The sequence below is a fragment of the Phacochoerus africanus genome, chromosome 2 (assembly GCF_016906955.1).
Source record: "Phacochoerus africanus isolate WHEZ1 chromosome 2, ROS_Pafr_v1, whole genome shotgun sequence".
Lineage (NCBI taxonomy): Eukaryota > Metazoa > Chordata > Mammalia > Artiodactyla > Suidae > Phacochoerus > Phacochoerus africanus.
Window position 1 is genome coordinate 192,897,439 of NC_062545.1, and position 144,179 is coordinate 193,041,617.

The 144,179-nt window shown below is 38.8% G+C and overlaps 2 protein-coding genes and 1 pseudogene across 3 annotated transcripts; 2 read left to right on the forward strand and 1 right to left on the reverse strand.

The window, feature by feature from the left end:
* The first annotated feature begins 30,657 nt into the window (after positions 1-30,657).
* Positions 30,658-80,864, forward strand: HIF1A (hypoxia inducible factor 1 subunit alpha). The gene is made up of 15 exons (XM_047767489.1): positions 30,658-31,030; positions 54,030-54,220; positions 54,722-54,867; positions 54,952-55,036; positions 59,615-59,727; positions 60,294-60,496; positions 67,930-68,036; positions 69,345-69,492; positions 71,221-71,441; positions 72,271-72,560; positions 74,426-74,548; positions 74,683-75,107; positions 78,028-78,136; positions 78,678-78,804; positions 79,552-80,864. Exons 1-15 carry the CDS (start codon positions 30,996-30,998, stop codon positions 79,701-79,703), a joined length of 2,475 nt encoding a protein of 824 aa, XP_047623445.1. The 5' UTR covers positions 30,658-30,995; the 3' UTR covers positions 79,704-80,864.
* LOC125119911 (homeobox protein NANOG-like) lies at positions 62,004-63,504 on the reverse strand (annotated as a pseudogene).
* A 2,799-nt stretch (positions 80,865-83,663) lies between the features above and the next one.
* Positions 83,664-119,331, forward strand: SNAPC1 (small nuclear RNA activating complex polypeptide 1). 2 transcript variants are annotated; one of them, XM_047767490.1, is made up of 12 exons: positions 83,664-84,530; positions 85,516-85,658; positions 92,688-93,026; positions 96,410-96,569; positions 96,730-96,870; positions 97,535-97,639; positions 103,609-103,767; positions 105,766-105,834; positions 106,573-106,635; positions 109,757-109,907; positions 115,546-115,647; positions 118,894-119,331. In XM_047767490.1, the coding sequence occupies exons 3-12, from the start codon at positions 92,719-92,721 to the stop codon at positions 118,944-118,946; spliced, it is 1,311 nt and encodes a 436-aa protein (XP_047623446.1). In that variant the 5' UTR covers positions 83,664-84,530; positions 85,516-85,658; positions 92,688-92,718; the 3' UTR covers positions 118,947-119,331. The 2 variants fall into 2 exon arrangements, with proteins under 2 accessions (XP_047623446.1, XP_047623447.1); XM_047767491.1 differs by lacking the exon at positions 105,766-105,834.
* The last annotated feature ends 24,848 nt before the right edge of the window (positions 119,332-144,179 follow it).

The window sequence follows — 144,179 nt, forward strand, 5'->3', positions numbered from 1 at the left end:
AAAACCGTCTAGCACTGGAAAGCCTTATGTGGGTTTCAACTCTGCCTCAAGGACCACATTTTCCAAGGGGTCAGAAAACAAGGTATATATAGAATTTCAAATATCATCTACCATAGTGTCTATACTCTGAGGCCTAAACATGTCACAAGAGGCTGCTAGTAGAAAGAAGCAAATCCTTGCTGCATGGTAGAGTAAATTTTTGTAGAGAACATTCCAAAACACCCTTCAAGATTACCAAGGGGAAAAAAAAGGACAGAAATATAAATGTAGAGTCTGATGGAAACCTAAAGCACAAGGGAGCATATAGTTGTCATTTTGGGCTGAATACAAAAATTCCAAGAAGCAGAAGAAAAACAAATTTTAACTAAGTGTCATCTTTCCCATTCAAAATGAAACTCTGCATAAGTAGTCTCATGCAGGTTGTGAAGCTCTTACATGAAACTAACAAAAAAAAATGTATATATATATATACACACACACACATACACCAGAATTGCAGGAGCAGTTGCAGGTATGTTTGTTTTTAACCTGAAACACAAAACTGAGCCTTAAAAAGTACAGTTGACCACATATGTTAGTTTTCTTCACTTTTAGAACTGGCCAATGTTAAAACTCCAGAATGAAGAAACTGCATCATTCAGACATTAAAAATGCCTTTCTAGGAGTTCCCATTGTGGTTCAGTGGGCTAAGAACCTGACATAGTCTCTTTGAGGATGTGGGTTCATTTCCTGGCATTGCTCAGTGGATTAAGGATATGGTGTTGCCACAGGCTGCAGCATAGGTCACAGGTGCAGCTCAGAGCTGGTGTTGCTATGGCTGTGGCATAGGCCAGCAGCTGCAGCTCTGATTAGACCACTAGCCTGGGAATTTCCATATGCTGCAAGTACAGCCTTAAAAAAAAAAAAAAGAAAGAAAGAAAATGTCTTTCTAAACTTTACTGTAGTAATTAAACACCACAACCATATTTTTCAAAAATATATCAAAATAAAACCAACAAGGAAACAGAATTGTGGAATTCCCTGATTTTGTGTTGAAAGTATTTCAGAGTTCCTATCGTGGCTCAGTGGTTAACAAACCCGACTAGCATCCATGAGGACACGGGTTCAATTCCTGGCCTCACTCAGTGGGTTAAGGATCTGGTGTTGCTGTGGCTGTGGTGTAGGCCAGCAGCTATAGCTCCAATTAGACCCCAGCATGGGAACCTCCATATGCTGTGGGTGCAGCCCTAAAATAGCAAAAAAGGGGAGGAGGCATTTCAATATCAGCCTCTGTATGACACCAGAACACCTTAAGTGTGTGTTGTATTTAACTTTTTTTTTCCAGAGGAATAAAGAAGTAAACTTTTTTACAGTAAGTAAGTTGGCATTTCATTAAACAGAAAAGCAAACCGGATGTCTGAACCACATGCACTAAAGATTTCAGAATGACACTGCAAGCAAATTATATATGCAGTGTTTGTTTTCAGAAAAAAAGCAATGCTCGGAAAGAACTGAATTATGTGTGGATTCTATGAAAACAATGATGAGGTAGGGTGTAGTTGGTGAAGGTAAGATTTGGAGGGGTTTTTTGTTTTTTTGTTTTTTCACTTAAAATACTCTGGACTCACTTGTGTGTGCTATGCCTCAGTCCTTAATGGGACAAAGAAAAGCCACAAATCTGGAGAGAGTAAAGCTTCTCTCCAAATGGAAGATACAAATCAGAATCTTTGAGAGTTGCTTCCACTCCCTCTGTCGGGATGGTTGGCAACACTCTTAGCTAGACACAAGGTTACATGAGAGAAAATGTTGTGATGAGGATTCACAGTGGTCTGTGTTGTCCTCATTCTGTCCCACTCCTCGGCTGTTCAGGAATAGGACTGACTTGAGTGAATAGTTCTGCTAATTCAGTCTGGTTTGGTACCACCTGTGCTCCAAGGTCATGTGACTGCACATGCTCAGATGCTCCAGAGGTGGTATGGCCTATGTGATTAACCTTGCAGAGTCACACTCAACCTGTGGGCCATGTAGCATCAGTGTTTTCATGAAAGTGCCCTTAGGAGCATTGGGAAGCATGACCATCTTTTCCTTTTGCTTTAGGCGTGGCTGTGACACAGGACAGAGTGCCACACAGGATGTAATTACTATGAGCCAATCTTTAGTAGATTTTTTTTCAGACTTTTGAATTTGCCAAACACTTTCACATAAATAATTTCATTATGTCTCATGGCTTCCCATGAGATGTCAGGATTGTTCTCTTTATGTAAGTTGATTGTTAAAAACTGAATCCACCATAATATGTGTACAAGTGATGTTCATTACACAAGTGATTTTTCACAATTCCTTATAAGTGTATGTAGAAAGTTTCATAGTAGAGGCCATCCTCCAACACCCATCAATACACACCCCACCCTAGCCTAAATTATACGCAAGGATGATTTTCAAGAGAAAGTGGCTGTTTACGCCTTATTTTAATTTTTCTGAAACAGGAAGCAGTCACCACAGTGGGAGAAAAGGGAAGCTAATCTTCCTCTTTCATTCTCTCTGGGGGTGATGCAAGGCAATGGTGCAAAATATTTAAGCCCAGTTAATCACCATAAGAAAAAACATAATTAAAAGTATGCAAGTTAAAAGAGACAAGATTCGGAGTTCCCGTCGTGCCTCAGCGGTTAATGAACCCGACAAGTACCAATGAGGATGTGGGTTCGACCCCAAGCCTCACTAAGTGGGTTGAGGATCTGGCGTTGCCATGAGCTATGGTGTAGGTTGCAGATGTGGCTTGGATCCTGCATTGCTATGGCTGTGGTGTAGGCCAGCAGCTGCATCTCCCATTCGACCCCTAGCCTGGGAAACTCCATGTGCCCTGGGTGTGCCCTGAAAATACTAAATAAATAAATAAATAAAATAAAAGAGAAAAGAGTCAAAGAAAACTATTTTTAATATATACACACTGCTATATATAAAATAGATATCAACAAGAATCTACTGTATAGCACAGAGAACTCTACTCAGTATTCTATGATAACCTAGATGGGAAAAGAATCTGAAAAAGAGTGGCTATATGTATATGTATAATTGAATCACTTTGCTGTGCACCTGAAACTAACCCAACATTGTAAATCAATTATATTCCAATATAAAATGAAAACTAAATTAAATTGAAAAAATAAAAATAATAGTCCTTAACATGTTATGTGCATATCTATGTGGATTAGTGGATTAACTGAAGTAGAATGAGAATTCTTTTTTTTTAAGGCTGCACCTGCAGCATATGGAAATTCTGGAGCTAGAGGTTGAATCAGAGCTGCAGCTGTCAGCCTGCACCACAGCCACAGCAGCGCCAGAACCTAGCCTCATCTGCAAGCTGCACCGCAGCTTGTTACAACACCGGATCCTTAACCTACTGAGCAAGGCCAGGGATCAAACCAGCATCCTCATGGAGATTATGTCAGGTACTTAACCCACTGAGCTACAATGAGATTTCTTATTTTTCCTTGTTTCAGAGTTTTAAATAGCTTACTCCATATCTATGCTGATAACCAATTAAAGTTTCCCTCAAATTTTGGCAATTTGTCCCCCTTTTCATTTATTCCATAGTATAGGATTACTTGAATGGTGTAAATGCCACTGTCCTTTCTGCAATCTCACCAAAAAATTTTTTAGAAGGCTTGATAATTATTTGACTCCTCCTATTTGTTCTTTCTTTCCCTTTGTCCATGTCTGTCTCTCAATCTGTTGTCTGACTGTGTTTCTCTCTCTCCACACCTGTCAGGATGCTCTCTGTTACTTTCTTCTTCCTCACACTCTCCTCCTCCACCCTACTCCTATTAACTGATGTTTGTTAACATATCAAGAATATCAATTTATAAACGCTTCCCTCCTACGGATCCCCTTTTATTCCTGTTCCATCTTTCTTGCACCTTCCCCCAAAATATCTTATTACAAATGCTTAAAAATTCACCTTAAAATCAGTGGCTGATGGCTCATCCTATGTATGCGATCATGAAAAACTGGAGGTTAGCCAAATGTCTCTCAGGAGGCTATTGGCTAAGTAAATTACAGTGCATTTATGAAATGAAGTACCACACAGCCATCAAAAGGGCAACCAGATACTGACATGCAAGATTGTTCATGACATATTTTACATGGAAAAAGTGGGTTACAGAGCAGTATCTGTAATTTAAAGACACTTTTAAGTATACATATTCGTGTCTTCATCTGTCCAGGCTTCTATAACAAAACATCAGACTGGTGGCTTATAAACATTTGTTTCCCACAATTCTGAAGGCTGAGAAGTCTAAGATCAAGGTGCATGCAGATTGGGTGTCTGGTGAAAAGCTTCCTCCTGATTCATAGAGAGTTGTCTTCCTGCTGTGTCCTCACAGGGAAGAAGGGGCAAGAGTGCAATCTGGGGGTCTCTTTTATAATAGCACAGATCTCATCCATTAGGGCTCCACCTTCAGGGACCAAAGGCCCCAACACACACTGGGGACTAAGTTTCAACATGTTAATTTTGGAGGACACATATATTTATTCTATAGCAATTCACGTGGCAATGGTTTTAGAAGAATGCATTTCAAATTTTCAGAGGTTGCCCCAGAGTTCCCATAGTAGCTTAGTGGTAATGAACCCAACTAGTATCCATGAGGACGAAGGTTCAATCCCTGGCTCTGCTTAGTGGGTTAAGGATCCAGGGTTGCTGTGAGGTATGGTGTAGGTGGACAACTGTAGTCCTATTTGACCCCTAGCCTGGGAACTTCCATATGCCACAGGTGTGGCCCTAAAAAGACAAAAGTTGAAAAAAAAAACAGTAAAGAAAGAAGAGGTTGCACTTATATAGTGAAATCAGGTATGATTGGTTTTTTCCCCTTATTTTTAGTTTCTATTTTCATGATAAATCCAAGCTATCGTATTTTTTACAAAATTAAAATGATTCTAAAACACGAGGTTCATCACTGCTACTCAAAGTAAGATAGCAAAGACTCACTTTCCCTAGCTTCTCACTGCTGCTTCCATTCTTGATATGAGAAGCAGGAGGAAATATTTCTAAATATTTCAACCACTGGAAGACAGGACAAACTGAAGCTGTCACTAGCCTCTTTCCTTCCCTCCTAACCATAGACCCTGCAGCATGCAAAGAACATGGTACCTGGAGCCCAGCGTGGCCCCGCCCACTGGTGACAGAAGCAAAGCCCAGGAACCATCGCTCTCAAGAACAGAATTGACTCTCCTCTGAATAAGACAGCCCTTGCTCTTAAAAGAAATGATCATAAACGGTTATAATATCTTTAAATGGGAACCTTCCTACTATGAAAACAATCTGTCTTTCTGGATTATGTACTGTTGCCAAAATTTCCTTTCTTTGTTTGAGGATTTTTACCAAACTCTGAGCGTTAGTGTTCCTTGATTGGACTAGTTTTATGCCATTCGAGTTACTGCTCTGATACCTTCATTTGCATGTTCTAAAATAATGAAAGAAAAACTGTTGAAAGCCTCAAACAACTAATTTCCCTTTGTGTCTGTTAGAAGATAGAGTCATAGAATTGGTAAATCAAACAATATGTAATTTAAATCAATATAATTGGCTCTTATTGTACTGAATTATGAAATGTCCTGTCTTAATAGTATTTCTTTGCTCTGACTGTCAAAATCATTAATACTGCATCAACATTTACACTCTGTAATTCCCTGTTTGTAACTTCTGATTTATTGAGCCGTGGCTCAGAGTTGGTAATATCATTTCCTGGGAAATCAAATGTGTATCCAAGATTAGAGGATTCAGTGAAGTGTTTACACATTTAAGCAAATCTGCTATCTTCACTTTATTTAGCAATACACTTTATGCACCTAGTTTTATGCATAACTGCAATGATATCTAATTATTCTTCTCTAGCCAATAAATGACCTAACTGCTGGGATAACTTATTGCTGTCCACTCATTCATATCCTAGAAATCCTGAGGGTAATAAAAAAAACTGCATATGCTAACAAATATTAGTGATTTAGTTTTCTTATTAATTCAGATTGGGAACTCCTCAGATTGATTCAGTTTTATTGTAAAAATGGACCCACCAATTAAATCACTTGAAAATAATGTATAGAGGTTATGCATTCATTTCTTTATTGACTAAATCTACATTACTGAGTGCCTATTCTTTTTTTTTTTTTTTTTTTGGCCACATGCACAGCATATGGAAGTTCCCAGGCCAGGGACAGAATCTGAGCCATAGCTGTGACCTTGCACCACAGCCATGGCAACACTGGATCCTTAACCTGCTGTGCCACAGTAAGAACTCCTGAGTGCCTATTCTTTACCTGGTGTTAAAGTGGCCCTAGGAATGTGGACAGAGATAAGCTAGTCTTTCTACACTTAAGGATTTCTCAGGCTGATGAAGAACACAGACAGGTAAGGAGACAATTGCCCTCTAGGAAAGTAAGTGCCATGATAGAAACACTGGTTTTTTTGAGTACTGATGACTCTGGGCTTCTATCTCTCTTCCACATACACAGCTGGGGTTGTGCATTTCTCCACCTGGATGTTCCTCAGAAATATCAAACCTACTCTGAGTATTTCAGAGTTTAATGCTACATAACAATGAAGAGACATAGAGACTCTGAGAGAATCCTGAGTCTGGCAATAGCAGGAAGCCACTGCCACCCCTCCACTGGAGGGACAAAGGAGGTGATGTGTCACTAGAATGCACGCAAGGTGTGGTGCTCTTGGAGGAAACCAGAACAAGCCTATCAGGAGGGAGCTATGGCCACAGAGCAGACACAGCTTCTGCTGGAGACACGCCGGACATTGGAAGGGAAGAGGAAAAATCTCCTGGCTTTCCCTTTTCTCTTGTTCTCTAATCCTTTGCCAGAGCCTCCCATGCCCAAACCAAGCCAGAAGCCAGTTAACCTGAGAGCCTGGGAATCATCACCAGTGAGGCAGCTCCTGGTGATACACCACAGAGCAGGGAAAGAGCAAGGAAAATGATCTGTAGGCAAATAATACTCTGGTTGCTATAAGGGGAAGTGAACTGGAGACAGCAAGGTTAACTGCAGGAAGCTCAGGCAAGACAAATGGTTAGAGCTTGAACTTGGACAGAGTAAAGAGATATTAAAGAAATAGAATTAACAGGCCCAGGACCAATGCATGTCTCCAACTCACTCAATATGTTCAAAACGGAAATTTTCATTCTCCTCAGAGCCCAGCACTCCCCCCAGAAACCTCCTCTGCCTCCTCTGTTTTCCTGCCTTCATTGCAGCCATTGGTGGCCCAAGCCCATGACTTGGATGTCTTCCTTGATTGCTTTCTCATCCTCATTCTGACAATTGATTGCCAAGTCTGTTGACCTCTGTCCCCTTAATCGCTCAAAACCATCATCCTTCTCCATCCCATTGCACATCCTTCTTTCAGGTCTAACATCTCTGACCTCAGTGATCACACTAGCCTCCTAACTTATCACGTGCTCCTAGACTTGCCTCTGGCTCTCCTATCAATTCACTTCCCCCAGACTAATCTTTACAGTACTGATCTGATGATGTCAACCTCTTGCTTAATGCCTTTCTTCTGTGGAATGCCAACAGGGTATCCTTGGGATAAAAATCCAAATTCCTTTTCACATGAGGTCCTTCTCATCTGGCTCCTTCTGTTTTCAGCCCCATGAGTTCCTTCATGCAACCAGGCATTCCCTCAAGCAATCGCATTCATCGAGTGTCTATTCAGTCAATGGATCAAGCACTGGGGCTGCTTCCTACCCTGAAAGATCTCACTAATCAGAACCCTGGACACAACATTCCCTCTCTACTTCCTCTTCCCCTAGCACTCCCTCCTTCATGCATTCCTTTCCCTATTCCTGTTCTTCCTTCATATCTTAGATGAATCTTGCTCCAAGCAGCCACCCCGTGTTCTCCAAGTCCAGACATGTGTACCTTCTAAGTACCCCCAGAATGCCTGTATTAGCTAACCACACTTTATCATGATTGTCCCAGATGGATCTAAATCCTCAAATTATGGTTAAACTCTTTGAGAGCATGAGCTCTATTTAATTCACTGTTTTATTCCTACCACTGAACACAGGGCACAATACATCATAGGCCTTCAGATCTTTATTCAAAGAGTCAACAAATTAACTAATAAGCACAGGTGCTCTGGTGCCCTGTAAGGGAGCTATAGCCTGGGAGGAGGGGAAGGAATGAAGTCCTTTCAGAGAAGGTAGTATCTAAACTGAATATTAAAGGAGAGCTTGGAAAAGATGTTGGAAGTTGGAAGGAAAACAAGAAGGTGAAAAATAAGGGAAAACATGAGAAAAGTTAACATGGCATAAACACAGAGGAGTACCTCAGAACTTTAGGTGGCTTTAATCAGCCCAGTTCTTAAAGTTTAAGAGGAAAGATTAGGCTAAACAAAGAAAATGAAGGGGCCTTACTAAAGCATTAAGAGCTCAAATTGAAATTCCTGAAAGATGTTAAAGGAGAAATTGAGATGCTAACACTTGCATTTACAAATAATACTCTGGCTGCTATAAGGGGAGTGAACTGGAGACAGCAAGGTTAACTGCAGGAAGCTCAGGCAAGACAAATGGTTAGAGCTTGAACTTGGACAGAGTAAAGAGATATTAAAGAAATAGAATTAACAGGATTCAATGGCTTGATTGATAAGGAAAAAGGGAAAACAAAGTGTGAATCTAGAATGACGAGCTGAATTCCACAATGTTGAGTTTGAGATGCCTCTGGGCCATCAAGGTAGAAATGTCCATTTGGACCAGATAGGTCTGAACTCGAAAGTGGTCTGAAGTAGACATATGGGCTAGGAATGGCTGTATGAGAAGGTGAGAAAGGGGTGGGTATATGGGTGTTCACTCATAATTCTTTTAACTTTTCTCCAATTTGAAATTTTTCCTTAAAAGAATTGGGAGAAGTTCCCATTGCGCCTCAGTGGGTTAAGAACCCAACCAGTATTCATGAGGATGTGGATTGATCCCTGGCTTCATTCAGTGGGTTAAGGATCTGGCATTGTTGCAAGCTGCAGTGTAGGTCACCAACGTGGCTTGGATCCAGTGTTGCTGTGGCTGTGGTGTAGGCTGGCGGCTGCAATTCCGATTCAACCCGTATCCTGGGAACTTCCATATGCCACAGGTGCAGCTGTAAAAAGAAAAAAAAATAATGGCCATTGGGGGAAAATGAGAAGAGGCTGAAGAAAATAAAGACAGAATAGAATAGCATAAAATAAAAGAAATAAATAAACAACTTGCAACTCAAGAGGCCCGGTGGAAAATCAGCAGAGGGTTGCAGTCTAGAAATCAAGGGAAATATTTCAAGGAGGAAGTAATTAACAGTATCAAATTCTGCAAATCAATAAAGTGAGATAAGAATTCTAAATCATTTCTTGAAATACGCAATTTGAAACAGAGTTAAAGGCAGTTTCCTAGAGGGACTGAAGCAGCAGACAGTGAAAGGGTGGTACTGTGCTCACTTACATGCTATGTATGTTTACTAGCTTTTGTGGAATTAGGGAGCTCTAGGGTAAAATGTAATCAATGCTATTCTAAACTATCCATAACTTCCTATTTCTTTTTTTCTTTTTCTTTTTTGTCTCTTTAGGGCTGCACCGACAGCATATGGAAGTTCCCAGGCTAGGGGTCCAATCGGAGCTGTGGCTGCTGGCCCACGCCACAGTCACAGCAACTGGGGGTCCGAGCCACATCTGTGAAGTATACCACAGCTTAAGGCAACGCCAGATCCTTAACCCACTGAGTGAGACCAGGGATTGAACCCGTGTCCTCATGGATGCTAGTTGGGTTTGTCAACTGCTGAGCCACAATGGGAATTCCTAATTTCCTATTTCCTTATGGTCTTTATTGCTGAGAATTATTTTTACAAATATCAACCGTAATGACAGTATAATTTGCTTGAAGAAGTGCCGGTTGATAGAAATAATCTCTCTATGCTTCACAGTGCTCATCTGTAAATCAAAGCATTTGGACTGCAATCAGATGGGTCTCAATCCTGATGGTTAATGTATGCGAAGTGAAGGGCTTTCGGTGCACCTATGCAATGTGCTGGGTACTTTGATCCCAGAACAATGTCTTTCACAATGTTCTCTTAAGAGGTATTCAAAGAATGCCTTGAATTAACACAGCTTCTATCTAACAGGCCATAAAATTCCCCTGGGCTAAGAATCCACTGTGCTGCATGTGACCTTCTATAATTTCCCTCCTAACCAGCATAGAATATAGTTGAAGTCAGACTGGGTTCAAGTCAATTCTTCCATAAATTCATTTTTCAATTATAGATAATTATGAGGTAGAAGGTTATAATAAACCTATAATCCTTAAATTTTAAAATTAGTGGAAGTGTTTAATGGTAAGACACTGTCTTAAGACTACTAAGTCTAAGGGAATCTCATTGTTTTATGTGACTTAAGCAAGGAACACTTTTCTCTCAGGTGTCAGCAACCAAAGCCTTCATCTGGAAAACAATATATATGAAATAAATAACTGAAAATAGGTCAGATCCTTTTTGCCCTTTTACCTCCATCAGGTTACCATATTTCCCTCTAAAAATCAACCACCTCCCTACCTAGCAATAAACACATGTACTTTTCTACAAAACTCTGCCAGTGTTCTACAAATATTTGCTGTGCTTTTTCCAGTAAACTCCATTTTTAAAAAAAGATTTCTTAAAACATGAATGAACCAATAGACATGAATGATTTAATCTGAGCTCAACAATAATCACATCACAAGCCAAGTCTGCAATTTTGACCACTAGGTTGCAACCAGTAGTAAATGCTAGAGGTAAGCTGTCAAGAAATTTGGGGTTGCATACTCAGATAGTTGTACGAGATTGGGTTTCCTGGAGACATACTTTCAAACCAAAAGTTGCATGCAGAAGATTTGCTGGGGAGACCTCTTAACGAAATACACCTACAAAGAAGATAGGAAAAAAGAATTGGGCAGAAAGAAAAGCCAGTACACAATGCATTTCCCACTGAGCCCTGGAGCTGGGATGGCCTTTCAGCATTGTTGCAAACTAAGGCAATTGGAATTACCTTTCTACCCCTACATCAACTGGGCTTTGGCTACAGGCCATGCCACAGGAGAGGATACAGCATGTGGCAAGGCTGTTATCCATGACTGAGGGCAGTGAGCGGTGAGACACACATCTGAAAGCTCTTAGTTGATAGTCCCAGCTGTGTGGGTTGGGGGAGCCAGTCCTGAAGAGGGGGATCTGGGTGGAGCCCACGGAATCCACTAAAGCCCACTGTCACACAGAGCAGTCCACCTGTTTCTTTCAAGTTTGCTTCATCTAGCAGTAGCTCCTCCAGGAGTTTCGTTGGGAAACCTCATGTTTTCTGGGCAACTTAGGTTAGTGGGCTAAAGTACAGTTCTTGATGCTGCATTTAATCTTACTGATACTCATTATCCTCCTCTGCTATCCACCCTCATTTAGCACCTCTTTGATCTAGTCAGCCTAAGCAATCTGAGCCTCTAGTTATCATTGCTCTCCTCAGGTGGTGGCTACTGATCGTATCCATTTACTCTTAACAAGAGGGCATGAGAAAGCCAAGAAAGATGCCAGTGGATCTCTTTTGTGCCAAACATATTCTTTTCTGACCCTACTATGGAGCAGTAGTTCTACCTCCTCCTGATGATTAGGGGCAATTACGCTTGCCAGGATAGTAATTCCTTTTCTTGCCTACTAGTCTTGCAGCACATGGAATCCAAAGTGACCAAGTGAATGCTGAAGCTTAAAAATCAATAGGATTCTTATTATGTCCTCTAATAATAGGGGCCGAATCCATGCTTACAGTACCCAAAGCAGGGCTAAGACGTACAGATTTCTCAAATGGATCTCTGGGATGATGATTGAAAGGGACAGTCCCAGTCTATTTTACCTATTGGAGATACAGGGGCACCATAAAATATTTGTTATTTAGGATGTAAATAGCATCCTAGGAGATGGTGCCAAGCTTATAGCATATTATCTCCAAAATGGAGACTCAGATGCATCTTTAAGAGGCTGTTTCACCACTCTTCCAGACTGATGGCCTCTGAGGCACACAGTGTGTTCGGACCGATGAACCCCATGGCCACATTCCACTCCTGCACTCCTTTGCTGTAAAGAGGTCCCCAGGTGACTCATGATGGGCAGCACTAGCTGAATGGCTACTAGATGTCTCATGGTCATATACTCTGTCTCTACCATGGCCCAATAGCCTGCGGAGTGGTTTTTGTGTATAAAATTAGTGTATAAAATTCAGGTGTGCAACAGTGTGATGCAACATCTGTGCTTATTACAAAATGATCATCATCAAATGTATTTCTTTTTAGCTAAGAAAGTATCAGTGTTACATAATTCAAAATTATGTTTTAAAATTTTTAAATGTTCTATGCATTGACCTATTGGGGATACAGGGGCACCATAAAATATTTGTTATTTAGGATGTAAACAGCATCCTCCAATTTTTAAATGTTCTATGCATTGACCTATTGGAGATACAGGGGCACCATAAAATATTTGTTATTTAGGATGTAAACAGTATCCTCCAATTTTATGTTTTAAAAATTTTAAATGTTCTATACATTGACCTGCTTTATCAAGATGTTGTCGTTCCTAGCAGCAGAAGGCATGCCCTTTGTGCCATAACACCAGAGATATACATTCTGATTTTTTGAGACTTCCCATGAACTACTAATGATGTCATTTCCCACCACAAATAGCCCTAGTACATGCATTTTGAACAGGGGCAAAAATTGATTATTGGATGGGGAAAAAAACTTAGATATTACGATGGTTTGTGGTTCTCCAAGTCTCAGCTCTACCTGACCAAAATCATTATTCCTTAATATTTCATTTCTCTTATTGAATTTTCATGGGTATTACTTGAGCAGTGCTGACAGTGATTTTGGGGAAAATACACAAAAGTTATATAAGATGAGTGCTACAAAATTATGGTGAACAATGGCTGTGATTGGCAGGATTTCTCTGGATGGATTGCTCTGTCTTAAAGCCGTATAATGAGAGTGGACTCTGTGTGCCTATACGCACAGCCATTGATTATCTTGAGGACGTTGTCTCTGCTTGATCCTCAGTCTTGATGTGTGTGACTTGGACTTTGAGAATTAAGTGAAAATAGTTTACGTTTTATTATTTAATTCTACAAAAGTCCTTCAATACAGCATTAATTATGTCAAGTGCTAAAAAGAAAAGATGGTTCGCAATGACTTACTGAATAACAGCCTATAGTTTTATCGAACAAGACAGTCTATATGTCATATATTGTGATTGTTCATTTGTAACTGGGGCTACGAAACCATTAAGACTTTTGGATCACTTGAAAAGAAAACATCTTGATAAAGCAGGTCAATGTATAGAACATTTAAAAATTTTAAAACATAATTTTGAATTATGTAACACTGATACTTTCTTAGCTAAAAAGAAATACATTTGATGATGATCATTTTGTAATAAGCACAGATGTTGCATCACACTGTTGCACACCTGAATTTTATACACTAATCCTACCTCAATAAAAAATTAATGTGTGAACTTCTGGTTGAACATAATACATCGAAAATATAAGTTTTCCTGGGCTATCTCTCAAAACTCGATCTAAAAATGTAAAGAGAAAAAAAAGAACACACACACAAATAACAATGGAATGATGGGTCTTTTTTAAAATTGAAGTATCATTGATTTACAATGTTATCCTAATTTCTGCTATAGAGCAAAGTAATTCAGCTACATATATATATACATATATATATTATTTTAAAAAATATTCTTTTCCATTATGCTTTATCATAAGGTATTGAATATAGTCCCCTGTGCTATACAGTAGGAGCTTGTTTATCCATTCTATACATAATAACTTGTATCTGCTAACCCCAGCCTCCCTCTCATTCCCTCCCCCAACCTCCTCCCCCTTGGCAACCACAAATCTGTTCTCTACGTCTGTGAGTCTATTTCTGTTCTGTAGACAGGTTTATTGTGTCACATTTTAGATTCCACTTATAAGCTATATAATTTGATGGTATTTGTCTTTCTCCTGACATATTTCAGTTAGTACAGTAATCTCTAGTTGCACCCATGTTGCTGTGAATGCCATTATTTTTTATGGCTGAGTTCCATTGTATATATTTACCACATCTTTATCCATTCGTCTGTCAATGGACATTTAGGTTGTTTCTGTGTCTTGGCTATTGTAAATAGTCCTTCAATGAACATAGAGGTGCATGTATCTATTTGAAATAGGATTTTGTCTGGATATATGCTCAGGAGTGGGATTGCTGGATCATATGGTAGTTCTATATTTAGTTTTCTGGGGAACATCCATACTGTCTTCCATAGTGGCTGCACCAAGTTACATTCTTACCAACAGTGTAGGAGGGGTCATAAAATTATAGAAATCATTGCAAAATCTGTTAGTTCTCCTACACGTCTGAGACTATAGTGTGAAGGTAAAGTCTGCAATTTCAAGTGATATAGCAAAATGCAGGATTTTAAAAGAACTGCCATTGAGCCATGATTCAATTCAAAGTTATATCTATAAGTTGTCATTGAAAAGTAATTAAGTGCTACATTACAAACAATGAAATCTCTGTTTATGTCAATGAAACACAGTTAATGACAATAAGGCCCTTCTAATGGCAACGATTTGTTATCTTTATGATATCTTTATGATAACCTGAAGGTGGGCGGACTCAGGGTCATGTGCAGAAATGTCTCCAGAGCCAGGAACTGGGCGGAGGATGCCTAGAAAAGACTCACTTCCTTGGTACCAAAACAGACATACAAACCAATGGAACAGAATAGAAACCCAGAAATAAACCCAGGCACCTATGGTCAATTAATCTTTGACAAGTGAGACAAGAACATCAAATGGGAAAAAGACAGTCTTTTCAGCAAGAATTGCTGCGAAACCTGGACAGCTGCATGCAAATCAATGAAACTAGAACACACCCTCACACCATGCACAAAAACAAACTCAAAATGGCTGAAAGACTTAAATATAAGACGCCATCAAACTCCTGGAAGAGAACATAGGCAAAACATTCTCTGACATCAACCTTACAAATGTTTTCTCAGGTCCGTCTCCCAAAGCAAAAAAAAAATAAAAGCAAAATAAACCAATGGGACCTAATCAAACTGACAAGCTTTTGCACAGCAAAGGAAACCAAAAAGAAAACAAAAAGACAACTTCCAGAATGGGAGAAAATAGTTTCAAATGATGCAACAGACAGGGGCTTAATCTCTAAAATATACAAACAACTTACACAACTCAATAGCAAAAAAGCCAACAACCCAATGGAAAAATGGGCAAAAGACCTGAATAGGCATTTCTCCAAGAAAGATATACAGATGGCCAACAAGCACATAAAAAAATGTTCAACATCCCTGATTATTAGAGAAATGCAAATCAAAACTACCATGAGATACCACCTCACACCAGTCAGAATGGTCATGATTAATAAGTCCACAAATAACAAATGCTAGAGGGAGTGTGGAGAAAAGAGAACCCTCTTGCACTGTTGGTGGGAATGTAAGCTGGTACAACCACTATGGAAAACAGTATGGAGGTACCTTAGAAATCTATAATACAACTACCATATGACCCAGCAATCCCACTCTTGGGCATCTATCTGAACAAACTTTCCTTGAAAAAGACGCTTGCACCCACAATTTCATTGCAGCGCTATTCACAATAGCCAAGACATGGAAACAACCCAAATGTCCATCGACAGATGATTGGATTAGGAAGATGTGGTATATATACACAATGGCATACTACTCAGCCATAAAAAAGAACGATATAATGCCATTTGCAATAACATGGATGGAACTAGAGACTCTCATACTGAGTGAAGTTATGTCAGAAAGAGAAAGACAAATACCATATGATATCACATATCTGGAATCTAATGTACAGCACAAATGAAACTTTCTACAGAAAAGGAAATCATAGACTTGGAGAACAGACTTGTGGTTGCCAAGGGGGAGGTGGAGGGAGTGGGATGGATGGGGTGCTTGGGGTTAATAGATGCAGAATATTACCTTAGGAATGGATTAGCAATGAGATCCTGCTGTGTAGCACTGGGAACTATGTCTGGTCACTTATCATGGAGCATAATAATGTGAGAAAAAAGAATGTATACATGTATGTGTAACTGGGTCACCATGCTGTACAGCAGAAAATTGACAGAACACTGTAAACCAGCTATAGCGGGAAAAAAAATCATTTTATATATATATATATAAAGAAAGGACTCAGTTCCTGAATGGCCTGGGGCACCTCTCTTAGTCTCTCCTTCCCTGTGCTTGGTGGGATTCCTGGGGTCTCTGCCAGCTCTTCTACCCTCAGCACAAGACCCTGAGATGCTGTGTCCCTGGGGTTGGAGGATCCTTAGATTAAGCTCACCTTCAGAGCCCAGGGACCCTCTGTGCTGAAGCTCAGCTAATCGATGCTTCCATTTCCTCTTAGAGCTTAGAGTGGGGGTCCTGAGCCCCCTTGACAGGGTCCCCACCTTCTTGTTAGGCTATTCACTTAACAAGATAATTATACTATTGATACAAAATACAGTATATACAAACTTAACTGTACAAAATAGTTTAATGTTTACAAAATATTAAAATGTTTAGGGTTGACTAACACAATCTTAAGTAATCTTTTCTAGAGAAGTATGGTAAGATTATTTTTAGAAACTGACTACACTAGGGATCTATTCTTGCTGCTGTAAAATTTTGATTTGATGGAACACAAGTACCATAGGAGAATTAGGTGTCTTGTGCTTATGATGGAGAAAACTGCATGGTTGGAAGACAAAAAGATTTAGAGCCCACCTAAAGGAAGTATGTCCTGAAATTCTTGCAATAAACTGCATTGTGCATTGACATCAACTGGTTGCAACAAATGTTAGTACAGTTCTTTATCTCGCTATTATAATTAGAACCATCACTAAAATAAATTCACATAGCAAATATGATTACCTTTTTAAAAAATTTAATATTGATAAGGAACAGTGTGGTGTTTCTGCAGACAGGAGTCAGATGGCTTTCTAAAGTAAACTGCCTAGGAGTTCCCATCTTGGTGCAGCGGAAACGAATCCAACTAGGAACCATAAGGTTGAGGGTTCGATCCCTGGCCTCGCTCAGTAGGTTAAGGATCCAGCGTTGCCACGAGCTGTGGTGGAGATTGCAGGTGTGGCTCGGATCTGGCATTGCTGTGGCTGTGGTGTCAGCTGGAAGGTGTAGCTCCGATTAGACCCCTAGCCTGGGAACTTCCATATGCTGTGGGTGCGGCCCTAAAAAAATAAAAATAAACTGTCTAACAAGATTTGATAGACATAAAAAATAACCTTTTGATATAATTCATTTTTTGGAAAGCAAAGGAGACAAACTTAGCAAAGGAGATCGGCAAGTACAAAACACAGCTTATGTACTATGATTTGAATTTTTCAGAAACTTAATGAAGTCTCATTTCAACTTCAAGTGAAACTGTGATATATATGAAAATTTAGCAACCTTTACTGAAAAACTGAAAAGTTTTTTTCTTTTATTTGCTTAAATTTAATTTTATCATAGTATAGTTGACTTACAATGTTGTATTGAAATACTTTTAATTAATTGAATGAGAGAATGATTTCAAGATATGCAGGAGTTAATGAAAATCAATGGCTTACTCACTGAGAATAAGCTAAAGAATATTTTGGATAATTTAAGAAGTCAAATATCTAACCAGAAAAAAAGCTGGAGCAGCATGGCTTAAGAGCCAAAATCCAGAAAGAAAAAGTCCATGGTTTGTAATCCCACATGACATTTTGCTAGTAGTAGTCCCCACCTGTTTAGGTAGAAACTCCAATTCTCCAAAGTATTTCTGAGACTCCCAGAGGAACATCTCACACGTATTAACTAATTAGTCCCTGTCATTCACTTTCCTTACTATGGCTGGCCTCTGCCATGCTGAAGCTCTGCTGTGGTTAAATGCCAGCTGGAGCTCTGCTTCAATGCTGTTGCTTAAATCTGCCATGTTGATGTTCTGCACTAGATCCCTGCCAACACTCCAGCTACTAGTGTTTTCAATCCTTGCTGCGTGCAATTGTACAGCCCCAGTGATCTGCAAAGGGAGAAGGGAAACAATTATATCTCCTCTGTATGATGCTGTTTGTGGGTCTCATAGCAACATTCTTAAACTCGAGTATGTTTAAAAAAACTAGAACATTGCCCTCCAATTCCTTAGCCTATGTTTGCTAAATCCAGTCCACACAAGACCTTTATCCCTCTCAGAAAAATTGTATTTGAGATTCAGCTGTCCTTTTATTGTAATTTTCTCCCTTTGCTTCATAGTCTATAGGTGCTTATGTATGCCTGAAATCCATGTCCATGCAGCACGAATCACAGATGTTCTGCTGCCTGGTCACAAGAGGAGTGTGGAAGGAACAGTAAGGTCATGGATCCAAATGCTTTTCTGTCCAAATACAAAGGCTTTTAATGACGTACTGGATTGTCTCCTGTTTGCCCCTCACAATCACAGAAAATTGGACAGGAAGAGGGAATGGAGGTGAGGGTCAGGACTAGAAGATGTTAACTGAAGCAATGGGAGACAGTGTCTGTGATTCTCAAGGTCCACTGCAAACCTTGGCACATAGTGTGTGTTCAGTATCATGAGCCCTGATAATAAGATAATGCTGGAAGCTTTGGCTGCCTTGGTAGTGCCTTGTAATTCACACTCACACAGGAGAGTAGCTAACCTGTCTTTGCAAGTCCATGTATAAAATTAATCAACTTCTTGCGACTGCCTCTGGTTCTTTATAGGCAAGTTCTGACACACTTAACCAAAGAACCTTTATGAGTTTTCCAATATAAGAGCCAAACAGTTAAGTTTCTGCATTACCCACAAAAAAATCAAAGGGAAAACATTATCCACCCCAAATTTGGAAAATATGAGTTGCTAGTGGCTTAGTGTACATGGAAAGGAAACCAAGCTAGAATAAATATTAAGCAATGTAAGATCCTTTCTTTCTGCTTTAATTTTTCTATCATAATTTTTCATTTTAAAGCACTTATTCTGAAATCCTTCCACAATCCGTCGTGGAAACTAACATCTAAAAGAAAAATATCTTTTAAACGGTGTGTTCACTGACATCTTTCATGTTCCGCTAGTGTTTTCTTCCTGATAGAAACCACAGTTGTTTTGAAGAGGATGATGGTATTACACAGTTTATAAAAGTAAGCACTCTGTCTTACGACTTATTTTTGAGATTTTCTCACCTACTTTCAATCATCTGACTGCCTGAATACTATATGAAAAAGTTTTCCTCATAGCTTTGAATCAAAGTTTAATGGAAATATATAGGAATTCTGGAAAGTTACAGTCTAGCAAGAGCTATCATTTAGCAGGATTTTGGAAGAACTTCAGAGGAATATATATAGAATTTAAGATTTTTCTCACAAATGTGAATTTTGGCCCCAAATAAGGAATAATTATATAATATCAATTCATTTAACAATTATAAATTCTCAAAATATAACAAGCGAATTCTTAAAACTCCAGCTGTAGAATTCTCAGATTCAGAGTGTACTTTTCACCCTTCATTTTCATAAAAAATCAGATGGAGCTAAACTAGTCTGAACCAGATTTGGAAATTGTTAGTTATATACAACAAAGAGGTTTCATGTTCTTGCAGCTGAAAAATATGATGTGTGGAGTTCCCGTCGTGGCGCAGTGGTTAACGAATCCGACTAGGAACCATGAGGTTGCGGGTTCGGTCCCTGCCCTTGCTCAGTGGGTTAACCATCCAGCGTTGCCGTGAGCTGTGGTGTAGGTCGCAGATGCGGCTCGGATCCTGCATTGCTGTGGCTCTGGCGTGGGCTGGTGGCTGCAGCTCCGATTCAACCCCTAGCATGGGAATCTCCATATGCCGCGGGAGCGGCCCAAGAAATAGCAACAACAACAACAACAACAGGCAAAAAAGACAAAAGACAAAAAAAAATGATGTGTGATATGCAAAATCAGAGTAGTCACTGTAGAGGTGGTAAAGACAAAGGAAAGAAAAAGTAATTTTTTAACCGGTTAGAATAGTGAGTATAGATAGAAAGCAATTTTCTCTACTTGTAATTCATTTAAGGTTGATAGCTTTCACAAACAAATAAGGAAATTGACATGGTAGGGTTTTCCCAAGGAAAATTATATATAAAAGTTAATCTTTCTAGCTGTTGAATATCTCTCCTAACTTGCCTAGAGAAACCCAATTTTATTTGTAATCAAATTTAAAAGATCTTTTTCATAGACATAATGTTACATTAATTTTATTTTAAAATTCTTGTGATTTTGCATCCTACTTCATTATACATCAGTTTATTATAAATACTGAAACTGTTAGATATATTTAAACTGATAAGAAATAATCTACAAACAATATTGTCACATGCAATAAATTCAACAGATAGACAAAGTATATGCTAGTCTTATCATTTGTACAGAAAGGAAAGGTCACAAGACAGACCTTTTCATATATTAATTGACTATCTCTGTGTAGCCACAAATAATTAGTAACAGCAGGTCCTTCTTTAGAGAAAGAAGAGGTGAGAGGAGGTCCCGTCATGGCTTAGTGGTTAACGAACCTGACCAGCAACCATGAGGATGTGGGTTTGATCCCTGGCCTTGCTGAGTGGGTTAAAGATCCAGTGTTGCTGTGGCTGTGGCATAAGGCTGACGGCTCCGAATTGACTCCTAGCTTGGGTACCTCCATATGCCACAGGTGCAGCCCTAAAAAGACAAAAAAAGAGAGAAAGAAGAGGCAAGAGAAGTCAAGAGAACTTTTTCATATGTCCTCATGTGCTGTATATGATTTTTTTTACCCTAGGCAATTACATAACACATCAGCAAATACACAGGTAGTTATATTGCTCAGCCTTTCCTCATTCTAAAACTAACACTATGTTTTTGTCCTCCCCACCTCCACTTTCCATACCTTTGAGCATTTTTTTGACACACAGGTATCACAGTTTGATACCTATGTGAATAGCATAAAGGAGTGTTATGGTTCCATTGATTCCTAGCTTTGTCACTTTGTATTTTTACCTCTTGGACCAGAAACTTGCTTATCCATAATAGGATCACCACAATTTCTATCTCACAGAGCCATCCTAATGACTAAATGAAAAAGCACATCTGAAAATCTTTAGCACAGTGCTTAGAATATGGTCGGTGTTCAAGAGATGATGGTTCTTGTGTGCTGGTTTCCGTCCTAGATGTGGGGCTGCCAAGATAAAATTTTCTGTCCATAAGGAACTCTCTACTCTCTAGAATGGCACACAAACTTTAAGATTAAACAAAAAAGTACATGTCTGGCCCATAGAGAATGGATACAATATCTACCGAATCGATGAATGAAACAATGACATACTCTAAGTATGCTAACATTTTGGTGTGGTCTGGGATGGGGGCTAGGAAGTGGCCAAGGCAGATTCTTAATAAATGTCTTTTTCTGTTTTATTAATGTACCAACTTATATTCAGATGACAAAAAGTTGAAATCCTGTAAGTGTTTGGATCAGGAGGTAGTAGTACCATTGTTTTTCAAGATGAGATTGTTCTCTTTTCTCGTATGTCTTTCCTTTCTAGAAATGGAAAACCTTTTGAAGCTGTGGCTTTTCAGAATCTTTCGACTGACTTCGATATTGGGAAAATATCCAAATATCCAAATAACACTGCCTTTTTTATTCAAAGGGATGTTTCATCAAGTTTCACTCCTACAAAATTTAAGCTTTTTGCTCTATTTGGGAGAATATGAAAACTTGACTTTGGAAAAATACTCCCTCTTTGTCTTGTAATGAGTAGACTATTTCTTATAGTAGTTCTAGGTTTACAGAAAAATTAAACAGAAAATACAGGGAGTTCCCATACACTCTTTGTTCCACTTTCAAACCCACAGTTTCCTCTACTATTGACATCTTGTATTGGCACCGTACATTTATTATAATTGAACAAATATTGATACATTATTATTAACTAAAGTCTATAATTTACATTGGAGTTCACACTTTGTGTTGTAGATTTCTATGGGTTTTGCCTAATGCAAAATGTCATGTATTCACCACTAGAGTAGCTCATAAAATAATTTCACTGCCCTAAAAAGCCCCTGTGGTACACTTATGCCTACTTCCCCTCTTCCCTCCTAGCCCCTAGAAGCCACTGATCTTTTTTTGTCTCCATAGATTTTCCTTTTCCAGAGTGTCGCATAGTTTGAAGCCTACAATATGATGCTATTCCAGATTGGCTTCTCTCACTTAGCAATATGCAGGTCTTCCTTAAACATGTGTTAACGTCTTTTGGTAACTTGATAGATGTCTCATTTCATTTCAGCACTGAATAACGTCCCATTGTCTGGATGTGCCATAGTTTGTTTATTTATTTACCTATTAATGAGTGTTAGTTGCTTCCAATTCTTAGCAATTATGAATAAAGTTGCCGTAAGCATTCATGTGCAGACCTTAGCATGAACATAAATTTTTACCTGATTTGGGCAAATATCTAGGAGCATGATTGCTATACTATATGGTAAGACTATGTTTGCTTTTCAATAAATGGACAAACTATTCTAAAGTGGCTGTACCATTGTGCATTCCTACCAGCAATGAATGAGAGTTCCTAGTGCTCTACATGCTTTACAGCATTTGATGTTGTCAGTGTCCTAGATTTCAGCCATTTTAAGTGCACAGTGGTATACCATTGTTATTTAATTTGCAATTCCTTAATAATACATGACGTTGAACATCTTTTTATAGGCGTGTTTGTCATTTGTATATATTCTTTGGTGAGGTGTCTATTCAGAACTTTTACCTACTTTTTAATTGGGTTATTTATTTTCTTATTGTCGAGTTTTAAGAATTCTTTGTATATTTTGGATTCAAGTCCTCTATGAGATACATGTTTTGCAAATATTTTCTCCCAGTACGTGGCTTGACTTTTCATTCTCAGAGCAGTGTCTTTCACAGAGGAGAAGTTTTTAACTTATTGGAGTCTAATTTATCTACTTTTTTTTTTCATGGATTGTGCTTTTGGTATGGAAGCAAAGTCACCTAGATTTTCTCCTATGTTGTCAAGAAATTTTACAGGTTTTTTTTTTTTTAACTTAGGTTTAGGATCCATTTTGAGTTAATTTTTGTGGAAGTTATAATAAGGTCAGAGTCTAGATTCATTTTTTGAATGTGAATGTCCCCAGCTTTTTCCACGCCATTTGTTAAAATGGCTATTCTTTCTCTATTGGATTGCCTTTGCTCCTTTGACAGAGATCATTAGACGATTTTTGCTTGGGTTTAATTTCTGAGCTCTCTATTATATTCTATTGTTCTATTTGACAGTACCACTCTGTCTTAATTGACGTAGCTCTATAGTAAATCTTAAATTTTGACAGTGTCAGCCTTCCTACTTTGTTCTTCTTCATTACTGTGTTTGCTGTTCTGACCTTTTGGCTTCCACACTTTAGAAGCAGGGTGTTGATATTGCCAAGTAACTTGCTGGGGATTTGAATTGCATTGGGTCTACAGATCAGTTGGGGGAAGAACTGACATCTTAACCATATTGAATCTTCCTATCCGTGAACATGAAATCTCTATTTATTTAGACCTTCTTTGATTTCTTTCATTAGAGTTTTGTAGTTTTCCTCACGTAGATCTTATAGGTCTTGGACATATTAAGTTAGATTTATACCTGGGTATTATTTGAGCCAACTTGTGTTATATTTCTCCCTCAGCTTTATTGAGATATAATTGACTTATAGTGTAAGTTTAAGGTGTACAATGTGATGATTTGATACATGTATGTATTGCAAAATGATTGCAACAATAATGTTGGTTGATTCATCTTTACTTCATATAATTACCATTTTGTTGTTGTTTTTGTAATGTTGAGAACATTAAAGTTCTACAGTCATAACAACTGTCAAGTATTTAATACAATATCATTAACTACAGTTCATAGTATTGTGTGTTTTTAATTCAAATTCCAATCACTCATTTCTTTATTTAGGAAAGCAATTGACTTTTGTATATCAATCTTATATTCCACAATCTTGCTATCATTGTTTATTCATTCATTCTGTTTGTATTGTTTTTGTTTTATTAATTCTTGGAATTCTATTTATTGCTCTTGTCCTTTGTTTCTTTTTTGTCTTCCACTCTTTTTTTTTTCTTCTTTTAAAAAAGTTTTCCATATGATTCATTCTCAACAATTACATTTTCTCTCCCCTCTAAAAAAAATTTTAGTGGTTGCCCTAGAATTTACAATATACTTCTATGACTAATCCAAGTCCATTTTCAAAAAACATTATACTCCTTCACCAGTAGTGCATATAACTTACAATAAGGTTTCCCCAATTCCTCCTTCCTTTTCCTTTTAACATTGCTATCATTCATTTCACTTATCCATAAGTTATAATTGTCAAGTGTACTTTTATTTTCCATTATTTTTTTGGAACAAACTTATTTGCTACATCAACTAAGACTAAGAAGAAATTTAAAGTTCATTCAATCTTCATTTATTTGTTCTATAACACTCTTCTGGTTTTTATGTAGATTTGAGTTTCTAACCTATATTATTTTCCTTGTCTCTGAAAATCTTCTTTTAGTATTTCTCACAAGGCATATCTACCGGCAACAAATTTCCTCAATTTTATTTCTTCACTTTTTAAAGATAATTTTACTTTGTACAGAATTCTATGTTGGTATATGTTTTTTTCTTCCAGTAGTTTAAATATTTCACTGCACTCTCTTCTTTCTTGCATGTCCTCTGAAGAGAAATCCAATGTAATTTGTATCCTTCCTCCTCTATAGGGAAGATATTTTCACCACCATCCTCTGAGCATGACTTCTTTCAAGATTTTCTCTTTGTCTTTGATTTTCTGTAGCTTGAACAGACTTTTTGACATTTTTCCTACTGGTATTCCCTAAGCTTTCTAGATCTGTGGTTTAGTGTCTGTCATTAATTTTGGAAAACTTTTAGCCATTATTTTTTCAAATATTTCTTTTTCTCTCTGTCTTCCCCCTCTCTCTGGTATTCCCTTTTCAGTTAGGTTATACCTTTTGTAATTGCCCCACAGTTCTTAGATATACTGTTCCATATTTTTCATTAATTTTTTCCTTGCATTTCAGTTTTAGAAGATCTCATTGATGTATCTTCAAGCCCATTCATTCTTTCCTCAGCTATGTCAAGTCTAATCATGAGCCCATCAAAAGCATTCTTTAGGGAGCTCCCATGGTTCAGCAGTAACAAACCTGACTAGTATCCATAAGATGCAAGTTCTATCCCTGGCCTCACTCAGTGGGTTAAGGATCCAGCATTGCCATGAGCTATGATGTAGGTCACAGACACAGCTCAGGTCTGGGCATTGCTGTGACTGTGGAATAGCACAAATTTTTGATCGTTCCTTAGAGTTTCCATAATTCTGCTTACTTTACTCATCTGTTCTTTCATATTATTCTTTTTCCATTAGAGCCCTTATCACATTAATAGCAATTATTTTAAATTCCTGGTATGATAGTTGCAAAATCTCTGCCATATCTGAGTCTGGTTCTAATGTTTGATTTATCTCTTCAAACTCTGTCTTTTGCCTGTTAGCATGTTTTATATTTTTGTGGTTGTTGTTATTGAAAATCAAGTATGGTATGTCAGGTAAAAGGAACTTAGGTATATAGGCCTTTACTATGAAGTTTTATGTTTGTCTTCTAGGAGATAGGCTGTGCTATTATTTGCTTGTAGCTGTGGTATCTGATGCTAAAATTTCCTCTAGTGTCCTTGGTTTTGTTTTCCTTGTTGTCTTTGGCTATTCCTAGTGACTCTTTAAATAGGGTCTGAGGCTTGTGGTTTCTTTTAGCTGTATTCCCCTATTATTACCTATTGCCCTACTGATGTGATGGAATGGCAAGGTGTGGGAGGAGAGAAAGTGGTCTATAGTCCTGTGATTAGGTCTCAGCTTTTTTTTGTGAGCCTGAGTTGAGTATTTCCCTTCCCTTATGGTGAAGGCTAGACGGGGCTAGCACTGATTCCCTAAGGTTGGTTAGGCTCTGGTAAAATAGTTTCCCTTGAAGACAAATCTTAAGAACAGTGTGCTCTGAAAGTATTTCAAAAGGGCTATTTTTCTTCTACCCCTGCAAAAAGCAAGAGACTTCCCTCAGATCTTCACAGTAATAAGCTGTTAAGGCTCCTGGAAGTGAAACTCAAGAAAGTTGTGGGACCTCTCTAAGTCTTAGTCCCCTTTATAGTTTTAAACTCTCAAACTGGACTACACAGGACCTCCAACAGTTGCTCACTTGCAGTTGAAAGTGTTCTTACTGATGTTTGTTCCAACTGCGATATTGGCCTCAGCTTCTGGCTTCTGCTCCTAGTGAACCGCAATCCTCCGGTAAGTTGTGATTCTCTATACCCATCTATCTGTCTCTCCAAGTTTCAGAGCAACAGTTTGACCTGTGACCTCACGTCCCTGGTGGATCTAAGAAGAGATGTTGGTTTCAGCTTATCAAGCTGTTTTTTTCTTATTGTGAGGATGGATACTTACAAGCTCTTTTCATGTTGGACCAGAAAGTGAAAATCCTTTGGTATTCCTTTGTAAATGTATGCTTTAAATGTCTGTCATAATTGAAAAGTGCTAGTGTCTATTCTTATTCTCCAAAAATTCAGACAAATACACATATTTATTTTATGTTTTGGTCCTTGTAAGAAAAAAAAAAGATTTTTAGTGTCTATTATCTGCTAAGCATTTCCTTCCAAATGATATGCTTTTCTGTTGTTCTTTGACTAAAAGAAGGGAAGGAGAAGAGGGGGAGATCTAAGGATAATAAATAAGCTGAGAATCACTTATTGACCACTAGGTTTTCTTATATAGTTTGATACATTCTAAATTATCTGAATCTGATTATTTCACACTTTAAAAGGCTCAATGCTCTGCATCATTTAGTAGTAATCTAGATTTCAAGTTTTACCTTGTCTTCTTCTGAGTCACTGCCTAATTTCCTACTATAAATATGGGTTAAGGGTCAACTGAGTCATTTGCAAGTAATCTTTCAGTCTAGTTAGAAAGTTGTGCAAAGTGATTTGGAATGAAATTTGGACACAACAAAGATCAGAAAGTAATTAAATAAGATTGTTTGTTAAGATTTATTCACATTACAATAAGCTAAATGCATTTATTAAAGGCATTTGTAAAGAGGATAATTTAAAATTTTGGAGTTCCCATCATGGCTCAGCAGTAATGAACCCAACTGGTATCCATAAGGAAGCGGGTTTGATCCCCGGCTTTGCTCAGTGGGTTAAAGACCTGGCATTATCGTGAGCTGTGGTGTCAGTCTTAGTCACGGCTCGGATCTGGCATTGCTGTGGCTATGGTATAGGCCAGCAGCTATAGCGCCAATCCGACTTCTAGCCTGGGAACTTCCAAATGCTGTGGGTACAGCCTTAAAGAGACAAAAAATTAAAAATAAAATAAATAAAATTTCATCCCATAGAAAATTTTGCTTTTTAGAATTCTGTTATTTAATAGGACTGATTGAATTAGGGACTACTATTTAGCTTCTTTTTAATTATATTAAAACCAGTTGGTTGAATCACTGCTTTCCATGTTCATATGTTTTTATATACATACATACACATAAAATACCATACATACACATAAAATACCATATTTTATACATTTTTGGAAAGGAAAATTGAACTTTGAGGCAAATGCAATGTCTATTCAACAATACCTTTTATTGATTGAATTACCATTCTGCTTTAAAATTTTTAAATGCTCAAAAACTTCTAAAAATGGCTTATATTTGGTATTACAAAAGGCTCCTTTTTGTTGTTGTCATTATAAACTCTATACACTTTAGTCATAACCACTGACCAGAGAGAATTTCTTCCAAGTATAAGAGAAAGGAAATGATTGAGGATCTCTGCAATCATGCTCTTATGGAAGGGTGGGAACACTGTGGGCAGTTCCACAGTTGAAAACAGAAAATTTATGTGGATTTATACTAACGTAATTGGCATCCTTGAATATGTACACCTGGCTGAACGGTGGCAGAAGCCACGCTTAGCACTTTGTCCTAAGTGCTTTGCATGTATTATCTCATTTAATCATGCCTTGATTCTGTGGCATAGACATAAATGAATAAACTGAGGTGCAGACATGTTAACTGACTTGTTAGTAAGTGTCAGAGCCTGTACTCAAGCTCATTCTTGACTCTGGCACCAGTGTTCTTAATTCTGAGTTTTCAGCATGTTAAATTAAAAGGTCTTTAATTTAGAGAGTTATACTTTCCACAATTAAAAAAGAAAACATGAATAATTATTTTTCATCCTTTTGTCTCTTCAGGCATTTCCCATGTTCCTTTTCAAGAAGATATGTCATTTAGTGTTGCAGATCTTAAAGAAAAAACTGCATTTTAAGATCAGTCTTTAACCATATATTTATGGATCTGTTGACCAGTTAAAAAGAGGTGCTATATAAATTGATTTTTTTCTTTTTCTTTTCTTTTTCAGGGCTGCACCCATGCCATATGGAAGTTCCCAGGCTAGGGGTCAAATCAGAGCTGCAGCTGCCAGCCTATGCCACAGCCACAGCAAAACAGGATCCAAGCTGTATCTCAGACCTATGCTGCAGCTTGAGGCAATGCTGGATTCTTGGCCCACTGAGTGAGGCCAGGATCAAACCGGCGTCCTTATGGATACTAGTCGGTTCTTCATGTAACGTGCTGAACTATATCAGGAATTCCAATTTTTTTCTCATCAAGAGTTTAATGCTATGTTATGTAGACCATTGTTTTTACATGCCAATATAATTAAAATCTAGATATTCACATTAACATATAACCCAAAGCTATACTGTTAACAATATAAGTCATAAGACAAAGGTGAGAAAATAATCCAGTGCCAAGTGGAGATATGTGTGCAGTGCTCTTTGCATAGCTCAAAATATATCTTTTTCATTTAGAAGACTGACAGGCTTGAAATGCATGCTTTCAAAGCCAAAAAGTGATGAAGTCTTATCCAAGAGCTTGCAAAGCCAGGTTAGCAAACAGGAAATACTGGCTGCCACATTATCAGTTTAATTCCTGTGCAGGTCCCCTGCCCAGGTCTCAGTGCGAGTTTTGGAAAAATCTCATTCCTCTTTCCTGTCTACACAGTGATCTCAATTCAAGGTGGTAAGTCACAAACTAAGAGTTGTCTTCCCTTTTCTGAATCCATCTAAGATTATCTTCCACTCTTTTATTTATTTATTTATTTATTTTTTGTCTTTTTGCTATTTCTTGGGCCGCTCCCACGGCATATGGAGGTTCCCAGGCTAGGGGTTGAATCGGAGCCGTAGCCACTGGCCTACGCCAGAGCCACAGCAACGCGGGATCCGAGCCGCGTCTGCGACCTACACCACAGCTCACGGCAACGCGGGATCGTTAACCCACTGAGCAAGGGCAGGGACCGAACCTGCAACCTAATGGTTCCTAGTCGGATTCGTTAACCACTGCGCCACGACGGGAACTCCTCTTCCACTCTTTTAAAAGCAACAATAAGATAAAATAAAAGTAAACCTAAAGCCATTTCCTGTTCTTTTTGAAATTCAGGTTTATGCTCTTTTTATAAAAATCGCTTATACCTATTCTTTTTTTTTTTTTTTTTAATCTTTTTGCCATATCTTGGGCCGCTCCCGCGGCATATGGAGGTTCCCAGGCTAGGGGTCTAATCGGAGCTGTAGCTGCCAGCCTAGGCCAGAGCCACAGCAACGCGGGATTCGAGGCGCATCTGCGACCTACACCACAGCTCAAGGCAACGCCTGATCGTTAACCCACTGAGCAAGGGCAGGGATCGAACCTGCAACCTCATGGTTCCTAGTCAGATTCGTTTACCACTGAGCCACAACGGGAACTCCTATACCCATTGTTATACCTATTTGTAATGCTTAAGATATTTCAGATTTTAACATTTCCTGCTACCTTAACTACTTCGAGAGATATACAAGAGAAGGAGTTTTGTCTTTTATTGTTATTCGTATTTACTTAGAAACGAACTTCACAGAAAAACTTAGGGAACAATGCGAGTACCCTCGTGTTCTATAGCAAAGGGTGTGGTCGGTGACTTGGCCCGCGGTTGGGTAACGTGGCAAGAAAGACCCTACTGTAATACTTCTGAGCAAAGGCACGGAGGGTTTGCCGCCAAGACGCGAAAGGTCTGCCTTTTTAAAACGTTTTGGGACTGGGCAGAGCTGGCGGCTACCTTGCACAGCACAGCTGCTGAGGGAAAGGAGAGCGGGAGACTTGCACCGAAAGCAGGAAGTGTGATGCAAGCTTGGGACCCAAAACCCGAAATCCTTTCTCAGCAGCGCCTCCCAAAGCCAGCCACAGCTTTCCCTAGGAGAAGGCGCAGAATTCCCAGACCCAGGCTAGCCGCACCCCATCTCCTTTCTCTTTCCTCTACTACGGCACACAGACGAGCACGTGAGCAGGGCAGCGCTTCCCAGCTGTGCCTCAGCTGACCGCCTCCTGATTGGCTGAGACAGACGTGGGCTGGGGTGGGGACTGGCCGCCTGCGTCGCTCGCCATTGGCTCTCAAGGAACCCGCCTCCCCCTCAGGTGAGGCGGGCTTGCGTGAGCGCGCTCCGGGTTTCCGCGGGCGAGCGCGCCCCGACACTCCCCCGCGCCCGCGCGCTCGCGCGCGCCTCCGCCCTTGCCCGCCCCCTGCCGCTGCCTCAGCTCCTCAGTGCACAGAACCGCCTCGTCTGAGGGGACGGGAGGATCGCCTCCGTCGCCGCTTTGGCCAGTGCGCGGGGCCGTGCCCTGACAAGCTGCCTCGGGGGAGGCTCTTCGGAGCCGGACCTGGACCCTCGTGATTGCCGCCTGCCCTCCCGCCTCTGGTCTCACGAAGGGTTTCCCGCCTCGCACCCCCACCTCTGGACGTGCTTTTCCCTCCTCCCCGCGTGCGGAGGGAGCCAGCGCTTAGGCCGGAGCGAGCCTGGGGGCCGCCGGCCGCGAAGGCATCTCGGGCACAGATTCGCCATGGAAGGCGCCGGCGGCGCGAACGACAAGAAAAAGTAAGCCCACTCCCCCGCCGGTCAGTCCTCCGCCCGCACCCCGCCCAGGCTCGCCGGCTGGCTCCGCGTTCCGGGGGGCCGCCTTTTTGTTTCTGCCTCCTGTCCCCTCCCCTCTCCCCCAGCCTCGCCGGCCGGGCTCCCCCACTGTCCACGTCGCCATCTTGTCGTGGGGGGTGGGAGACGCGTCCAAAGTGCTTGTGGGGGCCCGGCCCTGGGCCCTGCTGGCTTCTGCTCCCAGCCGCCCGGGCCTCACACGGCCCTCCCCTGCTCCCCAAAACCTCCAGCCTGGCCGGTGCCCGCTCCGAGTGGACTTCTCCGCGCCCGAAAACCCCGGGAAGAGAAATGAGACGCGGCTCGGTCGCCGCCGCTTGCACTCGAGCTTCCGCCCCTTCCCGCCCCCATCCTCTCGGGTTCCATTGAAAACTCTGCTCCGCGTCTGCCCCTGCGCGCAGGTCCTCGCTTCCTTGTGGGCGCGGGGCTCTGGATTTCCGACCCAGGGGCTCGCGTGGTCGGATGCGATCGTGCCCAGCGGTTGTCCGGCCTCGGCGGGTGCCTTTGCCTTTGTGCTTTAGGGACTTGCTGCGAGGGCCTGAGATGCTAACTTTTAGTTTACACGTGCAGGTTTGGTTTGATTTAGTTTGGTTTTAATCGCCTTGGAAAACTTGCCTAGAGTGAGAGTCGGAGTAACGGGAATTTAGAGAAATAGCAACATTTAAATGAGAACATCATAATTGGATTCTGGGGTTTCTATCACCTGTCAAGAGAGCCCAGACGTTGTAAGTGAAGTATATCTACTTCATTCATTCTGGAAGATATCTTAGTGAAAACGTAGCGTCTGGCTAAATTCAGGCAAACACTTATAATGAGATTGGAAAGAAAGTGTGATGAGAGCAAATGAAATGCAACACTAAAATGTTGCAAAATTTTTAGACCTGTCTCATTTTCCTGAAGTTGAAGTGTTCTAAAATATATTCGAAGTAAATTATCATCCTGTTAGAACTTAATGCAAGTATTTAAAACACCTTGAAGTTTGAGTCTTAAGTGGTACCTTGTAGGATTAAGAATTGTGAGTCCAACCAGTGGAATTAAGTGATTCTCTATCCACCCACCCCCAACGCTCACAGTGTTTGGTCCACTCTGGTATTTTAACCTTTGAGGAAATTATTTTAAGAAATTGAAGATTTCTGGTAAGAGTTCTGGTTTGTAGACTAGCTTTACTGTTAAGTGCCTCCACTCTTCTGGGAGGGATTAACTGCTGTAATCTGTATCAGCAGAAGATAAACTTGTTTATGTTCTTGCTATTTTGTGGATTCTTTTTTGGTCTTTATCTAATAGAATGACAAATTCTCAGTTTCTGTATATATATTTATATATATTTATACCAGAGAAAGCACGTATAAATTTCAAAAAGTGAGAAAACAGGCCCAGACTTAATTCCAAAAGTTGCAATAGAAATTAATTGCAATTAATTTTGCAGAAGTGTTTGCAAGGCTTTTGATGAAATGATGAGGCTGCTATTTTATATAAATCTAAGGCACCTCACCTCTGTGTATTGCCACTTCTCTGTCCTCATACGCTGGATCATACTTAATACTGGGCATGAAGTTATGCACCACTCTCTTTTTATATGCAATAATGTAGTCATTTCTCCTTTGCAATCCATTAGTTGAGAATAGCATAAACAGCTTTAATATTAATAAATTAGTTAGCTACTGTGCTTCATCCTCAAGTCTAAACTAGTTTTTAGATTCTCCTCAGTTCCATTTGCTGTTTTCTCCCAATTTTCTCTCTTGAAAATTTAGCAAATTTGGATCAGATTTAATGTTATTTCTTAATACAGAGGTTCTTATAACTGAAAAATTAAGTTAATAAATGGTAGGTAGCTACTGAACAACTTTTAGATGCTGTTTGTTAAAGATGCCTGTTTTTTATCCTTTTCTAACTATTTTTGAACATTTGAAAAACTGAGATTGAGGGGCAGAGGTTTTTTTTCCTTACAATTTTTCCATTTTAAATGAGCCTGTAGCATGCAGGTGGGGGAGACAAATTTATCTCTTAAAGGAGGGCTAGGAAACTCAAGCTGAAGGATTGGAAGAAGTCAGAATAGAGCTTGGGTAAGGTTGTAATAGATTTAATATAGGGAATTTCATGTTGATTCCATAATAGCAGGGATTGGACTTAATAATACCACATTAATATTGACTTTCAGATTTTCAAAGGAATGTCAAAAGGTTCATTGTTCCCTTTCAGGTTTCAGGCCAGAATCCTTAAGAGTTTTACAAAACAAATAGTTATTGGATCATTAAGTAATATCTCTGAGAATGGACCTTCCTTAACTTCCTTCTTTAACTTTGGTCATAAAAATCAAGAAGCTGTCATTTACTAGTAAACATTTTTAGTTGTTGAAGTTTTACTTTAATTTCCTTTTTGAAGAGGTTGCCTGTTAAGAGCATAGACTTTGGGCCTGACACCACTGAGTCCAGCCTTTTCATTTGTTAGCTTTGTGAGCTTGGGCAAGTTACTGAATTCTTCTGAGCCTATTTCCTCCTCTTGAAATGATTGCAATAATAGCAACCATTTTAGTGGTTACTGTGAAGATTAAATGAGATTATGCCAAGTGTTTGATTAAGGAGTCTTAGTAACAGTGTATACTTGAAAATAGGCATTACCTGTAAAGTTTTAAACTTCCACAGCACTTAAAAATGAAAACTCCCTTTTACAAGTCCTTCCAAATATTTCTTTGTGCTAATTCCTCTTCTCTCCACTTTCTTTTCTATATCTCCTAAAAAATGAAAAGACTATCATTGAATCCAGAACTTTAAAGGGGATTCTTTCCAGTTAAAACAGTACAACTCTGGATCATGTTGGCATCTAGCATCAGTTATTCTTTCTTTTCTTTTTTTTTTTTTGTCTTTTTAGGGCTGCACCCACGGCAGGTTCCCAGGCTAGGGGTCAAATTGGAGCTGAAGCCACCTGCCCACACCACAGCTCATGGGAATACCAGGTCCTTAACCCACTGAGTGAGACCAGGGATTGAACCTATGTCCTCATAGATGCTAGTCAGATTCGTTTCTGCTGAGCCACTATGGGAACTCCACATCAGTTATTCTTGAGCGTCTGATCTACTATCTACCCTATGCCCCCCTTTTCACATTCCCTTACCCCTTTGTTTTTTTCCTAAAATAGACTATTAAAAATTTACCCTGGACTTGAGAAACTAGAATCATAAACACATACACTATTCAGATGGTTCATTTTAGCAAGGTATGGACAAGACACTGCAGTCTTAGAAATGGCAGTAACTTAAAACTTTTTTCTGTCTAGATGCCACAGTTTAGAGTAGGCAATTTTTTAAACATTAATCTTTGCTAAATATGATAAGTTGATAAAATACTTCCGGTAAAGCATATAAAACCTAATGGCAGAAAAACTGTCCATATTAATTTCTCCAGAGGTAAGGTCATTGGTTTTTATCTCAAGGCAAGGCTTCAAGCCTGTATTGTTAGTCTGATTTTTGTAGCTTGATTTGTATAAAATTTATATTAGTGTACTCTTGCACATGTATGTGTTTACTGAACTATCATGTTGTTTTAGATTAAGTGTGGTAGTTCATTCCTGTGGTCCACTGCAGAGCATTTTGTGCAGTTAAGATAACATCCAATCTTCCTACCTGTTGACTTCCATTGTCTTTGCAACTCTCTTGGTGTTTGGGCTCAAGGTAAAGATTTTGTGGTCACATTCTATTGTTGTATGTTAGAATGGTGTGTAGGAGGCTGAGGGAGATTAGTTTCTTGACTGATTTTTTTGGAAGAACTTGTGGTTTATTATGTTTGATGGTGAAATTAAAAACGAATGCATGGATATTAAAATTTGGGTTAGATTACTTGTTTATGGACATATCCTCTTAAAATACAATTTTTTTAAAATACTGTCTAATATTTCTAAGAATATTAACATAGTTCTGTTTCTCAAGTGAGAGAAAGTAATCTGACTGTGTGTTGTTGGATTAGTTTTCTATTAAGAAATTGATTTTAATTCATGAGAAGAATGCTCTCCTTCCCCCCCTTCCCACTCTCTCTTTTTATTTAAATTGGGACTAATTATCTAATGGTGGATTTTACCCAGCCTTCTATTACTTGTGGTGTATGTGTTGTGTATGTTTTCTGCCTAACTAGAGGCTCAGAAAAAAAATTTAATCTAAGATAAGCCAACATTCTTGTTGCTCACCATTTTTAGTGAAAGTATTGCTATAGGCCTTGGGATTTTAAAAATAATTATATCCCTGTCGGTTGGAGCATCAAGAATTAACTATTTTGAACGTGTATTGAGCTTTATATTAAAACTCGTATTTTCTGCAATAAAAGTAATAAACCCATATCTGTTTGCCAGACATGACCCTTTTAGAAAATATAATCTAAATCTGTAAAAATAAACATTAAGTGATTACTTCTTAACTTTTTTTCCCTATAGCTTTTTGAAGTGATTGTGGGGTTTTATTAGCTGTGGATTTAAAAAATGCTTAACATGAAGGTTCCCGTATTAACCATTTCTAAGTGTACAGTTCAGTAGTGTTAATCATATTCACATTGTTGTGTAACCAGTCTACAGAACTTTTTCATCTTGTAAAACTGAATCTCTGTAACTATTAAACAACTACTCCCAATTTTCCCTTCTTCCTACCTTCTGGCAACCATCACACTACTGTTTGTTTGAATCTGACTACTAAATACCTCATAAATAGAAACACTGTTTTGTCTTTTTGTGACCAGTTTGTTTCACTTAATATAATGTCCTCTGGATTCATCCGTGTTGTAGTTTGTGTGAAAATATCCTTTTTTAAGTCTGAATAGTATATACAACATTTTATTTATCCATCCATGTTTTGATAGGTGGATAGGTTGTGTTGACAAAATAATCAATGTGTTCTATTAGAGAAATAGAAAAGAGTTTTATTTGAGCCAAACTGAGGACTGTGGCCCAGAAGCCCAGATTTCTCTGAGGAACTGTTCAGTTTTATGTCTTGTCAGAACAAAGAACATCAAACAAGTCACGGATTCATCCCTTCAAGGTTTAAACAAAAACGAAAACAAAACAGATCAGCATGTGCACAGCAAGTCAGTTTGGGCTTGGCACCTGGGAAGGCAGTCTTATCATTGAAGGAGTACCAGTGTTGGTGTTCCAAAAGGGAGGCATTTAATCTTTATTTTTAACATGGACATTCTTTACTTCTGGTCAGTGTACCCTTTTATTTAATAATTAAAGCAGATGTACAATGTATATTTGGTAGGCCACAAACAGGCTGTTTTAGTTAGCATAAAATTCAAGTTAACTCATGTATAAGCCATCCATACCTTAGTATGTGAAAATTTCTCTAATCAGTTGCTTCCATTTGTTGACTGTGTGAAAAGTGATGCTCTGAACATGAGTGTGTAAATATCTCTTTGAGATCTTCCTTTCAGTTATTTTGGATAGATCCCCAGATGGATTGCTAGATCATATGGTAACAGTTACTTTAAATTTTTTAAAGGAACAACCCACACTATCTTCCATAGTGGCTGTACTATTTTACGTTTCCACCAATAATGCACAGGGATTCCTATTTCTCCACCTCCTTGCCAACACTGGTTATTTTCTGTTTTTATCATAGTAGCCATCATAATGGATATATTGAAGTGGTTGTATTTTTAAGGATTTGTTTGTGGATAATTAACTAACGTAAAGCTGACAGCAGAGAATAGTTGCCATTGGAAGCTTTATCAGAAGTGGGGTTAAGTAACTCTAAAATGAGAATTAAGTTTTTCTAGTGACTTAGAAAGAATTGGGGTACTGTAAAGTGCCAGTACTTTTTCAGGAAATGCTTAGAGTTTAAAATGGTTTCTACCTGTTCGGTTGTTGATAAAGTCCCACTTCATTAGTAATTTTGTTTTAAAGGATTGAAAATAATAATTGTAAGAGAACTGTCCTCATGATGTGCAGTTGTTCTGGTGATCTCAGCTGTTATTTATGAGTACTTTTAGAATTTTCATTTGCCTTATAATATTAAAGATTATTTCAAAGTATGATTTTTCAAAATTTATTGTTTTGTAAATGAGATGAAAATCTAGTGACAGGTACATAATTTACTGTAGTTTTTTACCCAGTTTTGAATGTCACAGTGTACTTATCTACTAGTTAATATTGCAGTTTTCACTCATTAGTGACAGTTCCCTCTGCTTCTCTGATTTTCCTAATAGTTTCCGAGAATTTGTTTTTCCAACTGAATAATACTGTGGTAAAAATAAACATAAGGTTTAAAAGCAGAACATTTAAGTCTTTGAGTTGAAGTATGTTTTTGTTCTTATAGATCTTTTCTTGTGAATTCAAAAAGCTAAGCAAATTTCTTTAAAGTGACCCTCTCTTTTTTTCAGTTAAAATTGAAATGTTTCAATGAGTAAGATCACAAATAGACTGAATTTGAAGCTTGTGATGTAAAAGAGAATACTGGTACACAGTGACCTCTTAAATGCTTGATGAATAAATGAAACAGTGAAAGAATAACTAAATGAACAAAGAAAGCAGAGAAAGACTAAGATTTTTCAAAAGTGTTTTTTTGGAAGTCATTGCTCTTCTCTGTCCCACTTTTCTTAGGAATTTTTCTTGTTTGGGAATTTCTTGCGCTACTTTAGAACTTTCTAGAATCTTGAATTTTAATTTTTTTGTCATTTAAAAATATTTAGATTATCTATTAAAACCCAGTTAGAAAACACATTTTGTTAATAAATATAGCCATTGCAACATGTACTGCCTTGAAAGTAACTCAGGACCCTATTCTTAAAATTAGTGCCTGCCAATTCTATATATTCAGAAAACTGATTAAAAGGTTTACTTAAAGAGGCATATGTGTATGGCTGCAGAAAATCAGCTAGGTAAATGTGGAAAGTATCTTTACCCTTGTTTCATCTTTAGCAAACATCTCTGAAGTATACTCTCAATTTCTAGAAAGTTTAGGCCATTTTATACACTAGCAGTATTTGAGAGTGCCCTTTTCTTGTATTTATCATCGTTAAAGTTTGTTTTTAATGAAACACTGGCAGTTTTAAGTGTATTCGGATTCTTTTTATTGCAAGTGATGAAACACAATTCAAACGAATCTGGGGAGTGGGCAGGGAGGCTGTTACTGGCTCACACAATCTAGCTTTGGTTTAAGGAACAATTAGACCCAGAGTCCTAAGTGATGTCCTTAAAGTATAATCCCAGGCTTTCTCTTGAGTATTACTTGGCTTACATTTTGCTCAGTTTGCATGTTGGCCTCATTCTGCCACTGTTAGGTTATATGGTATGATATATGGCCACTAAGCATTCCCATGCCTGCATCCATACAGTTTGTGATGATTTTAAAAAAAGAAAAGAAACTCCCTCTGTGTAATAGTATCCACATATCAGTTTCCTGGATGAATGAGTTTTTCCTGCTTGGACTGTTCTTTTTTAACTATGTCAGTGGGGTTTCCTGATTATATGAGTCAGATGCCTTTTTGCAGATTCTTCGATTGTCTTGATGTATACTATTATCTCCTTATATAGGACTCTTTATCGGTGCTGCTATCCTAATGAAAGGGCTGTAGGTTTTTGTTGCAAATCACCTGAATTCATATTCTTTAGTTTTCCATCAAGCATAGTCATTCAACAACTGTTCTTGTTGTGCCTTTGGGAAAGCTTAAAATCTCTTCTATGGACTAGGGCTTTCATTTCATTTCCTTAAGAAAGATGTAGTAATGACTCATGGCTAAGAGCGTTAAAAATGAGGATAAAAATGAGGATAAAAATGATATTAACCCATGTGGAACAGTCGTAACAATTCTTGGCATGAGGTAAGGACTTAATAAACTAGAAACCATAATTATGTTCATATTATTATTATATTTATTAAATTGTTTACAAAAGAGTTTCACTCCCTTAAAGTCTGACAATGTTACTTAGAATCCTTCAAGTCTTCTTTAGTACAGTCTGACAAATGCTGATGTCCTTTTAAGCCAAACCACCAGTGAACATATAATAGTGGTAGAATAGTTAGTGTAGCTTTTCCTTTGTATTGATTTTTTTCCCCCCAATGGATATTTGGCCTTTGAAAGTTAAATGAATATACTTGTTTTGTGTGTGTATACTTTTTAGTCTAAAATAATAATTTTCTACATTGTTAATAGTAAAGGAAGAAAAATATTCTCAAGGATATTTATTTGGCTGTTAGAGGATGGGAAATTAAGAACCCCTACTTTTCTGTGCTCTCTGGGTATCAGAAATTCATTAAATGTCTTTTAGTCTGTTTCCAGAGGAGAGTTGGAAATTGCCTGCCTTTGCAGGTAATACCATAGCTAAAATATTTAAATGGGTTATATGTCAAACTAAAAGGGCCTTTGTTGTGAGTGGAGGAAGAGATATTTTCTTGGCAAATATGAAGAGGTTGATTTATTTCAATCATTCAAAATTTTTTTCACCCCTAGACCACTACTCTATCACCTAACCACCATGGCCTATAACACATTATTGCACATTCATTTATTCAGCGGGTATTTGTGTATCTAATTTGTCAAGCAGAGCATTGAATTGTCGATGGCTTGGGCCATGTTTGAATATTAAGTTTTTGGTGTTAATTGATTAATCCATTACAAAAGGCTTGTTCCATCTTTCATTTTTTTTAGCACAGTGTGATCTTAAGTTTTAAGGTTCTTGCAAAATAATTGACTTTGGGATTTAAGTTTTATTATTTTAATATTAACCATCACAGGAACATCTTCTATAATTTTGTTTACTAATTTGCTAGTGTGCTGTGAGAATTTTCTTAGACACACCAAAAACACTCTTGCAATACAGTGTGTTCATTTTTGGCAGCTTTAAATGTTAGAAAGTTCTTTATTCCAGTATTTCTCAATCTTGACTAATGTTTGGGTCTCTTTTGGAGCACAGTAACACTTGTGAATCTCTGAGATGTGCCCAGTGACCTCAGTCTGAGTATACCACGTTTAAAAATGTAGCCCTATTCCTCTTATTGATCATTTGGTACCAGTTTGATCATAAACAAGTGCACCCTCAAACACAAAATGCTTGTAGCAAAAGTAGAGTCCTGTATAGAGATCATTGGGTGATCCAGAACATGCTTTTTCTTTTCTTTTTCTTACATTGCCACCAAAATGAGAATAGAGCTTTTAAATTCTCATAGTTTACCTTCAGCATTACTTTAACTCTGTTGAGCAAAATCCTGCCATGTTGTAACTCCCAGTAGGTACTCTCTGGAGTTGCATAAATTACCATATCTGCCTTCTCTGTGAGATCTTTTTCAAATATCTGAAGGGAATTATTCCTATTCCTAAGTAAAAAAATCCTTATATTTCTTTAATTTTTAAAAATACAGGAGTTCCTGTCGTGGCGCAGTGGTTAACGAATCCGACTAGGAACCATGAGGTTGCAGGTTCGATCCCTGCCCTTGCTCAGTGGGTTAAGGATCCGGCATTGCCGTGAGCTGTGGTGTAGGTCGCAGACGCGGCTGGGATCCTGCGTTGCTGTGGCTCTGGCCTAGGCTGGCAGCTACAGCTCCGATTCGACCCCTAGCCCGGGAACTTCCATATGCCGTGGGAGCGGCCCAAGAAATAGCAAAAAGACAAAAAAAAAAAGTTAAGCATCTGATCTGTGGAAAGGCATAGGCCATGTTAAATACAGAGACATCAGTCTAGGTGGAATCTGAGAGCCGCCACTTACTAATAGTGTTACTTATCCCCATTTTATTGACAAAGAAACAGGGTCAGAGGGTTGGTTGAAAATTTATTTGATAACATTGGGTAGGATAGATTCATGTAGGTGGAGAGCCAAGACATTTGCTTCAGGAGAGCTCTTTTGTCATCATTTCCAGAATATCATGGTCAGGCTTTAGAACTAAATAGGAAAAATCCTCAGGGTATGATTTCTGTGTGTATGCTTTCATTCTGATACATGCTTTTCCCTATTATCTAAGAACTTGATTATTATAACTTATATATCTTGTTATATTTAAGGAAATAATTAAAGGCACATTTTTCTGAATATACACATAGTTTAATGTCACTGACCTTTATTTCCAGTCTAATTCTGTTACTATCAGAAAGCCTATAACAAGAGAAAACACAAAGGCATTTACAAGCTGAGAGGAAGGTAATGCAAAGGGAGAAGAGTGGTAAGAGTAGGTGAGGTGTCCAGCTGTTACTCGTGGACATTGGACAGTGAGTCTCAATCTTTTGATGCTTGGGGTATTCATAAAAAGATTAAAAGGTGATTTTTAAAAAATTATCTTGGAGAATTGAAAAATATTCCACTGTTATCACATTTTTCATTTGGTCATCTTTAAAGCCTAATCATGCTCTGATCTTTTTGAGAAAAAGTTACTGGTTTTTATTAAGTACACACTTTGTTACTGGCTTGTCATTGAATTGTACCTCTAGCTACATATATTGCCCAACCCACTCAGTTCAGTGTTCTGCCAGACAAACATAGTTGTCATGGTATGTGTATTTAAGTTGCAGCTACAAATAAATTTTTCTCATTTTTCAAATTTTCTGGCTAACCCGCTAAACCCCTACTATAAGACCTGCTGATTGTTCTCAAACTTCTGTGGCTTAAGAATCACCTAAGTGTTTAGTTAATATAAGAATCTCCAGATACTCATTCCCAGAGATTCTGATTTGGTAAACTTAGAATGGGACTCACAAACTGTAAACTGTACAGGCACTCATGGATAAAAACACAAACCTTGGAACAGCTAAGAGTACTCATTAGAATCATCTGAAAGTTATTTTTTATTTTTTTATTGTTTTAATTGGATTTCATCAATTCTTTCTTCCAGCTTTATTGAGATGTAGTTGACATATAGCACTGTATAAGTTTAAAGTGGATAGCATGATGATTCAACTTATAGGCATCATGTGGTGATTACCACAGTAAGTTTAATGAACATGGATCATCTCATATACATATAAAATAAAAGAAAAAGAAAAAATGTTTTTTTTCTTGTGATGAGAACTCAGGATCAATCTCTTAAACTTTCATATGTAGTGTACAGAAGTGCTCTTTTTTTTGCTTTTTAGTGTCACACTCATGGCATATGGAGGTTCCCAGGCTAGGGGTCCAATCAGAGCCACAGCTGCTGTCCTACACCACAGCTCATGGCAACACCAGATCTTTAAACCACTGAGTGAAGCCAGGAAATGAACCCTCAATCTCATGGTTCCTAATCAGATTCATTTCCACTGCTCCATGATGGGAGTTCCACAGCAGTGCTAATTTATTAACCGTGATGCACATGGAAGATTGTATTTTATTTTATTTTATTTTTTTGTCTTTTTTGTCTTTTTGTCTGTTGTTGTTGTTGTTGTTGTTGTTGCTATTTCTTGGGCCGCTCCCGCGGCATATGGAGGTTCCCAGGCTAGGGGTTGAATCGGAGCTGTAGCCACCGGCCTACGCCAGAGCCACAGCAACACGGGATCCGAGCCACGTCTGCAACCTACACCACAGCTCACGGCAACGCGGGATCGTTAACCCACTGAGCAAGGGCAGGGACCGAACCCGCAACCTCATGGTTCCTAGTCAGATTCGTTAACCACTGCGCCACGACAGGAACTCCTTTTTTTTTTTGTCTTTTTTGTCTTTTTGTCTGTTGTTGTTGTTGTTGTAGTTGTTGCTATTTCTGGAAGATTGTATTTTAAACAAACATGCCAGGCTAACAATTTGAATTTCCAAGGTTGGGATCTAGGCACAGATACCTGGGTAAAAGGGTCCGTTGGTGACTGTGATGCATACCATAGGTCAACCATTGATTAGACTAAGTCCTTATTGTATTTTATAATTACTGAGTTCTAAGCATGTGGCAGTGTTAATGTCTTAAAGGTTGGATGTGTTTCCTGTGTTTCGTAAAACACTTGGGCAGATTTTTAAAGAGAAAGTAATAAACAATTTTTGAGTGTTGATGTACAGTTTTTTACTTCTCTGGGCATTTTTTAAACGACACATAGAAATATTTTCTTAGAGCAGAGGGACTTGAAGTATTCTCCAGATCAGCATCTTTGGTATTACCTGCTAACTTATTAGCATTGGAGATTTTCAGGCCCCATCTTGCCTTTCAGATTGTAAACTCTGTGATGCAAGCTAAAATTTGAGAACCTCCATCTTAGAGTAATAGCTGCTCATTTTTTGTTTTATTTATCTAGTACTTTATATATTAGGAGATCAGAGGGGGGGTTTTTGGTTTTGTTTTGTTTTTGACAGGCTCAATGTCAGTTCTGAACTGAGAGAGTTAATTTAAACCACTAGTTAATAATAATCTAAAAACAAAAGCAGGAATTCTGGTGCAGCAGTCCAGGGATCTGGGATTGTCACTGCAGTAGCTTGGGTTGCTGATGTGGTGCAGGTTCAATCCCTGGCCAGGGATCTTCCACTAGCTGCAGGGTCAGCCAAAAACAAAGCAAAACAAAAGCATATTCTTTTAAAAACAGAATTTCAGAGTTCCCGTTTTGGCTCAGTGGTTAATGAACCCAACTAGTATCCATGAGGACTCAGATTCAATCCCTGGCCTTGCTCAGTGGGTTAAGGATCTGGCATTGCCCTGAGCTGTGGTGTAGGCCTGCAGCTATAGCTCCAATTCAACCCCTAGCCTGGGAACTTCCATATGCCCCAAGTGCGGCCCTGAAAAGACAAAAGGACAAAAAAAAAAAACCCCAGAACTTCAATACCCCAAAATGTAAACAGATGTAAGTCTGTTGGCTAATTCATACATTTAATTAATGCATAAATAGAACGTTTATTATCTTAGATGTGATATTGATTTCATTTTCAGAATGTACCCTCTAATTTAAAACAGTGATTCTTTTTTCCTCTCTTTCTTTCTTTTTTTTTTTTTTTTTTTTGTCTTTTGCCATTTCTTGGGCATATAGAGGTTCCCAGACTAGGGGTCTAATCGGAGCTGTAGCTGCCAGCCTACGCCAGAGCCACAGCAACTCGGGATCCGAGCCGCGTCTGCGACCTACACCACAGCTCACGGCAACGCCAGATCCTTAACCCACTGAGTAAGGCCAGGGATCGAACCCACAACCTCATGGTTCCTAGTCAGATTCGTTAACCACTGAGCCACGATGGGAACTTCTCCTCTCTTTCTTTACTGCAGCATTAGGAAGTCGAATATTAAAACCAAGCATTTTTGTGAGGTTATTGAAAAGTGAATAATCCATCTTTTCTCTAACCATGGGTATTTAAGAGATATTGCCAAGTTAGTAAGATAATGATTATCTAAACCAAGGAATTTTTAAGTTGCTTTCAAAAATAATACAAATACATGTATCCTTATTATTTTTTTTTTAGAAACAAACCATTTCACCTTTTTTTTTTAATTTCAGATTAATTACTAAATGGTGAATGTCAAAATCTGAAAATCAGATTAGAATGAAAAATTGAAGATACCAAATTATATTGCTTACTCAGTTTTTACTTTCCATTTCCTAAAAAGAAATATGATTGTTCTTGCTTTATTCCAAAATGAAGAAAAATTTTAACTTGCTTTCAGTTAGTCTTTTTGGGAAAAAGTTTAAAAGTTAGATGACCACTTTTAGATTTTTCTGACAAGTTAAGGTGCATTGATAGTGTTAGTTCAATGGTGAATTTTTCTTAAAGTACAAAGTAATCTGCGATTTGGCCATCTTGAAACTGCTATTGTTAAGGTTTGTAAACTTTGCTAACACTTTGTATCATTGTATGTGTCTGGATTTATCTGTGCACTTATAGTTTATACATTTATTTGTATACATATACATGCATTACATACCCACAGAAAATGGATTCATATTTAAATTTTGTTGTAGAGCCTGCTGTTTTTGCATATTAATGTATTGTAATATCTTCTATAAGCAGAGATAAATTTTTGTAGACTTTGCTGTGTCTCCTAAAATTTTGTTGCTTGGTTTTGTGGGAAGATTATTTCTATGACTAATGTTTTGTCAGAGATTGTTTCAGGTAACTGCTATTGAATAAAGACAAGAAATATAAAGATACATTTGTTCTAGAATGTAAGCTCCATGGGGGTAAGAACTTGATTCACACTGAGAACAGTGTCTGGCTCATAGAAGATGACCAAGAAATATTTGTGGAGTAAATGATTGGTGTTCTCTAACATGAGCATCCTAAAAGTTCATTGATTGGAACTCAGAAGACATTTTTCTGGAGAAATTAATTATAAATAAAAGCTAACTAGCTCTCTTGAAAATGTAATTTATATTTAATTTGAAATGTTTAATTTTTGCTGTTTTATCCATTGAGGGATTTTTTTTTTAATTAAACATTATCTATTTGAGGTATTCTGCTTTTGCAACAATTACCAGGTGAAAATTATAACAACAAATCCTATTTATGATGAGAATACTCCTTATAATAAATACAAAATACTTGTCTAAAGGTAACCCTCTTGGAAAAAAAAGCCAATCAGATTAGAAATCAACTTAATGAAAACTTTAATGTCTTTATGATAATTACAACACTTTCTTGGAAAAGATTGTAGAAAAGAAAATGAATCAATTCTCCTGTTTCCAGCTGGGCTAGGAAGACAGAATTATAAAGGTAGTAAAGGTGTTGATTTAATTAGTTAACAACATTAACTGTAACTCCGGCATTTTCTGACATACAGATTGCAGTGATAAGGAAAATAATCTTAAACTTTAAGCCTCTTTTGAGGAAATTGGTATTCTGGTTTCTCAACTCTCTCCTTATGCCTCCAAATCTCTATTCTGGCAAAATCATTTACTCTCCTTGGTGATAATATTGGTGCTATTCACTGTTGTACAGCTTGGTGGATTTTTTTTTTTTTAGCTTTTTCTTTTCAGCCTAACTTATATCTACTATGCTGAGTTATATTTGAAAGTTCATATCCAGATAATCACAATAAATCCAAATAGTATGCTTTGTTCATAATACTGACATTGTTATGCTATTTAATTATGATTGTAATCTATATAATCACAGGCGTGCTGATGAAGCACAAATTCCGTGATCCCAAAAAAGAATGTTGAAGGGGCAGTTAGTTTTCCATGGACTGAAATCAAAGTCAAATAGCAGATTTGTGCCAAATACTAAAGCCACTTGTGCACATGCCTACTAAGAACACAAAAATGAATGAGGCAATTTCCTGCCTCCAAGAAGCTTTGAGGGCTGTAGAGGAAGTTAAATATAGCAAAATAACCAGAGTGGTCAAATCTAGGGGAGAGGAGCAGTTTTGGAAGCTAGAATAGAGACAAAGTGATGACAAAATTGAATCTTAAAAGTTTCTCCCCTAAATTTACCAAGTCACATACTGAAAAGGATTCCCCAGCAATGTGAGTGGGTCAAATGAGCCAAAAAGGAATAAAATACTATGCTTTTGAGCCAGAGAAATGTGGAATGAAGAGATGGGCAGGAAACTAAGTAAAGGAAGGTTTCATCTGAAAATAATTAGACTTTTATCCTGTGTGCATTTGATGAGTTTTTAAGCAGGACATAATATCATTGATTTCTTATTTTGGAAGGATCATTGTGGTAGTAATTTGAGAGTGAAACTAAATGAACATGACAGTTAAGATCTCACTGTGTATCAAATTCATTTTGGAAGTTTTAAAAAACCAGATCTGATCTACTTCAGATCTACTAATCAGATTTACAAAGGTAGAGCCCAGACGTTTGAAATGTTGACTGTCCCCAAATAATTATGATGAAGCTAGACCAGCATTTGGGAATATAGCAATTAGGTAACTATTTCAATAGATGAAATGTGAGGCTGGCTAAGCTCCATGAGGGCTGTTCTGCTTATCACTATATTTCTAGTGCTATACTATGCATGATACTTGATAAATGCTCAATAAATACTTATTGAATAAGTCTTGAATGAAGTTATTCTGAGGTTCAGGAAGGTCACACCCTATTTAGTGTTTTGGTTCTCTATAGAGTTGTTACACTAATTAAATGAAAGTGCTAATAAATGAAAGCATTATATGTATGTAAAAGCAATACACAATGCCTAACACATAGTAAGGGCTCAATAAATATTAGAAGGGGGAGTTTTTCTTCATCTTTTCTCTCAAGGTACTTCGTACAATTAGGTGTCTTGGCAGTTGGCGTGTACCTGGCCAGATCTCCTCAAGTGAGTACGCAGATTGGTTTTACCTCGGGGATCTGGATTTAAGCCAATAAGGCACCAACAGTGGTGAGCTAAGATGTTCAAATTGCTCCTTTCTACAAATTAAAAGTAAAGTTTAGGAATTCTTTTTGTGGCTTAGCGGATTGAGAACCCACTAATGTCTGTGAGGTTTCGAGTTAGATCCCTGGCCTCACTCAGTACGTTAAGAATCCGGCATTGCCGATATCTGCAGCCTAGATCGCAGATGCAGCTCAGAACTGGTTACTGTGGTGTAGGCTGGCAGCTGCAGCTCCCATTTGACCCTAGCCTGGGAACTTACATATGCCACAGGTGCGACCCCCCTAAAAATAATAATAAAGTCTAGTGGAAATATATGAGGTAGGTTGGATTACTGGTTTTCTCCCCTCTGTGGCTGGCAGTACCCATTAAAGGTTGCTTTGCTTTGAAAAGGTATTAAGTGTGTCAGAAAGCATCATCACTGTAGATGCCTTTTGATTAGAATTTTAGATTTACAAGCAGACTCCAAGAAGGAACCTGGCTGAGTTCCTCTGAATAGCCTAGGGTCAAGCCCTAAATTCCAAAGCCAACCCCTATACTTCTCCTTTATGTCTTTGGAGATGTGAAGTAGAACAATTTTGGACTTTATCATAATGGTGTAGACATAAATACTTATCTCAGTAATTAAAATGAGTTTCTATGAGGCAGCATAGTCTACACTTAATAGCGTGGTTTCTAGAGCCAGGCCACTTGAATTTGAATATAGGCCTACTACTATTTATTAACTGGGTAAACTTGGATAAACTATTTAGCCAGTTTCCGTTATCTGTAACACGGTGATGATATAATAATTTAAGTTTATAGTTGAAAAATGTTCAGAATACCACTGTGTACATAGTAAGCACCATGTGTAGATGTTTAGACTTAAAGCTATGGGCCAAAATGCTAAATAAAGAATGAAAATTTCCTTGGCCTTTCCTCTGACCTGAGATCCTAGGAAATACAGGGCAGTTAAAATAATGAGATATACAAATTTCACCTATCAGCTTGGCAAAAATTAAAAAGATATAAAAGATCATGGAGTTCCCCTGTGGTGCAGTGGAATTGGTGGTCTGGGCCACAGGTTTGATTCCTGGCCTGGGAATTCCATATGCCATGGGGCAGCCAAAAAAAGAAAAGATGCATAATATATATTACAACAGAATACAAGAGCAAATAAATGCACATTCATAGACTGGCAGAGACAAAAATGTATACAGACCTTTCTAGAAAGGATAATTTAAATGCCACCTCCTATAGATCATCGAATTTCAGTTCAAAATGTCTGTCTTGTAGAAATACTGACACAAGAAGTACAAAACAGCAACTTATGCTTTCAAGGCCAGAAAGAGTTTTTAAAGCAGCAAATAATAGAGCTGAGAGATTTTCTTTTTTTGTGTTCTTGCTATTTCTTGGGTCGCTCCCACGGCATATGGAGGTTCCCAGGCTAGGGGTCTAATCAGAGCTGTAGCCACCGGCCTACACCAGGGCCACAGCAACGCGGGATCGGAGCCACGTCTGCAAACTACACCACAGCTCACGGCAACACGGGATCGTTAGCCCACTGAGCAAGGGCAGGGATTGAACTCGCGACCTCATGGTTCCTAGTCGGATTCGTTAACCACTGCGCCATGATGGGAATTCCCAGATTTTCTTTTTTGATTTATACATTAACTTTATAGAAAAAAGTCTGAACATCTGTTAATATTTCAAATGGTTATGATCTAATTTCAGTTCTTAAATTTGTATATTTATAATTAGGAATGCTAACAGGCTTTTCTTGTGCAGTTAGTAGACAACACAGATGAATTAACATATCTGCAATTTTTACTAAATAATACTAAATAATAGGTATTTTACTAAATAATAGGTATTTTCTATAAAATGGCTATTGCTTGTTCATGAACTTCATACACAGGAAGCTTAGTAAGACAACAGTTTTTTTGTTTTTTTGTTTTTTTTGCTTTTTTGCTTTTTAGGGCTGCACCTGCAGCATATGAAGTTCCCAGGCTAGGGGTTGAATTGGAGCTACGGCTGCTGGCCATAGCCACAGCAGTGTGGGATCCAAGCCACATCTGTGACCTGCACCATTCATTGCTCACAGCAATGCAGGATCTCCGACCCACTTAGCGAGGCCAGGGATTGAACCTGCATCTTCACTGATACTAGTCGGATACATTTCCACTGCACCACAATGGGAACTCCCAAGACAGCAGTTCTAAATGTATTTCCTATACAAAATCATATGAAGATGTAATTGTTAACTTTTTGACTGGTATTGTGTGTTAAATAATAAAATAAAAACTGTGTGAAAACTATGGTACTACAAAGATTGAGCTATTGGTAGTTTACTCAAATACTGGTTCTAAAAGAGTCAATGAAATGGGTAAGCAAGTGATTCAAAAGACAGAATTTTTACTGTATGCTTAACTGATTTCTAGTGGGACTAGCAGACTATGAAATAGCACCTTATACAGACATATCAGAAGCAGACCTTTACTTGATCTTTACTTAATAAAAAGCAACATAGATGGAATTGATGATTTAGAGAAAAATAGCACCCTTATTTGCATGCTAAAAAATCTGTTTTGGTCTATAAGACTTTACTGTGCCATCTAAGTAGTAAGTAAATAAGTACCAAATTTATCTCTGTGGGACCTAAATCTCATGATCTATGAGAAATAATCGTGGTCAATAATGCTGTAATTCTCTGGGGTATGACCTGATAAAAAGAGCCTTCCTGTGAGTAGACAAGAAGCTGGGCAGTCAAGTGCTGAAATTATTAAGAATTTCAGGAGTTCCCATCGTGGCTCAGTGGTTAACGAATCCGACTACGAACCATGAGGTTGTGGGTTCGATCCCTGGCCTTGCTCAATGGGTTAAGGATCCAGTGTTGCCGTGAACTGTGGTGTAGGTCGCAGACGCAGCTCGGATCCCGTGTTGCTGTGGCCCTGGCATATGCCGGCAGCTAGAGCTCCGATTAGACCCCTAGCCTGGGAACCTCCATATGCCGCAGGAGCAGGCCCCAGAAAAAAAAAAAAAAAAAGAATTTTGAAAGGTTGTAGCTTTAAGCTGAGAAATGTTTTAAGAGCTCCATGTGAAGAGCACCAGATAAATTTTCTTCATTACATCTTTATTACAGTTGTCCTGATTGCTTTATGTCTAGGCTGATAATGAGTAGAAAACATATTGATTTTTACCACCTTCTTCATCTAATTTAGATTTGTCAACTCTTGAGATATCATTTTGTTTTATGAGGCTTACTTTTTTCAAAATTTTGACTCATGTCGTGCTCACATTCTCACAGTCTATATTGTCCTTTAAGTGTTTTACACAAACTCATATTTCTGATGGATTTGTCTTATGAATTTAGTTGCCACATCTTGGACAGTCATTATCTTCAAAGTTCTGTGAAAGTATTTCTAAAGATACAGAGGTAATCCATCACCATGGTTAGTTTGATCAAATACCCTTTAAAAGTATATAGCAGGTAATATAAAGATTTAAACTTCACCAAGTGTTTCAGTTGGGTGATCATTTGTTGGTAGCTTAAATTTGGTTGTGTATAAAAGAAAGAGGGCTTAGCAAATCTGACAAAAGTTGCTGATAAAATTATGATTACCTGAGTTCCCTCTGTGACTCAGCTGGTTATGAACCCAACTAGTATCCATGAGGACCCTGGTTCAGTCGCTGGCCCTGTTCATTAGCTTAATGATCTGGCATTGCTGTGATATGCTGTATAGGTTTTAGACACAGCTCAGATCTGGCGTGGCTGTGGCTGTGATGTGGGCTAGCAGCTGCAGCTCCAATTCCACCCCTAGCCTGGGAACTTCTGTATGCCTCGAGTGCAGTCCTAAAAAGAAAAAAAAATTATGATTACCTGGACTAATTGTGGCATTTGAACCAACAGTCAGACTTATCATGAGATCATTGATCATTACTCTTTTCTGGTTATTTTACTTAGCCAGATAGGAAAGTGTTTCCGACTGCCATCACTGCCTCTTACCTGCCAATTCAAGAGAAAAAAGAATTGAGAGAAGCAGTGTCTGGGGACACACTAGATCTCTCCCCCAACCACTGTGAACTCTAGTGAATGTATGAAATAGATTTTTTTTAAACTTTTATTATTGTACATTCTAAAGTTCATATTTAAAACATTTACTTAAAGTCAGTAGGAGCAATGAGGCAGGTTTTTGTTTGTTTGTATGTTTTGCTTTTTAGGTCCACACCTGTGACATACAGAAGTTCCCAGGCTAGGGATCAAATCAGAGCTGTAGCTGCCAGCCTATACCACAGCCACAGCAATACCAGATCCTACCTGTATCTATGACACACTAGAGCTCAAAGCAGTGCGGGATCCTTAACCTACTGATTGAGGCCAGGGATCAAATCTGAATCCTTATGGATACTAGTCAGGTTCATAAGCAGCTGAGCCACAACAAGGACTCCCTGAGGCAGTTCTAATGCACATAAAAAAATGAAGTTGCAGACTGTGGACATTGCTGAATTTTCATGATATCTCCTCAGTATCTAATTTATTTTCATTTGTTTTTTAATTCTGCAACACAGAGAAAATCCCAGTTCACATAGATCAGTAGTTATAAGTAGAAATACTTTTTAATAGCTCATCTTAAATCTCAAAATACTCAAGTTAAATTGGCCTAGATGCTTGAATTCAAAATTTTCTATCAAAGTTCACTTATTAACAATAGCACGGAATTCCTGTCGTGGCACAGTGGTTAACGAATCCGACTACGAACCATGAGGTTGCAGGTTCGGTCCCTGCCCTTGCTCAGTGGGTTAATGATCCGGCATTGCTGTGAGCTGTGGTGTAGGTCGCAGACGCGGCTCGGATCCCACGTTGCTGTGGCTCTGGCGTAGGCCGGTGGCTGCAGCTCCGATTCGACCCCTTGCCTGGGAACCTCCATATGCTGCGGGAGCGGCCCAATAAATAGCTAAAAAGACAAAAAAAAAAAAAAAGCAATAGCACATGTTCACATTCCTTATTAAAGTGTAAGTCAGATGAGCACACAAACTTGAGCAAGTGCTAAAACTATATCATCACTATTGTAACACAACTGTTAGATGTTCACTTTTTCTTATGCTCTAATAGGATTATACTCTAAGAATGAAGAACCCTGCTTTTTTTTTTTTTGTCTTTTTGCTATTTCTTGGGCCGCTCCGTGGCATATGGAGGTTCCCAGGCTAGGGGTCCAATCGGAGCTGTAGCCACCGTCCTACGCCAGAGCCACAGCAATGCAGGATCCGAGCCGCGTCTGCAACCCACACCACAGCTCACGGCAATGCCGGATTGTTAACCCACTGAGCAAGGGCAGGGATCGAACCCGCAACCTCATGGTTCCTAGTCGGATTCGTTAACCACTGCGCCACGACAGGAACTCTTTTCTTTTTTTTTTTTTTTTCTTTTTTTTTTGAGATTGTTACCTTGCAGCTTTGCAGATCACTGAGGGAAGAGAGATATAAGTGGAGACAATTACATACTTAATTCATAGAATATAAGGAGGATTAAGTGAGATAATGGTGGCAGGGTCCTTAGCACACTGCTCAGTAAATGGTAATGGCTATTTTCAACATTTAGTAAATAAGTGACTTAATAGGATTAGGTTGAGGGTCACAGGAGAGCAGCTGAGTATTTGAGGCAGAAGCAGCATTCTCCATTAAGAAGATAAAACCTTGTGTAAGAGCAGAGACTTAAATACCTGGGTTCAAATCTTGTCTGCTATAGCATGGCTATTTTTAACCTACTGAATCCCAGTTTCCTCGTCTGTAAAATAGGGATAATATTTAACCTATTCACAGATTGTAGTGAGAGAACTAGTACAGGGTAGTATTTGACATGTAGGGGGGGTGTGTGTGTGTGTGTGTGTGTGTGTGTGTGTGTGTGTGTGTGTGTGTGTTTGGCTGTGCCCGAGGCATACAAAAATTCCCAGGGCAGGGATTGAACCCAAGCCACAGTAGTGACAACACTGAGTCCTTAACCGCTAGGCCACCAGGGACCTCCCGTAGTAGGTTTTAATTAACTATAGCTGCTAAAGAAGCAGCTAAGGACAGAGCCACCTTAGCCTTGTTTACCTTCAGCTGGGTCAGGAGGTATAGATATTGCTGCATATTGAAGCAAAGAAAGATGGTTCTGCGTGGACGACTTATGAAAATCTAATTTTATTTTTGGAGGAGTTCCCTAAAGATATATCATTGTAGTAATACCTTTATTGATTTTTCTTATCCTGTTCTCTTAAATTCTTAGTATTATGCTACATCTTTTTTTTTCTTCCTTACACCCCTGCATTTATTTCGTACCCTTAGTGCAGTAACAAGGGGCTGCTAAGGGAATAAATAAGCAAGCTGAAAACAGTAGCTGATTCTAACTGCTAATATAAATTCCTGTAGCTTATAGTCATTGTTGCTTATGTGGTAGGGTAGAGGGTGAGAAAGCTCTAAGTTGAGACTACTTTTGAATGGCTATGATAGTGCACCCTTAGGTATATAGGCTACTTTTGGGATTTTGGCCAAAGCAAAAACATTATCTCCAATTTGAAAGGCCAGGGAAGAAATACTTGCTTTGGATAGGTGTAGAGCTTCATCCTAAACTTGTTGTGAGAGTTCCTTATGTCTACAGTTCAAAATTTGTATAGCTGTCTTTTACACTTATGTACTAAACAAATCTCTAAATAATTTTTTTTACATGGTATCTTCTAATCCCATGGTAAGCAGAAAAATATAAATGAGTTTTATTTAAGCAAAGGCAAACTAACCTATACATTTTCTTTTTTTCTCTCCTCTTTTTTTAAATAGAATAAGTTCTGAACGTCGAAAAGAGAAGTCTAGAGATGCAGCCAGATCTCGACGAAGTAAAGAGTCTGAAGTTTTTTATGAGCTTGCTCATCAGTTGCCACTTCCCCATAATGTGAGCTCACATCTTGATAAGGCTTCTGTTATGAGGCTTACCATCAGCTATTTGCGTGTGAGGAAACTTCTAGATGCTGGTGAGTTGTTTGACCAAGGTTGTGACAAGTATAAAAATTAGAAATCAGAAATAACTGGAAATTATTTTCAGAAGGTAGTCATACTCTCACTTTTTAAACATGATATGCTTTTTATTACCTGCTTTTATAGCTTCAGTTCAGAAATTTTAAGATACTGGCCTTCCCCCCCGCCACCCTTTTTTCTCTTGTTTCATTTACCTACCTACCTTCCTACCCATATCTATCTTTTAATGACATGACCTTTCCCTTTTCAATAGTTTGCCTGGCTTCATTGCTCTAAATAATCATTAAAAGCAGCTGGCAGATCTAATTTTACTTTTCCTGTCCTCTAGCCCTGATGTTCTGTGTTAAAAGGAGACTGACAGAAGAATAAATTTAAATATACAGAAAAAATATATTTTGCATGTATCAAAGTTTCTGGGGAAAACTTCATAAAAACATCTGAATATTACTGTCATTCAAGTATAACTTTTTGGTTTTTTCTCCTTGTGCCCTTTTTAGGTGATTTGGATATTGAAGATGAAATGAAGGCACAGATGAATTGCTTTTATTTGAAAGCCTTGGATGGTTTTGTTATGGTACTCACAGATGATGGTGACATGATTTATATTTCTGATAATGTGAACAAATACATGGGATTAACTCAGGTAAAATGCCTACATATTAAGAGCCCTTTTGTATGTTTTTGTGATTTTATGTTATAGATCTAATTTTAAAAATTTTCTTTATAGTTTGAACTAACTGGACACAGTGTGTTTGATTTTACTCATCCGTGCGACCATGAGGAAATGAGAGAAATGCTTACACACAGAAATGGTGAGAAGAAAAGTTTATTGTTTGATTTATTATGACAAGTGATTTTGCCTAATCAGATACTATTGCTAATTTTTAAATTTTGCTGTTGTATTAACCTAAGGTAAAACTTCATTTCATGCTTAATAAAATGTTACTGTATTCTTTGTTAAATACATTTTATTCTGTTTTTTAGGAATTTCATAAAAACACCTACATTTTTTTTAAAACCTGCCTAATTCAGTAATTATACAGATAAAAGAATTGATAAAATAAAATAGAAAATTAAATAAAAATCAGGACCAAGGAAGTTAATTTGTAACATAACTTTAAGGCATAGGAAGTCATAACACAAATTATAGATAGATAGTTATAAAAGTTGAGGTGCCAGTTTGGGTTCAAGCTCCCGAATGCCCAAGGAAAAAAAGAGAAAGTTCACTAGATTTTAAAGAGTGTAACTATTTTATATGACCCCTTATATATTGTTCACAATAATTTGAGACTATGTAGTTAGATTACGAGTATTATGTTTTGGATGCCTATGCATTAGCAACAACAGAAAAGACCTGCTAGTACCTTTAACTCTTCGGAATGAATTGTTAAAAATAATCAAATGTTCTAAGATTTGGGATAAAAGTACCTTGTAAATTACAAAAACGTCAGTTAAGGAAAGTCTTTTCACACCTGTGCCTTCTTGTTAAACAGAATATATTGATCATAATTTGATCTTTTTCTGTGACTCAAAGTTACCACACTGAAGATTTGTCCTTGTGCTCTGCAGTTGTTCTTTGCAGCTCTCCCTTTTAAGTGTATGTTTATTTGCTTCTACATTAAATAATCTCATTTATAGTTCTTTTTAAATCACTTTTTATGATACTCTTTTTATCTCATCTCATTTATACTAATAGTTAACTTTTACTGAGATTACTCTGTGCCAGGACACTGTTCTCTGCATTTTATGTGCTTTTAAAGCTCCTTTAACAACCCTGTGAAGTTACTGTTTCTATTTTACTGAGGAAACTGAGTTACAGAGTTATTAAGTAACTTGCTGAAGATTACTTGGTTAGTAAATGGCAGAGTGTGTGGGTATACTCAGGTAGACTGGCTCCATGCTTACTTTAGTTACTGCTTTAGAGCTCTTCATATTCACCAACTCACTGCATTCTGCTGCCATTTCTCACCTTGTCAGTAGGATCCCTCTCTTGCTTTTTAATTTCATGCTGTGTGTACATTGTGAACTTGGAAAGTAAAGCATACTTTTTTAGAGTTCTGATAAAGGAGGAGTAAATATACTCTGAGCAAGAACCTAAGTGAGGAGTAAATATACTCTGAGCAGGAACCTAAGTGAGGAGTAAATATACTCTGAGCAAAAATCTAATGAGTTTCATATATAACTTCTAGTGTTTACACTTTAAGGTTTGTATTAGTGGCTCAGTGCTGTCCTTGGATTAGACTGTATGTATGGATATATGAAAGTCTTGTTTTGACTTGGTAATAATAATGCTAATGCATTATTGTAAATCAGATATAGTCTACTTATTATAGCTTAAATGTATGTTTTTAACTAAATGATTTTTTAAAAGCACGAACATTTAAAAAAAATCATTCCTAGTGTAGTTAGTGAATTTTTGATATTTTGTTAGGAAGCAAAACGCAGGTTTTCACTTAGCAAATTGGGCCTGCTGCAATGCATAACATTTTTTTTTTTTTTTTGTCTTTTTGCTATTTCTTGGGCCGCCCCTGCGGCATATGGAGGTTCCCAGGCTAGGGGTTGAATCGGAGCCATAGCCACCGGCCTACGTCAGAGCCACAGCAACACGGGATCCGAGCCGCGTCTGCAACCTACACCACAGCTCACGGCAACACGGCATCGTTAACCCACTGAGCAAGGGCAGGGATTGAACTCACAACCTCATGGTTCCTAGTCGGATTCGTTAACCACTGTGCCACAACGGGAACTCCGTGCAATGCATAACATTTTAATGCATGCCACATCATTAACAGCCTGTGGTATGTTTATATAACACAGTCTTATTTCATTTAAATTCCAAAAATAGGATTTAGAGTTCATTAAATTATTATAAAATATTTTATAGGGATGAAAATTTAGTTGTTTTAAAATTTTTTTCATTAGGAAAATGCTGGTACTTTTCAATTACCTTAGTTTTTAAATATATCTTCATGTTGCAGTTCAAATGCTTTGAGTTTTCAAAGGTCAGTCCAATTCAAGTGTTGGTTGTGAGGACTGAAAATACCTCAAGGAATTTACATGTGGATCTCTGTTGCTACCACAACCAATACCCTGCCCCTGGCCCCCTGCCATGTATCTAAATCATCACCAAGACCATTATGGTTCTTGTGGTACCTTTTAAAAATATACTTTAAGGAGTTCCCATTGTGGTACAGCAGAAACAAATACGACTAGTATCCGTGAGGATACAGGTTCGATCCCAGGCCTCACTTAGTGGGTTAAGGATCTGGCATTGCCACGAGCTGTGGCATAGGTTGCACATGTAGCTCTCTGTAGGCCTACAGCTGTAGCTCTAGTTCAACCCCTCGTCTGGGAACTTCCTTGTGCTGTGGGTGTGACCCTAAACAAAACAAAAACTACTTTCAAATGCTTCAAGGGAGGGCACATTTTTAAGTCAGCCCAAATAACCTGTATTAGCACCAAGATTGCCCCAACTTGCTTATGTCCCATTATTATCAGTATGAACTGGAACTCTTCTTTTTCAAGAGTAGCAATTCTACCTAAGCAAGCCTAAATTGAACTGTTATCTTATTTCTTTTCCACTTGACACTTTTCTTTCAATATATAAGCCTTAAACTCTCCTGATCTTTTTAAAAATTTTTTTCTCTTATTTCCATTAATCTTTGAGTTTTTATAGATTCTACCTCTTCATTTGTCTTCTGTCACCTCTTTTCACTTTTGCTGAGCCTCTCACTACCATCATTGTATTCTAACACATCATATATATTGCTGCCAGAATAATGTTTTTTAAGTTCCTATTGTGCGTCTCAGCTCAAATTTTTTAGAAGCCATAATTTGTATATTTAAGGCTGAACCCCGCATTGTGGCATCTGTGGCTCTCTATAGTTAAGGCCCTAACTATCTCTTCTGTCTCATTACTCTCCTGCATGTACTTTATTTATTTATTTTGCTTTTTCTTAGGGTTGCACCCGCAGCATATGGAAGTTCCCAGGCTAGACGTCAAATCAGAGCTATAGCCGCCGGCCTCCCCCACAGCCACAGCAATGCGGGATCCTAGCTGGGTCTGCAATCTAAATACCATGGCTTATGGCAACATCAGATCCCCAAGCCACTGAGTGAGGCCAGGGATCCAACCCACATCCTCATAGATAGTAGTTGGGTTCTTTTCCACTGCACCACAACAGGAACTCCTGCTACCTTATATTCTAGACAAACTGATCTATGTACTGCTCCCCAAATATGAGCTATTTTTTCTCACCTCTGTGTTTTTCACTTTCTTCCTTCTGTTCAGAATACTCTTCTTACTCATCTATATTCACTGAAATTCTAATGTCTCTTTTTCTAAGAGTTTTTTTTATTTTCCCTTGACTAGAAGTTACCTTCTAATCTCTTTGTACTTCTTTAAAGTGTTCTTGTAAGTCTCGGGCGCTTACTGTACGTCATGTTGTTGCCATTGGCCTCACTACATCTACTATATTTTTAATTTTCTTCAGGACAGGCACTGTGTCTTACTCATCTTTGTATTGCCTAAAGTATCTAGTCCAAGTCTTGAATAATGAATATTTTTGTATTTGTTTTGAATCAGACTGATCAGTGAAAAAAAATCAAGTTGCTGTTTGCTTAGTTACCTGTGTCTAATTTCATTTTTAAAAATTATCTGACTTTTGGAAAGGGAGTAAATAAACTTTATTTAATTCTAACTTTGCCTTGAAAAGTCATTCAATTTACCTGTGGCTTTGGTGTAGGCCAGCAGCTACAGCTCTGATTGGACCCCTCGCCTGGGAACGTCCATATGTGGCGGGTGTGGCCCTAAAAAGACCAAAAAAAAAAAAGTCATTCAATTTTTTTTTTCCCATAGTAACAAAGTAGAGATAATTTCCCACTTGCTTTACAGGAGGATTTAAGGAAAAATCAGATCTATAAAAATGTTATTTGCTATTGAAAGGAAGTCTTTCATTTCAGAAGTTCTATAAATACATGGAATATTCATTATAAATTGAGCTATCATATTTGGTAAAGGTTTGGAGGAGTTTACTGAAGTTCTTTTCTTGGTTATGCTTTGTACACTGATAGATAGCACAGATAATTGGGCAAATTCATACCATGTTTATATTTCTTGGTAATTTGACCAGATTTACTGGGTTGAATATGAAATGGTGGTTTTTCCCAAATTTGGACTCTCATCCCACTAACTCAGAGAATCATGCTTTTGTGAACCTGTTGCTGACTAGAGTGTATTAAATTCCTTTGATGTGTTGAAATGAGCAGAGAGGTGTTTATGTTGAGACTTTTCATTGAACAGCACCTCGGTGCTAGGTTCTTTGCTACTCTTATTATAATAAATTTGTGTATATAGTTACATTTTTAACTTTATTTCATGCTTTCATTAGGCCTTGTGAAAAAGGGTAAAGAGCAAAATACACAGCGGAGCTTTTTTCTCAGAATGAAGTGTACCTTAACTAGCCGGGGGAGAACTATGAACATAAAGTCTGCAACATGGAAAGTAAGTAAAAATGATTTGTGAATGCACTTGATTTATAGATAAATTAATACATCTTGACATTGCTAGTATTAAGACAGCATTAGAACTGTGAAGGAAGACTTACTGTTCCTTGGCATTTGCAGATTTAAGTCCAAAGCAGAGTAGTAATTCACCAGTTTGAGGCATAATCTTAAATTAGTCCATTGTGATGTTATTGGCTTTGCCAATCACTCAGTGTTTAAATCTTCATAGAGATTAACTTTCTATTCATTGTTGTATCATTTCTCTGCTCAGTGTTGAAACACAGTCATCAGAGCAAGAAAGAACTATCAAACAGCTGCAGTGACCAAATGAAAGAAAAATCAGCTCAGATTTGTATGAAGGAAATTTTTTTAAAGAGTAATCTATGGTGCCTGAGGCAGTGTTATAGGGAAAACATTTATTGATTTTCAAGATTTTAGTTGATCTACTAAAGACAGTAAATTTTATCATAGCTTACTAGCCATGTCAGACTCAGCTACCTCTGCATTTTATTTTAATAAAATTTAAAAATTTTTAAAAACTTCTTTGTTTTTCTTCATACACAGGTACTTCACTGCACGGGTCATATTCATGTATATGATACCAACAATAACCAGTCTCAGTGTGGGTATAAGAAACCACCTATGACGTGCTTGGTGCTGATTTGTGAACCCATTCCTCATCCATCAAATATTGAAATTCCTTTAGATAGCAAGACATTTCTCAGTCGTCACAGTCTGGATATGAAATTTTCTTATTGTGATGAAAGGTAAATGAAACAGAAAATATAACTTTAGGAGTTCTCACTGTGGCATAGCAGGTTAAGGATCTGGCATTGTCTCTGTGGTGGCATGGGTTCGATCTCTGTGGCACAGTGGGTTAAGGTCACAGCAGCAGCAGATTTGATCCCTGGCCCGGGAATTCCCAAATGCCATAGGTGCGGCCGTAAATTGTGTGTGTGTAAAACTTGAAATTTTTAATTGGTCCACATTTTTTAGCATTTTTTTATACTATTGACTGTAGTAGAGACTGTGCATGCTTCCATCCACTTAAGTTGAATATAATAATATATATATAATAATATATCCTAGAATTTTGTAAGATTAATTGATGGAATTATTCATCCACATTTATTGAACATTTATTATGTACTATGTATACTTATTCTACCAGGTGCTATCCAGAGATTATTAAGACGAGGTCTTTTTTCTTTAGGGGCTCTAATTTATTTAAAGAAAAAATAAATATATTTCAGAGACATACAATGCATAATTTGAGGAAAGATAGATTTGGAAAGAAATTTTTAATTTATTTTTAAATTTTATTGGAGTATAGTTGACTTAAAATGATGTGTTAGTTCCAGATGTACAGCAAAGAGAATCAGTTATACATATTCAGATATCTATTCCTTTATAGATTCTTTTCCCATATAGGTATTATAGAGTATTAAGTAGATTTCCCCGTGCTATACAGTAGGTCCTTGCTACCTATCTATTTTATATATAGTAGTGTGTATATATTAATCCAAACCTTCTAATTGATCTCTTTCTCCAGTGTTTCCCCTTTGGTAACCATAAATTTGGTTTCAAAATCTTTGAGTCTGTTTCTGTTTTGTGAATAAGTTCTTTTGTATCATTTTTATTAGATTCCACATATTAGTGATCTTATGTGCTATTTATCTTTCCTAATCTGACTTCACTTAGTATGATGATCTCTAGGTCCATTCATGTTGCTGTAGATGGCATTATTTCATTCTTTTTGTGGCTGAGGAATATTTCATTGTAATATGTACTACATCTTCTTCTGTTGATGGACATTTAGGTTGCTTCCATGTTTTGACTTGTAAATAGAAGGCATAAGGAAGAGCAGGTTATCAAGGCAGAAAAACATATCCCTAAAAGAAGAAAAATCCTAGAAAATATAGTCGCTGTCCAGGTTGAGTCAATACACAATGAAATACTCCTCAGCCATAAAGAAAAAAATAATGCCGTTGGCAGCAGCATGGATGCAGCTAGAGACTCTCATACCAAGTGAACTCAGAAAGAGAAAGACAAATACCATATGACATTACCTATATGTGGAATTCAAAATATGACAAAAATAAACCTATCTACAAAACAGAAACAAATGCTCAGATGTAGAGAACAGACCTGTTGGTTGCCAAGGGGGAAGGGAGAAGGAGTGGGATGAATGGGGAGTTTGGGGCCAGTAGGTGCAAACCACTACATTTAGAATGGATAAGCAACAAGGTCCCACTCTACAGCACAGGGAACTATATTCAGTCTCCTGGGATATACCATGATGGAGTATGAGAAAAAGAATGTACGTATGCATGACTGGTCACTTTCCTGCACAACAGAAGCTGACACAACATTGCAAATCCAATAAATATTAAAAAAAAAAATGGTCATCACATATCTTCAGACTCTATGTTCATGGAGTAATTTGGGAATAAATCCATAATTTGCTGCTGGGTACTGTAGTACTTCGCGGTCTGCTGTATTACATTATGATTTTCCCTGGCAGTTTTCGGGTGGCTTCCAAATCACTGACAGGAGAATTTTGCTCCAGGCACTGGAGCTGGAGCTTCAGGAATTCCTTGACACAGTTTTGAACTGGTTGTTCCAAGTTTGGTTATTCCAGGCTTGGGGGCACCAGGTCTGGCTCTTGCAGGTTTGGTTGCTCTAAGACTGGCTGTTCCAGGTCTGTTTGCTCCATGATGGGTTATTCCAGCTCTGGTTACCCTTCATGGGCAGGTTTCCAGAAGTGTTCACCAGGCATATTTGGTGGTAGGAATAGAAGCCTGGGAATTCTGTACTGGCTAAGCCCTAAATCACACTGTTGCTATTCCTTGGACAGTTGTTTTTCTGCCACCTCTTAAATTTCATTAGCTCGTTCTGGAACCAGGTCTTAACCTATTTGTAGCTAAGGTTCAGGATATTGGAAAGTCCTTGCGAATGCTGGAGGCTGAGGTATTTCTGCTTCTGAAAACTCATTGATGACACAGAGCTGGGTCTGTGAGAACACAGTTCTTATCTTCTACTTCTTGACTGGGACCTTTACTTCTTTCTTTTCTGTGCTCTTCTCTTCAGACATGGGCAGTGGTTTTATTCTGGGGCATGTGGTAGAATCAGGGCTGTTCAGTTTCGGTGTTGAGGGTTTAAGCAGATGACATCTGCAAGGAGACATAATTTTCTACAGACCTGTAAACGTCAGGCATTGGTGAAGATTCCCTAGAATTGGATGCTTTGGGGACAAGCTGGATTCACACTCATGCTGAGTTGAAGAGGGAAAAGAAAAAAAGAAAAAAAACAAAAACAAAGAGCTAAATTGTAGGAAAAGTCCAGGCTTTAAGTTTTTAGGTAAAAGAGCTTAGAAGAATATGAAGATCTCCTCCCAGTGTAAAAGTATCAAAAAAAATGGGATGAAGTGAGTCACCTTTGCAGTAACAGGCGCTAAACAGCCCAATCTAGCAAAATGAGCCTATTTTTAAAAATTTTTTAATGTAAAGCTATATGAGATATTGGTATATTTTGGAGATTAATCCCTTGTTGATTGCTTCATTTGCAAAGGGGATAGATTACTTTTGATTGTGGACTAGAAAGGAAAGTTTTTGGTCGTCTCCTCATCCTACATAGTTTCCTGAGCAGCTTCATTTTTGCCCAAGGTTTCTGTTGCTACTTCCCATATTTCTATTTATAACTTTCCATTTCATTGCCAATTTGATATTTTTATCTGGAGGTATGTTCTTCTATATTATAAACTAAAAATTTCTGAAACTAAACCGAACCACTCCTACCCCAAAACAATTTCAAAAACTGCTTTTCCTCTTATAATGAATATCATGATTGATATACCACAGTATACACTTGACTCCAGCAAAAATTAAGTCATTCTTAACTTTTCTTTTGCTTTCATTATCTACACTCAGTTGGTCTCTAAATTTTAATAGATTACCATTTGCATATATCTCTTAATCCATTTCCTCCTTCCACTCTTGTCTGCCTGCCTTTGAGTTCTTCAGCTTATTATTACATTTGGCATGAACTGCATCTCTGCCAGCAGATTTGTGCCCTTTTAATCTCATCCAGGTTTCCAAGAAGTGGACTTCCTAATGTGAAAATTAGATCATGTCATACTCCTGTTGAAAATGCCTCAGCTGCTTCCCTCCTTCATCTTCACATACCAAAAAAAAAAAAAAAACCTTTTTTGTTTATAAATATATTAGAAGGATAGCACATTTTTATTTATCAAAATAAGACAGGCATTTTGAAAAGCTGGGGGAAAAAAACAGGCCCAGGCAATAAAATCTAAACTTCTTAGCATAGCAAGCAAAGATACTTATGATCTGGCCTCTTCTGACTTCTCCAAATTAATTGGGACGAGGAAAAGACCCCCTTCTGCTGTGGTTGCCTATAGCCCGAGAGCTCCATATGCTGTTCTGCTGTCTTAGTGCAATGATGCTATCCTCAATTCCAAACACATACTTAGCTTCCAAGAGCTACCTACTGCATCTATTTGTAGAGCTTTCCTTGTTTCTTTAAGAAATTACTGTTTCATGTATGTAAGTCTGTCATGGCCTTTTTTCTGCTTTTGCAATTATTTGCTTGCTTGTACCATTTTTTGCTTTAAGGCTGTATGACCATGGCTGAAAGCATATGTTCTGTAGCTAGACTGCTAAATCCTGACTGCTGCCTATATCCAGGTGACCTTAGACACATTACTTCTTTTCTTTGTGCATCAGTTTCTTCATCTTTAATAATCTCTACTTTAGATAAAGTATAATGCATGTATTAGTATCATCTTCAACTTGAAGATTATATGAGGAAAACAACTTTAAGTCCTTAGTGCTAACTATAAAGTAGATAAGAAGCCTCTGCCCCACTGTACAAGGAATGTGAGAGGGCACTGGCTTTGTATCACATAATCCTTGATTCTATGCTGGCTTGCAGTCCTGGTAACAGTGTGACCTGGATCTTAGGCACTGTTGTAAATCTCATGGTCCTTATCTGTTAAAAAAGGGTCATGCTTGTAAGGATTAAAAGTGTTGAGCACCTATTACACACAGTGACTGTTTGACCGCTGGGGTTAGAGTTAAGAAAAATGAAGATAGAAGAGCCAAGAAGTATTTTATGGCATTTACTGCCAGTGTTTATGTCAGTGTATGATAGAAGAGAGATGCCCTTCCTTTTTTGAGGAATTAGTTTTTATTTTTTTTTATTTTTTTTGTCTTTTTAGGGTGGCACCCATGACATATGGAAGTTGCCGGGCTAGGGGTCTAATCGGAGCTATAGCTGCCAGCCTACACCAGCCATAGCAACACAGGATCTGAGCCACATCTGCAACCTACACCACAGCTCACAGCACTGCCGGATCCTTAACCCACTGAGTAAGGCCAGGAATTGAATCTGCATCCTCATGGATACTAGTTGGGTTTTACAGCTGAGCCATGATGGGAACTCTGAGTAATTAGTTTTTATTTTATTTATTTATTTTTTAATGGTTATACCTGCAGCATATGGAAGTTCCTGGGCTAGGGATCAAATCAGAGCTATAACTGCAGGCCTACACCACATCATACCTGATATGATCCATCTCTGCAGCCTTTGCTGCAGCTCGTGGCAAAGCCAGATCCTTAACCCACTGAGCGAGGCCAGGGATCAAACCTTTATCCTCAAGGAGACTGTTTTTTAACCCACTGAGCCACAACGGGAACTCCTAGTTTTTATTTTTTGAATTCATTAGTAAAGTATAGGGATGGGCTGGGGAGAAAGGAAAGTGATAGAGCTAGGATGAGAAAACAAGAAAGGGAGTGACGTGACCCTTCTGTTTGTATCAGAAAATTAACAGAATGGGAGTTACCATCATGGCTCAGTGGAAATGAATCTGATTGGCATCCATATGGACGCAGGTTCGATCCCTAGCCTTGCTTGGTGGGTTAAGGATCCGGCATTGCTGTGAGCTGCGGTGTAGGTCGAAGAAATGGCTCAGATCTGGCGTTGCTGTGGTTGTGGTGTAGGCCAGTGGCTACAGCTCTGATTCCACCCCTAGCCTAGGAACCTCCATACACCATGCGTGCGGCCCTAAAAAAAAGAAAAAATTAGCAGAATGGTTGTGACAGAGAAGTAAAGGCAGCCTGTTGAGAGATTAACCAAATGAGGTTTTGATTCTAACCAGGAGATTGTTGTTTTCTGGTTAGAGCTTTTTCTAGGAACTTCTCATAGCTATAACCCCTTAGAACCAAGATATAGAAAAAAATTTGCCCAATTTTGAGAAAATCTAATGTATCAAATTTCTTACATCCAAAATATCCCATAAATGGCTATTAATCATTGTACTAATTTCCACTTACAATCACTGAAATATTTATGTGAGCATCTGCTATGTTCATGTCATGATAATTGGCATTAAAGTAGAAATAAGGTTAATAGTTCTGCCCCATAATACTTGGAACAAATGAACCATATACCGCATAGTTGCTTTAGGTTATAGGTTTACTAGTCCAAATTTTGGTCAAATTTTCTGGATCCTCTCTTTTTTGGTACAAAAAACTATGTGATTCTCTAAAGTTAAATTAACTTTACTTCTCCTTCAAATATGAGTAAAATTGACCATCTAGGAAAATATGCAGTTTATATTTTGGCATCTTTTATCCTTTAGTGATAGATGTACCTCAACTCATATTGAGAAGCACTGAGTAAATTAGAGCTTCTTAGCACCATGTACAAAGCCCTCATTAATCTGATCCTCCTGCCTACTTCTCCAACCTCATTTCTCCGTACTTGCTCCCAATAACCACATCAGAATCTTTGTTACATGCACAGTGTCAGGCATTTTCTCACCTCCATCTTTTCTTGTAGTGTACCTTCTTCCCAAAATGGTTTTTGTTCTTTGAGCCTCTTCTGTACTCAACTCATAAGTCTCCTAGAAGAAGATGTCCTTCACCCCACCATTCCTTATCATGGATAGAGGTGGTTCCTCTGATTCCTAAAAGATTCCCATCACTATAGTTGAGACATAATTTCATAAGTAGTGTAGTAAACACACCAGAAAATTCATCATACATTGAGTTTTGCCTTTGCATTTTCACACCTAGAACAAATGCCAGGCACATGATGGAATATAAAAGTTTAATGAAAAAAATTATAGCTCCATAGAATTTGATTTAAACGTATAACCTATATAAAACCAATTAAAATTATCTTTAAAGCATAATTAAATCAGATTATTTATAAAAACAATTGTTCCCTTTGTAATACTGCCACCTAGTGTAGATGTGCTTGTAAAGAATTCTGGATTTTGGCTTAGTTTAGTTTTGATTTTTTTTTTCCTCAAATCAGCTATTTACCTATTTATTTATTTATTTATTTTGGAATAAACTCTGGCATATAAGTTGTGACAACACAAACAGTATTACTATACGTATCTTCCCTGTATGTTTTCTGGAATTGTTTGGCTTCTTGGATACAGTACATTATATAGCTTTTGCTTGTATCTCAGAAGGTCCTTTGAATTCTAAAGGCTGAGAAATCAAAGCACTTAACTCATGTTTTATTCCCAGAAAAGAAGAGAATATTGCTGTCATGCTGCTAAGAAGGCAGCTTTCTCTTTCTCATGAAATGAGCTCCATTTCAGACAGTGATTCCAGACAGTAGTAAGATCTAGTCTCTGTCCTAAAGGAACTACCAGGGAACCACAAGGGGTAACTGCATTACTTTCTTGTTATTTTCAGTTTGATACCATTATCTCATCTGAAATGAATTCCTATAATTTTGGTAATTTCAAAATCTGAGTAGAAGAGCACCTTCCAAAACAAACATAAGTACTTATTTGGTTACCATATTAAAATTCTATAGTAGATACTGGTCCCCCAAAGTGAAGCCCTTCCTAGGAAAACTGTTATATAAAGAATCAGTTTTTGTATACATACACACAGAAAGAATGTGGTTTATGGTAAAATAATTTTATGGGCTTAATCTATATTTTAAATTTAATCTATACTTAATTTATAAATTAAATTTAGTAACTATGGTGTTACTAAAGGTGAGATATAAGTTTAACTAAACACAGAAGGATGTTCTTTACTTTTGAAAATTCACTCATCCATAAGATTAAAGCATGTCACTTACTCCAGAGAAGGAAATTTTTTCTTCACTAACCAGTTTCTGTCATTTTTTTCTTTATACATTTTTTACCTAACAGAATTACCGAATTAATGGGATATGAGCCAGAAGAACTTCTGGGCCGCTCAATTTATGAATATTATCATGCTTTGGACTCTGATCATCTGACCAAAACTCATCATGATAGTAAGTGTAGATCTAAATATTCAACTCTTGCAGTCTTAACTAGTCTTCCTAGACTAAATATTTTAATAGATCTCTTTATAAGTAGCCTGGGTGATTAAATCTATGTTTTATATTTGTTATAACTAATATCAATTAAAGCAGAATCATGTAACAATATATAAAACTTCCCTGGCATTTTAAATACAAAGACTGAAAAAAATATAGAATATTGTAGCATCATTTTCAGAATTCATTCCTAAGTATTCAGAACAGTTAGCACATAGAAGGCATTCAGAAAATAATTGTTCATAGTCTCTAGTTAGTGGAATAATAAAGTGTTTATGAAAATAAAGCACATATTTATAAATCACAAAAATAAATAAATAAATAAAATGTTCAGTGATTCAGTTAATGTACATGTGATCAACAAGATGCACTAGTGGAAGCAAGTACCCTTGACATAAGATCTAATTCTCAGTTTTACTCATACATTATTTGAGGATCCCATGGTAAGTAAAACTTTGGAATTTCCCACTTGCCTCTTTAATCTGTACCTAAACATGGCTTCTTGGTGTAACTGGGAATTCACGAATGTCACTGAATCAGTATAATTAGCCTTAAACTGTTGAATGGGCCCAAGTCTGCAGTCAGGGCCCCAATACTCATGGTAATATCATCATTACTATTTATCTAGTACTTTCTCCCAAATAAGTAATGAAGACTGCCTAGGAGTTCCCTGGTGCCTTGGCAGGTTGAGGATCCAGCTTTGTCACTGCTGTGGCTCTGGTCACTGCTGTGGTGTGGGTTTGATCCCTGGTTGGGCGCGGCAAAAAAAAAAAAAAAAAAAGACTGCCTAAATTTCCAAAAGACTTCAGCATGATATCAATTATGATTCAAATATGCTAGCCCAGCTATTTTAAGAATCTTTGGTTCTCTGGGAAGTGTAGCAGGATTTAAAAAACAATAGCAATGCCACTTTCTTGAATGTTCTCTGTGGAATCAGGGTTATTCATTCTCAAATCTTTTTGATACTTTCAACGTATAAGTCATTAAAGGAATTTTAGTCACTGCTGTCCTTTTTCCTGGCTTTCGTCTTACTAAAAGTAAAAATTGGCAGATAAGTTTATTTTGGGGATTAGAAGAATGAAATGGGTACATTTTCAGCTATCCTGGGGTATTTGTGCTGTCTTTCATTTTAAACAGTTACAACTGATTCTGTTAAACATTTCTCCTTTTTTCTAAAAGTGATCAACATTCAGTATCCATTCATTGGACTGAAAATCCAAACTTATTTTCTCTAAATGATTCTTTTTTCCTTTTCACTCCTAGTGTTTACTAAAGGACAAGTCACCACAGGACAGTACAGGATGCTTGCCAAAAGAGGTGGATATGTCTGGGTTGAAACTCAAGCAACTGTCATATATAACACTAAGAACTCTCAACCACAGTGCATTGTATGTGTAAATTATGTTGTGAGGTAAGCTTGAAAAATAAATATTGGGGGGGAACAAGTGGTCATTCTTTGAATACTCTTTTTTTTTTTTTTTTTTAATTAGAGTTGTAAAGTTTATTTCAGGTTCTCTCTTGGGTTTTTTTTTTTATATATTTTTTTTCTTTTTTGCCACACAGGCAGTATGTGGGAATTCCTGGGCCAGGGATTAAATAGCAACACTGGATCCAAGCCGTGTCTGTGACCTATACCACAGCTCACGGCAATGCCGGATCCTTAACCCATTGAGCAAGGCCAGGGATCAAACCTGAATCTTCATGGATACTAATTGGATTCCCTTCTGCTGAGCCACAATGGGAACTCCCAGCTGTGTTTTTTGTTTGTTTGTTTTTTAATAAAAAGAATACTGGCCTTGGTATAGTTAGGTTTGTGTCTTGGCTCTGTCCCTCATTAGCTCCATGACTTGAGAAGTCTCCCCATTTTTCTGAATTTCATCCATATAGGAGAGATGATAATACCTCAAAAGGTTAAAATGAGGATTAAGTGAAATTCTATGTGAGATTCCTATAAAAGGCTGTATGATGTGACACATGGTTCTTGTATATTCACAAACTCTTCTCTTAGTTGATTGGCTTGTGAATATTATGGATATCATAAACTACTCTTTCATTCGCTCTATTTCAGTAAGCACCACTCCCCTTCTAGTCATAGTCAGTCCACCTTCTACATCACTACCAGGCTGAATTTTCTTGCATGGATATTTCATCATCTCATTTTCCTTAGAATTGTTTTAAAAGATCCCTTTATCATCCCCAAGATAAACTCTTGCCTACTTGCATAGCATCATTTCTTGTCATTTTCTGTATTCCCATGATTTCATAGATTTATCCCTCTTTCTAAAATCTGTGGCCACCTCTCCTAGGAAGATTTTGGTCATTTGTTTTTATTTTTGCCGCTTCTGACACTACCCTTTAATGTTTTAAAATTAGGCCAAAGAATTCTTTTGTGATCTTCCCATTATATAAGAATCACTCCCTTGGAATGTCCTTCTTCCCCCCATCCCAATCTGCTGAACAAGTCCTACTTGAGCCCAGATTTCAGCTTGGTTGGCCTTTTTGTGACACAAACCTTCTCCATTTTAGCAGTGATCACTTTGTATTTTAATTGTTTGCACACCTAGTTTTGCACTGGGTTTTAAAATTCCTGAGGGCAGGGTTTTAAACTTTGTATTCTCAATTCATTTCACTTAATATTTGTTGATTTGGAGCAATAAAATTAGGCCAGACATGAGGATGGAACTATTTTTCATCATCCCTCTTCAACTCTATCCTGTAGGTGGTATCATCAGATCATTTCCTTACCACCAAGGAAAATACCATGCCCTTTTAGAAGAACCTTGCTCATTTATCTTTATATTTTAGGACCATGCTTCCTATATTAGTGTCAAAGACTTCTGTGCCACTTTCATCACATGTGGGCACAAAAATTGTGAACATCTGTTTATTGTCCTATATGTTCTCGACTATTAGCATTTCTTTGTTACCACCTGTCTTCCCAAAGGAATAGCTGAAGTTTCTTAATTGAAATTAGTCAAATACTTGAATTGTCTTGTACTGTGAATTTTAATAGGTCTTTATCTCATATTATTATTTTAAACTCTGAATGTGACCAAGTATGCATGAAAGATGTTTTAAGAGTCGTCTTCCCCACCCCAACCCAGTCAGGTACTCATTTAAGAATCTCTTTTTTTGACAGTGGTATTATACAGCACGACTTGATTTTCTCCCTTCAACAAACAGAATGTGTCCTCAAACCAGTTGAATCTTCAGACATGAAAATGACTCAGCTATTTACCAAAGTTGAATCAGAAGATACAAGTAGCCTCTTTGATAAACTTAAGAAGGAGCCTGATGCTTTAACTTTGTTGGCCCCAGCTGCTGGAGACACAATCATATCTTTAGATTTTGGCAGCAATGGTGGGTCTTTAGTTATTTTGCTAATTGCCTAAACTTTAATATTTTTTGGTGGTATAATCACTTGGACCTTGTGGTGTTTGCCCTGTAATTTCTCAGAATTCCTGCTTTTGTCACATTGTTGGAAATTGTGCTTCAAAGTGTTCTTAAGGTATTTCTTCTCCTAGTTTTAATTTTTCTCAACTACTCTATATCCTACTGTCGTATTTCTTCACAATAGTTCTATTGCAGTAGGCATAGTTGCATTAAAGGATAAATAAGCAGTCTTACCATAATATCAAACATTGAAAAAGAAACCTAATTTCAGACTTGGTTAAATTTTAAAGAATGAAAGGTATGAGATGTTGGAATTGCAGGGGGGTGCATGCTATATGTATTAATGGGAGTTGTCAGCGTTGGAGTAGAAAGGTAACTCAGACTTACGGTTATACTGTAAAATCATAGACTTCTGGATTAAGTGAAATTTGTTAACATTTTTGTTACAGTGAACTCAACCTTTTGTAAAAGGGGGTCTTAGGAGTCCCCGTCGTGGCACAGCAGAAACAAATCCAACTAGGAACCATGAGGTTTCGGGTTTAGTCCCTGGCCTTGCTCAGTGGGTTAAGGATCCAGTGTTGCCATGAGCTGTGGCATAGGTCGGAGACACGGCTTGGATCCTGAGTGGCTGTGGCTGTGGTGTAGGCTGGCGGCTACAGCTCCGATTCGACCCCTAGCCTGGAAACCTCCATATAATATAAAGCATTCTTTAAAAAGGGGGGGAGGGGATCTTAGTTTCTGTATATGTTAAAATATAGACAGTCTTTAAATTGACTGACTTTTTTTTCCCCTATAGACACAGAAACTGATGACCAACAACTTGAGGAAGTTCCATTGTATAATGATGTAATGCTCCCCTCATCCAATGAAAAAATGCAGAACATAAATTTGGCAATGTCTCCATTGCCTGCCTCTGAAACTCCAAAGCCACTTAGAAGTACTAGTGCTGACCCTGCACTCAATCAGGAAGTTGCATTAAAGTTAGAACCAAATCCAGAGTCCCTGGAACTTTCTTTTACCATGCCCCAGATTCAAGATCAGCCAGCTAGTCCTTCTGATGGAAGCACTAGACAGAGTTCACCTGAGGTAGGTATCATGATAAGAAAAGGATAACTTACAGATTTTAATGTTTAGGGGTGTATTTTTAAATTTTATTATAACTTTAATTTGAAGCACATGTCATAGTTTTGTGTGAATTTTAGCATTTTTAACATTACTACAAAAGCTATGCCTAACTTAGAACTCAGTGCATGTTTTTGGCTTAAGATAGGAACATGGGAAGGAGCTGCCTTAACATAAGGCAAAAGGTCACACATGTTGTTCCTCTGTATTTACCTCAGTCGGACAAAAAACATCTTGAACTTAGACATCCACAGAGAACAGTACTGTGTGCCTACAATCACTGCAAGCCCATTCATATTACCCTTTGAGTTGGAGAACTATCCAGTGGCAAAGGGCTTATTATTAGCAAAGCTTAAAAGGGAAAGGACCCTAAGCTCTTTGCTCAATTTAATACAGTTTCCATCACTGTTTTGAAATTCTGCAAAAGTGTAACATGAAAATACCTAGTCTCACACAGAATAAATACTTAATAACTTTTTAACTCAATTTCTGGAGTTCCTGTCATGGATCAGCAGTAAAGAACCCAACTAGTATCCATGAGAATGCAGGTTTGATCCCTGGCCTTGCTCCGTGGGTTAAGGATCCAGCGTTGCTGCAAGCTGTGGTGTAGGTCGCAGACATGGCTCAGATCCCATATTGCTGTGGCTGTGGTGGAGGCCAGCAGCTGCAGCTCCGATTCAACCTCTAGCCTGCGACCTTCCATATGCCACAAGTGTGGCCCTAAAAAAGAAAAAAAATTTTTTTAAATAAATAATTTGGTTGCTGACTTGATATTAGTTTTTCTATAAACAGAATAAAAGTAGTCTTTAAAGGGCTAGGCTGGGCCAAGACTAAAGGTATCACATAGGGCTCTATTTCTAAATCTAAAATGATTTGATTTCACATTTTCTGGTATCTAAAAACATGCTCATGAATAGGGCAGCTCAGATTTGATTATTATGGCTTGATAAATGAGGCTCAAATAAGCTTTAATACCTGGTAAATTACATTAAGTATTTATTGATTCAAACTGGCAAGCTAAAAATAGATTTGACATCTCATCTTCTGGGGAATATATCCTATTCTCTGATTGCTCAGTTTGCCTAGCACAAAAATATTTTATTCATTTCATTTTTCATCCAACAAATGTAAATCTAACAAAAATGTTAAGATGAGCGTAGCAAAAGTTTATGCTTAGAATACATGGCTATAGGGAGTTCCCACTGTGGCACAAGGGGTTAAGGACCTGATCTCGGCAGCTCGGGTCGCTGTGGAGTGCATGTCTGCTCCCTGGCCTAGTGCAGTAGGTTAAAGGATGTGGCATTGCTGTAGCTATGGCTAGGATTCATCCCTGGCCTGGGAACTTCCATATGCCTTGGCTGCAGTCATTCCAAGAAAAAAAAAGTATAGCTATAGTTTTTTGGTTAGAATTTTAAACTAGTACTAAATTCATTAAGGTGAGTACAAGTAAAAACTTAAGTCTCCACCTCCATGCCTGCCCTGCCTTTCAGAGTAGCTGTGAAATTTCTGGTAGATCACCACAGCAGTGTGGCCTTTCAGTACACAGTTAGATTCTAGAGAATTCTAGGTGAATTACTGGGTGAGTTTTATTCTTTAGAGTAAGTAGATAAATGAGTCTTTTAATTTTATAAATAATGTTATACAATTAGAAATGGATATATTGGCAAAATTTTACATGTAAGCTCAAATGTTTATCACTAGTTTGATAAAATTTGATAGAGGAGATAGACTTTATTGTGTATCCTCTGAGATCAAATTTACAAATTCTAACAACTAGCAAAATATTTATGCAGGCTTCTTTAGGGAAAAGTAATTAATTCTTTTTACAGCCTAACAGTCCCAGTGAATATTGTTTTGATGTGGATAGTGATATGGTCAATGAATTCAAGTTGGAATTGGTAGAGAAACTTTTTGCTGAAGACACAGAGGCAAAGAATCCATTTTCTACTCAGGTATATACATTTGTTTATTACATATTTTCTATTAAACTTTATTAATTTTTACTCTCAAATGGCTTTGGGTTTAACTTGGTGTTCTTTTATAAGGTGTGGCCATTCTAAAAATACATATATTTGTTATTTTAAAGGACACTGATTTAGACTTGGAGATGTTAGCTCCTTATATCCCAATGGATGATGACTTCCAGTTACGTTCCTTCGATCAGTTGTCACCATTGGAAAGCAGTTCTACAAGTCCTCAGAGTGCGAGCACAATTACAGTATTCCAGCCCACTCCAATGCCAGAACCTCCTGTAACTACCACCACTCCAGCTGCCACCACTGACGAATTAAAAACAGTGGCAAAAGATGGTATGGAAGACATTAAAATACTGATTGCATTTCCATCTCCTCCCCACGTACCTAAAGAAACTACTTGTGCTACAACATCACCATACAGTGATACTGGAAGTCGGACAGCCTCACCAAACAGAGCAGGAAAAGGAGTCATAGAACAGACAGAAAAATCTCACCCAAGAAGTCCTAATGTGTTATCTGTCGCTTTGAGTCAAAGGTATTTATATGTAACATTATAGTTCATTGTTTATTTTTCAAGAAATGTGTATTATGGAAAATTACTTATAAACACATCAAACTTTCTGACATAAATGCTTTATGGAACAGAAAATTGACATACAAATTCTGAACTTTAAGCAAGCATTCAGAAAGCCTTTTCTGAATTAGTGTGTGTATTATTTTATAATTGTATCACTTATCTAAATGTAGAAGGCTGGGAGTTCCCACCATGGCGCAGTGGGTTAAGAATCCAACTGCAGCAGCTCTGGTCACCACGGAGGCACTCCTTGGCCTGGTACAGAGGGTTAAAGGATCCAGTATTGCTGCAGCTGTGGTGCAGGTCGCAACTGTGGCTCAGACTCAGTCCCTAGCCTGGGAACTTCCATATGCTTCCAAGTTTGGCCAAAAAATAGTATATAAATAATTAAATAAATGTAGGTGGAAGGGAGGGTCTTCTAATACCTCTAAAAATCAAATTCAGCCAATAACTTCTATAAATGTACAATAATTGGCCCAGTTTCTTGTGATTGCTTAAATCAGACTAGCTAACTATCCTCACTGCCTCCACTTCCTGGAGCTCTTTTTAAGCTTACAGGGACAAATGCCTTTCCAATTAAGGGTATTCCAATTTCCCATTCCATTTTTTTTTTTGTCCACACCCATGGCCTGTAGGGACTGAACCCTCAACACAGCAGCCACCCAAGTCTTAACCCGCTGCATTACCAGAACTTCCAGTTCCCCATTCCAGCTTGAGCTTGATAATTCTTCAGTCCTCAGTATTCAGTATAGATATTTCGAGCATTAAAAAAAATTTTATGTATAGTTAGAATTGTTTTAATTTTTCCTTTTTATTATAGAACACTCGCTATATTATAGCTTAAATAGGTTTTTAGGAGCTACAACAGGAATCTAAGCATGCTTTATGACATTGTTTCTATGGATTTAGTTTGAAAAAACATATGGATGCCACCAAACTTTGTTATAATTTTTGTGTATAATCGTAATAGGATTTGACATATTTTAAATTTGAGGCTATAGTCAGAGGAAGAAGTTGTAGTCAGTGGGGCAGTGTGTGCAGAAGAGAAATTCCTTCTCTATGGTGCCCAGACTGAGCCAGGTATCAACAGCAATAGGAAAAGCACTGCCATCTCCAGAGTTTAGGGCTTTTCTCTCCTGCCCTGCATCACTGCTTTGACCTAGAATGCCAGGAGAGGCTCTTCCCAGAGCTGGGTCTTTAACAAAGGAGTACTTAATACTACTTTTTTACTATATCACTAACTGACTTTAGAGTTCCTCTGGGCAGTGGCAGTGTCTTGGACATTTTTGTGTTACTGATACTTAACTCCCATACCTAACATGTAGTCCTTGCTTCAATAAAAGATATTGGATGGGGAGATAAATGAATATAGCAGTAGAAGTGGCAATGATCTGTGGTTTACAGTTAGAGCTGCAGAGAACCATGGGTTATTCAGTTTTCTGAATAACTATGTACTTGTCAAAAACAAAGTTCAACAAATAATCACTTCAGCAATTTTTTTAAACATTAATTCCAATATAGTATGTTTAAGAAATGAACTTACCTTTCAGAACTACATGGAGGCTTTTTCTTTACTACCTCTGTAGGTAATTTGCAAAATCAAAGCGCTATGTTAAACTAGACAACTTGCAGCTTTAGAGCAAAGATTAAAAATAAATAATTAAATGTACTACTACTAAGATATTTACATGATAGACTGAATTACACTTAATAAATATAATACTTATAAAAATTTTAAAAAGCTTACTTGTCTGTATATTGAAGGTTTTATGGAATTTTTCAAAAATATAAAACAAGACTGCATGTAAGAGAGCAGTTGCAACTATTGTGATTATGTTGGGGGTTGAGGGGTTCTGACAAAGACAAAACAAAATTGATGTACTTAATGCATAAAACATTAGTATTAATTTTAGGTGCATATCAGGTTTTATAATCAGATCAATACCTAGGGCAAAATGGATTAGTGGGAAGATCACTGGGAAGAGGAGTGGGTGTCAAGAGACCTTCAGTGCACTAGTGTACTTTCCTATCTGCAACTAATTAGCAACAGAACAAGTTACATAACATGTTTTAGAACGTGCATTATACACCTGTATTATCTTGGGGAGTAGAGTGAAGCTAAAATGAACCTAATAAACATGCAGTGTTTTATAAACTGAAAACACAACACAAATGTGAAATTGATCTTATATTACAGTAGTCCCAAGAATAACTGTATTAGGTGGAATGAAAGGCCAGTATTGGAGTTCCCTGGTGGCGCAACAGGTTAAGGATCTGGCATTGTCGTTGCTATGCATTGCAGCTATGGTGCAGGTTCAGTCCCTGCCCTGGGAACTTCTGTGTGCCATGGGTACAGCCAATAAAAAGAAAGGGCAATATTTAACTCTTTCTCTTTTCTTTTTTGGTTTTTTTAGGGCCACACCCGTGGCATAAGGTGGTTCCCATAGCTGCCGGCCTACACCAAAGCCACAGCAACGTGCCAGATCCAAGCCACATCTGTGACCTATACCACAACTCCCGGCAATGCCAGATCCTTAACCCACTGAGCAGGGCCAGGGTTGGAACCTGCATCCTCATGGATGCTAGTCAGATTCGTTTCCACTGAGTCACGATGGGAACTCCCAATATTTAACTCTTTGATATCAATTTAGTTCTGTTCAGTTCTGTTTTATTAATAGGGAAATAGATATGTTAAGAAATTTTGTTTTATAAAATGAACTTTAGCTTCTAAGATAATAAACTTGAATAATCAAGAAAATTATCTTATGTATAACATTATATTAATGTTGGAAAACAGGCATTATATGTTTTTGTTGAAAAAAGCTAATTGGATATTTTTTAAGTAAATCAATCATATTTTTATTTAAAAAATTTTTTTCAGAACTACTGTTCCTGAGGAAGAACTAAATCCAAAGATAATCGCTTTTCAGAATGCTCAGAGAAAGCGAAAAATAGAACATGATGGGTCACTTTTTCAAGCAGTAGGAATTGTAAGTGTGACAGTATGTTTGCTTTTCTTTTCTAGCTAATGTGCTATTTGAGTTAAATATATAGGTTACTCCTTGTATCTTCTAAGTCCTGACATTACATTCTCAGAAGTTGTACATTTTTTTTTTTACTTTGTACACACTCTTTCTTAAAAATACAAACATTTAATGAATATAGTCTCCATGTAAAAATTCCAGACGCTAGAGATGTGTTTTGAGTAAATTAGGTTCTCCCCTCATTTCCATCCCCAAGACTCATTCTCTTCTCTTCAGGTTACTTTCCTTTCTTACCCACAAAACACAGTCAATGCTGGGGTAATCCATACTGATATTTTCAGACCAAATTAACTGAAAAGCATTTACATAACACTGTTGCTATAATGAGTGGTAAATGAATTCATCATAGTAGTATTAAGAAAATTAATGTAAAATAGAGTAGTATTTAAGAATCTTGCCTACATATTGTTAAATTTACATTGATTTAAAAGTTTTTGATTTTAAAAAATTCAACATAGTAAAATTGAAATAACTTTACTGTTTTTAGGGAACATTATTACAGCAACCAGATGATCGTGCAACTACTACATCACTTTCTTGGAAACGTGTAAAAGGATGCAAATCTAGTGAACAGAATGGAACGGAGCAAAAGACAATTATTTTAATACCCTCTGGTTAGTTTATTCTTTCTGCCCTAGAACATCACAAGAGAATTAAAATATATGAAACTTTTATTTATGAGCTTTACTCCTAGTGAGAGTGGTTTTCATTCTTTAGTGAGATTAAAAAATAAGGTTGCATTTTATTTGATCAGTAACAGATATTTTAAGATGGAACTTTGAATTTTTAGAATTCTAAAGATCTGTCTAGGAGTTCCCCTCGTGGCTCAGTGGATTAACAAATCTGACTGGCATCCATGAGGGCACAGGTTTGATCCCTGGCCTCGCTCAGTGGGTTAAGGATCTGGCATTGCCGTGAGCTGTGGTGTAGGTCGAAGACGCGGCTTGGATACCGAGTTGCTGTGGCTGTGGCGTAAGCTGGCAGCTTCAGCTCCAATTTGATCTCTAGCCTGGGAACCTCCATATGCCACGGGTGTGGCCCTAAAAAGACAAAAAAAAAAAAAGATCTGTGTATATCTGTGTGCTATCAATACTAAGTAGAAGCTGAAACTTACATATTTTAAAGCCTTTTAAAATTGGTTTATCACACTCCTTTATGCCTTCAGTGTATGCTTTAAACACTTGTGACATAGCACCAGTTAACACTTGACACCACTTTCTTGTTTACATAATTGTGGTTTTACCCAGTAGACTGAAAACCCTTCCAGAATTTGCCTTATTTCCCCCAATACCTAGGGCATAGTAGCTACTTAATATTCATTGATTGATAAATAAATAATTAGATATGTCTTTGTTTTTCAGATTTAGCCTGTAGACTCCTGGGGCAATCAATGGATGAGAGTGGATTACCACAGCTGACCAGTTATGATTGTGAAGTTAATGCTCCTATACAAGGCAGCAGAAACCTACTACAGGGTGAAGAATTACTCAGAGCTTTGGATCAAGTTAACTGAGTTTTTTCATAATCTCATTCCTTTTTTTGGACACTGGTGGCTCATTACCTAAAGCAGTCTATTTATATTTTCTATATCTAATTTTAGAAGCCTGGCTACAAATACTGCACAAACTCTATTAGTTCAATTTTGATCCCCTTTCTACTTAATTTACATTAATGCTCTTTTTTAGTATGTTCTTTATTGCCAGATCACAGATAGCACATTCACGGTTCTTTGGTATTTAAACCATTGCATTGCAGTAGCATCATTTTTAAAATGCACCTTTTTATTTATTTATTTCAGGCTAGGGAGTTTGTCCCTTATTGAATTATTTTTAATAAGATGCCAATATTATTTTTTAAGAAGGCAGTAACCTTTCATCATGATGAATTCGAAAAATTTTTACTCATTTTTTTCACATTTTACATAAACTAATGATTTGCCAGCAGTACACAGTAGCCACAATTGCACAATATATTTTCTTAAAAAAATACCAGCAGTTACTCATGCAATATATTCTGCATTTATAAGACTAGTTTTAAGAAGAAATTTTTTTTGGCCTATGAAATTATTAAACCTGGAACATGACATTGTTAATCATATAATAATGATTCTTAAATGCTTGTATGGTTTATTATTTAAATGGGTAAAGCCATTTACATGATATAGAAAGATATGCATATATCTGGAAGGTATGTGGCATTTATTTGGATAAAATTCTCAATTCAGAGAAATGATCTGATGTTTCTGTAGTCACTTTGCCAGCCCAAAAGAAAACAATACCCTATCTGTAGTTGTGAAAGTTTATGCTAATATTGTGTAATTGATATTAAACCTAAATGTTCTGCCCACCCTGTTGGTATAAAGGTATTTTGAGCAGATTGTGAACAAGAAAAAAAAATCATGCTTTGTTAGCAAAATTGCCTAGTATGTTAATTTGCTCAAAATTTGATGTTTGGTTTTATGCACTTTGTCGCTATTAACATCCTTCTGTTTTCATATAGATTTCAATAATTAAGTAATTTAGAAACATTATTTTAGAAATATATAGTTGTCACAGTAAAATCTTGTTTTTCTATGTGCATTGTACAAATTTTCATTCCTTTTGCTCTTTGTGGTTGGATCTAACACTAACTGTATTGTTTTGTTACATCAAATAAACATCTTCTGTGGACCAGGCCCCCTTTGATCACCTTTTATGTTAAAATATTTACCTCAACACCTCTGACTCATAAGATTGTTTACCAACAGTTTAAGTATTTATGAATATTACATTGCTCTTATTTCTACATTTATTTCACTGATATCACCTTAATTTATACTGTGCCCTAATGTAATGTTAAATAATAACAAACCATAATGTTCCACTGTAAAAAAGTATGCTTTTAGAAAAGAAACTTGTCACTTATGAATTTATGAACCTTAAAGTAAAACAAAATTTTATATGAATGGGATGAGTGAGGCAAATCTTGAACATTACAGTTACATAATGTTGTAAGGGTTAGAAATTCTTCTAAAGATTTCTAATTATTGTCATTCACAGATGAAGAAATTTAGACCTCAAATGATAAAATGATTTGTCCAAACCTTAAAGGCAATACATGGCAGACCAAAGATTTAAACTTAGGACTTCTGACTCCAGTATGAAACTAGAAAAAAAAAGGAAACCTGCTTTGTTTCTGCCTTAATGATACTGTATGTTTTAAAATTTTTAAATAGCTTTATTCATTTTCTCCTATGTTCTTAAAATGAAACAGCAAAATTTCTTTTCTGACTGTAAAAGTAATACATTCTCACTTAGAATTTTAAAAATCAGCAGCAAAAGATATAACAAGGAAACAGTGAATCTCTGCTCTGAGAAGTAACAGCAAATTATTTTTATGGACAAATTACATAGGTAGTGCCAGAGCCTTAGGCCTTGTACCCTGAGGTTATGGGACAAAATACCCTGAATAAAATTAACTAAGCAACAAATCTTGGGAGGCTGTTTTTATCTCAGAATGAAGAAAATGTGATTACAGTTACATGAAAATTTGGGAAAAGTTTACAATACTAAGACTGAATCCAAGATTCTGGGGAGGGTGATCCAAGATTTTACATATTTCCCTGCAAATACTATGCTCCAAAGTGGTTCTACATTTAATTACAGATAGTACCAGACATAGTGTTTTAGAATAAAGTAATTGCTTAATATTCCCAGGTCAAAATAGAAGAAAAAATTCTGCTTATTTTAGTTGCAAATTAGTTTCAGCTGAAATCTAGAAGTTAATTGTTTTCAATTATTAGTAGTGGTTTGAGATCATTCCAGGAGTCTGAAATGACTTGTGGGAGCAGTAGTAGTGGTTTGAGATCATTCCAGGAGTCTGAAATGACTTGTGGGAGCAGCGATGTAGATGAGGACAGTAAAGCAATGACATAACGAACAATAAAGCTGGAAGAAAACAAGTATCTACTCCACAGTCATTTAGAAAACAAGCCCCCTGGAGTGCTTCAAGCTATTTTAAATAGCAGAACCATCCAGTCCTGGCAGCATTGTGCCAGCCTCTCAGAGACCGTCACAAATGGCCTTATAAATAATGCTCTTATGCAAGAAGGAGAGCCCTACCCCAGAAACTAGAGTCCTGTGATAGGTCGTCTCCCTTCCTGTGAGTGAATGACCATAGTACTGTCTTCACATCTGAAGAAAGTATAGCAAAGGAGTTCAAGCATTTTTGTTCCTTTTTTCTAAGCCACAATATTAACTTTGGAACTGAAAAGCGTTCCCCAGAGTGCCTACCACTGCTAGATACAACTGCTTTTAGATTAGGAGTTTAAATGAATCTAACATTTCATTTAGATGCTGAACTTTGTGCTAAACATTTTGCATGTTATGGCACAATCTTTGGAAAACCCCTATGAATTCGTACCTGTTTCTCATTTTGTAGATGAGTAAACTGTCTTGGAGAGGTGGCCTCCCAGGGATTTCAGAGCGTCTGAACTGGTGGGGTGTACCCGGTCTGGGAGAACCTGCCCTTTTCCTGATTAATTGCTTAAATGGCAACTAGGAGAAAGCAATCAGGGAGTAGGGAACTGAGGGCAGGTGTCCCTTGACAGTAATGAAGTCATAGAGGACAATGAGAGGTTCAATGAGAGGAATGGAAGGCATCTATGGAAATGAATACAAGTGGTATTCTGGTGCTATTTAGTGGGTTTGAGTTTGACCTAGAGATTCAGGTGTCTGATTATGGAAAGGTAAATTATTTACTCACAGGTAAATGAGATGGTGGATGAAAAGTATGTAGATGAACTATAAAAGGCTATATGAATATATGGTATGGTTCTGCCAGCATGGCATATATTTATTTTAAGTTTGTATTACAACTGCCTAAATCTTGGTTTTCTCCTATAACCTCAAAAATACATAAAAAGATGAACTTAAAATTATTTGCTTTGTGGAAACGTAAGCATTCTAAAAGTTCACATTTCTAACCTAGTAACGTCAAAAACAAGTTGCAAAAAATATGAAATTTTTTTAAGGCAAAGGGATTCGGTTAAATAAAACTTTTGCAAACATGTTGCTAGCTGGAACTACAAAAATGTAAAGAAAAAAATTTTACTCGGGTGTTTTTTTTTAAGTCTACCACTAACCACTTTGCTCATATTTCATCCCTTTAAATAGCGCTGAACCTGTTGTCCCAGATCATTTTACAGAGAATTAGTCCCAATCTGTAGAATTTGATATGAAATAGCCTCCCTGTAAGATAAACGCTTACACCTTACCAAAAACATTCCTATGAACGCCTTCTGGAGCTTTGTTGTGTTCACACCTTTCAGAGGTTTGGACATAATTTTTATTCTTACCTGTAGTGGATGGTTTTATCCAAGACGCTGCTCAGACACCCGATCTCCTTGTACTATTTAATTTCTTTTATTCCCTTGTCTTGGCTCCATTCCGGGACGGAGAGGAAAGACAGGTGCCTGAGAGCGGCAGTGGTCAGACCCTCAGCAGGGAAAATAGCAAGGATACGGAAGGGACCGGCCACCCCTTCTGTCCCCGGCGCCCGGGTGCCTACATGATAAGGATGTGAAACGGGAGCCTTGGGGAGAAACTTCCCCAAACCCCGCCCGCCGCGCTGCTGGCCCCGCCCCGGTACGTGCCGGAGCGCAGCACCGCAGCCCCGGCCCCGCCCGCGGCCTGCGGCCCAGGAGTGGGGCCGGCACGAGGCGGCCCTGGCAGCGGGTCGGTCGGTTGCTCCCGGCTCCCGCCTACGTGTGCGAGCGCATGTGGAGACGCCACCGCCCGGCCTGGGGATGCGCGCGCGCGGGCGGGGGCGCGGGCTCCGCACTGCCCTTTGTCTTCCGTGTCTTGTCGACTTCTGCTGTCTGCCCTTCCCCAAACTTGGTGGTTTGGGATGTTGGGTTGGGGGGCGGGGGACGTGGGGAGATTTTTGGGACGGGAAGTGTGCTTGGCAAATGCTCCCAGGCAAGTGCATTGCAATGTGAATCTGTGCCCTTTAGGACAGAAAAATACCGACGGGTCGCCTAGCAGATTGGGCATCGGTGTAACAGTTTTTTTAAAAAATTAGTCCTCATCGACCAAGTCTGTCAAAAACAGAGAAGCTGTGGGTTTATTTGAACATTTTTAAGGCGCTCAAAGACTTCGTTTATTTAAAGCACTTTGAAATATGCCAGATTTAAGTAAATGGAAACTTTAGCCGCCTCAGGTGGGTTTTATTTTTGTTGGTTTTCTTTTGGTTTGGGATTTTTTTTGCTTCAGTTGTTTGAATTCGTTGTGTGTCTGCACTTTATCAAAGCCGGCTATTGAGAATCCTTTGGGAGAAGATAATCTTGTTGGACAGAAGGGAGGTGAGTTTACGGAAAAAGGAAAAACTTGGGGCCTTAATCTCCTGTGATTAATAGGTTATGATTGCGCAGTTTGTTGTCAAGTATGGAGCCGGGTATTGTTTAGAATAAAAAAAAAAAAAAAAAACCTCGCCTCTGTATATCCACAGCTGACTATATTTTACATTTATTTGTATTTTTTCAGAAAAATTCATTGTTTATGGTTTTTCAAGTAGAATTTCCTAAAAAGTAGGACATTAAAATTTCTCTTTAAATTTTAACATTTAAAAAAGTGCTCGAGGTGTTTTAAAAAATTTTTTTTATCTAATAAAACCTGATCTGTAGCCTCAGTCATTATGTTTGTGTTTAATTAAGAGAGGTGCCATTTAGGGAGAGTGCTGTAACTCTTGTGGTTTTATGAATGCTTAATAAATCCCTATAAACTGGTGATTCTTTACAGAGGAGCACAGACCAGGGGGTGGGAGTGAGGGTGGGGTTGGTGAAATGGGAGCAGTGCTGTAATGTTCATCCCAAAGGGAAACGCATTTTTGAAAATTGAGAAACATCACATATAGCCTGACAAGTAGGCTAGGACGCTGTTAAGTCAAATATTTTTGAGAGATCTTTGAAATGTTAAAACATGAAGAAACCTGTTTTGGGGATGTGAGGGCCATCTGGCTACGACATCTGTCACCCCATTGATTCGGCTGATCTGGCTGCCTAGGCGGGTGTCCCCTTCCTCCCTCATTGCTCCACGAGTGTCCCTCCTGAAGCTGTGTGTTTAGGCAAAGAGGATAACCATCCCCGATAGAGGAGAACCATTCTTGGGTCAAGGGTATATGAGTAGCTGCGCTCCTCTGCTAGAATCTCCAAACAAGCTATCAAGGTCCAATAAGAAAACTGTTTTGTGTAGAGATCCTTAAAATGTATTTTTGGATAATATTATTGGCTCTTTGAAACTTTTTTTTTAATGGTTCTGTACACAACTGATTATGATACGCTTTAATAGGAGCACTGAGCAAGATTTGAGGTAAGCCATTGTAACGTGTCGTCCGACTCTCCAGCCTGCTGGTAGAATATTCAAAGCAAAAACCCAACTGAAGTAAGCTACTCGCATTGCAATTTAGACAGGAGCCAGCACAGCCTGGGTAGGTAAGTGTCTTGCTACTTCCTGGGCAAATTCAGCTGTAAATATTTGCCGTCTCTGAATTTCACCTTTAGCCCTTTCACTTTACTTCTCTCTTCTTTTAACTGTCTGTGATCATTTCTGCCTGTGTTCCCTCCCCTACTAAACTCTTTATTTCCTTCAGAGCGCGGTTCCCATCCACTTCATCTTTGATTACTCCTAAAACTTTCCAATCCCAAGTTGTCCACTTGCACAAGGGCAACTCACATGTGATTGAACATGGGAGAGGCTATCCAGTGACATGGAGACCAGAGAAGAAATTATCAGAGGAATGGACTGGGGAAAATGGGACCATGTTCTAGCTCTTCCAGTGAAATCCATTTATTCAAAGAACAATGACTGAGCGTTGAGTGCGTCTGAGATGTTTGCTGTACTCTAAATGTTTATGGCCCCTCAAAATTTATATGTTGAAATCTGATCTCCAAAATGATAGTATCAGCAGAGGAGGGGACTCTGGGTGGAACCACATAAAAGGGATCTGTGCCCTTTGGCCTCTGGAGGATACAAGAAGTTAGGGATCTGCGACAAGGAATAGGGCTCTCACCAGTGAGCACTGACTGCCAGGATTCTGGTCTTGGACTTCCAGCTCTAGAACTGGGAGGAATAAATGTTTGTTGTTTATAAACTACCCAGTGTTTGGTATTTTGTTTTAGCAGCTTGAATGGACTAAGACAATGTCATTCTAAGATGTATGGGTGATAGGAATATTCTAGAGTGTCGTGCCTGCCGTCAAGAGTATGGTTAATTCGCATTCTGGAGGTCCTCAGGCATTCAGCTGTAATTGGACAAACACAACTGAAGGGTTTTTTTTGTTTGTTTGTTTGGGGTTTTTTTTTTGTCTTTTTAGCTATTTCTTGGGCCACTCCCGCGGCATATGGAGGTTCCCAGGCTAGGGGTCCAGTCGGAGCTGTAGCCGCTGGCCTATGCCAGAGCCACAGCAACGCAGGATCCGAGCCGTGTCTGCAACCTACACCACAGCTCACGGCAACGCCGGATCATTAACCCACTGAGCAAGGGCAGGGACCGAACCCTCACCTCATGGTTCCTAGTCAGATTCGGTAACCACTGCGCCACGACAGGAACTCCGACAACTGAAGTTTTTATGAGTCATTTAAGGACCTCTAGTCAAGCATCTTCACTCAGTAGGCTCAGAATGTACAAGAACACTGAGAAATCCAGGGGGAAAGTCTCCCGACACAAAGCATGCCAAGCCTTGGGATTCCCCTGCCTGTTTTTCCAAATATTGCAACTTCTTACCTTTGCATGCTATGCTGCGATGATAAAACCTCCCAACTTTGTCTCTTACCTCTTTGCACATTTACATTTGGTTTTTTCTACATATGTAGCACTCTTCCTATTTTCATCTTCATCTTAATTCTTTCCCTCATTTTTCATGATTCAGTTCTTACATTAGAAAGCTTTTCCTTTCTAAAGGACTGGTTAGGGAGTTCCTGTTGTGGTGCACTGGAAATGAATCTGATTAGTTATCCATGAGGATTCGGGTTTGACCCCTGGCCTCACTCAGTAGGTTAAGGATCCAGCATTGCTGTGAGCTGCGGTGTAGGTCACAGACACGAATAAAGGACTGCTTAGGAGTTTCTCCTAGGTGTTTCCATGTTGCACTGTGCTCATCTCTTTCATATCACACTAAAATGATAGTTATCTTCTTGAGGTGAGTTCTACTTTAGATGGGGAGCAACTTGAGGACCAGAGTTATGCCTTTACATGCATCCCCAGGAAAATGGCAGTATGAGGAGCTCTATGGAGTTACTCCCCAGGAAACACCTACAACTGGTGAATATTTTAGACAACAAGCATTTAAAATTTCTTGACACTGGAGTTCCCGTCGTGGTTCAGTGGTTAATGAATCTGACTAGCATCCATGAGGATGCAGGTTCGATCCCTGGCCTTGCTCAGTGGGTTAAGGATTTGGCATTGCCACGAGTTGTGGTATAGGTTGCAGATGTGGCTCGGATCTGGTGTTGCTGCGGCTGTGGCATAGGCCGGCAGCTACACTCCGATTTGATCCCTATCCTGGGAACCTCCATATGGCGCGGGTGTGGCCCTAAAAAGCAAAAAAAAAAAAAAAAAAAAGTTTCTTGACGTTGAAAGGAATACAGCAGATGTAGAAACATTTATTCAAGAACATCTACTAAATCTTGGTAAGAACAGCGAGAGTCAGTGGCACTTGAGCTATGACCTCCAACCCCAACCCCACCCCCCACTCAGTGTAACAGAAGCTCCACTCTGGGTGGCCGTGGCCAAGAAGATGACAGTCTTTCTTCCCCTAGATCTCAGTAAAGGGCTGTGGATCTCCTGGGAGAGACAGGCTGCCAGCATTTTCATCCTCCTTAGCGTAATGTTGCAAAGGCTAAATTCCAATAAATGGGTGCTAGAGATTAGAGAGACATTACTCATAGAAGAGAGGCTCTATCCCAGGGTCAGGAGGCCAGCAGTGCTGGGGCCCCAAACAACTTCAGCTTACACAGCTTACTCATGAGTTCCAGGCCAGGAGAGGCAGCCTGGGAACAGAAGCTACTGTCCTCTTCCAGAGCCCTGCTTATAAAGCAGGGGTAGTGTATGGCTCTAAAAGAAAAGGGGCACTTCTTCCCCATTCCCATCTTGATCAGAGATTTTGCCCAGTGGGAGAGAAAAGTCCATTACAGCAGAGAACTCTGAAGCTCTCCACAGAGGAACTGACTTCATTTGGAAGGGTGTGAGGAAATTAAAACCTAAGGGTGCTCTTGAAAATAATGCATATTCTGATGGTAAAGTAATTAAGAGGATGCTGGTAGCTGCATGCAGCAGCAGGAAGTTAAACTCCAGACCCGCTAGTTTACCAGAGAAAGCCTGGCAAAGAGACAACTTGGGATCAGAACAAAGCTCAAGACCGGACTCAAAGGCTATCTCTGTAAAGAAAACTAAATGTAATCGGATTAAACTATGGAGCAATTCATGCCCCTAGGACATTGTCAGAAGCAGTAGAGCAATCAGCAATTAGTGGAGCCTAATAGCTGGGTGTGCTACTCAAAGAGGCAGTCAGTTTAACGGAGAGATCAGGGAAAGAGACAAGAGCCCTGTTGAAACCATTGTCATCCCAAGCTGGCTCTGTGCCTAGCCTCAGGACATTGATCCATTCACAATAAAAACTATAGAACTTTATTGAAGATGCTAAAGATTACTTGAATGTTTACAAATATGGACACTCCATATGATAAAAATGTTTCCTTTCCGGAGTTTCCGTTGTCGCACAGCAGAAACAAATTGGACTAGTAACCATGAGGATGCAGGTTCAATCCCTGGCCTCGCTCAGTGGGTCAGCGATCTGGCATTGCTATGGCTGTGGTGTAGGCCCAGAGCTGTAGCTCTGATTTGTCCTCTAGCATGGGAACTTCCATATGCCTCAGGTTCGGCCCTGAAAAAAAAAGAAAAGAAAATGTTATCCTTTCCAAACTGACATGGATTTAATGCAGTTCAATCAAAATCCCAAGGTACTATTAGAGAAACTTGACAAGTTGAATTTAAAATGTATATGAAAAAGCAAAAGTCCAAAATAATCAATATACCCTAAGAAGAATAAGACAAAAGAACGTTCCTTCCCAGATTAAAAAATATCTGTGGTATTTAGAGTATGGTATTTCTGTAGCAAAATTCAAATTGACCTTTGGAAGTAAATAGTAACCCCAGAAACAGGCTAAAGCTGGCACCTTCCTGTGCCAAACTTAACCATTTCATTTTTTTTGGATTTTGGGAAAGTTAGGGGGAGGGGCCTAGGTGGCCCAAATCAGGAGTTTGAGGGTGATTAGAAGTGACTATACTGTGATTGTATACTAACAGTGATGGAAATACTTTGGTATGTCAGCAACAGGTTCAGAACCATACAGTTGTGTACTGGCCTCAGTTAGCCCTGCACACTTGATACATGGCAGAAGTGACTTTTTGGATTAGTGGGAAAAGATGAACTATTCAGTCACAGGTACTGGAAAATTATACATACGGAAAATGCACATACATATAGTTATACATACAGAATAAAGTGAAATTGGATCCTCAACTCATACCATACATAGAAATCACTTTTAGATGGATTTTGGTGGATTAAAAATGAAGGGCAGCACAGATTTTGGAATAAAATTGTGGCAGTGATGTTGGCAGTCCAACAAAGATTATGTACCTTTTCCATGGATTGGAGTTGTTGCTGGGAAAAGGCATCCCAGTTAGGGACCACATTTCCAGGTCTCTTTGTGCCTGTGTGGTGCCATGTGACTGAGTTCTGGCCAATAGAATGTGGGCTAAAATGCCGTACAGCAGTGCTTCTCAAACTATTGGCAATAACAAACCATTTCTCCCCAAACTATTATGGACTAGTACTTTTGTAAACTAAAATAAAATAAGTTACCATAAAACTGAAATTAAAAAATTCACACCAAATACAAGTCCATTTTTAAAAGTCATTAGATTCAACAGACATGAAATTACTTAGTCAAATTGCTGTTTAAAGTTTGCAAACACTTCTTCTCAATTTCTGTACTTCGGTGAGAAAAGATTTAAAAAGTTTGCAGACCAGCAGAAGTCAGTATCTCAAATAAAATATTTATAGCCAAAAGATTAAAAAAATTCACTACACTAAAAATAAAAATTCCTGTACATCAAAAGTCATCATAAAGATAGTACATAAATACAAGTCACAGGAGTTCCAGGTTTCTTTCCTGCCCTGGGAACTCCATATGCTGTGGGCATGGCCAAAAAAAAACAAACAAAAACAAAAAGCCACAAACTGGGAAAAGATAATTGTAATATATATATATATAAACATCAATTTAGTAGTCAAAATATATGCTACAAATCAATAAGGCAAATAACCCAATTGAAAAATATATAAAGAAGAATTTCACAGTGGAGGAAATATGAATACAAAATTAGAATTTGAGAAGATGTATAACCATTATATCAGAAAAATGCATCTTAAGACCAGAGTTAGATACCAAGTTTCTTTTTTTCTTTTGTCTTTTTAGGGTCACACCCTTGGCATATGGAGGTTCCCAAGCTAGGGGTCTAATCAGAACTGTAGCCGCTGGCCTATGCCATAGCCACGGCAACGCCAGATTCTTAACCCACTGAGGGAGGCCAGGGATCGAACCCACAACTTCATGGTTCCTAGTTGGATTCGTTTCCGCTGTGCCAAGACAGGAACTCCTGAAATTTCTGATATGATATGGCTGAATTGGGAACTCTCATACTCTGACGGTAAAGTGTAAACCAGTCTTGTTAAGTTTTACGTTTGCAAAAAAAAAGTTTTACATTTGCACTCATTATCATCAAACAGTTCCACTCCTGGATATATATAGAGTCATGCAACATATAATCATAAATCACATATTAAACACAAATCAAAAATCACATATTAAACACATTTTATCTTAAATTGTATTTAAGATAAAAAATGAAAAATTCTTTTAGCCGATATGAAATTTAAGATTTCATTTGGTCTCATGTATTTTATCTGGCAATCCTACATATAAGAGGAGTCAGGTACCAAAGTGTTAATAGTAATACTATTTATAACAGCAAGATCTGGAACCCACCTCAATTTGCATTCAGGAAATAATGGATAAACTGTATATTCACACAATGGAACATTAGGCAGCGGTGAAAATGAATTATAGCTACAGAAATAACAAGTGAATCAGAAAAAATTATTAAACTTAAAAGCAATTCAAAAAATATACATTAGAAATTTCAGTACCATTTTCATAAAACTCAAAACCAACCACAAGTAAACAATATATTGTTGAGTGAGCCATACATATGTGATTAAAATAGTTATAAGAGAGTGAGACTCAAAATAAGGTAGTTGTTACCAAGGTAATGGCGTAGGCAGGAGAATAGGTTAGAGAAGGAATTCACAGATTGATGGGACAGTGTTAGTCATGTTCTGGTTCCTATACAGAAGGTATACAGGTGTCCATTTTAGTGCTTTTCTTTTCCTTCCTTCCTTCCTTCCTTCCTTCCTTTCCTTCCTTCCTTCCTTCTTTCCTTCTTTCTTTCTTTTTTGCTTTTGGGGGGGGGGGGGCGGGTCACACCTGCAGCATATGGAAGTTCCCAGGCTAGGGTTTGAATCAGAGCCACAGCTGCCAGCCTACACAATAAGGTGGTGATCCCAGCCATGTCTGTGACCTGCACCACAGCTCATGGCAACTCGGGATCCCCAACCCACTGAGACAAGCAGAGATTGAACCTGCATCCTCATGGATACTAGTTGGATTCATTTGTTGTGCACAATGGAAACTCCAGTGCTACACTTCTTATGTCACATAAGTTTTCCTATAATACATAAAATATTAAACATAAAATTTAAGATAAACAATGATTGATCAGGAAAGTTGAGTGTGTTGAACATCCATAGACAGTCCAATGCTTTTATATTAGCATATTCTTTCTAAAGAATAAAAATAGTATGCCTTGCAATCACAGAAATAGTGAAAGGTACAAAACACTACTCCCATAGCTAGTTCCTGAGAGATGCTAGGAGGTGGCCTGTACAGTCAATTCAGCCAAATAATCAATGTATATATAAAGCGGATGCAGTACTTTCTGCTACTGTGCTAGTCATTTCGGGTGGTGGTGGGAAGATGTTTAAGAGTGTCTCAAGAGTGGTAGCAGACAACTGCTAGGGCTACAAGGAGAGAGCCGCACATTAAGCACCACTTTATGTGGGTATAGACTATAAGAGAATGAGTACAGTCTACTTTTTAGTAAACCCTATTTAGATCTTCTTTCCACGAGGAGTTGGCGGAGGCTGGGAACTGTTCTGCCCCAGCTGTAAAAATTGACTACTGTCACTCTAAAAATCACTTTAAAGGAGACTAAGTGAGGATAATACCAATTTGCATAAACTACCCTAATATAGACTTGAAATCCTTCTTGGACTCACATGCCACTTGAGATGTAAATTTCTAAAGTGAAATTTTAAGCACTCATTTTACTCTTCTAAGAGCGGAGGGGCGAAAACAGACGAAACAACGCATGCGCAGTAACCATCGCGTAATCGGGCGGACTCCACCGGAGATGGTTCTGCAGGGGCCGGAAACGCGTCACAAAGAGCGTGTGCGTCACGTCGTAGGGGCGGAGCGTCTGAGCCTGGTTTCCTCGGCTACCGCTGCCGGCTGGGTAACGTTTGTGGTGCGTGGTTGGCGACTATCAGACATGGGGACTCCCGCAGGCTTGCAGACGGACTGTGAGGCGCTGCTCAGCCGCTTCCAAAAGATGGACAGCGTGCGCTTCGAGGACTTCACCGAACTCTGGAGGAAGATGAAGTTCGGGACCATCTTCTGGTGGGTGTTTATGGTGCACTACCCGCCTCTTTCCCAGTTTAGAGGGTGTTGCAGATTTCATTCCCTCTGCTGCCCGGCACCAGGGAAGGGCGGAGAGGAGCAGTAGTCTCTGAACGCTCCCCTCCATCTCTCCCCGGCCTTCGCCTAGGCTCGGCTACGCGCTTTTCTCTGGGCGGTTTCGTTGTCTTGGGTTCCGTCCTTTTGCGGCCTTCTCCGGAGTATATTTCTACTTGGCCTCCCTTCTAAACTCTTCTCTCCACCTTCACTGCTCATGGTAACCCAGGTCAATCTCAATCATTTGCTCTCCTCTAGTCTTGTTTTCTAAGAACTTCATGTTTAAAAACAAAACAAACACATAAGCAAAGCCCCTGCTCGATTGAATTCATTTTTCTTTTATCTAGCCACCCAATTTATCTTACTAAAGTACAGATTTGATCATGTCACGCCCCTGCTTCCCTCCCTTCAGTGGTTTCCCTGGCCTTTGGAATACAGCTCAGATTCCCTAGCAGGGCCCTCCGTACCTGGCCTCTGCCCATCGCTGTAGCTTCATCTGCCAGTTTTCTCCAGCCACACGCTCACGCCCTCAGCCTGGAGCTTTCCCCCAGCTTGCTTTGCCTGGTCACCTTATTCTTCAGTCAGGTTTAACAAATAACAGTTCCTCAGGGAAGCCTGTCTTTCTTTGCCCTTCTAGACTAGGTAGAGTGTTTATGCTCTTTTTCCCCCCTGAAGCACTCTGCACTTATTTTACCCTTTGAGTTAACCACACTTTATTGTGTGTAGTTCAGAAGGCAGTATAGTGTAGTGGTTAAGAGCACAGATTATAGAGTCCAGCTGCCTGAATTTGAATCAGAGTCCACTAACTGACTGATTTGCTTGCCTGAGCTTCCTTATCTGTAAAATAGAGTAGTGATAATACCTCATATTGCAGTTCTGAGCATTAAATGAGCTAATATATGTTAAGTGCACTCTTAAGTGCTTAATAAATATTCATTATTATTATTTTAAAAATTATTTTCCTTCCACTAGACTGAGCTCTGTGAGGACAGTGACCGGATGAATCTGGTATCTATTAGCATAGTATATACAATATTGGAAAGGTTAAATAATTGAATGAGTCCTTGTGATTAAAATGGAAATGTTCCCTTTTTTCTTTGTTAGTGTAAAATAATTACTTGTGTAGTTTGTACATTGCAAGGGATGCAGGCTGGAGAACCGTTTGTTATACAGTTAATCAAAGAAGAGGAACTTATTTTATTTAATGGCTGCTAATTGTAATGCATTTATAGCTGTATGTAACCCATAGAACAACTCTGGGATCACTAATTATCCTTATTTTATAGAGGAGGAAATTGAGGTTTAAGGTCAAGTAGTTTTTCTATGATTACACAACTAATAAGTGGTAGAGCAGATACTGAAACCAATGTGTTTTAGTGTTTCTAAAACCCATGATTTTTCACTGTACCCCCCTTGGGAAAATTGGCTGTTTAGAAAAATTTTGCTAGACTACGCTAATTTTTAGCTAATGAGGAAGGAACTAAAATGAGAAAACAATTAAGAGAGCACCTGAGGAAAGGTAGATTTTCTTTCGAAAGTGCCTTGGTTGCCAGTACTGTAATAGGTGTTCCGCATTCTTTTAGTATATTTATTACTTGAAGAGCCCAGGCTTTGGAAGTATGATGGAATCTGCTTTTCTACCCTGCTCTTTATGTTGGTGAGTTTTGCCCTGCAAAACAGGGAGGAGGAGGTGGGTCACATTGTACTGTGGTTCTCTAACTTTTTCACCTAAGAGTCTCAAGAACAAATTAGGATTAGAATTCCCATTGGGCACAGCAAACATGAATCCCACTAGTATCCATGAGGTTGTGGGTTTGATCCCTGGCCTTGCTTAGTGGGTTGGAATCCTGCGTTGCTGTGGCTGCAGTGTAGGCCAGCAGCTGTAACTCCGATTTGACCCCTAGCCTGGGAACTTCCCTAAAAAGCAGAAAAAAAAAAAAGAACAAAGAACAAATTAGGATTAGTGTGACTCCTGAGGACATTGGGAGAATCTCCATCATATACTAAAATGCACATTTTTAAAAAAATGAAGTGTATGGAGTTCCCACCGTGGCACAGTGGTTAACGAATCCGACTAGGAACCATGAGGTTGTGGGTTCGATCCCTGGCCTTGCTCAGTGGGTTAAAGATCTGGCGTTGCTGTGAGCTGTGGTGTAGGTTGTAGACGTGGCTCAGATCTGGTGTTGCTGTGGCTCTGGCGTAGGCCGGCAGCTACAGCTCTGATTAGACCCCTAGCCTGGTAACCTCCATATGCCGCGGGAGCGGCCCAAGAAATGGCAAAAAGCCAAAAAAAAAAAAAAAAGAAGTGTAGTTGGCTTACAGTATTATGTTAGTTTCAGATGTACAACATAGTGATCCAGTAGTCAAATATATTACAAATGACCAACCAATAGTCCAGTAACCATCTATCACCATACAAAATTATTAAAGTATTATTGACTTTATTACTTATGCTGTATATTACATCCCCGTGACTTATTTATTTTATAACTAGATGTTTGTATCTCATAATCCCCTTCACCTATTGGGCCACCGCTCTATCCCTCTCTTCTCTGGCATTCACCACTTTGCTCTCTGTATTTATGTCTGTTTTTATTTTTAATTTTTAAAAAATTTTTATGGCCACACCTGCTGCATATGGAAGTTCTTGGGCTAAGGGTGGAATCCGAGCTGCAGCTGAGGCTACACCAGAGCCACAGCAACACTGGATCCAAGCCATATCTGAGACCTACACTGCACCTTGTGGCAATGCCAGATCCTTAACCCACTAAGTAAGGCCAGGGATTGAACCTGCATCCTCATGGACACTGTGTTGGGTTCTTAACCCTCTGAGCCACAACGGAAACTCCTGTTCCTGTTTGCTCTTTTGATTTTTAGATTACATGCATAAGTGAGATCATCGAGACTTGTCTTTTCTCTGACTTATTTCACTTAGCATAATACCTTCCAGGGCAGTCCCTGTTGTCCAAGTGCTTACACTTTTGTATTTTATTCTGTAATTTTGTATTTTATTCTGTAAATTCTGTAGCCTATTTTAATATATTAAATATTTTAGATTCTTAACCAGTAATCATTTGTAACCCCACTCCTTTTGCTCCCCAGTTCAGCAGTAAGGTTTACATTTTAGGAGGATGCATTATGTTTACCTGGTGGATGCCTGTGCCTCAGTGTAATACGAAGCACAGCCGAAAATTAGGTCTTCATACTTGAATCATGAAGGGAACAGACGTGGTGTGCCCATCCACTTTCTAGCAGCTGCTATTTAAACAAGTCTATACCTCTTCTACTATTTTTTCACAGTCACAATATATTTGCTCTTTATTTTCTAGTGGCAAAATGAGACATTTAGAAAAGAACACATTTACAAAAGAAGCTTTGGCTTTGGCTTGGCGATATTTTCTACCTCCATATGCCTTCCAGATCAGAGTTGGTGCTTTATATCTACTCTATGGATTATATAACGCCCAACTGTGTCAACCTAAACAAAAGGTAATAGTTGGTGAGTTGTTTTCTTCCAGCAGAAATATGAAACAGGTACAATGTTTCCGCAACAAACTGATTTAAATAGAAATCCCAGTGTTTCAAAATTATAGTACATTTGTGAAAAAAGATTTACATTTACTCACACCTTTATTTCTTTCGTTTGCAGATTAGAGTCGCCCTGAAGGATTGGGATGAAATTTTAAAATTTCAGCAAGATTTGATAAATGCACAACATTTTGATGCAGCTTATATTTTTAGGAAGCTTCGACTAGACAGAGCATTTCACTTTGCAGCCATGCCTAAATTGGTATGTTATCTAAAATAGATTGTCTTCCAAAATGGGAAATAATGCTTCATTGTCCTTAAAGTGTCTCAGTCTCCAGAAAGTGGGAAGAATATTATATAGTTTCCAGTACTGTAGGCTTCTTAAAATAGGAGAAAGTACTTTCTGATTACTTTTTTTTTCCAAACAAAAATTCAGTCTCTTTTTATAAATGTAGTGTTTTTGGATACCATCTAGTAAGCAGATCGTTGGAAGAAGAAATTAGATTGGGTATCTGCATTTACTTACTCCTTTATTCAAACATCAGAGAGGCTACTGAAAGAGGACCAAGGGGCTTTGATGTCATTTCATGAAAAGTTGAAACTTGCATTAATAAAATACATATTTCTTCAATCTTGTGACAGTTTCAGACACTGGATTGAAAGAGCACTTGAAAGATTCTAGTTCTGGTTCTGCCATCAGCTGGCAAATCATGTAACTTCTCTGAGTTTCATCTGAATTTATAAGCATATAGACTTATTTATTTCAGTAGTCTCTGAGAAATGGAATATTTAATAAATATATGCTTAGAGCTGCTTTTTTTAAATCCACATTTACTTACAATTTTTATTGCTGGCCTGCTTATTTCAGCACTTAAAAAATATCCTTTAAAAGCCATCTGTTTTAAAAGAAATTCATTATTATTTAGTTGTCATACAGAATGAAGAAGAAAATTCAGAGAGCGGAGGTTACAGAAGAATTTAAGGACCCAAATGATCGTGTCATGAAACTTATCACTTCTGATGTACTAGAGGTAATTTTTTCTTGAAATTTTTTAAAAATTGTTTTATTGTTAACTCTATATTGAGGCTATACCTTCATCTCTTGGATATTGGAATCTTTTCTCATCCTTTTAACCAATTATTGAATGCTCTTACTTTCTCTAAAGTGCCAAGAATACTACACCCTAATATATCAAAATTTATGGAATAAATCTTGAAACACAGTGAGAAACAAAAAGATTTAGAAGGCCGGACTTAGACTTAAGATTTAGATTTAAATACTGAGTTTGTATTTGACTTTAGATAGGTCATAAAACTAGAATTTAAAGTGATTTTACTTTTTTATTAATTTGAGCAATATGTAAATTCCTTTTTACAATGCTTATGTAAAAACCCACCACTGAAAACAGGCTAATTTGAAGTCAAGAATTATGGATAGGAGGTACAGTCTTAAAACAGCTTTTTCATCTAATATATTTTGGAATTTTATTTGAGTTGTGCAGTACTGAGAAAAATCTTCTTTTGTGTGGTGAAGAAGTGATACTGAGTTTTACCTGAGTGGAAGGGTTCCCCTGAAGTTAAAAACAAAACCTGGCGTTCCTGTCATGGCTCAGTGGTTAACAAATCTGACTAGGAACCATGAGGCTTTGGGTTCGATCCCTGGACTTACTCAGTGGGTTAAGAATCCGGCCTTGCCGTGGGCTGTGGTGTAGGTGGCAGATGAGGCTCAGATCTGGCGTCGCTCTGGCTGTGGTGTAGGCTGGCAGCTGCAGCACCAATTAGACCCCCTAGCCTGGGAACCTCCATATGCAAAGGATTCGGCCCTAAAGAGACCAAAAAAAAAAAAAGAGAGAAAAAACAAAACCCACTAAAGGGCCACATCCTTCTAATCAATAATTCATCCCCTTTTCAAAAGAATGAGTTTATATATATGTTGAGAGTGCACACCAGTGAGTGTGAGCAGGTGGTGGTGTGGGGTCTCGGTCAGGTTTTCTCATTGCTTTGAGCCTTAGTTTCCCCCTCTTTAATATGAGGATTCCAAACTTATTTCATCCACTCGTTAGAATTGAGACAGGCCACTCTCAGGTGAATGCTGAGAGTGGCCTGTGGCACATAGTAGACTTTTTTTTTTTGGTCTTTTTAAGGCTGCATGTGCAGCATATGGAGGTTCCCAGGCTAGGGGTTGAATAAGAACTGTAGCCACTGGCCTACACCATAGCAACGCAGGATCCAAGCTGTGTCTGTGACCTACATTACAGCTCACTGCAATGCTGGATCATTAACCCATTGAGTGAGGCCAGGGATCGAACCTGTGTCTTCATGGATGCTAGTCACATTGGTTTCTGCTGAGCCACAACAAGAACTCTAACTTTTAATAAATGATAATGCTTTTTTCCCCAGCTCTATTCATTCTCTTCCTATATCAGGAGTGAGAGAGGGATCAGAACTTTGATTTACTCAAATGTTTCTCTATGTTCAGCTGTAAGGTTGTGTCTATGATTTTCTAATTTGGGTAGAAAGTTGAAATTTTTTTTTTTTGGTCGCACCCATGACATGCAGAATTTCCCAGACAAGGGAAGTACCTGTCCAGGGATGGAACCATGCCACAGCAGTCACCCAAGCTGCTGCACCAAAAAAGAACACCATCATTGATTTTTTTGTTTTTGTCTTTTTAGGGCCGCACCTGCGGCTTATGGAAATTTCCAGGCTAGGGATTGAATTGGAGCTGCAGCTGCCAGCCTGCTCCACAGCCACAGCAGCACGGGATCCAAGCTGTGCCTATGACCTGTGCCGCAGTTCATGGCAACATTGGATCCTTAACCCACTAAGTGAGGCCAGGGATCAGACCCACATCCTCATGGATACTAGTCAGGTTTGTTACTGCTGAACCACAACAGGAACTCCTGCAATTAAGGGTTTTTTTGTTTGTTTGTTTTGTCTTTTGGGGTTTTTTTTTTTTGCTTTTTTTTTAGGACCGTAACCATGGCATGTGGAGGTTCCCAGGCCAGGGGTCTAATTGGAGCTACAGCCACCAGCCTATGCCACAGCCACAGTAACTCAGGATCCAAGCTGCATCTGCGACCTACACCACAGCTCACGGCAATGCTGGATCCTTAACCCACTGATGGAGGCCAAGGATTGAACCCACAACCTTGTGGTTCCTGGTTGGATTTCTTTCCACTGTGCCATGACGGGAACTCCTGCAGTTGATTTTCAAAAGCATTTGGGTTTGCTCTGTATAGTTTATTTTTGAGCAAGAATTGTTAATCTGGGGTCTGTGAATGGCCTCACAGCGGTCTATATATCCCCTTTTCTCCCAGAACTCATGAAAAAGTTACCATGCAAATGGATTCTTGGGAGTTCCCATCTTGGTGCAGTGGAAATGAATCTGACTAGGAACCGTGAGATTGCGGTTTCGATCCCTGGCCTCGCTCAGTGGATTAAGGATGAGCGTAAAAAGATGAGCTCGTGGGTGTTGCCATGAGCTGTGGTGTAAGTCACAGACGAGGCTCGGATCTGGCGTTGCTGTGGCTGTGGTGTAGCCTGGTGTCTTCAGTTCCGATTAGGCCCCTAGCCTGGGAACCTCTATATAATGTGGGTTCAGCCCTAAAAAGACAAAAAGACCGAAGAACAAAAAAAGAGGATTCTTGGTTGGGTTGAGGTACTCTTAAGTATCCTCAGATTCTCAAAGGGCTCACATGCCCCAGAATGTTAACAATAACTGAGTTAGAAGAAAATTGCTTACTAAATATCTAAAGATAGAGTGTAGAGCAGGAGCTGCACAGGATATTTTGTGTAGATTATTTTCCTCCTTAACAACGTCCCTGCCAAATAGGTGTCTTAACCCCACTTCTAATATTTCGTTAATTTTTTTTTAAGCATGTGTTTTTATCCCTGATTTAAAGTTGAGGAAACTGAGACACAGAGAAATTAAGCAAGGGAGTGATGGAGCTAAGGTTTGGTGTGGGTGCAGTGTCTGTTTCTCGGACAGCAAAAGGCCTTGTCTGAGGTGAAACTGGGGTTAGAAATACATCTTTTGCAAACATCTAGTGAATTATAAGAAGAATTAGGATCTTTACCCTCTAATAACTGAGTGAGAAAGAGGTGGGAGAAGATTTTGTAGAAAAATTAATGTGAAAAAAAAAAACTTTGTGTAATAGAGGGAATTTGTATTTTGTCTTTCTGGCAGAGGAGAATCCTTTAAAAGTTTTAGAGATTTAAGAGATATAAAGTGTTTATTTAGGTTTGGGTTATGGAGCTTGTGTAGGGGGAAGTGTTTGTGTAGGAGGAAAGCAGCACAGTCCATGCTGTGGAGGAGGTAGTGGGTCTGTGACCAAGAGCCCGTTGGAGCGATTAGCCTTGAGCAGAGAAGGCACAGTGATTGCTTCCTTTGAAACTGGGGGGTGGCGGTGGCGGGCGGGAGTTGGGGGGGGGATGATGAAAATGGATTCATATAACTGGTTGTGTAGAAAGAAGCAGAAGGGAAACAGACAAGATAGCTTGAGCTTTAAGAGAGGGCCGCCTAATGGAACTGAAAACTGAGAAAAGTTTGGAATAGCCATCATGGAGAATGAAAGATTTGGGGAAACCGGAAAAGCTTTGCCGAGAAGTACTGATGTGAATTATAAAGAGAGAGCCAGAGGATGTTTTAGAACAGCAAGACCTTGTTCTTATCAATGTTCTCCTAATGAAAAGAAGATGATTTGAACCAACTGGTAGTAATTTTGATTGTTGGCTAATTTGGTGGTAGAATGTTAATTTTTTTCAACATCCCTTCTTAAACATGCCGCTTTTTCATTTTAAGCTTTTTTGCTATGAAATGCTTATTCCTGGAAGCATCTAGGAATGGAGTAGTCTGAAGTCATCCTGACTTTAGTGTCTTTGGTCTGCCACAGATCTGCTTTGAGAGCCTTTTCCTTCAATACTTGTAGTGGCTCTGTTTCTCCCATCCTAGCATAGCTTATGACCCATTTCCACTGATAATCCCTAAATTTAATACTTTCCTATTTTCCTTCCTACTGCATGCAAATGCTCTTAAGTCTTCATGTCAGTACACGTGGATTCTAATCATTACTCTTCTCCTCATTGGTTCTATTTTATGGTTAAGGAGGCATAATAAAATAGGATACGACAGGATATTGAATCAAAATATCTGATCTTTTTAATTGAGGTATAAATGACAGGTAACATTATATTAGTATACAACATAATGATTTGATATTTGTATATATTGCTAAATGATCACCACAATTAGTCTAGTTAATATCTATCACTATACATAATTACAGTTTTTTTTTAAGGCATCTGATTTTTAATTCCAACTCTGCTACTTAAATATGACTATCGGAAAATCATTTCACTTTTGAACCTATTTCTTCAGATGAAGAAATAGACAGTTATAATAATGGCATTACATGTTGAGTATTCACCATCTGCCAGGAACTATGCTGGACATTTTTTGTATATTATCTCACTAATCTTTGTAGTAACCCTGCAGAGGAGGTAGTATTTTCCCAGTTTTATAAACAAGGAAACTGAGGCTCAGAGAAGTAATTTGCATAAAGAAAGATGCAGACACTAGATTTGAATGTCCAGATGTGTAAAGCTCCAGGGTGCATACACTATCTTTTATTTTTTAAACCTTTGATATTTGTAGAGTGCTCTATATTATACAGAATACTTTCGCTTGTGTAAGGTCACTTAATACATTTATAGTGTGTTAAGTGTCATTACTTCATTTTGTACAAATGTGGAATGTGATTCTTAGACTGAGGGGTTTGCTCTAAGTCACAAGTGACAGAACTCAGGCTCAAAACCAGATCCAGCTAATGGCCTTTGCCCTGTACTGTAGTGCATGTAAAATAACGGGAATATAGCCCATCATACAGTGTAGAAAGTTAGGGCTCCCCATGTCTAGACACCATTTAGCATTGCGGCTCCTGCATGTGGGAGCACTCACCATTCCTGAGCACTTCGGAGTCCTTGAACAGATGTCGGTCCATGAGACTCTCCTGGAAGTGCATCGAGGAACCTATCTTGGGGATGACTCAGAGGTTGCAGCGACCGAGTGTGATAGAATGTCGGTAGTTCTCTCCTGTCCTCTGAACCGAGGAGCCAAGTCCCAGCACAGGCTTTACGTGATTCCTAAGTCCTCCTGCCATATGCTCTTTCTCTTTACCTCTTAGACCTGTCCATTTGGTTGGAAGTTTCTGGGAAAGGAAGGCCTAATTAATAAATGATGCCTCCCATGCTGTAATGAATCACTGTTTGATTTAATCTTGAATTTTATCACTGAAGTTACGAGGCATAAGAGCTTTGAGATTTGTGAAGGTGCAGCACACTTCTTTGGAGGATTGGGTGAGAGTCATTAGGAATTTCCAGCTGAGCATAAAGAATTAAGGAAATATCCTTCATGTGACAATAAAAAATAAAAGTGTGATCTTAGTTATCAGGGGTGATATTTAAAGGTATGCTACATTGTAAGTAATTTTTGTTATACCCAGGAATGCAAAATCCTGTGTTAACTAGTCTTTCCCCATGTCTCTCCATATCGTGTGTTAATTAATGTTTGCTGAGTTGAATTCAATGATTTCATTCCTTTGGAAGGCAGCCTCTTCATTAATAATATTGTACTAGTTTGCATAAGTATATTATTTTCAATAGCATTTGGTATGTTATATCTTTTCACCTGTCACTTTAAACAGTGATTTTATTTTGTTTTAGTTTTGCCTTTAAGTTTCTCCTTGAAAATTTGAATTAAAGGGTGTTCCTGCTGTGGCACAGTGAGTTAATGAGTACAGCTTGCCTCTGTGTCATTGCTGGTTCTATCCCCTGCCCAGTTAAATGTGTTAAGGATCTCGCATTGCTGTAGCTGTGGCATTGGTTGCAGATGCAGCTGGGATTTGATTAGGGAATCCTGGAAACCCATATGCTGTGTGTGTGGCTGAAAAAGGGAGGAAGAGAGAAAATTGAATTAAAGGACTCATCTTCACTTTTTTAGGAAATGCTGAATGTTCATGACCATTATCAAAGAATGAAACAAATAATTTCAGGTGATAAATCCAATCCAGACAAAGCCCTCAGCTTGATAAAGGATGATTTTTTCGAAAATATCAAGAACATAGTTTTGGAGCATCAGCAGTGGCACAAAGACAGAAAGGTTTGTAACTGTTTGACATGTCACCTTTGCATTTGCATTCTGGCTACATGTGGTTGATGCCATTGAGAGGCAACCTTGTTTAATGGCTACCTCCTTTGAAGCTAAGATTTGGAGGGTTTTACTTTTCTAGTTTCAGCTTTGGCAGTTATTACCTATGTGATGTTATTTAACCATACAAATGGATTTTATATATAATAATATAATGTATAATTACAGTAATAATTATATAATTAAATATATCCATTTTATATATATGCAAACACATACACCATACTATTTATTATTATAGAGAAATAAATAATCTTGGTATACCATGGATTTATTACAGCCTTTATAATTTAGCATTCTCTAACAGTTGTACACTGGCAGTTTTGGGGCCAAATTCTGTACTCATATGTTTTTGGTTTGGGGTTATTTGGTTTTTTTTGGCATAGCATTGTTCCTAATGTTGTTTTAAAATTTTGAATTAATTACCAACATTTAAATATTTGTGGATTTAAAATTCCAGACATCCAACTTCTCTTAAGAGAAGTTGCATGGCAGTGGATAGCTAGACCTGTGTGGTGGCTTCTATTGTGATGGGGCACATGCTTCTCTGTTTGCCACATGCTCTGCCTCACTTGGATTATCCATTTACAAATCTTATCAACACTAATCTTCTCTTTAGTTTTCAGATCGAAATACTGATGCTAGAGCTGCCCATATTCCACATTAGGTTTTTCAGCCAGAGGAACTTTACTCTGGAAACTAAAGGCCAGCCTTGCTAAATTTACTCATTTTTTTTTTTTTTGTCTTTTGTTGTTGTTGTTGCTATTTCTTGGGCTGCTCCCGCGGCATATGGAGGTTCCCAGGCTAGGGGTCCAATAGGAGCTGTAGCCACCGGCCTACACCAGAGCCACAGCAACGCGGGATCTGAGCCGCGTCTGCAACCTACACCACAGCTCACGGCAACGCCGGATCGTTAACCCACTGAGCAAGGGCAGGGACCGAACCCGCAACCTCATGGTTCCTAGTCGGATTCGTTAACCACTGCGCCACGACGGGAACTCCTGTTCTATCTCATTTTATTAAATACTTATAGGAAAAAAACCAAGGAAAAAAAGTAATTTATTATTTTGTATTTGTTTGATGATGTGTTAGTGTTTTTGCAAAGGTTAGATAGGCATTATTATATATTTTTCAGAAAGATTTACTGCTTCTTTTTGGTTTAGATAAAGGGATATGGCTGAAAACTGAATTTTAGGGAAGATAAACAAGGAATTGATGAGATGACAGCCTTGGGAAGAAAGAAATAATTTGCTTCCTCTACACACCTTTATTTTAAGGAGAGCACATTTTAGAATGTTTGAATCAGACTTCCCGTCTTGGCTGAGCAGAAACGAATCTGATTAGTATCCATTGAGGATGCAGGTTCGATCCTTGGCCTCGCTCAGCTGGTTAAGGATCCAGTGTTGCCATGAGCCTGTGGTGTAGGTCTCAGAGATGGCTCGGATCTGGTGTGGCTGGCACCTGTAGCTCCGATTTGACCCCTAGCCTGGGAACCTCCATATGCTGAGGCTGTGGCCCTAAAAGACAAAAAAAAAAAAAAAAAAAGGAATGTTTGACTACTTTGTGTTACAAATAGGTTGCACAAATGACCTGGATACTTAATGTAAACATCTACTGTAGTATTCTCTCTTAAAGTCTCTCTAATGAGCATTAAGACCTTTGAAAACCTGAAGGAAAGGAGAATAAACCAATTTTCTCACCACCACATAAAGTGGATATTATCCTTCATTAGGTGGAGTTAGGCATTTTATTGATGAATTTTATAGCTCCTCTGAGACCTCCATTAACATGATCTTAGTGTCAAGTGAACCATGCTGCGGTACTGTGAAACACTCTTAATTTTTCAGTAATTAAAAGTAAACAGTTTTCATTGTTTGTGAGATTGATTTTCAATTAATTTTTAGTTAATTTGAATTATAGATGTGTATATATAACTTTTTCATCTTTCAGAATCCACCCTTAAAATCAAAAGTTAAAGATGGAGAAGAAAAGAGTGAAGGAAATTCACAACAATCAGAGGTCAGGCAAATTCACGTGTGATTGCTTCTGGGTCAATAGTTTGGTTAGATTGTTTTCATTTTATGTGTGGTTGTGATTCCGTGTACTAAACATAACAACCTGTAGTCAGTATTGTCATACATTTCTCAGAAAATTCTATAACGTGGGTTCAATGAAGAGCTAGTCTGTTCTCTACGGGAAACCTTGTGAAAGACCCCCTCCAGTAGAGACTGGGAGTGAGGCTGTTAAAAGTTTTCAGCAGGGAAGGAAAGGATGATGGTGGAAGGTGTCCTTGGTTCTTTTCAGGGGCAGAGGTAGGCTTTTGCAATGCTATCTCTCTTCTCCCGTCCTGGCAGTCTTTCAGCCAGTGTGGAGCTCAAGCTACTGTTTACTGCTTCTCGCCTCCAGAGTTTCCATCCATCTTAGTGGGTGAGGCAAGAAGCCATCCTTGGACGTAGAGAGCTGAGGAGGGAATGGCCTGATGACCAAGTCTTTCATTCATTCACCCTCCTTAAATCCTGAATGAGAATGATCGGTAGCCATGGAGATGTTATCATGGCACCTGTTGTTAGAATGTGGTGCATGTTTATATATCTCTACTTAAATGTGTCCAATAAATGTTAGTTTCTTTTACCTGCCCCACCTTCTGTCTCCAATCTTATTTCTGATAAAAAAAACAAACGAACCTTGGGAATTCATAATTTTGCTGATGTTGATCTGTTTTAACCTTTTCCCCCTGCCTGTTTATTTTACTTCCAGAGATGTGAAAGGGCAGAATCATTAGCAAGAATAAAATCAAAGGCCTTTTCAGTTGTTGTTCAGGTAAGTTATTTCTTTAATAAGGTAATTTAGAAATTTACTTGATACTTTTCTGTTATTTCATCAAAGTAATACTGTATGTAGTTTAACAATCTAATACTACTGCATAGCTTATATAATCCAATAGCTTCCTGCTGTCTCACTTCCTGGGCCTGTACTCCCTCTCATCTCAAGAGGCAACTATCTTCACCTTTTTCTCTTGTAGTTATTTCTTCTGGCATTTACCTGGAATTTTGATGCCATTGTTCTTTATTGTCTTCCAGCTTCTTAATATTCCTGATTGTGGGAAGGCTTTTTTTTTTTTTTTTTTTTCCTCTTATCCTCAGAGTTCTGGAATTTCATGATAATGTACTTGGTATATAGGTCTTCCATCATTGTACTTGGCGCCATGGTGGAGATCCATTTGATGTGATAGCCTTCAGTTCTGAGGGTTTTTTGGTATTATTTCTTTGCTGCAATTTTTCTTTTTTATTTTTCTGTTCTGGTTTCTGCTTCAGAGAGATTCTCAAACTTTATCTTCTAACCATAATATTCATTTTTATTATTTCTGCTGACTTTTTTTTTATTACTAAGATTTTTTTCTTGTTCTTTGAATCTTAATGTATTCTTTTTTCTAGATGCAGTTTTTTGAGGATGTTACAGTTTTTTGAAGTTTTTTCCTTTTCCCCCAGAATTCCTGTGTTTATTCTGTTCTCTTTCATTTTGGCGGATTTTTTTCCAAATGTTTGAAGATCCTCAGATCATATTTGAGAGTGGTTATGTGGACATAGAGCTTTTTAGCCTCATTGTTTTTTCTTGGATCTGTCATTTTAACCAGAGAGCAGCCTTCCATTCCCTGGTCTTGGGAGGAAAGTGGTAAATAATCTCAGCTGCCAGTGTTTTGGGAGCCTACAGAGAATCTGCCGGCAGGCTCACCATTCCTTGTGGAGGCTTCACTCACCCCTGCTTCCATTAGGAGGCTTTATGCCCTTCCTTAGCTATGCTAGCTTCCTCACCCTTTGGCTTCTCTGGCTTAGCATCTCTGGAGAGCAGACCTGTTTTCTACAGGAAGAGGTCAATGCTCAGCTCTGAGGCTGGGAGATGGAATGCTATTCCCTGTGGAGATTTTTCACACATCCCCCATTTTCAGTCTATTTCTTTTTTTATTCCTTTTTTTTTTTTTTTTGTCTTTTGTCTTTGTAGGGCTGCACCCGCTGCGTATGGAAGTTCCCAGGCTAGGGGTCGAATTGGAGCTGTAGCCACCTGCCTACACCACAACCACAGCAACATGGAATCCAGGCCACATCTGCGAACAACACCACAGCTCATGGCAATGCCGGATCCTTAACCCACTGAGCGAGGCCAGGAATCACACCCTCATCCTCATGAATACTAGTTGGGTTTGTTAACCACTGAGACATGACAGGGAACTCCCCCATTTTTAATCTATTTCTAATGACCCCCAACTTCTGATCACTTGGACCAGCTTTCCTTATAGTAACTTCGTCAATACAAGCAGTTTGGTTTTAGTTCTCTTCGTTCTGTTAAGTCAGCTATCACTCACTTTCCCACTTCTGAATTTTTGTTTTGCTTACAGCTGCGTTGTATCCTGTTACCTCTGTTTTGTTCCTTACTCTCATTTTTGTGGAGTTTTGGGAAATAGGACTGGTAAACTTAGATGCTTATTATTATTAATCCCATATTTTTCCTTTTTTTTTTAAATCTTAAAATGACTTTATTCTGTGGAAAAAAACTGTAACTTTCCATTCATAGGAATAAATGAAAAAGTTAAATGTAACTATAGATTGTTAAGTGTTATATATTTGTTGTACCAAAGTAAATTGAGTACAAAATATTGAATGAAAACACCCAAGGACGATGAGTGAATGAGTTATTCCAAGTTCTTTTAAGTCAGAACTGTTTCTGTTATATAGGCTAATTGTTGTTTAATGTATTTCTGAAGACATTATGAAATACTTTTCAAAAAATCAATAAAACAACTAAATTATAATCCCCATAAATTATTGTAAGAGTTTGTCATCACATAGTTGTGGTTTTTTAAATTATTGAGGTACAATTAATATACAGTGCATAGTAGTTTGTAAACGATTGCTAATAGCTGCACCACGCAAGTGACATTAACTGAAAATTCCTACATTAGTTAGGACTCTAAGCAAATAAGGAAATTTATTAACAGATATAACTAGAAAGTCCTTAGACTTTCCCTCCATTTCTCACCTTTTATGTTGCTTTTATTGTCTTCAGGTGTTGTTCGTGACAGCTCCATCCTTGCATTTTCCCAGCTTTAGGTTTAGTGTAAAGGGAGAATTTTTTTCCTTTCTAATAGTTAAACATATTAGGAAAATATGTTTAAATTTAATTATATCAGCTATGATACAGATTATATGCCCATCCTTGAACAAATCATGATGGCCATGGGGATATGAAACTCATTTTGACTAGATTAGGACCACATGGTTATATGTGGAGCCAGGCATAGTTCCACTTGAAACACATGGTGCTAACTAAGGAACATAAAATGCTATTAGAAGAGGAGAATAGCTTATCAGGTGGTAAAAAAATATACCTATCCTTTACCCCTCCATTTCCCAACCATGCAACTACATTTTAACCTAACAAGGAAATTTCTACCTGAGTTGAGTAGATGATGATGATAGCCACGGGGAACTCTTCCTGTGGTAAAGGTAAAGGGTATCTCATGTGATACATATTGAGCAAGTGGGTATAATGGTAAAGTACTTCATGACAAGTATTTCTGTAAATGTTTCCTCATCTTTGTGTGTTTTGTTTTTCCCTAAACCATATTCAGTTGGATTCATTTGGTGATTCATCGATTAACTGGAACGGGAGATTTCTTTTTTTTTTTTTTTATCTTTTTAGGGCTGCACCTTGGCATATGGAAGTTCGAAGGCTAGGGGTCCAATCGGAGCTGCAGCTGCCAGCCTACACCACAGCCACAGCAAGTGGGATCTGAGCCACATCTGTGACCTACAGCACAACACCAGGATTCCTGACCCACTGAGCCCGGCCAGGGATCAAATCCACATCCTCATGGATACTAGTCAGATTTGTTTCTGTTGCGACACAACGGGAATTCCAATTAACTGGATTTGTAACTGTTTAGGCATCCAAGTCAAGAAGGCATCGCCAGGTCAAACGTGACTCTTCTGACTCTGATTCTGCATCTGGTCAAGGACAAATCAAAGCAACTAGGAAAAAAAGAAACAAAGAAACACTGAAATCAGCAGGAAGGAAGAGGACCGCCACAAACAGAGGTAACTTTTTAAGTATGAGACTTAAAAAGAGAAATGGCTCTATTTACAACCTCCTTTCACCATGGTTTTTTTTTTTCTCTTCTTTTTAGAGCACATGTGTGGCATATGTAAATTCCCAGGCCAGAAGTCAAATCAGAGCGAATTGCTGGCCTATAGCACAGCCACAGCAACACAGGATCCGAGCCGTGTCTGCAACCTATACCACAGCTCACGGCACTGAGTGAGGCAAGGGATCAAACCCACATCCTCATGGATGCTAGTCAAGTTTGTTTCTGCTTAGCCGCAGCAGGAACTCCCATATTTTCTTTATTAAAAAGGATTAGATATTTGTTTGAGAATCTCGTGAGATTTAATATTAAAAATAAATTACTTAGGAGTTCCCGTCGTGGCACAGTGGAAATGAATCTGACTAGGATCCATGAGGACACAGGTTCAAACCCTGGCCTCGCTCAGTGGGTTAAGGATCTGGTGTTGGCTGTGGCTGTGGCATAGGCCAGCAGCTACAGCTCCGATTCCACCTCTAGCCTGGGAACTTCCATATGCTGTGGGTACAGCCTTGAAAAAAAAAAAAAAGGCAATAAATAAATAACCTGTCACATTCTTGGAATCATACTGCTGAAAGGGACCCGAGGAATCATCAAATTCATCATTTCATAGATGACGAACTTTCGGCCCACCCAGATTAAATAACTTATAGTTAGATAGTTATAGAATCAGTCTAGAATTATCCAGCGCATACTTTATTAGTAATTTTTATGGGTGAGTCAAACTTAAGTGTAGACTAAGGTCTAAGTAATACATTTTATAAACGATATTTTCCATTAGCTGTAGTAATTAAGCTGAACCTGCCTTTCTTTTGAAATAGTTTTTTTTTTTGTCCTTTTAGGGCCACGCCTGCGGCATATGGAGGTTCCCAGGCTAGGGGTCTAATCGGAGCTGTAGCTGCTGGCCTATGCCAGGGCCACAGCAACTCGGGATCCGAGCTGAGTCTTCGACCCACACCACAGCTCACGGCAACGCCAGATCCTTAACCCACTGAGTGAGGCCAGGGATCAAACCCACAACCTCATGGTTCCTAGTCGGATTCATTAACTACTGAGCCACAACAAGAACTCCTCTTTTGAAATAGTTTATTAAATTACCTTTGGTATTTGGTTTTTCAAGAAATGACCATAGGGAGTTCCCTGGTGGCCTAGTGGTTCAGGTTTAATCCCGAGAACTCTTGTATTCTGCAGGTGCCAGCCAAAAAAAAAAAAAGAAATGACTGTTATCAAATAGTTGTATGAATAATATATATTCACCGTACATAAAGTTGGAATGTGATTAGCAGGCGCGGGGGGAGCATTAAAAATATAATAAATATTTAATGCCTAGTATAAGAAATGCACTCTGAGCCACTGCAGCAGTAGATGAAGAAATGTTATGCTTTTTAACATGTTTTTTTCCTATATTGAGTCAGTGGAAGGAGAACTGAAGTTAAATTACCTTTAATGTAGTCCAGATGTGATTAAGTGCTGTAGCTTAATTCTTGAAATGTATTGAGAATTCAGAAGAGATACTACCCTTGTTAAGGATAATCAAGAAATACTTAAAAAGAATTTTTTTAGTTTTCTTTACAGATCTAGCAGATATTGTGAAGAGAACTATTAAACCAATCTCACTTATAAGTATTGATGAAAAACTTCTAAGTTAAATGTATCAAAAAAATCTGAAATATACAACAACTTGACTGAGTGCATTCATTAAGATGCAGGGGTGGTGCAATTAGGAATCTGTCAGTATAATTTACCATATAAATAAGTTGGGGGGGGATGTGAATTCATTTTAATAGTTACTCAAGAAGACATTTGATAAAAATTCAGCATCCAGGAGTTCCCTGGTGGCCTAGTGGGTTAAGGCTCTCGCATTGTTACTGCTGTGGCAAGGGTTTGATCTCTGGTTTGGGAACTTCTGCATGCTGTGGGTGCAGCCAAAAAAAGTAAAAAATGAAGAATAATTTTTTTTCTTTTGTCTTTTTTTTTGGGGGGGGCACACCTGCAGCATATGGAGGTTCCCAGGCTAGGGGTCTAATTGGAGCTACAGCTGCCAGCCTATGCCACAGCCACAGCAATGCCAAATCCGAGCCACATCTGCGAACAACACCATAGCTCAAGGCAAAGCTGGATCCTTAACCCACTGAGCAAGGCCAGGGAGCAAACCCTCAACTTCATGGTTCCTAGTTGGATTTGTTTCCACTGCATGACGATGGGAACTCCCAAGAATAATTTTTTAAAAATCCTCTTAATGTAGGGAGTCAGTAAACTTTGTGTTGAGGGCCAGATAGTAAATATTTTAGTGCCAAGTGGAACCTTCATACATTTCTGGGGGAATCCAGAATGCTATAGTCACTCTGGAAAACTGACAGTTTCTAAGAAAGTTCAACATACACTTACCATATAACACAGTAGCCCTACTCTTTGGTATTTACCCAAGAGAATCAAAACTTCTATCCACACAAAAATTTGTATGCAAAAGTTTATAGCAGCTTTATTCATAATTATGAAAATTTCAATTGGCCTAAGTATCTTTAACTGGTCATTTGTTTAAATAAACCATGGAATAACCATACAGTGGAATCCTGCTTAGGAATCAAGGAGCTACCTATATATGTAAAATAACATGGATGAATCTCAGTGCATTGTACTAAGTAAAAGAGGCGAGACACAAAACCACTTGCTATGTGATTCCATTTATAAGACATTCTGGAAAAGGCATACCTACAGGGACATAGAACAGATCATTGGTTGTTAGGAATTGGGTGGGGGTGGAGGGCAGTGTTGATTGCAAAAGGGCGCAGGGGAAATTTTTGGCATGATGAAACTGTTCTGTGTTTTGATTATAGTGCCGCTTGCACAGCTATGCATTTATCCAAACTCTTTGATCTGTACTACATTAAAAATAGTAAATTTTATATATAGTAATTCAAACCAAACCAGAGGACATGAGGAAATGATTGATTAGTTTGATTATACTTAAAAAATTAACTTCTGGTAGATTAAAATGTTTTTTCCCCCTAAGGTATTAAAGATACCTAAGTTAAGAAACCTGTGGGGTTTTGTTTGTTTGTTTTAACTGCACTCAAGGCATACAGAAGTTCCCAGGCCAAGGATCAAACCTATGCCACAGCAGTGACCAGAGTGTTCAATCATTTTTAATTAGGAATCAATCTTATTTCATACAAGTGCAGCAAAGGGCTAAGCTGGTCAAGCTGCTTTCGTTACTATCTGGAAAACAGTTTTTTTAATGTGGTTGAGAAGCATAGGAAAAGCCAAGTACAAGCTAGGAAAGAAATTAAATGTTTGATACATATAATTTATGAAATATGATTTCCTTCACTCGCAATATTTTATTACTTAACAGTTACTTAAAACATTTTCATAAAGTCTAAAATTAGGGACAGCTGCAATTTGTTACTGAATTTACCTAGGTATATCAGGGAGGATTTAACCCATAAGAAAGAAAGTACAATAAAATATGATCTGAATTAAGATCTGTAATTGTAACTGTTCCAGCTAACCAGCATTGTAGCTTAGAAGATATTGTAAACACTCAGAGGCAGAGGTAATTTGTTACTCCATACCTTAATAAAAATTCAAATGCTTACTTCATAGTTTAACTTTAATCCAAAGTTTATTTCCTTAAAGTGGAGAGATATTTTTGATTTCATAGTTTTTTCAAAAAGAGACACCTTATATTCCATAAATGCAAAAGATCTTGCAAAACTATTGGCAGCACATTAGATAATGCTAAAATTTTTAATTTTAGGAGCACTATTATCAATTAGTAAGAAAAGGACCACCACCCCAGAGAAAAATAGGCTTAGGACATGAACAGGCAATTCTTGTTTTTGGTCTTTTTGCCATTTCTTGGGCCACTCTTACGGCATATGGAGGTTCCCAGGCTAGGGGTCTAATCAGAGCTGTAGCCACCGGCCTATGCCAGAGCCACAGCAACTCGAGATCCGAGCCGCGTCTGTGACCTACATCACAGCTCACAGCAATGCCGGATCCTTACCCACTAAGCAAGGCCGAGGATTGAACCTGCAACCTTATGGTTCCTAGTCGGATTCGTTAATCACTGAGCCACGATGGGAACTCCTGAACAGGCAATTCTTGAACAAAATACAGTCATTGTGCATTTGAAGAGATATTTGATTTCATTAATAATGAAAGAAATGTAAATTAAAACATATAATTCATTAGAGCCACAAAGATTACAGACAACTAAAATCCCTTGATAGTGAAAGTGTGAGGAGATAAAAATCTGAATTTAGGGAGTTCCCTTGGTGGCTCAGCAGTTAACAAACCTGACTAGGATCCATGAGGACAGCTAGGATCCATGAGGACATGGGTTCGATCCCTGGCCTCACTCAGTGGGTTAAGGATCTGATGTTGCCATGAGCTGTGGTGTAGGTTACAGCTACAGCTCCAGTTTGACCCCTGGCCCAGGAACTTCCTTGTGCCACAGGGACAGCCATAAAAAGAAAAAAAAGTTGAATCTATATTTGATCACTTCCTGTTTATCTAGCCTTCCTGTATGCCAGGCACTGTTAATGCTGGGGATACATCACTTTAAACCAGAATTTATCCTTGTGAAGCTTATATTCTAGTGGGAAGAGGCAGACTATAAAGAGACAGGTTAATATATAAGACATCAAGTGGTCTAAGTGTTGGGGAGAAGAACAAGGCAGCGTTAGGAGTATAAAGGGTGATTGTGCATGGGGTTTGCTGTTGGGACAGGGAAGTTGGGTGCTTCGTGATACCTGATGTGATAATGGTATTTGATAATTTGATTAGGATATTTCTTCAGGCAATGGAAAGTTGATGTAGTAAGCCTGCAGTGTTTTGGAAATTGGGAAGTTTGTTACCGGCAAATCATGACAGAAAAATATGTCTTGTAGAGCATATGTGGTGATGCAAGAAAGTGTGTCTGCATTAAAAGACAAGGCTATTAACTTTAGCATTACATTTTTGATTAATTAATAAAGTTGAAGTAACCCACATGATTATTCCCTGGTGTCTACAGATATAACCCATGCTGTATGTGATAAGATTGAATAATATATCTATGTTTGACTAATTTTGTTTCTTCACTTTCCCTCCATTTTCTTTAACAGAAAAAATTGTGACTTTTTTTTTTATTTTTTTGTCTTTTGTCATTTTAGAGCCACACCTGCGGCATATGGAGGTTCCCAGGCTAGGGGTCTAATCGGAGCTACAGCTGCTGGCCTATGCCAGAGCCACAGCAATGCAGGATCTGAGCCGCGTCTGTGATCTACCCCACAGCTCACGGCAATGCCAAATCCTTAACCCACTGAGCAAGACCAGGAATCGAACCTGCAACCTCATGGTTCCTAGTTGGATTCATTTCCGCTGCGCCACGATGGGGATTCCTAAGAGACTATTTAAAACAGATACAAATATAATAATACTTTTAAAAAGGTTTATATTTTAACATGCATATTTCTGTTTACAACTTTAGCTTTTCATTTAAATATCTAATTTTTATGTTATTATGATCTCATTACTTGTGTAAAATTTTTTCTCAAAGGTTAGCATTCTTTGTTTTCATATAAAATTGTTTTTTCACCTATTTCCAGGTGACACACAGAATGCACATAATAAGGAAGATAAATCTTTAAGTCTGAGTATGCCTGTGATTACAGAAGAGGAAGAGGAGAATGAAAGTTTTAGTGAAACAGGTACAGATGAAATTTTATCAAACTACTTAGTGAAGGAAAGTTATGCTTGTAGAGTATCAAGGTTTAGAACCCTTGAAGAGCTTGATGGTTAGCTGTGTGTTCCATGATGCTTTTATCTTTGGCACATTGGAGAATTTTAGTATAATCATCCTGTTAATCATGACGCTTGAAAGTAAATGATAAAACAGTAAATAAATGGACATGCAGAGGTAGAGGTTAGTCCAGATGAGGGGGGAAGGATAGGGAAAATACTATTATCAACAAGTGAATATCACTTCTTGTGTGGCTGTCTGAAATATATTCCTAACAAAGGGCACAGTTCACAAAATGTGAATTTCTGGACATAACTTTAAAAAGAAGATTTTGTTGTTAAAAAATAATTTCAAATTCTAGTAAATGTAAAGTTTTCACACGTGAAATAATGATTGTAACTAAGTGGTAAATAACACAAGTATGAAAGTAGGTATACCTCTTAGCATTTCTGTGGTTTTCATAATTTGTTTATATTATTTATTAAACAATACTTTAAATAGCTATTATCCCTAGTAATAATTATAGTGATGTAAAGAATACATTATATTTAGCAGGTATTATATTTAGAATTTAGTGGTTCCTAAATTCTTACACTAAAATAATTTGGTATAATATAATATAATTTAGTATAAGAATTTAGGAACCACTTTATTTTGATCATAGTGGAGATGAGCACAGTGAGTGGGTCTTAGTGGACCTGAGTAAATAGTATTTAGTGAATCACATCAGTCTGAGGCCCAGAGGACCTTATGGTTTGGTGTGGGAGAAAAATAATCCAGTGTCTTAGGGTAAAAGAGAAACAGACAGGGTGCTTTGGAAGAATATAGAAAACAAAGACAAAAGAGAATATTTGTTCCTTCAGAAATCTGAGTGCTTCTGTGACTTACTTGTGTCAGCATTAAAATGGTCCTTGATAATCTTGTGGTCAGTTTCAGACAATTAGTTGCTTCCTAGTTTTGTCTGGTGGCTTTTATTGTGAGTAAACAGTTAAAAACACGTGTACACCTTTATGGCTACCTGGCAAGTCCCATTCCAAAATCTGTCAGCTTGTAAGTTTTTAAAATTTGATTTTTATTAAATCATTTACATATGCATATAATTTAACGAGTCTAACATTTTGATCATAACTTATCACAAGAAACCAGTCTTCTGACTCTGACTCCCATTTCTTATTCCCAGAGACAACCGCCTTTAACTCTTTAATAATTATTTTGGTATTTAACTTCGTGTTTCTAAATAACGTGTTTATATTGTCACTTCATATTTTAGTTCTGTGAATTATCTGTTGACTTCCAATGAAGAGGGTGAAGATTTAGTTCTCTTTAGTATATTCTTTTCTTTTCTTACTTGAAGTGTAATTGACCATCCTATGTTAATTCTTGGTGCACAACAGAGTAATTTGATATTTCTATATATCATAAAATCATCACTACAAACATTTAGTTTTATCTGTCACCATACATAGATATTACAGTAATAATTTTACATATTCTTCACCTCTCAACTCAAACACATGTATACTTCCTATCCCCCACCTTCCCCATATAGTTATTTTAGTTATATCAGTATTGAGCATTTACAGTATGTTATTGGTAGCAAGGCCATGTGATATATGCTGTGATTCTTCCTTAATCTCTACCTTTATTTTTTGCCCTGGTGAGTTAATCGCCTTTTTTGTCTTATTAGTTAATTTGTTTGTTAATGTACATATCACTAATCTATCCCTAAACCCTTCTTCAGTGTACAAATCTCCCCTTGAAACACTCAGGCATGGTAGGCATTTTTCGGTGTCATCTTTTTGAAGAGTCTCTTCCAGGTCTCTGACCTCCTTTCCTCTGGACATTGTTCTCTTGGCCTCCTGCCTCTTCCTTCTAGGAATCTCCTTTTCTTTCTTGATTTTTCTTTCTCTTTTCTCATTCCTTTCCTCTTATTCTCCTTTCAGTTTTCATTGGTAGGGAATAATTTATTTATGTCTCCATTACTATTATTATTATTTTTTTGTCTTTTGTCTTTTTTTGTTGTTGTTGTTGTTGTTGCTATTTCTTGGGCCGCTCCCGCGGCATATGGAGGTTCCCAGGCTAGGGGTTGAATCAGAGCTGTAGCCACTGGCCTACGCCAGAGCCACAGCAACGCGGGATCCAAGCCGCGTCTGCAACCTACACCACAGCTCACGGCAACACTGGATCCTTAACCCACTGAGCAAGGGCAGGGACCGAACCCGCAACCTCATGCTTCCTAGTCAGATTCGTTAACCACTGCACCACGACGGGAACTCTGACTCTCCATTATTTTTATGTTTTTTATTCTTCTGCTATTTGCTTCGATTTTTATGATCAGTAACTTTCAGCTTCGCAGCTGTTTCTTCTCTCTCTCTCTCTCTCTTTTTTTTTTTTTTTTGTCTTTATAGGGCCACACCCTCAACATATGGAAGTTCGCAGGCTAGGGGTCGAATGGGAGCCATAGCAACATGTGATCCCAGCCACGTCTGCGACCTGTGCCACTGCTCATGGCAGCACCAATCCTTAACCCACTGAGAGAGGCCAGGGATTGAACCTGCGTCCTCATGGATACTAGCAGGGGTTCATTTACCCCTGAGCCATGACAACTGTTTCTAGATGGACAGTTACTTGAGTATTGGTCATAGCTTCTGCTATGGTAGCCAGAAAGATGTATGGTACTAATGTTGGGGTTACATTTTCAGGTTTAATTGAAAAGCAGTTGGAATCTTTAGTTAACTTTTTCTTAATCACTGGCCCAGTACCTTTCAGATCTGACACACTAGGTCCATGCTTGTTGTAGGGAGAGCATGCCTATAGTGAAACAACCTCAAAGTAGCTTATTATTAAGTGAGACTTAGGGTAGCCAGCATCTACATTAGTAAAGTTTACAACTGCAATATCAATTTGAAGGAAAAAAAATCATGTATATGTCAGGTTTAATATTTCTTGTTATATCTTTGCTGTGAAGGTGGTCTTACTGTTATACCAATCTATATAGTTTAAATGTATAATCAGTTAAGTGTTAATTTGTTTTTGTGGCTGCACCGCAGTGTATGGAAGTTCCCTGGGCCAGGGATCAGACCAACCGAGCTGCAGCTATGACCTATGCCACAGCTGTGGCAGTGTCAGATCCTTAACTCACTGTGCCACAGTGGGAACTCATTAAGTATTAATTATTTTAGACCTGAAAAACTTCTTAATTTTTTGCTTTTAGAGTTCACTGCACCCAAGAGGAGAAGAAAACAGAGAACAAAGAGCCTGATGTAGAGTTCTTAATTTTGAACTTTCTGACAGAAGAAAAGGTTTATATTTTGTGTATTGAGTGGGAAGACTGCCAGTATTAAAAATAATTCTTCTGGGAAGCTGTAGGTATTTCTTTGAAATAACAGTTCTTTTAATATAGTAATATAATAAAAATACAAAAAATTAGGGTAATAATTTACTCTAAAATGTAATTTTAACATTTCTGTGAAATACTCATAAATGAAGGTAAAACTTAGATTTAGAATGTAATAGAATCCTATTATTTGCAGATTATTGTTATTTTCTACAATTTTTTGTGGTATTATACTGTCTTAGTACAGTTCTGATAATATCGACTATTTAAAATCTTATAGAATATTAAGATATTAAAATATTAATGTTTATTACATGTAAATGGCTAGTTATCTTATATCTACAGTATGGTAATGGATGTGTTTATGATATATATTAACTGTTTATATATTTTTAAGTGCAGTAAAGTTTTTGCCTTATTTGGTTTATTTATTTTTGAATTTTTATTTTTTGACCATCCATGTGAGTTCCTGGGCCAGGGATTAAACCCTCACTGCACCAGTGACCTGCGCCACTGCAGTGACAGTGCTGGATCCTTAACCTGCTGCACCACAATGGAACTTCTGGTTTATTTTTTAATATTTGAAACATATGGTCAGTAACTTATATGATTGATAACTTAGGAGGCTCAGTTTCTACTTCTATGGAATTAAGTATTCTTTTGTGCTTGTTTTAAAGCTCCCTTTGGCCTACATTGTCTGTTTTTATACATGTGTGTTTGTGTGTGTGTAGATATATGTATGCTTGTGTCCAATTATACATATAATATCATTAGTCAGTGCCTAAGTACATTTAAATACTGATTATGTCTAGTAAAACCTTTAAGAGTGGTAATGTAAACTCCAGAATGTATCTGTGATACAGAAAGTTGGTACTCACAGAAAAAAATTGTATAGCTTCATGAACGTACCTCTCCGTTAGTTTCTCATTTGTGAGACTGCTTCAGCCATGTTGTTTGAGTTGCTGCCAGTAGCAGACAATCTCCACATCATGTGGTTGTTTCAGCCTGTCTTACAGTTGATTATATACATGTGGTGTAGTCAGGAGTTCTGCAAATGTCTTATGAGTGAAAATGGGTGTAATTCTTTAAAATCAAAATACTAATGCTAGCCCAGATAAAACTTTCATTTATTAGAATCTGTGCTGTCAAATTGTTTCCCTTCACTGACTTAAGATGTTTCTGGTAAAAGATGGGGCAGTTTTCATGATGTGGGTGTTGGGCAGAGTTTCTGGGGTTTAAATACTCTAGTGCTGGGGCCGGGGTAGGCATGGATCCATTATTGGCCATTTGTAGACCAGATTATTTGCTAGGATTTGTCTGACCATTAAAGTTTACAAACATTGTACCACTAACACAGTGGTACAATAGTCCTTATAAAAGGTGTCATTTCACTTTTTAGTGAAGAAACTGTACTTCAGGGTGGCGAGTGCCTTACCATAATCACAAAGTTAGCAGTGTAGCTAGGCTACAAACACAGGGCTTTGATCTGTAATTTCAGAGTCACTATATAAGCCAACAAGGGATGGAAATCCAGAGGGATACTTGTGACTGCAAGTAGTAAAACCCTGTTGCAAAGTGGCTTAAGGAAAGTTTATTTGAAACCAGTTGAGCCTCAGGTGGCTCTGGGTTATGTCAGACATCATTTCCATGATGGCTTCATATACCCAGGTGTGGGTCTTGAGGGGAAGCTTCCCATCAGCGTAGGGAACAGGTTACCCACCACTTCCCAGACTCCAGCCCAGGGCCAGCTTGCCAGAAAGCCTTTATAGGACAGCAGTCTCAGGCCTGCTCTATTACCTCTTTTCTGCACTAAGTCATTTAATTTTTCAACTATTCCAAACAGTGTTGCATTGACCTTTGAGTATACCACTTATGTTGGCACTTCTGTTGGATAAATCTAACCTACACATGAATTTGTTAATCAAACACTGTGTATATATGAAATTTTGTTAATTATTGCCAAATTGAACTCCAAAAGGACTGCCAGTTTGCGTTCCTACTGACAGTGTTTGCGAGGGGCTCTTGATTATAGCCCGAATCTTAAAGCAGAAAATGTAGAAAGACAGATAAAGGTAACAAAATTGTGCTAAGCTGATGTGAGTTGTTCTGGCAGAGTGTAGAGCTTTAGCTGATCGTAGGTTTTTCAGGAATGTATTTTGAAGATATGGTGTAAATCACCTGATAGATTTGCTTTAGATGTAAAATTGAAGCTTGTTGAACAGAGTTCAAATAGAGAATATTTGTATGGTGGTTTGTTTTGTTTTTTCTTTTTAGGGCCAAACCTGCAGTATGTGGTTCCCAGGCTAGGGGTCGAATCAGAGCTACAGCTGCTGGCCTACAGCACAGCCTCAGCAACACGGGATCCAAGCTGCATCTGCAACCTGCAATGCTGGATCCTTAACCTGATGAGCGAAGCCAGGGATTGAACCCGAGTCCTCGTGAATACTAGCCGGGTTCATTACCACTGAGCCACAAGTGAACTCTGAAAATATTTGTGTTTTAACAGTGGGTTTTCACAATGAAAATGTAGTATCCAAAAACTAGTTACCTATTAAAGTAAGCTATTCATATCGCCAACTTGATTACAATAAAATATGACACCAAGATAAATACATGATTTCAATATTATTTCCTAAATTAATGTTTTCTTGTGGGATAAGATGTGTTGTGGCAGTGTCCATAAACAAGCTACGTTTTAAAACCGTACCACTTTGCTTAATATATGAAAGTATTACTCAAAGTATAAAATTGTCATTAGGTAAATTTACTGTTAGATACCATGTTTACTTGGGGTATCTTTTTTTTTTTTTTTTTTTGGCCATGCCTACAGCATGTGGAAGTTCCAGGGCCAGGTATCAAACCCTTACCACAGCAGTGACAACACCAGGCTAGGCCACCAAGGAACTCCCTACTTAGTGTATCTTAAAAAAAGCAATGAGAAAAAGAGGTGGAACCATGAAGAAAATGGAGCTTTTAGGAATGCTTATTAGGGAAACAGTTTTCACTGAGAAAATAAGGTATTATAATTTATTTCTTGAGAAGGAAACTACCCTAGAAACGTGCAGTTCTTTCTAAGAAATTGTGTGTTGTCTTTGTTTTCTTTTCTGGTACTGTTAGGAGTTTATGTGGTTGTAAGCACACCTGGGATCCTGTCTGGGTTTATAACCTCTTTCTTTTTTAATGCTTCAGAGGTTTCCTAACTGTGAGTGGATGTATTTAATGTCAGGAAACATTCCCAATCTCTTGAACACCCAATTAGAACGCTTGTTCCTGGAGTTCCAGTAGTGGCACAGTGGAAACAAATTCGACTAGGAACCACGAGGTTGCAGGTTCGATCCCTTGCCTCACTCAATGGGTTAAGGATCAGGCATTGCCATGAGCAATGGTGTAGGTCGCAGATGTGGCTCAAATCTGATGCTGTGGCTGTGGGTAGGCCAGCAGCTATAGCTCCAATTCGACCCCTAGCCTGGGAACCTCCATATGCTGCGGATGTGGCCCTAAAAAGCAAAAAAATTTTAAAAATTATATAAAATGCTTGTTCCCTCAAACAGACACAATGGTACCATCTGCAAGATATTTTGTACTGCTAGAGGGGAGAAACTGAAGCACCTGTTAGGAAAGATTTTGTTTTTTACAGGGATTTTCCAGAAAAGTAATACGATGGTGAAATACATGAAAAACTTTATCCAAATGCTTTGAATGTTTGTAATTTTCTGACCTAGAAAATATAAAGAAAAAACTTTCTATCCTAGTTCTGCCACTGATTCATTTTATATCCTTAAGAAAGTCACTTCCTTTTGTTTAAATCCTCAGCTATACATTCACGATAATACAGAACCATTTACTGGCTTCTCAAAAATGTTAAGAACCACATGTTGCTTTGAAAATGGAAAGATATGAATGCTAAACTATCAAAGTAATTACAGCTGGAAACTTTAAACTTTTAAAAAAGTACCTGGATGTCAAGGAAACGAAAGTGATTGTTTGTGGTTAGTGTTGTGATTTTTGAGGTGATTTTCCTAAGGGAGAATAATTAAAAGCTTATGCATTTACACAGATCCTCAGATTGATATGAGACAGAGGTCTCATGGCTCAGTTGACAAGGAGTGTCTGGTTTTATCAAGTCGAATTAGATATATATCTTCTAGTAACTTATTTCTGTTATGACAAAAAGATTCACACATATAGAAATAAAATATATTTAATTAAGGTATGTTTAAAAATGAATCCTATGGGCTGAAGATTGCTCTTGCTTTTACACAAAGAGCCTAGGGAAGTAAGTAGTTATTAATGCCTTCCCAGTCCACCCTTGATTCTTGAATTACATTGCAGTTTAAAGAATGATTGCTTTTTAAACAGCATTGAGAAGACTCCATGGATGCTTAACTATTCACATTTTAATTTATCTTTGAACAACTATGTGGCAATTTTCATAGCCAAAAAAAAAATTCCCTGTATTAAAGTAAATGCCTAAGTCACAGGCTGTATAACCCCTTTTTATGTGGTATTTTTTATGCTTGAATTATTAGGTTTAATATGCTATATACTACAGGTCTGGATTTTTTGAAGATCAGTTTGGACAGGTTCCTTTAGATTGCAAGGAGCAAAGGTGCACTCATGTTGTCTTAGATGCTGGAGGCTTATTTTAAGGATACAGAGCACAGGAAGGCTGTCTCATCAGAGGCCTGGTGGGAGGAAGGCTCTGTCATGTAGTGAGCACGGCAGCTGAATGACTGGGGTGTGCCCTCTGCTTTGAAGTGAATGGCCATGGCTCTGTGGTCTTAATGCACTCCTCTTACTCCTGTTTGCCAGCTTCTCTTCCCACAGTTCTCTCTCTGCAGCTTCTGTGTTCCCTGAAAGAGGTTCTGACTGATTCTATCCAGTTATAACTCAAAAGAGGACCCCTGATTGCCTGGAGATTATTCCACCAGGTCATCCTGGCCTCCCTTACGTCCAGCCAAAGGAGGGCTGCCCTTCACCAGGGTGGACAGTCAGTTGTGGCCAGTGTAATAGGTCACAAGCCACAGGGCACAGCAGATTATGTGGAAGGACCCAGTCTGACCGCTTTCCTTAAAACAGGTTGTGTGAGTAGGACAGACAGGCCTTTGGAATCTCATGGATTTCTTAGTATGATCATGATTTGTTGATAATGATGCTATACCTCATTGTCAATATTGCAACTTCATGAAGCTATCACAAAGTAGTGGCCAAATGTTCATTTGACAGACTGCAGCACTGCATAGTGCTTAAGAGAAATTGCTCTGGGCCTAGACTGCCTGGGTTTGCTCTGAGGTTACAGTGTGCATCTGTGAATTAGTAGAAGCTACCTCTAGTAAGTCACAGATGTGGATCCTTCACTCATTGTAATTCCATTTAAAGCCCCCTTCTATCCTTTGCGGTGGTGTTATGTATTTTACTTCTATATGTTATAAATCTCACTATGCGTTCTAATTCTTGCTTTAAACAAAGAAAAAACTAAAAAATATATTAGTTACCAACATAGGCATTTTGCCAGTGCTCTTCTCTTCCTTCATGCAAATCTGTGCTTAAATTTGAAATAATTTTCCTTCAGTCTGAAGAACTTTGAATATTCATTTCTTGTAGCTCAGCTCTGTTGCAGACAGATTCTTTCAACTTTTGTTGTCTGAAAATATCTTTTTTCTACCTTCGTTTTTGAAAGACATTTTTGCTGGGTTTAGAATTCTAGGTATGACAGCTTTTTTTTTTTTTTTTCCTTTCAGCACTTTAAAGATTGTTTCATTGTGTTCAGGCTTCATTGTCTAATGAGAAGTTAATTTTCATTCATATTGTTCCCTTGTATATGATGTGCATTTTTTTCTCTGGCTGCTTTTTAAGATTTTTTTTCTTTATTTTTGGTTTTCAGCAGTTTGGTATGATGTGCCTATTGTGGCTTATTTTCCTTTTTTATGATTATTATTTTTGCCATTATAGGTGATTTATAGTGTTCTGTCAATTTCTACTGTACAGCAAAGTGACCCAGTCATATATGTGTGTGTGTGTGTGTGTATTCTTTTTCTCACATTATCTTCCATCATGTTTCATCACAAGTGACTGGATATAGTTCTGTGTGCTGTACAGCAGGATCTTGTTGCTTATCTACTCCAAATGAAGTAGTTTGCATCTATTAACCCCATACTCCCAGTCCATCCCACTCCCCCCCCCCCCCGCCTCCCTCTTGGCAACCACAAGTCTGTTCTCCAAGTCCATGAGTTTCTTTTCTGTGGAATGGTTCATTTGTGCTGTATATTAGATACCAGATATAAGTGCTATTTGTGGTATTTGTCTTTCTCTTTCTGACTTCCTTCACTTAGTATGAGAGTCTCTAGTTCCATCCATGTTGCTGCAGATGGCATGATTTTGTTCTTTTTTTATGGCTGAGTAGTATTCCATTGTGTATATATACCACATCTTCTTAATCCATTCATTTGTCAATGGACATTTTGGTTGTTTCCATGTCTTGGCTATTGTGAATAGCTGCAATAAACATATGGGTGCCTGTGGCTTTTTCAGTGAAAGTTTTGTCCAGATTTATGCCCAAGAGTGGGAATGCTGGGTCATGTGGTAGTCCTATATTTAGTTTTCTGAGATCCCTCCATACTGTTTTCCATAGTGGTTGTACCAATTTACATTCCCACCAACAGTGCAGGAGGGTTCCCTTTTCTCCACACCCTCTCTAGCAATTGTTATTTGTTGACTTGTTAATGACGGCCATTCTAACAGGTGTGAGGTGGTACCTTATAGTAGTTTTGATTTGCATTTCTCTAATAATCAGGGATGTTGAGCATTTTTTCATGGGCTTGTTGGCCATCTGTATATCTTCTTTGGAGAAATGTCTATTCAGGTCATTTGCCGATTTTTCAGTTGGGTTGTTGGTTTGTTTTTTTTTTTAACAACTTTATTATTTTATTTTTATTTTTTATCTTTTTGCCTTTTCTAGGGCCGCTTTCGCGGCATATGAAGGTTCCCAGGCTAGGGGTCTAATCGGAGCTGTAGCTGCCAAGCCTACGCCAGAGCCACAGCAACGTGGGCTCTGAGCCGCGTCTGCGACCTACACCACAGCTCATGGCAATGCCCGATCCTTAACCCGCTGAGCATGGCCAGGGATCGAACTCGCAACCTCATGGTTCCTAGTCGGATTTGTTAACCACTGAGCCACGACGGGAACTCCAGTTGTTGGTTTTTTTGGCTCTTGAGTTGTATAAGTTGTTTGTATATTTTAGAGATAATCCTGCTTGGTTTTTGTTCCTTAGAATCGTGTTGGTAATTCTGGGTCTTTTATGGTTCCATATAAGTTTTTAGATTATTCGTTGTAGTTCTTGAAAAATGCCGTGGGTAATTTGATAGGGATTGCATTGACTCTGTAGATTGCTTTGGGTAGTGGTGGCCATTTTTACAATATTAATTCTTCCAACCCAGGAGCATGTAATAGCTTCCCATTTCTTTGAATCCATTTTAATTTCCTTGATTCATGTTTTATAGTTCTCAGCATATAAGTCTTTCACCTCCTTGATCAGGTTTATTCCTAGATATTTTATTTTTTGTAGTGCGATTTTAAAAGGTATTGTATTTTTATATCCTTTTCTAACATTTCATTGTTAGTATACAGAAATGTAACTGATTTCTGAATGTTAATCTTGTATCCTGCTACTTTGCTGAAATTTGTTGATCACTGCAAGTAGTTTTTATGTGGAGTCCTTAGGGTTTTGTATATATAATATCATGTCATCTGCACAGAGTGACAATTTTACCTCTTCCAGTTTGGATACTTCTTATTTCTTTTGTTTGTCTAATTGCTGTGGCTGGGACTTCCAATACTGTGTGGAATAAAAGTGGTGAGAGTGGGCATCCTTGTCTTGTTCCAGGTGTTAGCAGGAAGGCTTTCATCTTTTCTCCATTGAGTATTATATTTGCTGTGGGTTTGTCATAAATGGCTTTTTTTATGTTAAGGTATGTTCCTTCTATACCCACTTGGGTAAGTTTTTATCCTGAATGACTTTGTCAATGCCTTTTCTGCATCTGTTGAGATAATCATGTGGTTTTTGACTTTTCATTTGTTAATGTGGCGTATGACGATTGATTTGCACATGTTGAACCATCCTTGTGATCTTGGAATTAATCCCACTTGGTTGTGGTTTGTGGTCTTTTTTATATATTGTTGGATTTGGTTGGCTAAAATTTTGTTGAGAATTTTTACATGTATATTCATTAGAGATAATTGGCCAGTAATTTTCTTTTTTGGTAGTGTCTTTGGCTTTTGTGTTAGGGTGATGGTGGCTTCATACAACAAATACTAATAGACATAAAAGGAGAAATTGATGGAATACAATGATAGTAGGAGACTTTAACATCCCAATCACATCAATGGACAGATCCTCTAGACAGAAAATCAGCAAGGCCGCAGAGATCCTAAATGACACAATAGAAAAATTAGACCTCATTGACATTTTCATAACATTACATCATAAAAAATCAGAATATACATGCTTGTCAAGTGCACGTGGAACGTTCTCAAGGTTTGACCGCATACTGGGACACAAAACTAATCTCAGCAAATTTAAGAGTATAGAAATTATTTCAAGTATCATAAATAATTTGTCTGACCACAATGGCGTGAAACTAGAAATTAACCACAGAAAAGAAATGAGAAAAAAACTTACTACATGGAGACTAAACATCATGCTACTAAAAAACTAGTGGCTCAATGAGGAAATCAAAAAGGAAATTAAAAATACCTTGAGACAAATGATAACGAAGACACAACCATTCAAAATCTATTGGCTGCTACAATAGCAGTGCTTAGAGGAAAGTTCATAGCAATACAGGCCTTCCTCAAAAAAGAAGAAAAATCTCAAATTGACAACTTAACCCACCACCTAAATGAATTAGAAAAAGAAGAACAAACAAAACCTAAAGTCAGCAGAAGGGAGGAAATCAATAAAATAGTGGTTCAAAAAACAATAGGAAATTGTTTATTTTTTTATTGTTTATTAAAAATAAAACAAGAGCTGGCTCTTTGAAAGGATAAACAAAATTGACAAACCTCTGGCCAGACTCACCAAGAAGAGGAGAGAAAAAACCCAAATGAACAAAATAAGAAATGAAAAAGAAATCTCAATGGATACTGCAGAAATACAAAAACCATAAGACAATACTATGAACAATTACATGCCAACAATTTTGACAACCTAGAAGAAATGGATAATGTTCTAGAGACTTAGCCCACCAAAACTGAATCAAGAAGAAATAGATCAACTGAACAGACCAATCACTAGAACAGAAATTGAATATGTAATAAAAACACTCCCTACAAACGAAAGTCTAGGACCAGATGGTTTCACAGACAAATCCTACCAACATACAAAGAAGAACTTATACCCATCCTTCTTAACCTTTTCCAAAACATTGAAGAAGAAGGAACACTCCCAAACACATTTTATTTTCTCTATATATCATATATGTTTTTCTGCAGAGGTCTCTTCTCTTTCTAGGACTCCAGTTATCTGCCTGTTGACTGCTTGATACTGTCCCACAGATCTTTGTGGCTTTTCCCCCAATAATTTTTCTCTATGTACTTCAAACTGGATGAGTCCTTTTGACTTGTTTTTAAGTTAACAAATCCTTTCTTATTATTCAATCTGCTGTTAATTTCATCTAGTAACATTAAAATTTTAGATGTAGGATTTTTCCATTTTAGGAGTCCTTTTTTTATGGTTTTCACGTCTCCACTGAACTTCTCTATTTCTTTACCCATTATATCCATCTTTTACTACAGATTATTTAGTATATTTAGCTGGTTATTTTGACATCTTTGCTAAGTCTGATATTGGGGTCATCAATATATGTGTTTCTATTGGCTGATTTTTTTTTTTTCTGTTGACTATGAGTCACAGTTTCTTGTTTTTTTCCCCTATCTAGTAATTCTTTATTGAATAAGGATACATGTTAGACTCTGGATTCTGTTTTCTCCCTCTAAAGATGTTGAGTTTCATTCTAGGAGGCAGTTGAGTTACTGCCAGAACATCTAGAACTTGAAGAGGTTTGAATGTAGTCTTTGTTAGGCTGGATCTATTTTGTTTTGTCCTTAGTTTTAGGGTGGATAACTTAGCCCTGGTATGCACCCCTTATTTCTCAGGTGTGGCCCTTCTTATGTTTTGGATGAAAGCTGAAAGCATTTGCACATCACTCTCTCCTGTCTGGGCTTGAACTTTGAACTCAGAAGATGCTGCTGAAATATCTGCTCAGCAGTTTCAGCTCTCCTGTGGTTTATTTCCCCTGGAGTCAGTGGAATTCTTGTCCTGCTTGTAGCCTGAGATCTGAAGCAATTTCATACTCAAATTTTAGGGTTCCTCTTCCTGTAATTGCTCCTTTGAGGGACTTCCCATCTTGAGTTCTAACCCTAACTCCATTCTCTGACTCCTCAGGTAAGATTTAAGCTTTCTGCCTAAGTCGTACTTGTGCAGAGTGTCTCCTAGGTTACCAAGATTCCACTTAGCTTTGGGGGAGTTTATTAACTCATTAGGTCCCCAAAATGCTATTTGATCGTAATTTAATGTCAACCTAATATAATGGCTTGAAAGAAGTTGGTGGATTTCTGAAAATATGTTTAAAAATCCCTGCTATTTCAAGGAGGTTAATCTTCCCCAAGTGCTAACCCAGCACTACCGAATATTCATTCAAATTATGTTGTTAATTTGCTTTTGGTTGTAAGATACAAAGCCTGATTATCAGGCCAATTACAGATTATGCTATGAGGAAACTCTTTACACACATCAGTTTTCTTACAAAGCATTTTCATGTGAGGCTTTAAAAAGTTAAGATAAATGATAACAAAAAAGCAAGCTTTCACGTAATTATATTATCTACAGGTTAATCTCAAATACCTTACCACCATAGTGCTCAATGAATTGGGCTATGTTTGCGTCAGTTAACTATTTTTAGAGAAGCCAACACCCACATAATTTGTTATAAACTTAAACTTCATGTAGTGTAAATGATTTAAATGAAATGAATTCTTCTAGAGTCTCAAATTTTTTTAACTCTTCTGCCTTTGTTAAATGTTTTATTTATTTATTTACGTATTTACTTAATTAGCTGTGCTCACAGCATGCGGAAGTTCCCAGGCCAGGGATCAAACTTGCGCCACAGCTAAGACCCAAGCCACTGCAGTAACAAGGCCAAATCCTTAACTCAGTGCACCTCAAGGAACTTCTAAATGTAGTTTGTGGGTATGTACCCTGTGGGTATGGGATTTGCGTATATTGTGGAAGCACCCCTCCTATCATCTCACTGTGGCTTCTTCGTTGTCTTTCGGATGTAGGATATCCTTCTTGATCGTTTCCAGTCTATTTTGTCGCTAGTTGTTCAGCAGTTAATTGTGATTGTGGTGTTTTTATGAGAGGAGACAAACTCAGTCTTTCTACTCTACCTTCTTATCTGTAATCTCAACTCCTAAATGGTTTTTTGTTTGTTTGTTTGTTTTGCTTTTTAGGGCCGCACTTGCAGCATATGGAAGATCCCAGGGGTCTAATTGGAGCTGCAGCTGCCAGCCTGTGGCACAGCCACAGCATTGGTGGGATCCACGCCACGTTTGCAACCTACACCACAGCTCACAGCAACACTGGATCCCCGACCCACTGAGCAAGGCCAGGGATCAAACCTGTATCCTCATGGATTCTAGTCAGGATTTATTTCTGCTGTACCATGAAGGGAATTCCTCAACTCCTAAATGTTTTAAATGGTTGATTTATGGCTTAGTTTCTTGCAGCATAATTGATACCTTGTCTGTATTATTATTCTTGGTTAACTGGAGGTATTCGCTGTGTAAACATCAACTAGTGCCTATAGAATTTTCTCTGCAGAAACTTTTGGTATTGCATTTACACACTAAATATACTCTCTGTTATTTAGACACTGTGTGTTGAGAAAGACATCCTGTTTATAATTAAAGATGAATCAGCCAATCAAAAGATACAGCTTGTCTTTGTTAGTGTTCACATTGGCACCCCCGCAAAAATGTTGAAGTACCAAAAAAATCACCAGTGTACAATTGTACCAATAAATAACTCTTTTAGTCTTCTTTCTGAAAATCCCTTATATTTACAAGCATAATTCATTCATAAAACTGCATTGTACATTATTAGAACACTATCTCTGTAATGTTTTGGGGTCTCCATAATTGGGACTTATACTTCAGAGAAGAAAATGAAAAACATAGAATATCTCCTCAGGGCTTTACAGTCAGACATCTCTTTGTCTTTTGGTGTATTTATACACTCTTTCTGATAGCAAGTTTTGAAAAAAATGAAGAGCATCCCTATCAATTTGTACAGTCTGGGTGACCACATGAATAAAATCAGGCAGGCATGGCTCCTTAGGCTTGAATTCATGGTGCCAAGGGGAGCTGAATCCTAGCCAGTCCAGGGCTCCATCCACTGAGTTTTAAATTCCCACTTGGTTGTTTGATTTCTCAAGTTTTATTGATATTTTTTATATTCTCTCATTCTTGGATCAGTTTTTATTTTTATTTATTTATTTATTTATTTTTGTCTTTTTGCTATTTCTTGGGCCGCTCCCACGGCATATGGAGATTCCCAGGCTACGGGTCCAACTGAAGCTGTAGCCACCAGCCTACACCAGAGCCACAGCAACGCGGGATCCGAGCCACGTCTGCAAACTACACCACAGCTCACGGTAAGGCCGGATCGTTAACCCACTGAACAAGGGCAGGGATTGAATCCGCAACCTCATGGTTCCTAGTCGGATTCATTAACCACTGCACCATGGCGGGAACTCCTCTTGGATCAGTTTTTAAAGTTCATCTTTGATTTCCTTAAATATTTTAAACTACTTTACATTCTATACTTGATAATTTCAATATCTGAAATTTAACAAACTGGTCTATTATTTGCTGTTTCTGCTAACTCGCACTCATGGTAGTTCTGTCCTTGCTGTATTGGGTGATTTTCATTTAGAGCTCTTTTTCTTTTTATTTATTTATTTATTTTTTTTTGTCTTTTCTAGGGCCGTTCCTGCGGCATATGGAGGTTCTCAGGCTGGAGGTCTAATTGGAGCTGTAGCCACTGGCCTACACCAGAGCCACAGCAATGTGGGACCCGAGCGGCATCTGCAACCTACATACACCTCAGTTCATGGCAATGCTGGATCCTTAACCCACCACTGAGCAAGGCCAGGGATTGAACCCGCAACCTCAGATCGGTTAACCACTGCGCCACAATGGGCACTCCTCATGTATATATATATATTTTTAATCTAACCTGTAGGACGTAGGGGGCCTAATTTGGGATGTTTCCCTTTAGAGAGAACTCGTGTTTGCTGTTTTTTGCAGACTTTTAAGGTTTGTGCTCAGCAGTAAGCAACAATGAAGGAAGATAACCAGTCCGAGAGATACAATTAATGACAGCAAAGACTAGCTGGGAGTAGGGATTCAAAAGTTCTTATTTAACATTGTTTTATCAGGGTTGCAAACTAGACTATCAGCCACTAACATCAAAAGCTTTAAAGTTGCTATGACCCTCTTGCACATGATTCTTGTAGCTTCAGTTTCCTTTCTCCTGTAAGAGGTGACAAGACACAGGACCCTAGAATGTGTGAGGAAGTGCAGACATCGTATATAAGGAAAAACAGTTTCTGGCTCTCTCCAGAGCTTCTTCCCATTCTGCAAGGGCTGGTGAGTCTTGGGTGTGTTTATCTTTATTCTTATTTTTGTGTTTTACAGGAAAGTGAATGATCAATAAATAGCTTAAGTTTTAAAGTTTGAAAAAAAAAAAAAAGTCAGGACCACTGCTGTGCCAGGAATACTACTATTCTGGTACCTCTGACATCCTTGGAGTCTCAAGTTGAGCTCAGAGTTTGGGCTCTGGATTGCAAGTTATCAGGCCAACTCTGCTTCACTGGTCACCATTCCACTAGCTTATGACTTACCACCTGTGCTCTGGTTTCAGCCCACTGTTTCCATTTTCCCCTTGGAAATGTTCCTTACTTTCTCATGAGCACAGGAATGTATGAAAAATTATTTTTATATTAATTTATTCAGGAAGAGTTAGAATAGCCTTTGAAAAAGTATCTGATCTGTCATATTGTCAGAAGTGAGGGTCCCAAGAGGTATTAATTTATCATCATTTTACAGAAGAAACAAAAGCACAAAGATGGTGAGTAACTTACCCAAGACCCCAGAGCCAGTAAGCAGGTGATAAAGCCACTATTGCAATCTGTGTACCAGAACCTACATGTTAACCACCACACACAATTCTGAATCTCCGGAAAGAATGCATACATATTGCAAAGAATTGGTTGTTGAAACCATGAGAAATGACAGGATACCAAGACAGGATACCAAGTGTAGGATAAAGCAATGAACTGAGATTGGAGCATGGAGTATAAGGGACCTTTGAGGGAAAGAGGAGCCTTGGAGAAGAGCTCTTGATAGTGATTTGAAATGTGGGAGGAAGTGTAGGAAAATGAAGTGTCACAGAAGATGAAAGGATAGAATTTCAAGGAGGGAGTTGTAAGTTAGTCATCGTATGCAGCAGTAGAATATGATAAAGACCAAAAATTATCCTTTGAATTAGACCATTAAAAAGTCACAGGCTTTGTTGAGGTGCTATAGACTGAATGTCAGATGTTTCTGTCCTCACAAAATTCATGATGAAATATCATCCCTAATGTGCTGGTATTTGGAGGTGTGGCCTTTGGGAGGTGATTAGGTCGTGAGGGTGGAGCCTCATGAAAGGGATTAGTGCCCCTGTAAAAGAGGCACAAGAGAGCTCTCTTGCCCTTGCCTCCGTGTGAGGACACAGAAGATGACCCTCAGTACCAGGAAGCAAGTCCTCAGCAGACAGTGAATGTGCCACTGCCTTCGCCCTGGAATCCCCAGCCTCAAGAACTGTGAGAAATAAACGCTCGGATTTTAAGGCACCAAGTACATTGGCAGTCTGAATGCATTAAGACAGGGAGCAATTTTTTTTTTTTTCTTTTTAGGGCTGCAACTGTGGTATATGGAAGTTTCCAGGCTAGGTGTTGAATCGGAGCTGCAGCTGCAGGCCTACATCACAGCCACAGCAATGCCAGATCCGAGCCACTTCTATGACCTATGCCACAGCTCACAGCAATGCCAGATACTTAACCCATTGAGTGAGGCCAGGGATCGAATGAGACTAATTGGTCTCGTTACCTCTGAGCCACAACAGGAACTCTGACAGAGGGCAGATCTTCACTGAGGATTAAATTGGAAGGGATCACTGTGGATGGATGTCTGTATGAGATGGAGAAACACTGAATGTTTCAGTGAGAGGGAAGCAGAAGATCAAGAGGTCAAGGTGTTTAAAGGTTTAGAAAATAGAACTAAGAAGAGTGATAAAAAAATGAGTTACTGAAATATAAAGTGTATTTTACCTTGAAATATGTTATTATTGCAGATCCCTGTTTTAAAAATATATTTCCTCTTACAGTTAGCCACCTCTGTTCTCTTAAATCAAATGGAAAATTAAATACTCAGAGTTAAAGTGAAGTCAGTATTTGCTGACAGTCGTAATTCCCTCCTTGTCCAGGAGTTATTCCTTGAATAAAATACAGCTTTAAAAATTATCTTTTATTTAGTGAAAGCAGTACAGTATTTTGACAAAGAATCAAAATTAGTTTAGAGGAAAGAAAGTAACTATGTGGCCCCATAACTCTTGGAGCTTTTTATTATGATATGATGAGTTAATTATTGAGAATTGGGACCAGTTCTCATCTTGATGAAGGATAAGAAGGACTGGACTTCCATTTTTTGGCTGCACCCTCGGCATGCAGAAATTCCTGGACCAGGGATTGAGCTCACGCCACAGCAGCAACCTCAGTCCCTGCAGTAACTGCTTGATCCTTAACATGCTGAGCCAAGGTCTTAACACTGGATTTGTTTCCTGGTAGCAGATCCTTCAGGCTGTAGTACTTTATCTGTATACTTCCACTCTGCATTGTTAGCTAGAGGGAACCAAAGCAGAAATTTCCGTGACTGAGGTTCAGGTCTCAGGACAGTTTTATTGGCTTGTGAGGAGCTGCTCTTTCTTGGGTCAGAGGTTCTTCAGTTTGAGGTTGTGTTGGAAACACTTGGGGAGCGAGTTTAGCATGCAGATTCTGGAGTCCCATTGCTAGAGCTTCTGATCCAGTAAGTGCTGGTTGGGGTCTGAGAGTAAACATTTTTAACAAGTTCTCGGGGTGATTCCAGGCCAAGTTCTTGGTGAATGCTTGCCTTTGGTAAGAATCGAGAATAACTGTTAGGATGTTTTTCCTGGACCTGCACTGCACCTTCTCCAAGCATACTTGATCCCAGGGGGCACAGATGTTGCCTGAGGTGTAGGTTTTTTTTTTTTTGTCTTTTGTCTTTTTTTTAGGGCCTTAACCACAGCATATGGAGGTTCCCAGGCTAGGGGTTGAATCGGAGCTACAACTGCTGGCCTACGCCAGAGCCACAGCAATGCCAGATCAGAGCCATGTCTGCGACCTACACCACAGCTCATGGCAACGCTGGATCCTTAACCCACTGAGTGAGGCCAGGGATCGAACCTGCAACCTCATGGTTCCTATTCGGATTCGTTTCCGCTGCACCACTGACAGGAACTCCTGCCTGACGTTTTTAATACCAGTGTATTTCTGACTTAAAAAAACGACTGCTAAAATGTATGTATATATGTATAATTGGGTCACTTTGCCGTACTGCCGAAGTTAATGGATCATTGTAAGTCAACTATAATTAAAACATTTTTTAAAAATGACTGCTAACATGGATGGACCTAGAAATTATCATGCTAAGTGAAGTCAGTTAGACAATGAGACAACATCATCAAATGCTATCACTGACATGTGGAGTCTGCAAAAAGGACACAGTGAACTTCTTTGCAAGAACAGATACTGACTCACAGACTTTGAAAAACTTATGGTTTCCAAAGGAGACAGTTTGGGGGGTGAGGGGATGCACTGGGGTTGTGGGATGGAAATCCTATAAAATTGGATTATGATGATCATTGTACAACTATAAATGTAATAAATTCATTGAGTAATAAAAGAAAATGACTGCTAAAATGCACTTTAAATAGGCTGCCCTTCATCACTATTAAGAAAAAGAAATTAGTGTTGTGTTCATAAAGAGTTTTGAACAGCAAAGCCATAATTTTGACTCTTTGCCTGGTTCCCAGACCCTCTCTTACCTTTTCCTGAGACTGACTATTCTCCCTTACCTCTTCTAAGTTCCACCTGAGAGTCCTTAAACATTTACCTGGCATTGTGTATGGACCAGCTAAGAGGCAACTACCATAAATGCTGTGATTTTCGATTTCATTTATTTTTTAAAAATTGTATTGGAGTGTAGTTGACTTACAATGTTGTATTAGTTTCAGATGTATAGCAAAGTGAATCAGTTATACATATACATATATCCACTCATTTTTCCCCATAAAGGTTATTGACAGAATATTGAGTAGATATCCCTGTGCTATATAGTATGTCTTTGTTAGTTATCTCTTTCATATACAATAGTGTGTATATGTTATTCCCATCCTCCAAACTTATCCTTCTCCACCACATTTTCCCCTACGGCAAGCATAAGTTTGATTCTGAAATCTGTGAGTTCATTTCTGTTCTTATAAATAAGTTCTTTTGTATAATTTTTTAATTAGATTCCACATATAAGTGGTATCATGATATTTTTTATGGTACATCCTTGTTCTGCAAATGGCATTATTTTGTTCTTTATTATGGCTGAGTAATATTCCATTGTATGTATATGTATGTACATATATACATGTATATACACCAAATCTTCTTTATCCATTCCTCTGTTAATGGACATTTAGGTTGCTTCATTGCTTGGTGGTGTCTTGCAGTGAACACTGGGGTGCATATTTTTTTCAAAGTATGCCTTTTTTCCAGTTTTAAGCTATCAATTCTCTCCAGGGACTGCTGAGACCTTAACAAACTGCAGGGCCATGACCCAGGCTTTGCCCACCACTTTTTGGACCAGTCTGATTAGCCCTGTCTTACTTCTGCCCATTCCCCGTGTGACTTGCAAGGGTTAAATCAGAGCATGATCTATTTATTACCTAATGGCTATTTGGAAAAAGCTCTCTATTACCATAATCTATGTTATATCTGAATTTTCTGAAGTATTTGAGTTCAGATGCTTAGGACAGATTGTCAGAAGAAAAGTCAAAGGCAAGTTTTACATAAAACAAAAACTCCTCTCGTCAGATAAAATTTTCAGAAGCTCACAAGCTACACACACAAATCAGAGTTAAAATTTTTCTCTTTTCACTTACTCTAACCAAGAGACAAAGCAATGGCTATTTCTACCCAAAATAGTCTCTGCCAAGACACAGACCCACAGGGAGTGCCTGGGGGCCTTCACCCTCCTGCTCCCAGGCTTGTTTACAGTCAGAGCGTTGATTAAGTCAACAGGATGTCCTCACAGGCCAAGGGTCAGAGGGCCTATATGGTAATTTCCATGCAGTGTGTTTAAGAGGTATTTGTCCTTCCTTATTCTGGAAGTGAACTCAAGTAGTGGGGATGGTGATATTTGCATTACAATTACGGCAAAGCCCTGAGCATCATAACTTTAGCTAAAGCCTTTTGTGAAGAATTGAGTGGTCCTGTACTTTTCCTGCCCTGACCTCCCTTATATGTATAGAGCCCCAAGAGCACCCATTCTCCCAGACCATCTGAGCCTGTTCTCCTTGTCATCTTCAGGGTCACCAAGTCTGGGCCTCTGTGTTCTCCCAGCCCCTGCTCATTCCTGCGGTGACTTCACTTGTCCCTGCAACCCTCTGAGCCCTGGGCTGGCTAGCTGGGGCAGGGGCACAGGGACCTCCAATTCCCCCTCTTTTTAATCTTCCTTCACAGTCCATCTCCTTCACATCCCCTGCTTTCCCCAACAGTGCTGGAGAGAGCCTCCACATGGCCGCTTTACCTTGTGGGCTCCCAAGGTCTAATTCCAGGTGGCCACCACTCTGGACTGGAACTGCATCAGCATGGGTTCCCTCCCACTTTCCTGACAGAGGAGCCTTTCCCACTGGCCTAGCTCTAGGGCCACAGAGCCTGCACTCTCTCAGCCTCACTCTTCCAACCACAAAACCCTTTTGCGTCATTGGCCTCTATCACTAGAAGTCCACTGCGCTAGCCATTGTGCTACTGAGCCGTCTCCATCAGCCTCTGCAACGTAAGTTTCTGAGACCAAAGATGAGTCTTTCTCTCCCAAGTGAAACTGTGTTTCCAGGTGATGCCAGCCTTTTTTTTTTTGTTTCTTTCCTTCCCATTTTTGACTGCCCTAAGCCATATGGAGTTCCTGAGCTAGGGATCAGATCCCAGCTGTAGTCGTGGCCTAAGGCCACAGCTGCAGCAATGCTGGATCCTTAACCCATTGTGCCAGACCAGGGATGGAACCCACATCCCAGCACTTCCAAGATTATGTCGATCCCATCATGCCACAGTGGGAGCTCCTGCCAGCAACTCTTTCATCCAAAACCTATGCCTTCCTCTGTCTCTATTTCAGATGCTTCCTCTGCAATGGCTCCTCCTCCTTCCCTTGGATGTGGAACGGAATCCGAGTTTGAAAGGGGCTTAGGTAGTTTTCACTTCTTTTATGTAACTTCATGTACCTTGTGGGTTTCCCTATCTCTAATTAGACCTTGGCATCTGTGGCCTAGGTTGTGTACAGAACCAAAGGGGCCAAAATATTGGCTTTTGAATTTCAAAAGCTAAGGTCCATGTACAAGGCACAGATTTACAAGAATATAGGATGTTTTAACAGTCATTTTTCCAGCTCTTTAGGAGACAGATTTTTCTTGGCCACAGAGAGAGCAGGGTCATCTAAGAGGGCACTTAGGTGGGATTCTCCTGAGGGTGTGAGAAGACAAGGGCAGGTGTGAACAGTACTTTCCTACCCCCTTCTTCCTCGCTGGTGGAACCCACCTTGTGTCATGGAAGCTGAAAATAACATGTGCTTCCCCAGTCTCCATTTTTTACAGCTAGAGTTTGTTTGGTTTTTTTTTTTTTTTGCTTTTTTAGGGTTGCACCCAAGGCATATGGAGGTTCCCAGGTCAGGGGTTGAATTGTAGCAACAGCTGCGGGCCTACTCCAGAGCCACAGCAATGCCAGATCCTTAACCCACTGAGCAAGGCCAGGGATTGAACCTGCATCCTCATGGATACTGGTCAGATTCATTTCCGATGAGCCACAATGGGAACTCCCATTACAACTAGAGTTGATGGAGGGATCTTGTACAAAGATTGCCATCACTGATGGCAGAGAGAGAGAGAGAGAGCTGAGAAGGGTACCCCTCCCCCCTCCTTTGGAAAGGTATCATGTGAGCGTCTGAGCTTGTATCTCCTTGTGATCATGAAGGGGAGCTGCTGCCAAAAGCCTGACAATGGCAGAGTAGGAAGATGGGAGCAGTCTGAGTTTCCAGTGACATTCCTGAGATGCTAAACTAACCTTAGGACCACCCACCTTGGATTCCTTGTTCTGTGAGATAATCCTATGTTCCTACTGTTGAAGCCACCCTTATGCAGTTGTATGTAATTGAAAACATCCTTCATTCACTCCTTTCATTTTCTTAGAGAAAAGACAGGACCAGTGGGTGACAGTAGAACTTCCAGGTGGATTGGGAACTTAAGGGGTCCTCTGTCTGACATCATACTTAACATCTGGTTTGTTGGCAAGCCGTGAGGGGTGCTTCTCGATCACCATAGGAAGAGAAAGATGACAAAGGAATGATGGGGTGAGAAAAGGCCTCAGGCTCCTGCCCAGATTTACATGTTTACCCAGAATGGCATGGCCACCTGGCCCTCCTTCCCCTCAAGATCAATGGGGAAATTCAAGGAGAAAAAGGCCAACCCAGAGAGGCTTTGGGTGTGGGTGAGAGGACCAAGCAGTGGCTGCCACAGTCATGGACGGATAACTGGGGCATGTTCCTGATCAGGGAGATCTGATGAGCTCTGAAATCCAGACAAATGGTCCCTCACAGGGAGGAGGTGGTACCTGAGGGCCAGACGTCCCTTTTTTTTTTTTTTTTTCATTTTTAAAAGTTTTATTGAAGTATTGTTGATTCTCAGATACCTTTTCACATCTGCGACGCTATCCAAAACTTTCCTCCAAACATGGATACAACCTCCACGAAAAGTGGGGAGGGAAGCCTCTGAATTGCCTCCGAATTGATGGACTTCACTGCCAACTGACGTAAATCAAGCTTCCTCACAATAGGTGGAATACAGACTTGGGCCAGTAAGTTAACTTAAGAGTGAACTTATTCCTTTTACATATATTTGAATATATGGACAGAAATATATTTCCTTCCAAATAGTCCTCTATCTTAAAAAATAAAACCAAAAAACCAGTCTCACTTCACCCCTGCTCGCTCTCTCAATTTCTCATTCCCCGTACCGCCAAACTTTTGGAGAGAATTATCTACACCGAGGGCTGCTCCGCTTGGAAGATCTATTTATTACTTAACCCCTTGTCATCTGACATCTGGCTCCAGGTTAATAAACATGCTTTCAAACTGGTCAGTCCTTCAGAAAATGATTATTAAACCTGTACTTTATGATTTTTCCTTTCTGAATGAGACAAGTAGGTTGAATTAATAAAGAAGCTGGTGTTCCCTTTGTGGCTCAGTGGTTAATGAACCCGATTAGGATCTATGAGGATGTAGGTTCAATCCTATCCTTGCTCAGTGGGTTAAGGATCAAGTATTGCCGTGAGCTGTGGTGTAGGTCACAGATGTGGCTTGGATCTGGTGTTGCTGTGGCTGTGGCGTAGCCTGGCAGCTGTAACTCCGATTTGACCACTAGTCTGGGAACCTCCATATGCCGAAGGTGCAGCCCTAAAAAACAAAGCAAAAAAAAATTAAGCAACCTTACAAATGTTCTATCGACCTTTCAAATGAGTCCAGGCCCAAATCACCATCTTCCTCTTCAAACCAGCTTAAACTCCTGATTTGTGAGCCTCCCACAGGGTCAAAACTCCGGGTTCACCTTGAATCCTCTTTTTACTACTGTTCTCCATCTAATCTATTTCCCTTTTTGCTTTCGAGCTGACCACAGATGGATGGTATGAAAGTCAAATATGGTTAAGTAGAAGCATGCTTCAGAATCACCTGTGTGTGTTGGAGTTCCCGTTGTGGCGCAGTGGTTAACGAATCCAACTAGGAACCATGAGGTTGCGGGTTCGGTCCCTGCCCTTGCTCAGTGGGTTAACGATCCGGCGTTGCCGTGAGCTGTGGTGTAGGTTGCAGACGCGGCTCGGATCCTGTGTTGCTGTGGCTCTGGCGTAGGCCGGTGGCTACAGCTCCGATTGGACCCCTAGCCTGGGAACCTCCATATGCCGTGGGAGCGGCCCAAGAAATAGCAAAAAGACAAAAAAAAAAAAAAAAAAAGAATCCCCTGTGTGAAACACACAGAATCAAACACAACACAGAAATAATGCTCCTCACCCCACTGCAGATATCCTGGCTCTGGATGTGGATGGAGGCCAAGCAGAATATCAGTGTCTCCCTCATCTGTGATCAGAGAGGATGTCTGGCCTGTCCCCTGCTTGCTTCCTGTGTCTGCCTCTCCTTACTCCAGTGTCTTCTTAAGCCTAGCCCGGGGATGGGAGGATCCCTATTGATGGTGTTGAGGGTGCTTCCCCAAATGCATCAAACAGATATGTCTATAAGAAGGAAATCGCTGTCCTATGCTTTATGTTTGAGTTATTTCATTCTTTACATAATGGATATGGGGATCTCACACACTGAGAGTCCATCAGAAATAGGATCCTGGACTTCAAGACCATAAATACAGCTCTCACGGGTGGTTTCAGCTCAGAGCCCTCCTGAATCAGGAAGGGCCTGTGAGGCGCGGAATTCATTCACTGGCTCATTCCTTTAGGCTCATCTGCTTACTCAAGGGTCCACTCACAGTCAGCTGTAAAGCTGGGTTTGGCTCCGTTGTCTGTCCATCAGTTACTCATGCCGCCGCATCCAGTTAGTTGGACATTTATTCAATCATTCATATATACCCATGGGTCTCTGTTATATAGCCATCCATCCTCCCCTCAACAGATATTTACTGAGACCCTACTGTGTGTCAGACACTCGTTTCACATCGGAGACCAAACACCAGCGAGCACAAGACCGCTGGAAGCTACCAGGATGCTGTTGGGCAGTTTTCCCAGGAGTTCTCTTGGCGTCTGGAGATTAATGTCCTGCACCTGGCTGAGCGTCACCTCCCACTCTCAACTCTTCCTGCTTTGCTCCTTCCAGCGGCTGGGACCCACCGACTCTAGGTCCCCAACCGCAGGCACGAAGGTCGAAGCAGGGATGAGGACCCTGGAAAAGGTGAGACGAAAACAGGGACGTAGCACAGAAGAGAGTGGAAAAGGAGCGTGGCCAAGAGCGTTTTTCCCAGCGGCTGCATTCACGGTCTACGGGAGGAGCGGAGAGGAGAGGGTCAGCCGCGGAGCGCGGGGGCTTGGCCCGCTCTGCCCGCGGGGCTGGGCGCTCGCAGCGTGGGCAGGGCAGCTGGGCCAGTGGCGGCGGCGCTGCGGGGGCGCGCGGCGGGAGGGGCTGTGCGCGGCGCGGCCCCCGAGCGCGCGGGGCCTGGCGAGGAGCGCGCCGGCCCGGTTGGGCGCCGGTATCCCAGGCGCCGGCGGCAGCCGGGCAGCCCTCCACCGGACCATGGCGACCGACAGTAAGTGCCCTCCGGCGGCGGAGGCCCAGAGCGGGAGGCCGCGGGACCCAGGTGCGGGAAGTTTTCCTCTTCCAGACGCCCGCCTTTGTGCCAGGCTTGCGGGAGCCGCGGCCCGGTGCCCACTAATCCCTCTGCCCATCACCTTGTGTTACCCGGCAGGACTGGGGAGGCGCAGGTGGCTCCGGCCGCCGGTCCGCGAGGGATGTGGCAGAAGGACGGCGGGCGCCGGGGTGGAGGGGACGCGCGATGCCTCGGGGCCTGCCATCGAAGCCCTTCGCGGGGTAGGGGGGGGTGTCCCCGAATCCAGGGCCGGCCTTCAGGGAGCTCAGCCACCCAGGCACCGCGAGCTTTTCGCGCTGAGTTCAAGGTTCAACTCGGCTTCTGGGTTGGGTTTGCAAGCTCGACTTCTGGGCATAAAGGTGGCTTGACTACTGGGCCTGCCCCAGGGCCTCTCCCAGGACATGTTCCCAGCGGCCAAGACAGTGGCTGGTCACCGTGGACGGTGACGAGATGAGTATGTGGACGGACGTGTCAGGTTAAAACTACTGAATGGACATGTTGGAAGGTGCCGGGTTGGCCTTCTTTTGGCATCTTGGCACCACTGCTTTCTTGGCTCAGTGCTTTGGGAAATGGAGTCACGTCTATGAAGGCTGGTTAAGTTACGTGTATGGGAAGCTGGATACATGTTAATGGAACCTCAAAGGGAGGTAAGAGTAAAACCACTGGTCACACCTGCCGCACACCTACCTTGTAGGAGGTGTTATGTCTGAGATCGCAGCACAGACCTGGCGCATGTGAGGGACTTGATGAGTGAATGAATGGTATACTGGCTAGAGAGGCCCTTTAGTAGGCATTTTTGAGAGGTGAGAAGGGACAAAGATGGGGTCAAAATTTCTGCAGTAATTTATTATTCTTTTTCTCTTAAACTACTATCCCTGCAAAGAACCCAGCTTTGCTATAGTTCAGAGAGCTTGGGTTTTGTAGCCAAACACACCTGTATTTTCAGTCTTTCAAATTCACTTCTGTGGGACCATGGCAGATGTCTTCAGTTGCTTTATCTTTAAAGTCAAGACAAGCTGTCACATCTCTGGCACTGGGATAAACACAGAGTTGGCTGTTATTGCAGGGCGATTGCCCTTTCTCTTTGCCATCAGTTTATATGGATGAAGATACCAACATCCTCTCCCCCTTTTTCAATGAAAAATTTGAGAAGAGGTGTTTATAATAGAATTGGCTCATCTAGGCCAAGCCTCTCTTTTTCTCTGCTCATTTTTAAAAACTTTACCTCATGCTCTTTTTTTTTTGTTGAGGAAAATAAATTATGGATTTCAGCTTTTATTAAAATAAGATTCAACAAAGAGGAAAATAATTATAATTGGCCTTATATTTCTTAAGAAAAACAAAGGCAAGGGGGGAGGGATAAATTAG

Excerpts from the sequence above, each read along its gene's own strand:
- HIF1A (XM_047767489.1), top strand. The coding sequence starts at position 30,996 with ATGGAAGGCGCCGGCGGCGCGAACGACAAGAAAAA. Across the intron at positions 54,221-54,721 it reads GAGGAAACTTCTAGATGCTG|GTGATTTGGATATTGAAGAT; the intron begins GTGAGTTGTTTG and ends TGCCCTTTTTAG. Across the intron at positions 68,037-69,344 it reads GACCAAAACTCATCATGATA|TGTTTACTAAAGGACAAGTC; the intron begins GTAAGTGTAGAT and ends TTTCACTCCTAG.
- SNAPC1 (XM_047767490.1), top strand. The coding sequence starts at position 92,719 with ATGCGCAGTAACCATCGCGTAATCGGGCGGACTCCACCGGAGATGGTT. Across the intron at positions 109,908-115,545 it reads GAGGACCGCCACAAACAGAG|GTGACACACAGAATGCACAT; the intron begins GTAACTTTTTAA and ends ACCTATTTCCAG. Across the intron at positions 115,648-118,893 it reads TGAAAGTTTTAGTGAAACAG|AGTTCACTGCACCCAAGAGG; the intron begins GTACAGATGAAA and ends TTTTGCTTTTAG.